The 143273-nt window shown below is 39.7% G+C and overlaps 6 protein-coding genes and 1 long non-coding RNA gene across 17 annotated transcripts in view; 4 read left to right on the top strand and 3 right to left on the bottom strand.

Annotated features, from left to right (window-relative positions):
• The window catches only part of Olr1 (oxidized low density lipoprotein receptor 1), a 16455-nt gene extending 1311 nt beyond the window's left edge, over positions 1-15144 (top strand). For both annotated transcript variants that reach the window (XM_076568055.1, XM_076568056.1), the window contains exons 2-7: positions 1875-1976; positions 3820-4056; positions 6986-7222; positions 12239-12378; positions 12991-13106; positions 13383-15144. In XM_076568055.1, coding sequence (XP_076424170.1) covers positions 1875-1976; positions 3820-4056; positions 6986-7222; positions 12239-12378; positions 12991-13106; positions 13383-13527 — 977 coding nt within the window. In that variant the 3' untranslated portion in view covers positions 13528-15144. The remainder of the gene's footprint in view (positions 1-1874; positions 1977-3819; positions 4057-6985; positions 7223-12238; positions 12379-12990; positions 13107-13382) is intronic.
• A 9994-nt stretch (positions 15145-25138) lies between these two features.
• On the top strand, positions 25139-40187 carry Clec7a (C-type lectin domain containing 7A). 4 transcript variants are annotated; one of them, XM_006996393.4, is made up of 6 exons: positions 25139-25369; positions 27563-27661; positions 28630-28764; positions 29994-30145; positions 33974-34092; positions 36991-40184. In XM_006996393.4, exons 1-6 carry the CDS (start codon positions 25267-25269, stop codon positions 37115-37117), a joined length of 735 nt encoding a protein of 244 aa, XP_006996455.1. In that variant the 5' UTR covers positions 25139-25266; the 3' UTR covers positions 37118-40184. The 4 variants fall into 4 exon arrangements, with proteins under 4 accessions (XP_006996455.1, XP_015845215.1, XP_015845216.1 ...); XM_015989729.3 differs by lacking the exon at positions 33974-34092 and having other exon boundaries at positions 36991-40187; XM_015989728.3 differs by lacking the exon at positions 28630-28764 and having other exon boundaries at positions 25140-25369.
• A 2362-nt stretch (positions 40188-42549) lies between these two features.
• Clec1a (C-type lectin domain family 1 member A) lies at positions 42550-78665 on the top strand. Of its 2 annotated transcripts, none has more exons than XM_042274182.2 (6): positions 42550-42890; positions 60456-60554; positions 61890-62066; positions 74272-74423; positions 76488-76554; positions 77481-78665. In XM_042274182.2, the coding sequence occupies exons 1-6, from the start codon at positions 42779-42781 to the stop codon at positions 77492-77494; spliced, it is 621 nt and encodes a 206-aa protein (XP_042130116.1). In that variant the 5' UTR covers positions 42550-42778; the 3' UTR covers positions 77495-78665. The 2 variants fall into 2 exon arrangements, with proteins under 2 accessions (XP_042130116.1, XP_006996456.1); XM_006996394.4 differs by having other exon boundaries at positions 42552-42890; positions 76436-76554.
• LOC143272540 (uncharacterized) lies at positions 67514-69357 on the bottom strand. The gene is made up of 2 exons (XR_013050188.1): positions 68381-69357; positions 67514-68333 (listed from the first exon to the last, which is right to left on the bottom strand). It is a non-coding gene; the product is annotated as an uncharacterized LOC143272540 (long non-coding RNA).
• A 5071-nt stretch (positions 78666-83736) lies between the features above and the next one.
• On the bottom strand, positions 83737-100874 carry Clec9a (C-type lectin domain containing 9A). The gene is made up of 6 exons (XM_006996395.4): positions 96950-100874; positions 95589-95669; positions 89875-90021; positions 86054-86205; positions 84938-85056; positions 83737-84005 (listed from the first exon to the last, which is right to left on the bottom strand). The coding sequence occupies exons 1-6, from the start codon at positions 97038-97040 to the stop codon at positions 83873-83875; spliced, it is 723 nt and encodes a 240-aa protein (XP_006996457.1). The 5' UTR covers positions 97041-100874; the 3' UTR covers positions 83737-83872.
• Positions 100875-101010: 136 nt separating this feature from the next.
• On the bottom strand, positions 101011-108356 carry Clec1b (C-type lectin domain family 1 member B). Of its 5 annotated transcripts, none has more exons than XM_015989727.3 (6): positions 107996-108266; positions 106616-106711; positions 105320-105442; positions 105024-105175; positions 103172-103278; positions 101011-101221 (listed from the first exon to the last, which is right to left on the bottom strand). In XM_015989727.3, exons 1-6 carry the CDS (start codon positions 108057-108059, stop codon positions 101077-101079), a joined length of 687 nt encoding a protein of 228 aa, XP_015845213.1. In that variant the 5' UTR covers positions 108060-108266; the 3' UTR covers positions 101011-101076. The 5 variants fall into 5 exon arrangements, with proteins under 5 accessions (XP_015845213.1, XP_006996458.1, XP_076424169.1 ...); XM_006996396.4 differs by having other exon boundaries at positions 105320-105445; positions 107996-108263; XM_076568054.1 differs by lacking the exon at positions 106616-106711.
• A 7149-nt stretch (positions 108357-115505) lies between these two features.
• Clec12b (C-type lectin domain family 12 member B) lies at positions 115506-128676 on the top strand. 2 transcript variants are annotated; one of them, XM_076568053.1, is made up of 7 exons: positions 115506-115654; positions 116884-116991; positions 118624-118722; positions 120559-120774; positions 121239-121393; positions 122081-122196; positions 125385-128676. In XM_076568053.1, the coding sequence occupies exons 2-7, from the start codon at positions 116901-116903 to the stop codon at positions 125533-125535; spliced, it is 828 nt and encodes a 275-aa protein (XP_076424168.1). In that variant the 5' UTR covers positions 115506-115654; positions 116884-116900; the 3' UTR covers positions 125536-128676. The 2 variants fall into 2 exon arrangements, with proteins under 2 accessions (XP_076424168.1, XP_015845222.1); XM_015989736.3 differs by lacking the exon at positions 115506-115654 and having other exon boundaries at positions 116598-116991.
• Positions 128677-143273: the final 14597 nt, after the last annotated feature.

Raw genomic sequence — 143273 nt, 5'->3', positions numbered from 1 at the left:
AACCATTCATTCATTGTTTGTGTGATAATGTTTGCCTGACTTCTGACATAAATATGATTCATTTTTAAAATTCCTGATTAAATTAGTGACCTACTGCGAACTGTATAAATTAGGCACAGAATTCAGTGAAAAAAATATTTTGCTTGTTTGTTCCTTTATTGATTGACTAAAGGTTGCTTTCTGACTAAATGCCATAAGTCAGGTGAGAACTAGACCACCGAGAATTCTTACCACCGAGATGGGATGAAGGTATATCGTAGACAATAGGAACACGTGTGTTCTTTTCACATGGGTGGTTCATGGGATTGGTATTTTATTCGAGTTGTGGGCATAAAATGTGGAATGAATATTGGAGTGTAAAGAGAAATGTGTTATTACACACAGATACATGATGCCAGGTGCCAGGATTAGGTCACCATCAGTAAAAGATATTAGCTTTTCTGTTGTCTGCCAGCTCACCACAAGTGCAGAGACAGAAATCATTTAGTCAGAGAACGAGCTGTCACAATTTCTATCTTCAAAAAAATTATCTGTAGAGTCTAACAGATTATTAACACATGAGAACTCTGTGAATATATCCAGCAGCTGATTAACTTGAACCCTTACCACATTCACACTGAAAGCTTAGTAATGTAATACTCTAAGCATTGTGGCTTATCAGTATTGGAATAGAGGCCTGTGCTTGGAACCAGATGTGGTACTGCATGCCTGATATCCCAGCACTAGGGAGCCTGAGGCAAGAGGGCTCATCTGTCTGAGACCATCCTGAGCTACTTAGTGAGTTCCAAGGCAGTGTGGACTAAAAATGAGCATCGTTTTAAGCATGAACAAAATAAAACCCAAAGACCTACCTTTTTAAGTTTATTAGATGTGTTCTCTCAAGCTAGTGACTGAAGCTTTCAGTTTCTTCTTTACATGGAGAGGAGGAGAATAATGTCAGTGTTCTGTTTATCTTACAAGAGGAAGAAACTAAATACATTGTGTGTAATATTTTCCTCTTGAGTCTGTAATGCTTGTGGTTATTTAATATGTGGCCATATAACTGTACATTCTCATGTCAGAGCTGCATAACTTGTTTTCATAAACAAGGCGACTTCTTATCTGGGAATAATAGGCCTAGATGCCTGAGTTTACTTCGTATCACCACCATAATTATTTCAATCCCAACTGGAGTAAAAGTTTTCAGCTAACTCTATACTTCATAGAGGAAACATCCAATGACCCCCTGCTATACTCTGAGTGCTAGGCTTTATTTTTCTATTTACAGTACTGGGGTTACCACAATTAACATAAATGCAACATAAGTGCAAGTCAGGCTATTATTATAAGCCAAGTGCATATCAAGGTCTCATTCCTAGTTTCCTTTGGTTAACAACTCCAGTTACAAGAAGTAATTTTAGTATAATAAAAATTGAATGGTGTGAGATCAGGCATAGAATTTCTTGAGAAAATCTCAGGTGACTGATTAAAATATTTTATTTGACATCTGACAGTTGTTTGCATAATGTTACTTATGAATACTTGTGTACATGTGTATGTAAACATCAGACTTTCTGCACCATAGATGAAGTTAGGCTGCATTGAGAGTTTCTTAAAGGGCATTGTGCATAGAATAGAGGAAGTAAACGTTCAGTAAGTGTCTGATACCTTACTGAATCCCAGCTGTTATTTTTTTTTTCCCATGTGAGTCCATGAGTAACTTACTTCAGTTTTATAACCATCCATTGTCTGTCTGCACACATGCAGAGCCAGTGGGGTTGGGGAGGGGGCTGAGGGGTGCACAGCACAGAGCTCAGGCAGGATCCAGAGCCCTGAGCTCGGCTTGATGACCTGCCTTTGGCTTTTCCAATTTTTCGGATTCTCCTTCCCTGCAGGTTTGCATTTTCTCTCCTCCCCATGGTGGTGCCCTGCTGCGATGACTCTGGTCATCCTTTGCCTAGGGTTATCAGTGACCCTTATTATACAACGGATGCAATGTAAGTGTTGACATAGGGAACTGGAGGGGGGCAATGAGGGTTATGAGCACAACTTGTAACAACTACAGATCAGCCTGGATTTGATTCCTTTTAGGCTAAATACTTTGAGAATAAGCCAAGCAATTAATGGATATATTCTGTTCATCTGCCCACTAGAGATGGGCATGGAATGGAGCTTATTCACAGTGGAGTATTTTTGTTCTGCTTCATAATTTCATGGAGGGACCTAATTACAACCTAGAATAATTTGATAATAACTTGAAGTTTCTAATACATAATAAATATATAACCCAAGAGGAAAAGAGGTCCCATTTAGTTTTGTTTTGATAGATCTGATTAAATGCCAGGAATCATAATTGTCCCTCTAAAATAAGTAAAACAGGGACAGCAAAATGTACTTTGAGTTTATAACACTTAGGAAAGTGGAGATACTGAGAGGGAAAAAGAAGATGTGAGAAAAAAGAGCAGAGTGGCCAAGAAGGAAAGATAATATTTTCCTGGCATCAGGCTGCACAAGCAGGATTCAGGCCCGGGTTATTCTTCCAGCCACAGTCCAAGATTGAAGTCCTCAGAAACACCACTTGCTTCCTACATGTCTAACTCTGTGTAACCTGTTTTTAATTGTCTGTGGGCACTTGAGGCCTTTCGTAATGATGGGGCAGGAGATCTCACTCGATGGCAGCAGTCAGAAGAACCTTTCTGGGGTGCCCGTCACCATCTAGCAGCCTCAGACTAGGCCTTGAAGCAAAGGGTCGGCAGCAAGGTGCGCTAGAGCTGGGTCGAGTTCCTAGCACAGCGTTCATTTCTGCTCGATTACACATTTGTTTCTTCTCCATCCTCCCAAACTGTTCTTTGGCTAAAATAAAATTTACTCTCGATGACACCATACAAAAATTTACAAATATTTCGTGGGCGGTTGCCTTGAAAATGAAGGCAAATGTCAGAGCTCCTAAATAAAATTAGGAAGTCTGGCGGTGTAGACAGAGTGGGAGGAGCTAAAGAGGAATTAAGCAGAAGAAATTGCTAATGGCAATTCCTCCTATGAATCAGCGTCTAGGGGAGAGGTGACTACTATAGATTACCAATACTATATTTATTCCATTATATTATTTCTTACCTTGTCATTACTTTAAAAATTTTTATTTTACTTTCTTACTGTTTGAGAATTTCATACTCATGTATATAATGCATTTTGATCAAATCTATCCCCATTTTCCTCCCACCATCCCCCCTTTCCTCTGAACTTCACGTGCTCTGCTTTTAATTTTTAGACCACTTAATGCTGCCTGCATGTGCATGGGTATAGGGCCATCTGCTGGTAGGTGGCCTCACGGGAGCCACATCCATGAAGAAAACTGACTCTCCCATTGCAGCAGCCATTAATTGCCACTAGTTCCTCAACTGAGGTGGAACCTCAGAGCCCATCCCCATCCCCAGGGGCTCGTACATGCCGACCAAGTCCTCTGCCGTTGACTTGTATCCCCACCTGTCTCCCCTTTGCCACTGGGCTATATTACTACCCCTGAAATTACTTTTAATTTGTGTATAAATCTCAACAAAAATAAAGCTGTGGAATTTTTTATTCAGAAACATCTGCATGATTACTAATAAAAATTACAACAGAATTGCAATTGCAAAGATACAATTGAATAACTTCTAAACCCATAAATTTTGAGTAAATTTGCGACATTTCTTCCTCCATTATTGTTCAAATTCATAAAAGATTTTTGTCAACACTCACCTGTTGTCAAGATTGATTGAGTCTGTGTTTTAGTGCCCTGGGCATCCAGTGGCAGCAATTGTACTGGAGAAGAGAGGCTGAGCCTTAATTCTCTATGGTTAGTTCTCCAGGTATCCAACCTCCTCAAGCAATACCAAGCAAACCTTACTCATCAGGAACATATCCTGGAGGGACAGATCTTAGCCCAGCAGCAGGCAGCAAACACTTCACAGAAGAAACTCAAGGAAATGATAGACACCCTCACCTGGGAGCTGAAGGAGAAATCCAAAGAGCAGGAGGGGCTTCTGCAACAGAACCTGGACCTCCAACAAGCCCTGCAGAGAGCTGAAAACTTTACAGGTACAGGGGAAGGGGGGTGGTGATGGGTGTTCTTCTGTTCAGTCTTTAAAAGGTTTTACAAAACCACCACATCACATGGACGCCATGCCTTCAGAGTGTTCTGCACAAGCTCTGTCGGTGCCATTTTTACTCCAGCCTATGTTAAGTTTTGTGAACATCTCATTTGATGGAGCTCTCCTTCTCGTGGGCTTAACATTTTGTCCCTTTTTCTCTTTTCAATTCTAGCCTTGAGGTTGGTGTGGAAGTGCCATCCTGGCTCATCATAGCCTCTGCCACAGACAAGTTATTATTCCCCTCCAATTGCATCTTGGTCACTGGCTTCCCTTTCCTTGAGAGTCTTCCTGTCACTGCCATTCTTTACCTCACCTCCTGTGTTTGCTTCATTCTGGGACACTGTTTCTTACATGGGCACTACATCTGTCTAAGTACAGAGTGGAGGCCACTTGACTGGGAAGGTTTAGGTAGGTCCTTAAAGTTGAGAAAAATAAGAGGTCTAGAAAATGAGTTTATATAAGAATTGAGATAATTTCCTCTGTCTAAAGGGATTCAGAATCTATGTAGGGGCAGACAAAGAACAGATTGTGCTGTCAGCTTTTGTGCTAGGACAGAAGCTTTCTGCATTGTTGAGTTTTTCTGCATTGTGTAATCAAGTGATGTATGTGCTTCTGACTACAGAGTTAGGTGTGACAGAATCAAATGTCCTTTCTTGGGAAGTGCTCGAAAGAGGGTGCTTTTCTCAGGATTAGCAATTAAGTGCCATTCAAAAGCATGTCTCTCCAACTTTTTGCTTCTGTGGCTGACAGCTCAATTGTGCAGTTTTGTTAAATAAAGATTATATAATAATATATAGATCGTCATCCCTTCATTGTATAGACAAAATTATTGAGAGCAGGATAGAGATCAACAACAATGTTAATGAGTGGTTTGATGTAAAGCTACTCAGTTTATGTTGTTTCCAGACAAGCATGGTGGGGCATGCCTTTAGTCCTAACACTGGGGAGACAGGCAAGCAGATCTCTGAGTTCAAGACCAGCCTTGTCGACAGAACAAGTTCCAGCCAGAGCTACATGAGAGATTAAACAAATTGTTTCAGTATAAACGGGGTAATTTAGCTTTGCAAAAATAATCAGAAATTTTTAGACAAACTGACCTTTGCCTAGTGTCATGCCAGTGGCCATGTCAGAGGGACAGTAGGTGACAACTGACTTCGGCATGTCAGCCCACCAGGAGGGAAATTCCTGATGGGTGAATCTCGATAGGCAAGGCCCTGAGACCACAGACCCCAGAGTGCCTTTTGCTTCTGCTGTGCCTTGGCATGTTTACCCCTGCCATCTTTCTCTGGTATCTGGCATGGTATGAATGAGTGTGGGGAGATCCCCACTGCCTGTAATGCCATGTGCCTGTCTCGTGGCAACATCCCATTCTACTGGGCGTTTTTACCTGTGGATTATTATGAAGATGACTTCTTCCTAAGCTGTACTGTCTATTTGATAACAATGATGTTAGTTCATACAGAGCTTTGATTAAGAAAAATAAACACAAGGAAATGTCACATAGCTAGGGCCGATGTGTTTCACCTAAGGAGCTGCACAGATTACAGTTCAGGTTAGTGATTAAGGAAAACAATAGCGTCCCCAGATGACAGTCTGGCTCTAATTCTCTTAATACTGAACAATGCAGTGACAAGTTTCGGTGTGCATCGTTAGCTGAAAAAAAAAGCCTTAAAATAATTTCAGGTTAGATCAGATGTTTTGATAATAGCTTTGAGATGAAAAACCCCAGGAAACAATCTAAAATTCACGAGGACACATAGCTGAGTTATAGGTTCATTAGTTTAGGGTAAAAAATACAAAGCAGCCCAATTGTTGCTAGCTGACACACTTTCCTTGCTGGATTTGGTTGGTGATCAAAGGTGATGATTTATTTCTTGTGACCATTGTTGCCCTCAGTCTCCTGATATAAGAAACTATTGCTGAGTAGATATGCATCCTAAAGATTTAAAGTGGAGGTGACTGATTCTTTTTCATATATAAAAGTTTATGTTTGTGATTCCTTTAAGATTCCTTATAAGATTACCTTTCAGGATAAGTAATAAAGTAATTGGCCCTTTCTTTATAACTGCAAAATGTAGCCTGCCAGTAAAAGACCTGACTGAGAAAAATACCTTGCTTGCCCACATAGTTAATCTATAACAAGTTGCTTGTGTATGTGGATTCTTGGGATAATTTGTTTTTCACCTATAATACATAAAATGTTTAATCATGTAAGGGAAATGGAAAACATGTTTTTTCACTGTTTGTTTTATATTCATTATAATCATTCACTTGAAGAACAGAATGTAACCACACTGTAATTTTCATATTACCTGAAAGATTTTGTTGAGGTGTATAAGCTGTAAGAAAAAGAATAAAGATGGAGTTAAAAATGGGCTACAAGGAAACCATCAAGAATGAGAATTAGAAGAAAAAAAAAAGATTGAGAGAATTAAAATGAGTTAGATGGAAAATAACAAGAATGAGAGTTAGAAGGAACTAGAAGGGAAACATCAAGAATAAAGATGGAGTTAGAAGGAAAACATCAATAATGAGAGAAGGAAATCAACAGGAAAATAAAGAATAGAGAATGTAAAAGAAGAATAAAGAAAATGTCTGAAAGAAACCATCAAGAGAATGTGTGAGTGTCTTTTTCCCTAAGCCACTCAGATTAAAAACGTCTAGTACATGCTGACTGTGGGTTTTCCTCTGATCCCTGTGCTACAGCAGTCTTTCAAGGACATTTCTTCCTCCATTATTGTTCAAATTCGTAAAAGATTTTTGTCAACACTCATCTGTTGTCAAGATAGATTATTTGAGTCTGTGAATGCCCTGGGCATCCATTGGCAGCAATTATACTAGAGAAGGGAGGGTGAGTTTAAACTCTCTATGGTTAGTTCTCCAGGTATCCAACCTCCTCAAGCAATACCAAGCAAACCTTACTCATCAGGAACATATCCTGGAGGGACAGATCTTAGCCCAGCAGCAGGCAGCAAATGCTTCACAGAAGAAACTCAAGGAAATGATAGACACCCTCACCTGGGAGCTGAAGGAGAAATCCAAAGAGCAGGAGGGGCTTCTGCAACAGAACCTGGACCTCCAACAAGCCCTGCAGAGAGCTGAAAACTTTACAGGTACAGGGGAAGGGGGGTGGTGATGGGCGTTCTTCTGTTCAGTCTTTCAAAGGTTTTACAAAACCACCACATCACATGGACGCCATGCCTTCAGAGTGTTCTGCACAAGCTCTGTCAGTGCCGTTTTACTCTAGCCTGTGTTAAGTTTTGTGAACATCTCATTTGATGGAGCTCTCCTTCTCGTAGGCTTCATATTTTCTTCCTTCTTTTCAGTTCTAGCTTTGAGGTTTGTGTGGAAGTGCCATCCTGGCTCATCATAGCCTCTGCCACAGACAAGTTATTATTCCCATCCAAATGCATCTTGGTCACTGGCTTCCCTTTCCTTGAGAGTCTTCCTGTCACTGCCATTCTTTACCTCACCTCCTGTGTTTGCTTCATTCTGGGACACTGTTTCTTACATGGGCACTACATCTGTCTAAGTACAGAGTGGAGGCCACTTGACTGGGAAGGTTTAGGTCGGTCCTTAAAGTTGAGAAAAATAAGAGGTCTAGAAAATGAGTTTATATAAGAATTGAGATGATTTCCTCTGTCTAAAGGGATTCAGAATCTATGTAGGGGCAGACCAAGAACAGATTGTGCTGTCAACTTTTGTGCTAGGACAGAGCTTTCTGCATTGTTGAGTTTTTCTGCACTGTGTAATCAAGTGAGGTATGTGCTTCTGACTACAGAGTTAGGTGTGACAGAATCAAATGTCCTTTCTTGGGAAGTGCTCGAAAGAGGGTGCTTTTCTCAGGATTAGCAATTAAGTGCCATTCAAAAGCATGTCTCTCCAACTTTTTGCTTCTGTGGCTGACTGTTCAATTGTGCAGTTTTGTTAAATAAAGATTATATAATAATATATAGATAGTCATCCCTTCATTGTATAGACAAAATTATTGAGAGCAGGATAGAGATCAACAACAATGTTAATGAGTGGTTTGATGTAAAGTTACTCAGCTTTTAATTCTTTTAGTTACGCAGTTTATAAGTCTTTTCAGGCCCAACATGGTGGGGCATGCCTTTAGTCCTAACACTGGGGAGACAGAGGCAAGGAGATCTCTGAGTTCAAGACCAAACTTGTCTATACAACAAGTTCCAGCCAGAGCTACATGAGAGATCAAACAAACAAACAAATAAATTATTTCAGTATAAAAGGGGTAATTTAGCTTTGCAAAAATAATCAGAATTTTTTAGACAAACTGACCTTTGACTACTGTCAAATATGTATTTAATCTTTCTAGGGAAGGACCTTTCAATAAAGTAAGGGATGCAACACTTCAAACCAGGTTTAAGGGACGGAGGCTTAATTATCAAGAATGGGAGTGTTTACAGATGTAAACAGCTAAAATTCCAGCCAATGGTTTATTTCACAGACACAGCAGTAAAGCATTTTTGCATTTATTAGCTGTAAATTGTGTGGAATTCGATCTGTGTTAGGACCATGAAGAACTTGCTCTTAGAGATGCCAGACGTGAACAATGGATCAGACACAGAATTCACTTGTCCTTTTCTGGCATATATAATTAGGTCCTTTGTTCCATTCCTTGAAGTGTTAGATATGGCCAAGTAGTAGAGATCTCAGGTGAATGTCTGCTTTACTCATGTTGCCCTAGGGAGAGCCTCACGAAAATATCGTAATACTGAAATCCCAAGTGGGAAAATTTATACTAGGGTTTTTTTTTCCAAATTTGAGGCAGATTCTTTCTGTCTTACTACAGTTCTGTGGTCCTCAGCAGATCAGTAGGATGATTTCCTTGGAAGCTAAGGAGATTCAGGGTCTTCAAAAAGATAGATCTTTGCATTTAGCATCAGAATTGGTGCTTGTTATTCGTCTTTAGCTATGCAAATAGATTTATATAAATGGCAAGTTCCATGTAGGCCCCCAAACCCTGAGCCCACAGCAGAATACTTCCTCAATTAGTTCATCCTCAGGGGAGTTTGAGCGGGCATGTGCTACTGTGCCTGTATTAGGTTCTCAAGAGCAACAGAGCCAACAGGGTGAGTATGTATTAAAAAGGGATTTATTAGATTTGTTTGCATAATGTATCTGGGGAATGGAACAATGGTTATCTCTCACTGGATGGGTGGAAAATTTAGCAGCTGTTTAGTCTGTGAGGCTGGATGTCTAAGACTTCGCTGTTTGGCACTGAAGTCCTGGAGTATCTATGAAGAGCTGCTGATCTTCAGTCTATTTTTGAAGCTAGAAGAAGCTGGTTATAATACCAAGGAATGAATGTAGCCCTGTGATCAATGAAGTTGCCTGCAGAGTGAATGCACACAGGCACAGGGCAAAATTTCCTTCTTCCTCCTATCTCTGTGTTGCCATAGGAAGGACTCACCCATGTTTAGGGGAAGTCCCGCTTCAGACAATCTGATTCAGAAAATCCCTCACAGGAATCCCCAGCTGCTTGGCTTTTAGTTCCTTCCAGATGCAGACAAATTGACAACCAAGGCTTATCGAGGTACACCAACACAGGTATTAAACACACAGTGAGCATGAGGTTCAAATTCATGATTTCTTGATCTGTCAAATGAAGACATTAGTGAATCAAACTCTGAGTTGAACAAGGATTAAATGAGTTCACATATTCAAAGTACTTCCGGCAGTTTGTACACTTGGTAAATAATATCTGTGTTCATTAAACTTTGTATGTAATAGTAGATACTATATGCTATATGATATTACACACATATCACACACACATACAAAGAAATGTAGTTGATTTTAATATCACATAGAGAGACATGTCTTTCTCACTTTGTTATAATAGAGACAAGCTGTCTAGACCATTTCTCTATTCCACAACAACCTGATTTGTTTATATTTATATACTGTGATGGGGATAGACAAATTATGAAGGAAGTTGTACACTCTGTTTTAAACTTATGCATGCCCTTTCTACTTTACTTTCTGCTTTCATTTTTCTGGAAACTTCCTACTCTGATGTAGCATCTTAAAGGGTCTTATTAATAAAAACAAACTGGAGCCAGGTATTGGGGTTAAAGCTGGAAGATCAGAGAAGCAGAACAAGCCACAGCTACCTCACCTTGCCAATTCCTCAGCTGATTCTGTTTCCTTAGACTGGAAGCCTCTATGTCCTCATCCAAATGGATCTCAGCTGAACTGCTGCTCAAAAGTCTAAAAGATTAACCAGCCTAGTTCCTGGTTTTCATGCCTTACATACCTTTCTGCCCTCACTTCCTGGGATTAAAGTCTCACTTCTTGGGATTAAAGGCGCGAGTCACCATGCCTGGCTATATATCTAGTGTGGCCTTGAACTCACAGAGATCCGGATGAATCTCTGCCTCCCAAGTGATAGGATTAAAGGCGTGTGCACCACCATTTTCTGGCCTCTATATCTAGTGGCTGTTCTGTTCTCTGACCCCAGATAAGTTTATTAGGGTACACAATATTTTGGGGAACACAATACCACCACACTCTATCCTCTATGTATATATATTTGTTGTTCTATAGTCCTATGTTGTTTCTTTTGTTTTAGATAGCTTCTCACTCTGTAGCCCAGGTTGGCCTGGGACTCATTATTGAGACAAAATTGGCCTTGAACTCAAGGAATTCCTCTTGCCTTAGTCTCCTTTGTGCTGGGGTTGCAGACAGGAACCACTATACCAGGTCTACATTTGCCTTTCTGGTAAAGCTTGCTTGTATAAAATTATCAGGTGGGTTTGTGCCACAGTGAAAATTGAAATTATGATCTAACTCTTCTTAATGACTTTTCCCCCATGTTGGCCACACATTAGAGCAAAAGGCAGTTCCTTGTGTGTCACCATCACTATGCACTTGGTGACCATGCTGGCGATCTGGGAGTTGTCAACATGTAGATATTGATACCTTTGCCTATTTCCTTCTCCCAGAGGGGAATTTTCTGGATGCCCCAGCAAATTTGTTGCTGAGAACATCTTATTTACTGAAATCTCACTGAAACTGGGAATACTCATTTTATATCAATGAAACATTCTACCTAAATCAAACTTGTCCAAAAGAATGTGAGCTACTATACAAGAGTAATTTTCCACCATGAACATGTTTAAAGAAAGAAAAAGAAGCAGATGGAATTAATTGTAGTAACATACTTTACTTAACTAAAACCTCTGAAATATTAATTTGACATGAACCTATAAGGTTCTCAATGGGCTAGGCTGCATGATTCTGATGAAGCACTAAAAATCACATGTATGCTTTAAGTGCAAACATGGGTGACTGCAAACTCACCTCATTTCAGAAACCACATTGGCAACTGTACTGGACAACACAGGGATAAAAGAAGGAGGGAGAGTAGCCACAACTAACTCTGTTATTCAGAGAAATGAAGTTTTTTAAATGCATGTCTAGCTTTGTAATAACAGAACAGCCAATACACATCCATTTCTTTAACTCTCATTTTTGTAATTTCAAACAAAACTTTTAAAATTCAAATTCTAAACTTGCATACCAACTTATGTCTCCTAAGAAGGGAAATGAAATGCTAAGTGGAAAGTCAACTCAGTTTACTAAAATTAGAATGCTTTAGCCCTTCTTCTTTTAAAAACACTCTCTTCTTCCTTTATAAACATAAAAGACAGGGAGAAGAACTGGGAGAAGTTAGAGGAGGGGAAACCATAATCAAAATATATTGTAAGAAAGAATATATTTTTAACAAAAGAAAAAAGTGTATAAAGGGAAATAAGGGTTAGGAAGATGGCTCAGTGGTTAAGAGCATTGGCTCCTCTTCCAGGGGACCTAGGTTGGGTTCTCTGCACCCACATAGCAGCTCATCACTGTTTGCAACCCCAGTTCCAGTGGATCTGATGCCCTCTTCTGGCCTCTGAGAGCATCACATGCATCTGGTGCACATATACACCAGCAAGCAAAATACCCACACACAGAAAATAAAAATAAAATGCAAAAAATGATAATGATGTATTAAAAAGGAAATAAAGACTCTGGTCATTCTATTTGCAGATTCTGAGTATCATTCTAAGGAAGAACTGAAGAAATGCTTTTACTCAGAACTCATCTGTTCTATTAACACTTCCTAGGTCCGTGTCCACAAGACTGGTTATGGCATAAAGAAAACTGTTATCTGTTCTCTTCTGAGCAGTCTTATTGGGCAAAGAGCCAAGAAATCTGCCTGTCTTTGGATGCTCAGTTGCTACAAATTAATAGCATAGATGATCTGGTGAGTCATTTGGGGTGATGATGGAATAGATTATGGGTTAGTAAAAAAAAAAAAAAAATGAACCAGGCTTAGGTCTCTGGAGGAGTGTCTTAGAGTTTTATTGCTGTTAATAGATGTCATGACCATGGCACCTCTTATAAAGACAAGTATTTAATTTGCGCTGGCTTACATTTCAGAGGGTTAGTTCACTATCAGCATGCAGGAAGCGTGGTGGTACATAGGCATCTATGATGCTGGAGAGGACCTGAGAGTTCTACATATGGATCCACCGGCAGCAGAAAGAGAGTGATACTTGAGTTTCTGAAACCTCAAAGCCCATCCAACCCCTGTGACACACTACTTCCAACAGAGCCACACCTACTCCAACAAAGCCACACCTCCCTCCACTCTCTATGGGGGTCATTTTCATTCAAATCACCACAGGGAGGAACACTTGTCTGAGAGGAGAAACAGCTGTTTTTCAGTCTGTTTGTATGCTTGGCCTTGGGCATACAGGGTGTGTCTGTATCTCAGTAGGCTTCTGTAAATTGTCATTAAATCACCAAGGGATGTTGAAGATCATTTTGATATTTAGTTTGATGAATCTAAAGTCAGAGTGGTGTCTTTCCACAGAACTTCATCTCACAAACCACTTCCCATTCCACCTCCCCATTCTGGATGGGACTGCGTCGGAAGAAACAAAATGACCCATGGTTGTGGGAGAATGGTTCTCCTTTGCGTCCTCACTTGTAAGTCCATTACTCCTCTGGGTGCCCATTGTGAGTGTTCTGTCCCTGGCTGGACCTGATTTGAAGTCCCTGTCACATTCCACATATGTCCTCTTCTTGTCAGAATGAAGAGGGGGGGAATCCATGAAAGTCCCAAGGGGGTTTGCTATTTGCCCCTTCAGACATTTGCTGATGTTTCCTTCACCTTACTGCTGATTTCAAGCTTTGAGTCAGGATTGATTTCTAACACAAAGATGCTACATGTCATTTTTTTTTTTCTTTTCTCTTCACCTGCAGATTTACGATCAGGGGTATTCCTCCCCAGACGCATCCATCAGGCACCTGTGTGTACATTCAAGAGGGGGTTGTTTTTGCTGACAACTGCATTTTAACTGCATTCAGCCTATGTCAGAAGCGGGCAAAGCTATTGTTAATGCAGTGAATTTAAAGATTCTGGAAGAACAGGAGAAGACCTTTGACTGTTGTCATGAAATTTAAGCTAATATTGTGTACTTGAATGTAAAACATGATTTTCCTGACAGCTGTGAGCTAACTACTAACTTCAGTTCACCTGAGCAGAGGCAAGGACCAGACGCACAGACAGGGGATCCAGTTGTTTGACATCTTTGTATCTAAAGTCGTGAGTTCGATTGTTTATCCATATGCATTAGCCTTGCCCTTCCCAAGTTGTCCAACCAACCTGCAATCCTTCCTCCCTTTCCTGTTTAAATGATGACTCCTGCCTGACCTGGAAAATGCTTTCTAATCAGTCTCCTATAGCTCAATGTACACAAGACATTATGGACCTGCACAGAAGACAGACTGTAGAGAACCTGCTGAAGTGAAGGCAGAGGGCTCAGGAGGGAAGTGTGTCTAAGAAGCAGCAGGCCAAGAAGAGAACAGAGGGAAAGCCACAGTGCAGCACAAGTTCCTGCTAGGAGCCACAGCTTGACCTTTGTAACTGTGGTCCATCTCCATACTGCACCATTTCCACATCCACAGCTTGACCTTTGTAACTGTGGTCCATCACCACACTGCACCATTCCCACATCCACAGCTTGACCTTTGTAACTGTGGTCCATCTCCATACTGCACCATTCCCACATCCACAGCTTGACCTTTGTAACTGTGGTCCATCACCACACTGCACCATTCCCACATCCACAGCTTGACCTTTGTAACTGTGGTCCATCTCCATACTGCACCATTTCCACATCCACAGCTTGACCTTTGTAACTGTGGTCCATCTCCACACTGCACCATTCCCACAATCACAGCTTGACCTTTGTAACTGTGGTCCATCTCCATACTGCACCATTTCCACATTTATATTTTTTAATTTTTATTTTATCTTTATGGGGGGATGCCGACATGTGTGTCTATGCACCTGGAGGACAGAAGAGAGCATAAGATCCCTTGGAACTGGAATTTACAGATGGTTGTTAGCTGCTATGTAGGTCCTAAGAATTGAACTCAGGTCCTTTGGAAGAACAGCCAGTCCTCTTAGCCATGAACTACCTCTTCAGTCGCTGTGATCAGTTCTTGCATAAGTTATTTCTTCATCTTTTCTCTACCAAAGAACAGTACTGTGACTTTAATCCTTTAAAACAGTATTTGTTAGAACCACATAATATGTGGCCCCAAAGCAAACCTAGATTTTTTTCCCCCTTAAATTACACATCCTTTGTAGACAACCTCTCCTTGATCCTGTCATGCTATGCTATGATTCAGAAACATACACGACCAAAATGGAGGAAACTAAGTTGCAGGACAAGTTCTTAGAGCAATATGAGCTAGGTATAAAACTAGTGTTCTATTGGAAAAGACGGACTTAGAAAGTTCTATTTTCAAAGCCTCCATTCTCCACACACTTCACAGATACTTCCACTTCAAAGGAAGCTTTCCATTGTTCTAGGCCAGCAATTCTGTGTGTGTGTGTGTGTGTGTGTATGTATGTGTGTGTGTGTGTGGTGTGGTGTGTGTGGTGTGTGTGTGTGTGTGTGTGTGTGTGTGTGTGTGTGGTGTGTGTTATGTGTCTGTGTGTTTATATATGACAGATGCATCCTTGGGAAGATGAGACAAGGATTACTTTTTTCATTGGCAGTTTTGCTATGTAATGAACTTACAATAAACTGAATTTGTAAGTATTGTAAACTGTGGTGATCATATCACCATAGCTGAGGTGATAAGCATATCTGCCACTTCTGCCCCTTTCCAATGCCTCCTCCCTAGAACAAACACTAATCTGCTTTCATCTTGCATTTCATAGAGTTTATAGGTTTTTTGGTTTTTTTTTTAAGACAGGGTCTCACCATGTAGCTTTGGCTGGCCTGGAACTCATTATGCAGACCAGGCTGACCTCCAACTCACAGTTTCTTCTGCCTCTGACTCCCAGGTACTAAGATTAAAGGAGTGCACCACCACATGTGATTCACATAGTTTATGTGAATGGAATTGCATAGTATGTGTTTTTTGGCCAAGTTTCTTTCACTTGGTGCTATTATATATTATATATATATATATATATATATATATATATATATATATATATATCAGTGTCTTTTATCAGTTCTTCTTACTTTTTAAATATTAAGCATTACACTACGGGTACATACTGCTAATTGTTTATCTGTGTACTTATTAACGCCATTTGGTTTGTTTCAGTTTGGGTTCACCTTTATTTATATAAAGCTGCTACGAATGTCCATGAGCAAGTCTTTGTCAAACTCAGGATCTGATTTCTCAGATGAACACCTACAAGTGTGATGTTCAGTTCATGAAGTACATGGACCTGAGAAACTGCTAAATGTTTTTCCAAAATTAACGCACTTTTCATTCCCATCAGGAGTGTAGAAATGAACCAGTTCCTTTTCATCTGCACCATAATTCAGTATGGTCAATATCATCACTTTAACCAATCTTTTTGAAAATCTTAATTTTTAGATTTATTTCTTTTATATGTATTAGTTGGTTCCTTGCATGTATGTTTACGTACCACATGCATGCCTGCCACCAGAAGAGGTCAGAAGAGGGCACTGTATCTTCTGGAACTCGAGTTACAGATGATTGTGAGCCATCCTATAGGTCCTGGGAACTGAACCCAGATCCTTTGGAAGGACAGTCAGTACTCTTAACTCCTGAGACATCCCTCCATCCCCTTTAGGTATTCTTATAGATATATAGCTGTGTATAATTGCAGTTTTAATTTGAAGTTCTTAAATGTCAAATGATCTTGGATTTATTTTCATGTTATTATTTACTCTCTGTACATTTTCTATGATGAAATAACTGGATACATCTTATGAGAATTTTGTTTTCTTGGGTTTTAAATCTGAGGGATTTACATATTTGAGAATAAAAACAGCCTGATATGGAGCAAAAGTTTTTGTTTGTTTCTTAATTGGGGTTTCTATTGCTGTGAGGAGGTGCCATGAACTCTTATAAAAGAAAACATTTAATTAGGTGGCTTACAGTTTCAGAGGTTTAGTCTGTTATCATCATGGTAGGACATGGCAGCATGCAGGCAGACATGGTGCTGGAGATGGAGCTGAGGGTCCTACATCTTGACTTGCTGGCAACAGGAAAAGGTCGGAGACACTGGGCATGACTTGAGCATATATGGGACCTCAAAGCCTGTCTCCACAGTGACACACTTCCTCCAACAAGGCCACACCTACTCCAACAAAGGCCCACCTCCTGATAGCCCCACTCCCTATGAGTTTATGGGGGCCATTTATGTTCAAACGACCATAGTTTATTTATTTGTTTGCTTGTTGTTTTTGTTACAGTTTGTCTTATTTTTAAACAGAATATTTACAAAACAGATAGACATTTTTAATATTCTAAGAACTCATTATTTCTTATTTAATTATTCTTAGAACACTATTTCTAAGAACTCACTGCCTAATTCAACACTATAAAACTTTCTCTTATGCCTTTTGGTCTAGAAAGTTTTTACCTTGAGGTCTGTGACTTGTTTTGGATTCTTTGCAGGTCACGCATTGATGCTTCTCATTTTGAATGTGGACATCCAATTGTTTCATTGCCTCTTAAGAGTACTTAACTGTTTCCACATGCTCTATCCCACTGGCTTCTCTGTGCATTTTCCTACCACGATGTTTTTTGAAGTATGACCTGATGATTCTCTGGATTTCCTCGTTGTCTGTTTTTATGTCTCTCTTTTCATTTCTGATTTTGTTAATTTGTATGCTCTCTCTCTGCTTTTTTTGGTTAATTTGGATAAGGGCTTGTCTATCTTGTTGATTTTCTCAAAGAACCAACTCTTTGTTTCATTGATTCTTTTTGTATTGTTCTCTTTGTTTCTATTTTATTGATTTTAGCCCTCAATTTGATTATTTCTTGGCATCTTTTCTTCCTGGGTGACTTTACTTCTTCTTGTTCTAGAGCTTTCAGGTGTGCTGTTAAGTCACTAGTGTGAGATTTATCCAATTTCTTTATGTGGGCATTTAGTGCTATGAATTTTCCTCTTAGCACTGCTTTCATAGTGTCCCATAAGTTTGGATATGCCTCTGTTCCGAAGTAGCTCCTCTGATCTGTGCTATCCTGGGTTTCTCTGTTAGTTCATATACTGAATACTGAGTCCAACTCTTGGATATGCTCCTATTCTTGACATTTTTTAAATCAGGTTTCACTATGAGTGAAATAAACTCTCCTCCCTCCCCCCCAAAAATAAATAAATAAATAAATAAATAAGGTTTCAACTACAGCTCTTTCTCTTGTTTATTTGGCTTGTTTATGCCCTGTGTGAGGAGACTATTCTTTTACATTTTTAAAGTGGAACTAAAAATACATATGCAGCAGAGGGTAAGCGGCTTGCAAATTTTTAAACATTTATTCTCAGTGTTTTGTTTTTGTTTTATTTTTTCAAAGAAAGTTTGCTGACTGTTGCTGGTGCAAATTTGTTGTTGCTTTACACATGTATTTCTTTAATGAAAAAATGAGCATGCTGGGTTAGTGCAAGGGCTCTGATGTCAGACTATCTGAGTTCAAATTCTGCTTCCAACTTCCTCAGTTATAAAGGGCAATTTATTGACCATCATGATGCTTTCATTTCTTCAGATGAAAAACAAAAATAACATCATTTGCTAACGCATAGCTATCTGAGAATCTATAAAGTTTATAGAGAACTTTTAGTGCCTAGAATTTGATGAGTTCAAGAAATCTCAGCTCTCTATACTATTTGTTGGTTTTTGTCTTTTTAACATTCTACAGATGTTCTTTCTTTTTTTTTTAGCAGATTCTAAAACATTTATGCATAGTGAAAAACTAATGTAAACACATCAACTTGGGCTTAACTCTATCTACGTATAAGTATTATTTTGGAGTTTTGTGTCGAAGCGTTGTGCCCTGGAACATACTGTCTTGCATACTGCACATTAAAATGGGAGACATCGCTTTTATTTTTTATCATACTTTATGCTGGGATTTTTTAGGGCTTTATGGGACATTTGGCTCAATAGAGGAACAGATGGTATACAAGTGCACACACCTTCAAAGAGTGAATTGCCTCAGAGAACTTCACCCAGCAAAGCTGCATTGCTCTGGCTGATAACATGACCCAGAACAGATGCATTTTTCCAGTATCTACTACTAAGATTTTTTTTAACTTATCAAGTAAGGGAAATATATTAAAATTTTTCATTTTGAAGCTATACTTGGGAGGATAAGGTAGAATGGTTACTGTGAGTTTCAGGGTAGCCTGGGCTACCTAATGAATTCTAGGCCAGCCTGGGCTACAGAGTCAGATTCTGTCTCTACAAACTGAGATGTATAAAAATACAGCATCTAATATTTATATCTTAATATCAAAGATACTTTAAATTTTTAATTTATATTTATTTATTTTGTGTATGCTTTTGTTTATGTGTGGGCACATGTGCCATGGACACATGGGGATCTGAAGGCAACCTATGAGATTCAGTCCTCTTCTTCAACTCTGGGATCAAACTCAGATCATCAGACTTGGCAGCTGAGACAACTCACCACTCCTCAAAGACAGTATCTTTGTACCTGAACCTACTTTGTAAATCTTCTCCAACTCTCCCCTCCACATCAGCTTCACCCCATGATGGATGTCTTGAAACAGAAAGAGCTGACAGTGCTCCAGTTTTCTGGGAGCAAATAGGAAAAAATGAGAAAAGAACGAGGGTTTTGCTTGTAAAGGATGATTCGGTTGTGTTATCCATTGACATGTGTGTGGACTTGGAGCAATCTGGGCTTTTATAGTTATTAAGCTGGCCGTTGGTTACAACATATTGAAAAATTAATGGTCTGTGTTATGGTTCAGCCAACAACTGCATTCCTCAGCTCTTCCTAAATTGTCTAACTTCATTATGAGCACACTCTACAGTTCATTTATAATTTAACATTTACAGAATAAGCAAATCAATAGCACTATGAATAATTTAAGCCCAATAAAACATCCCATAGCACTGTCAACAAGAATCTACATCAATATATTCATAAGTGTCAAGTCACTTGCTTTTGCTAAGCTATTTTGTTAAGATTGCTCCTATAGCATTCTCCTGCTTTGCTTCAATTTCAAAGTTTAGCAGTCTTTCTTAAAAAAAAAAAAAGCCTACTATTTAAAATGTTTTAGAAATGATACAGAATGCTTAATATGTGATTTTTAAAACCTGTCTAGAGCAAGATGTGAGAGCATATACCTCTGGTGTTTAAATTCAGGAGGATGAGGCAGCAAGAGAGCTCTGAGCTCAAGGCTGACCTATGTGTTTCGAGGCCAGTCTGAGTGTCCTGGCTAGCTTGAACTGTCAACTTGACAGATCCTAAAGCTATTTGGGAAGAATTTTTTTTTTTAACTGAGAAGTTGCTAGATCAGATTGGCCTAGCAAGGGGGCTTGTTAATTGATGTAGGAGGGCGCAGCCCACAGTGGAAAGTATCATCCCTAGGCAGGGGCTCCTGAACTACATAAGAAAGCTAGTCAACAAGCAAGCATACGGCAAGATGCATTTGTTTCTTTCTGTCCATGTATAGATGTGATGCAACTAGCTGCCTAAGTTCCTGTCTTAAGTCCCACTCAGTGATTGACAGCAGCCTGAAACTGTAAGTCAAATAAACCCTTTCCTCACCTAAGTCACCCTAACAGCAATAGAAAGAAAACTAGAATACTGGGCCACAGTGTAAGATCTTGTCTCAACAACAGCAGAAATAGCATTTGGGATGCAGAGGCCCGTGAAAAGCTGTGAGTTTGAATTTGCCGTGGTCTATATAGAGAGTTCTAGGCCTGCTAAGGCTACATAGTGAGACCCTGTTTGAAAAACAAAACAACAGACTATATGCTTCAATAACTTAGATAACAAAGTAATTATATCAAGTATTTTGCTTTTCTTTTATTCTAATTAGCCTTGACAAAAAGATATAGATTATAATTCTTTCATCTTTTAGCTCATTTATTCATTCACTCACTCAACAAATGATTGTTTCATGAGAATTAATTCTATAGAGAATCTTTCTATAACATGAAGAGCGTGGATAGCAGTAAAGATACACAGAGACGATTCCCATGATTCTCAGAATCTGTGTTGAGTAAGAAAAAGAACTTGAAATAACTACATTTATATAATTGTATTTATTTAACACTGGGAAGTAGTTACTTTAGATATTTGGAATTGATAATAAATAAGACAAGCAAGGAAAGACAAATTTCTTTCAATGTAGAAACTTGTAAATTGATAGCAGACATTAAAAAATAGAAATAAAATAAGCATACACAGCTATGACTAAGAAAGCCACGTGAGTCTAAAACTAATAAACAAACAAAAACCATGGCTGTGAAGAGGAAACGGCAACCATTCACCCCATTTCTGGTCCTGCATGCTTAAATTCTGCAACTGGACTCCCAAGCTGGCAAGATTTGTCTAATTTGTCTTGAAACTCCTAAAACAAGACTGTAGATGGCGCCATCACTTTGACCATTGCTGTGTGATTTTGCTAAAGATTTTGGTTTATTCCTTCCATCCTGGCTTAGATCACACTTTACAGGAGATTTATTTTCATTCACCAGTTTTCCCTCTTTTTTCAGCGTACAAGGATCTTGATAGACACTTTCGCAGGAGGAAGCCAGCTCAGAAACTGAAACATTTTAAAGTTGCTCAGTCGCTCCACAGCAGGTGCAGGAGAAAGGACACCACCACCCGCTGTGGCTCTGGATCCTGAATTTAGAAGCTGCGCCAGTGATTTATTTACACTGTTACCTGATGCCCGCTGCTCTCTGTAGAAACACCAGATGCATTTCTGCCAATATTTTAAGCTCGGTTACTTTATTCTAAAGCGAACTGTGCATAAAATCCTCACATTAAAGAACAAAGGCTCCCGGGGTGTTGCTGTTGATCCAACTAGGACACACCAGAGACCTTCCTGGGGCTATCTGGCACTACATCCCGCTTACTCTCTTTATGTTAAGTATGATTCTGAAATTAAGAGCACAGGCAAAGTCAAAGATCCGACTGATCAATGGATGGCTAATGATGTACTAAAAGTGAATGCAAGGGGGGAAAAAAGCCACTGTGAGCAGAATGAAGGGCATAGCATAGGTCACCCAAAGCACATAAATAAATATGCAAGAAAAACCCACTCCACTTTGTACACGGGTACCCAAACATCACATCATACTCGAAAAATGTAACACAGTTATGACTTTCAATTGAACATAAGACAAAAGTTAAAACTAAATGAATCACATATTACCACTAAAAAAACAAAAACAATTTCCATGAGTTTGTAGGCTTTCTGTAATTCGTGTTGTTGTTGAATTATCCTGTCCCTGGCACGTAGCTGGCTTTTGGGAACCTATTCCAGATGCTGAATTACCTCAACCAGCCATGACCAAGGGAAGGAGGAGCTTGGTCCTACTTCAACTTGACGTGCCATGCTTGCATAAACCCATGGGGGAGGGAGGCATGGGGCACTGGGAGGAGGGAGGGCAAACTTGTCAGTATGTAAAATAAATGAAAAAAATGTTATTTAAATTTAAAAAATGAGAAAAAATTAAATCAAATGCTTCTTCCTTGAAAATACTAGTCAGCATTTGCTCTTCACTTCCTCCTACCTTCCCCAGGCAATTTAGAGACACCCAGTTGTGGGACAGAAGGTGGAATTGTTGACAGTTCAGAGTGATGACTTCCAGGAGAAGCATGGTTGATTCCCTGTCTGGCTCCAGACACTGTGCTGGGTGTTGAACTCAGAAGACCAGAAGACGTGGAAAGACAGAGTGCTCTTCCTTTTCAGGGTTAGAGATTGAAACACACGATGGCATTAGTGGTACCAGACAATGGAGTTTAGGCTGTAACAGAGGAGATTATAGGTTTTTGCTTTTGAAACAGTATCATTTATTTTTATAGCAGGTATAGATAGGTGAGGTTTTTAAAAGTGTCTCTCATTGTGTAGCCCAGGCTGCTTGAAATTGCAATCCTCTCACCTCAGCCTCTCATGTGCTGAGGTTACAAGCACGTGACACCAAGTCCAGGTTAGTGGTGGTTTCTATCCTGAGAGAAGCAGGAAGGGTAACAAGTGAGAATAAAGTATAATGACACATATGGATGGAAATGTCATGACGCCTATGGTTTGCATGCTAACCTAAACATGAGAAAAAAAAGAATAATCAGCTGATGAATAATAATTATTATTAATATTTTAAAGTATCTTTTCTTTGACATTCATAGACACATATGTGTATAAATGTTTATACATCGAATCAACATGTATTTGCTGAAAATATGTGATGAATAAAAACTCTCAATTTCCTAGGAAATATCACTGTGAATAACATGGGTAAGAGTCTTAACTCTTAGAAGCAGTTTTTAATTTTTTTGTTGTTTGATACTTTCATATATTTATATGATGAAATTTGGTTATTTTCATGCCCCATATTCCTCTCTCACCACCCCCTCTCTCACATGAGCCCATTTTCTCAACAACTTTCTCATGCATTCATGTCTTCTTCTCATGTATGACCCACCAAGTTTAATTAATTAGTGAGTACGGAAGGGAACTTGGCAGGGACTATTGACTTGCATCCTCTTTTCTGTGTTTTAATGAAAAATAAGGATGTTCCTTTTATCTAGACACTGAAAGAGGATCTCCTCCTCCTTTTCTCTCACATGAAGATCTCATGGCCTGTGTCATGGGTGATCTTCCTCTTTTTGTTGTTTTTTCAAATGTCAACATGCCTTATCTTGGGGTAGAATGTCCGACATCTCATCACATTGCTTCCCAAAGATTGCATTATGAATTGAATGACTAATGGATATTGAGAATAGATACACAAGACCCCTATAAATGTCCATGAACAGTCAGTAAGACTTTTGTGACAGACCAGGAAAGAGGCAGAATCTCACTTAGTTACCTTCCACTGAATGCTCTATCATCTCCATCCTTGTTAGACCTTGAGAAGTACATACTTATTATCATATAATGGCTGCTCCTAACTTCACCAATATACCTGGCGGACTCACCATGACTTCCAAGTAACTTTGGGCTTTATTCCTAAGGCCCAATAGTTTGAGGTACCTACACAAGCAAGCCTGATTGTGGTAGTGCTACTACTAACTTCTTAAGTCAGAGCTGAGTTTGTTGTCTCGTGATCAGGAAGAATGATGAGTGTTTGAGATCCTGTCTTAAAACACAAAACAAAGCAAAAAACCAACTTGGCAGTCGGTGGTAGGTGAATCCACTCTTACAGCAGTTATATTTGGAATTCGTAATACATTATCTTTTCTCTGACTTTGGTGTAATAAGTCCACTGCCCTGAACAGTTTCCTCAAGAGCAAACATTCAGAGCCATCATCCTTGCTCTCCCTCATGCTCTCTGAGAGTTGGAGGTGCATGCATTACTTCAAGGTGTGCCGCTGTCGCATGTCATAAAGATGAGAAGTTTCTTGGTTTAACGAGTGTTAATAGCGAAGCCCTGATGAAGACTCACTTTGACTACCCCTTCGTCACCACAGCTTCTTTTCATTAGCACATTTCAGCCTTGGAAAGTCTTCCAATTTTGTTTTGTAGACTCTGACTTCAGCTCACATTGGACCTTCTTCCCCATTGCAATAGTAATCCTCAAATTAAACCTGTCCTCATTACGTTGGTGTCCTCCTTGTTGACCTACAGCAGTAATCAAATGATGGAGATCAAACAATTTCCAAACTGTACCGATTTGATCACTTTGGGTTAACCTGTGAATTGGAAGAGAGAAAGAGACATTTCCAGACACTTAGCTTTATGCTTCAGTCTTAGACTGTCCCTAAACTAGTACTTGCATTGTGTGAGTCCAGAAGAACAAAGCCAGTGCAGCAGAAAGCAATTCTAAACCTTAAAGACAGAGGCGACTTTGTTCCAGTTCCTTGTTCTAGCTTTAACATTTCCATTGTCTGGGTATCCATGTCTTTTTCTCCTGATTTGAAGATAGTAGAACTAACACATGCTTGCCTAGAATTATTAGAGCTCCGAGATTAAATGAGAAAGCCTGTGTGCTGTGTAGTACCTAAGGCAGAGTAACTACCAATAAATACTTACTCCTATATATTTTCAATCCATGACAAGCTTCAGACAGAATTGTTTGTTGTCTGTTGCTGGAGTAAAGTGCTTTTGATACTTCCTGTGGTTTCCTCCATTAGTGAAAGAGTTTCTTTGTGGATAACCTTTCTGCAAGCATTGCCAGCTCCTCCAACTGTGAAGCATTTAATATGTATTTATGAAATGTTTGCATACAGATGTGTGCATGCAAGCAGAATTCTAACAAGCCAATGGTGAACACAAGATACCAAAACTGCTTAACAGTTTACATAGGCCACACCAATTAATCATAACAACTCACGGAGAGTGCAACTAAAGCCTCTTAAGACATCAATCTATGTATCAGTCATGGAACTGATCTCCAACAACAACCATGTGCTATACAACATTTCTTCTTTCTTCAGAATTTACAGCCTCAAAAACAGGATCTAGAGGCAAAAAAAAAAAAAATGGGAAATTACTCCAATGTGGTTTTTATTTCCTGCTTTGCGTACTGGCTAGACTACTTAAGCTGAGCTCCATAAACCTCAGCAAAGAGCTGTTCCAGAGTTTGGTTTAGAGAGCCTTACCCTGGCAGTTATTTCTTTGCAAGGAACATTCAAGTTCTCTGCCAAACCAAGGCCCTCTGAAACAATGGAATATCATTCTCATCTAGAGAATCTGGATGAAGATGGATATACTCAACTAGACTTCAGGACTCAAGGCATCCACAAAAGACCTGTAGGATCAGAGAAAGGTAATCATTTTCTTTCTACTTATAGAACCTTCATTTTCATCAACAAAAGTAGAGACCTGGAGAGTCTGTTGATTTGTAGAACTTCCTACTGGAATATATATTGGTATATAGTTTTAAAGGCTGCTGGAAGTCATCACAGATCCCTTGGATATCTATCAAATTTCTTTTCCTGGAAACTACTCAACAACCTTCATAGACTGCTTTTGATGTGTAGCAGGAAACAGAACTACTCTGCTCTATAGTCACAGATGCTTTATCTGGGAGGCTGGTAACAAATGAGTGGTAGACAAAAATGAACGAATTTTAGTGAGTTGCTTCTTGCTTGTCTCATAGTAAGTTGTAAGTTGACTAAGAAACTTGAAATAGTGTAAATGAACCTATACAATATTACAATATATAGTGCCAAAGGGTTGGGAGATGAAATCATAACGGATTGCATGGTAAATAAAAATGAATACATCTTCGGTTAAACCCAAAGAGTAGCCAGGAGTCACAGAGTTTTAAACCCCAAGTCTGATAAACTTTTGTGAGGAGAGACTAATTTGAATTTTTAAAAACTAGTTGGTGGTATATCAGTGACAGAAAACATATGCTAGATAAAAAGTGTTCCATTAGCAGGAGATAGATCTTAAAATGGAAACAGTACAAAATATACAGGATGTTAAAGGCTCTCTCTCCTCATGGGGTGAGTGTTTTACTCTCTTTCTGAGTCTCCTATTGGGCATCTCTGCTATGGGATGGTCTGTATGTCAAATGTATTCTTCTGATTGGTCAATAAATTAAACACTGATTGACCAGTGGCCAGGCAGGAAGTATAGGTGGGACTAACAGAGAGGAGAATTGAGAGAACAGGAAGGTGGAAGAAGACACTGCCAGCCACCGCCATGACAAGCAGCATGTGAAGATGCCAGTAAGCTACAAGCCACGTGGCAAGGTATAGATTTATAGAAATGGATTAATTTGAGATATAAGAATAGTTAACAAGAAGCCTGAGCCATTAGGCCAAACAGTTTAAATAATATAAGCGTCTGTGTGTTTATTTTATAAGTGGGCTAAGGGACTGCTGGGGCTTGGTGGGACCCAGCGATAAAACTCTCCAGCTACACATCTCTGTTACTTGGGCTTCTGCTGTTGGTGTGGTAAGCTTAATACAAAATCAGATTACTGTTATCATTAAGGAAGCAATGATTCACAGGTTCTGACATCACAATTTGCTTTCTTCTGCTTTTTGGTGTTCACATTATGCAATTATTTTCCTCTCATAACCACTTACACAATTCCTTTCTTGTGCAATTTGCTTGGAAAGTGATAGAAAATTTGAGTGAAGGACGGGTCAAGGCTTATGTGCTCACAATTGCTGCAAAGGGTGCTTCTGTGCATTTTAGATCACTTACTTCCAACAATAGTATTTTAAGTTGTTATTGATCTGGTTTCACTAATATAAACAAAAAAATAGAAAGAAGGGAAAATAATTTGTCCAAATAGTGTACCAAATAAATGACATAAAAAAGCTACCCTTAATAGTTGGTTCTATTTCTCCTACAAAAAGCTGTTCACTCCATGAACAAGTAGGATTTCAGGGAATGAATAACATCCAGAACTATAGAATAACATGTAAACCTGAATTTAAGGAGTGTACAGTAAGAACGCATAGCCTGATATCACAGAGTTTTAAATCCCAGATCTAATATACTTTAGTAGGAAGAGATTAATTTGAATTTTTTTTTTTTTAGTTTTTCAAGGCAGGGTTTCTCTGTGTAGCTTTGGTGCCAGTCCTGGATCTCATTCTGTTGACCAGGCTGGCTGTGAATTCACAGAGATCTGCCTGGCTCTGCCTCCTGATTGCTGGGATTACAGGCATGTGCCACCACCACCTAGCTTTAATTTGAATTTTTAAAAACTAGTTGCTGGTATACCAGTGATGGAAAACATACGCTAGATGAAAATATCCCATTAGCAGGAGATAGATCTTAAAATAGAAACAGTATATGATATACAGGATGCTAAAAGATGATAACACAACTGAAGAAGAGACACCCTGAAGCTGGGGAACAATGGAGACTCATACTACAAGACTAGACTCTAGTGGCTGGTGATCCCTTTAGAACTATCCCCATTTCAGTGTGCTATTAAAAGCAATTAAAAGGCTCCACAGACTCTCCTTATTTTCTTTCTCATCTCTTTGGCTTTTAGGAAGTCAGGTTCCATCTCCTCCTTGGCGTCTCATTGTGACGGCTTTGGGAATCCTGTGCTTGGTCGCAATAGTGGTTGCCACAGTCCTGGGTGTCCTAGGTGAGTATGGATGAAGGAGAATAATGCCAGTCACAGACAATTAATCTGTACACTAATCCCATTGAGTTCCTACTATTAATTTCCATTTCACTTATAGGGGAATGGAGAGAATGGAAGATTGACTATTCCATCATTTTAAATTAGTGGTGGGATCATGAGTAGAAATGTAGATAATCTGCTTAATAAAACACATATTCTTAGCTATATTGCTCTACTACTCCACATGGATAGCTTAATTTTTTTAAAGAGGAATTTAAAGGATAAGTTAGTGGAGGAGAACTTACAGAACTGGAGAAGGAAACACAATATGCTGTTATCTTCCCTTGGACACAGCTATATTAAAGGAGTTGTGTGTAATTTTGTGAGCCTTGTGATTCTTGGAAATTATCTTACACACGATCTTAATAAAAAGTATCTTGACTCTATCAATTATTGCCTGAGGCACTTAAAAAGCACTAAGCAAATTATTTTGTGAAGGATGAATAGATCTCTTTAGGTTTCTATGTCTCTTGAATCCTGTGTCAATACAGTTGTATGATACCTTCAGAGAGTCTTAATTGCTCATAATTAGTCAAATGATCATTTAGTACAAAAATATTCTATGCATTACATGATGGGTAATTCACAAAGAGCTGCCCTTTTTAAATAATAGAAGAAAGCAAGTGGAGTATTATTGTCATTGAATTATTATTATTTCAAGTCTTTTATAATTGCAGTTAGATCTATGTTATTTCCTTCTTGCTACCTTCTTCATAGAAGTTACTTATTCCTTTCCATATATTTGATGGGTTGTCAATGTATCAACTATTAGACTCTGTCTTTATATCAGTAATGTATCATTGATTTATCATTAATAATAGATAATCCCTATGAGATTTCATAAAATATGGGTGCTGGAATTTCAATTTTCAAACACAGCAGAATGACTTTCTTTTTTCTGTCACTATTATTGTTTGTGAAATATGAAGCATTTTGGAGATTCAATTCAGGGAGAAATCCAGAGGAGAAAGAAAACTTCCCGTCAAGAAATAAAGAGAACCACAAACCCACAAAATCATCTTTAGATGAGAAGGTGGCTCCCTCCAAGGCATCCCAGACTACAGGCAAGGGCAGAACTAATGGAGCAATGGAATCCTGGATTCCAGAGGTTCATTTCCTGGTGCTGAGGCTTGGGGTGGGGAATATGTTTACATCTAATAACAGTATATTCCAAGCAAACACGCCTAACAATATTTCCTTAGCATAACACATCCTGTCAGACACCTGATAAAATGATATCACAAGTCTACAGCCCTTTCAAAAAGGATCAGTAACTGCTTTTATCTCTGGCTGTGTGTCAAGACCTACCGGATATGATTTAACTTTATGCAAAGGAAAAGGCAGTGTCTGTAGGGAACTGGTATTTTTACAGTGATATTGTTAGAATAAGATATACGTAAGGGAAAAAGAATGTCAGGGGAAAAGTAAGGAAGGGACACTGAAGACAAGAGTGTAAACACTAATAAGAACATGCAGAAGAAAGGGACCTGAGGCATACATCCCTGAAAGCTCTGGTCAAATGCATTCAATCATAACATTTAACTGATTTTGTAACAATTTTTCTATACTCTGCCTGTGTTTCTGATTGGATCATAGTTGACTGACAATATTTTCCCTTCAGTATTCCATCTCTGGACTTACCTACCCACTGTTTTTAGCTAATGAAACAAAAAAGAGTCTTTGAAATACAAACAATTACATTTATGTTCTCCATAAGATGAATTAAGTGAGCTGAAGCTACTGTGTGTAGCAATTGATTTTGAGTGTGTTTGCTTTAGGGAAGCGCAGTAGAGAAAATGAGTCTGGGGACTAAATTTGAAATAATGGAAGAGATAACTAGTTGCCTATTTAAACACTGTAATTACTCAACTGATTTTAAACTTAAATTTTTTTATGTGTATGAGTGTTTTGCTTGCATGTATGTCTGTGTACCACTTGAATGCCTGGTATCATCAGAGGCCAGAAGAGTGTCAGATCTCCTGGAACTGAAGTTGTAAATGGTTATCAACTGTCATGGGGGTGCTAGGAATCAAACTCAAGTCCTCTGAAAGAGCAGCCAATGTTCTTAACCACTGAACCAACACGTCAGCCCCTAATTTTAATTATTTTTTAGTGAACAAAGGGATTTTAATATATTGTGTAAAAATATTCTCTAATTTGAGTCAGAAATGAAATATGTGTTAATGAAATATATGCTAATGAAAACTCATTATCAGGTATTTGCGAAACTGCACTAAATAATTAGAATTAGTTGGTATACTGTGGACTTCATGATGTTATCTTTTCTTTCCAGGACTTTCTTCTGGGCCTTGCCCCCCTAATTGGATCATACATGAGAAGAGCTGTTATCTATTTAAGATGTCAATAGATTCCTGGGCCGGAAGTAAGAGACACTGCTCCCAGCTAGGTGCTCATCTACTGAAGATAGACAACTCAAAAGAATTTGTAAGCACAAACTTCTGCTATAATTACCTGTGGTGAACATAGGTTCAGCAGAGCAAGGAGATTCTTGGACTAACAATGTTAACATCAATGTTCTATGTAACTACAAAATTATGCAATAGACATGTAAAGTATATAATATATTATTTTATTTTTAATTAATTAATTTGAAAGGGGATCAAATTTTACTTTAAAATAAACAACTTGACCTGAGTTTGGTTCCCAGAGTTCATATAATGGAAGGGGAAAAAAGACTTCCACAAATTGCCCTCTGACCTCCATATGAGCCCTGTGGCACCACACAACACAAATGCACAAAACAAATAAGTAAACATAAAAATGTTAAAACAAATAAGTTAAAACAAACTTTATGATTGTTTGAATATAGTGGTAAGGGCCCTTAATTTTTGTATATTTGTACTTCAATTTTCAAAGTTGAAGTACAGGAGAAAAATTGTCCACTTGTCATTTTAATTATCAAGAAAAAAATCCTACATTTATGAATTGTTTGTTCTTTGCAGAATACTAAGAAAGGCGAAGAGATGATTTTTTGTTTGTTTGTTTTTTAATTTGGAGACATGGTTTCCGTCTTAGTCCAGACAGACCTAGAACTCACTTGTGGCCAAGATTGAACTCAAATTCCTTCTAAGTGGCAAAGAGGTTTAAAAACTAACCATTCTATATGTAGTTGAAAGAGAAACAACATTTGTTAATAGTTGAACATCATATATTAATAACAGATAACCTGAGAGTTGAGAGGTGTTCTCATTAACAAGAAATTTTGTAGGAACAGGAGAAAACTTACCATCCATGTTCATGCAAGAGTTTGATTCAAATGATCTGTGAGAAGGTAGCAATGGAAAGCATTCCACAATATAGTCCTAATCTGTACACTCTATCTTCACTACTCCATTTTATTGGTCTGTAATGCTATACGCAATAGCTGTAGCTCTTGTTAAAGTTAACAAAAGCAAGAATATAGTCAAGGATGAAAATCATATTAGAAACCAACAAGGCTTCTGATACAAACCTGTAATTGGCAAAGTATCATCTAATTTTTTTGTAACCAATTCAAGTCTTCATTGAAACCTGGATTAGTTATTCATAAAACATGCACTGCAGTTCTGGGGATGCAGATTTGTGGTAGAGTGCTTACCTGGCACCTGCCAGGCTCTGGGTCTCACCCTCAGCATTGCGTTTCTTGGCAAATCTAGTATGAGTTTATATTTGCCACTTGTGCAAAAACTAATGGCTCATTTCCCATGAAACTGCCAGGGAGCTGGACCTCACTGGATTTTGTAAGGTTTGTTGAATGGGGCAGAATATTAACATAATAAGCCTGTTTTGCCCCTTTGGCTTGTATGAGCTGTGTGTGTGTGTGTGTGTGTGTGTGTGTGTGTGTGTGTGTGTGTGTGTGTGTTATGTGTATATGTGTGTGCATATGTGTGTATGTATGCATGTAACACAAATCTTAAAAGGTCTTAAAAATAAAAAACCCAGGCCAGGCAGCGGTGGCAGATGCCTTTAATCCCAGCACTCGGGAGGCAGAGGCAGGCGGATCTCTGTGAGTTCGAGGCCAGCCTGGTCTACAGAGTGAGTTCCAGGACAGGCTCCAAAACTACACAGAGAAACCCTGTCTCGAAAAACATACATGCATACATACATACATACATACATACATAAACAAACAAACAAACAGAGCCACGGCCAATCTCACCTCACCAACTCCTCAGCTGATCTTCTGACTGAGAGCCTCTGAGTCCTCACCCAGAAGGGTCTTAGCTGAACTGCTTAAAAGCTTCTAGTTCTTGGTTCTCACGCCTTATATACCTTTCTGCTTCCTGCCATGATTTACTGGGATTAAAAGTGTGTATCCTTTCCAAACAAAGACATGAAATCTCAAGTACTGGGATTAAAGGTGTGTGCTTCCACTGACTGGCCTCTATGTCTAATCTAGTGGCTGTTCTGTCCTCTGACCCTAATAAGTTTTATTAAGGTACACAATATATTGGGGGACACAATATATCACCACATATGCAAAGCATTTGTGTACATATGTGTTTGTATTGGCATGTGGTGTGTGTGTGTGTGTGTGTGTGTGTGTGTGTGTGTGTGTGTGTGTGTGCATATGTGTGTATGTGCTGCAAGCCACAGGAAAATGTAGTGAAATTTAGCTACTTGGTGAAAAAAAGCTACTACTTGGAAAAGTCAAGGACTTCTCCAAAAGTCAAGCCATGGCTTAAGTCTTGGTGATATTTTAGCTTTTGTATATATATATTAGCTGGTTCCTACAGTGATTTTCTTATAATGCTATGCTTGCTTCCAAGAACTCCTAACAGTGTATTTATCTAAAATATCTATCAAGCATCCAAGGCCAAATGAAACAACACCTGTCTCCTAGGTCAGGAAAACAGCTTTATTTCTTGTGCAGTTTAGGGTGAGACCCTCCTTCCTTACAGTCTTACTAATAGAGTCCTAATTTCTTACCTAACCACTTCTAGAAATGTAGATGGAGCACATAAATTCTCTTCTTGACTAACTGATCATTAGCACTCATTTGGGTTGTAAAAGAAAGCCTAACAGCCACAGCCTGAGGAAAATTCTTACCTGCCTTTATGACCCTTGTAAGAATTCAAGCCTGGTGATCTTGCTCTGCCAGAGGATTGATGTGGTTTGGGTTTATAACTGAACACCTCAGAGACTGAGGGGATCTGAGGTATAAGGAGAATGAAGAGAGAATATTGACGATTTTAACTGGAGAGGATTTTTGACTAGAGAACTGGAGGACAGGATGGAAGATGAGGAAGAGCCAGACACAAAAGTACTAGATGGGTAAGAAACAGATGAGAAGGACCTAGATGAGGCAGAATTAAGATGAGAAAATTAAGATAGAATGTAGAGGGGACAACAGATAAAGTTAGAGACAAATCAGGCAAGAAAGGAACTAGGCTTGAGTACAGCACTGTAGTTGTGTAGATAGGATTTTATCCCAGAGAAATAAAGTAGACGGACAAAGAGCTTGGTGTACTTAGATTTATTTCCCGAAAATAAATCTCCCTGTTTGTAGTTTCTCTTCTGAGCCCCCAGGAAGTATATTATTAAGGCTGGTCCTTTAATAATATTCAAGATGTATGTATGCCCATGCATGTGTGTGCATATTTGTTTGTGTGAGTATGTGGTGGTGGTGGTGGTGGTGGTGGTGGTGGTGGTGGTGGTGGTGGTGGTGGTGGTGGTGGTGGTGTGTACTGAACCTGGAGAGCTAGGCTCACAACCAGTTAGCCTCAGAATTCTCCTGTCTTCATCCCCTACAGTACAAGGATTCACAGCATGCATAGATACACCTGATTTTTATGTGGATATTGGGAATTCAAACCCAGGTCCTTGTGTGTTTTCAGCAAACACTCTTACCCACTGGACCATCTCCTTGGCCCATTTTTTTTGGGGGGTAGGTGTTTTGAGACAGGGTTTCTCTGTAGCTTTGGAGCCTATCCTGGAACTCACTCTGTAGACCAGGGGGGCCTCGAACTCACAGAGATCCACCTGGCTCTGCTTCCCGAGTGCTGCGATTAAAGGAGTGCAAGACCACCACCCAACCTTGGCCCAGATTCTCTACTAACATTATGAATCTATTCTTGATGGGAAAATTGACAGTGGTGCTAACATGAGAAAGTATAATGCTCTAGACATTCAATGATATTCAAAGACTGACAGTCCTCTCTAGATTGTCGTCTTACATTACATCCTTCTTTAAAGGGATTCATTGTCTCTGAATGCCTATAGCATTGTCTTGGATTCCCCCTGATGTGTGTGTGTGTTTTTGTTTCACTGCAGGAGTTCATTGAAAGCCAAACGTCTTCTCAACGTATGAATTCATTTTGGATAGGCCTTTCCCGTAGACAGACTGAAGGGCCGTGGCTCTGGGAGGATGGCTCACAATTCATTCCCAACTTGTAAGTTCCTATAGAGGCACATTGAAGTCTGCCAGGCAATCAAGACCCTACTTGCCTGGTCACACATGAGGAAAAGGACAAGTCTTGGTGGAGGGGCAGGGAAAAAGGGAGAGAGGAATGGAAAGAAAGGGGTAGAAGAAGGTGGTAGGGGATGGTCACCTGGTGCTGCCAACTCAGGAGTTCCCTTGAATTTGGTTCAGGTGAAAAAAGGTGCTGCTGTTGACTGCAGCCTTGTGACTAAGAGCATTCATGGGCTTTGAAGTCACACCTCACTCTGAGGTAATGACTAACTTACTCACCAGACATGTGACATTAGACAAATCTGTGTACTTCTTTGAGTGCCGCTTTCTTTATCCAAAACTGGGGATGGAAAGAGTAGCTCTCCCTTAGAATGGTGACATAAAGGGCGTAAAAGTAAAATCATTAGCATAAGTGTTTTTCACACTGCCAGTGTGAAATGACATATCTTGTGATGTAATTTTAAACATATCTTACTTATATTTGTATTATTACAAATAGTTCCTCCTTGTGTACTGGTCTTTGCAATTTCTATTCATCTTTATCTTTTTCTTAATATTTGTAAATATTAAAATATAGCCCCTTCCAATGTATATGCATGTATTTTCCCATTAATATTAGTATATATTTAATTCAACTTAATTAATTTTTTAAAAAGATATTTTGATTTTACTGATGTCCCCTTTTCTCTTTTATCACTTCTTTGGTTAATGTCAATTCTCATATTTATTATTGCCTTCCATCTAATTTTTTGTGGCAAATTGAATTCTCTAATTTCTTATATAGGATGTTTAACTCCTTATCTCCAGTCTTCCTTTTGTTTTGTGGTCATTTGGTTCAGAATGCTTTCTGATTTCCATTGTTAGTTGTTCTTTGATCCATGAGTTACTTAGAAATAAATGTCTCAATTTACAAACGTATCTGTGCTTCTAACATTCTTACTTGTCCTTTAGACTTCAGGCTTAGTTCCTCTGTGATAGGAGAACAAAATTCATGTGACGGCAATTTCCTCTTCCAGGGCAGGGATTTGTATTGGAAACACCCACATGGGTCCTCCTATATTTCTTTAAGACTTTCACTTGACATTTTGAAGACTTATTAATACGCATATGTAGACTAAAATCGTTGCATTTCCTTCCTATTAGGTATCACCTTCCTTCTCTGCCTTCTTTTTTTCTTCCTCCCTTCCTCCCTCCCTCCCTTCTTCTTTGCTTCTTCCTCCTTTCCCTCCCCCTCTCTCTTTTCTTCTTTCTTTATATCTTCTTATTGTACTGATTTTTTATGTTTATTTCTCATAATTTTCCAGCTTACTTGTTTTCTGTCACTTGTAGCTCACTTTAAATTTTGTTGTCTATAATTTAGCTTAGTTCTTTTACAAATCAACTCCTGTCACCAATTTGCAAGTCCTCTTTTGCTTATAATATCCTCAGTGCTATCTATTAACTCCTAGAATCCACAGTTGTTTTAAGGTCTGTATGTGGTGGTATTGTGTTCCCCAAAATATTGTGCACCCTAATAAACTTATCTGGGGTCAGAGACAGAACAGCCACTAGATACAAAGGCTAGAAAATGGTGGTACTCACACCTTTAATCCTAGCACTCCAGAGGTAGAAATCCCTCTGGATCTCTGTGAGTTCAAGGCCACATTGAAAATGGCCATGCATGGTGACACACGCCTTTAATCCCAGGGAGTGGTGGTAGAAAGCAGAAAGGTATATAAGGTGTGAGGACCAGAAACTAGAAGCATTTGGCCTGGTTAAGCATTTGGCTGGTTAAGCTTTTAGGTTTTGAGCAGCACAGTTCAGCTGAGAGCCATTCGGAAATGAGGACACAGAGGCTTCCAGTTTGAGGAAACAAGATCAGAAGCTGAGAAGTTGGCCAGGTGAGGTTAGCTGTGGCTTGTTCTGGTTCTCTGATCTTCCAGTTCACCCCAATACCTGGCTCAGGTTTGATTTTATTAATAAGAACTGTTAAGGTTCCTGCTACATCTGTACCTGCTAACTCCACCTGCCTTTGTTTTTCTCCTCTGCTTCATTCACGTTGCTGCCTCTTGAACTGTTTAAATTTTCTTGTATCAATTTGAAGTTCACAGAGTAGCATTTAATCTGCTTCCTGTAGGCATTGGTGAAAATGAAAAGGCCCCCCCCCCCGCCGCCCAGTATCACATCAATAGTGCTCAGCGACCTCACGTCTACTAATTCAAGCCAAATGAATTCATTAATAATCCACAAAACATACTTCTTCCTCTTTTGCAGCATTTATTCATCTTGATTTGTTTTCCAACTGCAACCATGAAATTAGATGATTCTCTGTAAATCACAAAATGGGCTTCACATTTTAAAATGCTACTACTCCTTGGATTCCAGCATGGCAGTAACTTAATCTGTGCCCCTAACCACCTGAATGTCAGGGAAATTTTCGGAAAATACTGGTTAAAATTCTCCTCAAGGCTTGGATCAAGGTGCTTGATCTTAGCCTCCATCATTTCTAGAGCAGGTTTTGTCAGTTTACCAACCCCAGGGTCAAGAGGAGGCAGCCATCCAGGTAAAAAAAAATTCACCAGGTGGTGACTTTTGTACTATGGCCCAATGATGTTCCTTGAGTGTGACTAATTGTCATGGCTCTTTATTTTATGCAACTATTAGTAGTCGCATTTCTTAGGGGAAAATCATTTTTTTACCTTAATTATAAAGACAAGTCTATTACCATTTAAGTATTAATGCAATCTAAATTAAAGATTCCCTTTCTAATAATTTAGATGCCTCAAAACTGTTTTTTTGTTTTTTGTTTTTACCAATGTTCTTAAACATTCTGGCTCCATTAAATGTCTCCCTGGGTCTCTGATTGCTTTAATTGCCTCATTGTATTTTCCTTTAACAGGTTTCAAGTCAGAGATACAGCTTCCCAGGAAAGCTTACTGCACAATTGTGTATGGATTCACGGGTCAGAGGTCTACAATCAAATCTGTAATATTTCCTCATTCAGTATCTGTGAGAAGCAACTGTAAATATAAGGATGGAGATGAAGAAGCGATAAGCATGTGAGACTGTAAGGGTGGGACACACACATACCACCAGCACCACCACCAACAACAAAAACAACAGAACAGGAAAGATGAATATTGAAAATCAGAATTAATACAGAAATGCTAAGAGACCTTGTTAAATTTTAACTTCAACTGAGAACGTGGATGAAGAAGGTGAGACTTCTGTTCTTATCAGCTTCATAAAGAGAGTAGTGTTACCTTCCAGTTAGTAAGCCACTAGATATGGAGTGAGGTCACTAAGAAATACAGAGAATAAGTGAACATGAGGTTCCCAGACCCAAATGGTACAACTACAACAAAACCCCTATATCTGTCAGGGAATATTGCTGTAGATGGGAGGCTGAAGACTATAAGAGCCAGAGGACCAGGATGCCTACTGCTAGTGTCTTCTAGACAGGACAGGGAAGCTGTATCCCCAAAATATCAACAATATAATCCATTAAACAAGACCTGAATGATGACAACTTTAGTTGATATGCCAACATAGATGTAGGCATTTCACAAGGTCTCATTTCCCACTTAAAGAACTACATGTGATCAATGATGCTAAAAGAGGAAGAAGAGCTTTTTCTGGGAACAAGCTTCCTGATTGATGGGTTACTGAACCTGAAGCAGTCAGCACTAAACATGTGCACAGACCAGTAACACTAAATGGACTAGTAGGATATATACATATATATTATGTATCTGTGTATATTAATGTTACTCAGAAATTGTTACTGGAGTGTTCATTGTGTTTGTGTGATTTGTTCAGTATCTAGCAGTACAAAGGCAAAATGTACTTCTAAACTGATAGGTAAAGAAATGAGGGAAGAAACTCTTCACCACAAATAAAGCTGTTAGTTTCATCTACATGATCGTGATTAAAATGATGATCACTGAAAAGCAGTGACCCCAACTTCTTCCTCAACTAGATAACCCAAAAAGTCTTTCCATATTTCTGATAGCAGAACCTGATGTAACATGAAATCATAGAGGTGCTCCACTTACAGAAAGCATTCTCCTTAAGTATTATATTTTGAAAGAGAAATTGGATGTGATAGTGCATATTTAAAAAGCATCCAATTAGGATTAGTGTTTTGGAGCACAGAACATGTTTTGCCTTTTTTATGATGTACTATTTTGCAGTTCACAATTGATTCTTTAGTCGTTTCTTTACAAAAGTGTGATTGGAATTTGACTATGTTTCCTGGTGGGATCTGTCCTGTTAGCTTCTAAGCTAATCCATTCACACCACTCACATTTTCAGTGTGAATTTCCAAGTTGCTGAAGAGCCATTTGTAGCTTCCCCATGCTGATTAATATGTGGGCAGAAATTGTGCTAAGTCCACTGAATCGTTCACTTGAAAATGACTGATTTTATGTAACTTTCACCTCAATTGAAAAACTGCTTATTCAAGTATGTTTGGCCTCTGAATAGCCTGCCTATGTGTAGCAATCACTAACATAATTTGCTTTCTCACCAAAAGGGTTGATTAATTTGATACTACGTGGGGGATATGAATACAAGATATTTCTACATTGGAGCATAAATTTGTGTTCTTGAAGATTTTGAAAAGTCTGAGGAAAACAGTTTTGTGAAGTTTGCATTTATCTTTTAATATTCAAATTTGAATTCTCAAAGTCGGAAAATACTGAAGAGGGGACAGATAAATCTGAGAGAAGAATTATTAATTGGCTCAAATAGTTAGTTAAGCACAGGATGAGATTTAGAGAAGACTTGAATGTTGTGTATGTGCACACATGAGCTCATGTGTGTACATGTGTATGCTCACTTACCTGTGCACACTTGGAGATCAGAAGTTGACATCCGATGTCATCCACTATCACTCCCCACCATCTTCTTTGTTGGGATGTGGTCTTAGTGTCTCCTTATGCCAACTGACCAACCAGTTCCCAGATCCACCTGTCACTCCCTCACCCAGCTCTGGAGTTGCAGATGTGGGCTACTGTAAATGGCTTCTGTGTGAATAGTGAGACTCAAAATCGGATTCTCATGCTTACACAGCATCTACTGAGCCACCTCCTCAGCCTAATATGCAAATATTTTAACTTTAGCTTCCATTTGGCTCTTTCTGGGTACCTAGAATTGGACAGGTAAGTTCGAGAAACTATCATCATCAAAGAAAATAAATCTGGATGCTGAAATCAAGATTTTCTTACTAGGATCAGGCAGTTGAGAAATCCCTCAGTGTGTAGGCAAAGGATCAAGTAGAACCAGAGTTATGATAGAAAGGAATCTGCTCCGGGTGGTCCAGGGTTTACTATTACCTGGCATGCTGACAGACTGTTTACATGAGAACTTACATATTAATGTACCTATGAACAGAAACACACATATTTGTCCAAGGGACAGAGATGGGATAACAGCTGCTAGCTGAATTCAAGTCTGAAAGATGAATTCCAGATAGTTAAATTTGAAGAAACATCTACTGAGGGACTCCTGCATTCATTTGCCTTGGACACCACAATAATTTGGGCAGTTGTCCCTAATCTTGGCTCTATCCCTCTACAATGTGTTTCAAACTTAGCTGAGTAGGTTTGTTAAACTCCTTCAGTGGGTGAGCTAGCTGGGGGCAGTGCTGGAGAGCTCACATTGGTGGTGACCATGAGGGAAAGCTGGCAGGCTGACCAACCCAGCTACCACCCTGACTCAGAACCAGGGCTATGAGTTGGCCCATCCCAACATCCACCTCATCTATGAACTGCTGGAGCATGGAAGGAGCTGGACCTGAAGATCTAAAGCTGCACGATCTCCATGACACAAGGCAACAACAGTATGTCCAAGAGGAGTCCCAGTGAGGGCCCATTACCAAGGGTACAGTAGAAAGCCAGAGGCTTTGAACCAGACCAGTGACGTATTGCAAAGAACACTTACAAGTAAAGATGTATGGTCTAAAAGGTATACTGACTCACTGTGTGTCACACTACAGCTCCCATGATGAGACTTTGGTTTTTGTTTTGTTTTGTTTTGTGTGTGTGTGTGTGTGTGTGTGTGTGTGTGTGTGTGTGTGTGTGTGTGTTTCCCTTAAAATTTATTTTATTTGGCGAGGGGGAGGTTGCAAGGGCAGAGGATGGAGATGAATGGGGTTGGGATGCATAATGTGAAATCCAAAAGAATCTATAATTTTTTTTAATTAAAATACAGTCATGTCATGTCTTGCCATGTCTCTACTAAAAGCTCTCATTGGTTCAGAGTAAAAACAAAATGTAATAGAAAAAATAGCCTCTTTAATTGTCTTTGAGACCTCATATGTTCTAAGTCCCTTCATCCTTTGAGGTATCTCTGGCATCTGCACTTCTCCAGTCAGGTTGCTGGCTTCTCTGTGGTGTCTCAATCCCATCTCAGTCTTTGTGATTTCTCTGTCCTCTTTGAGTGAGCCTCACTGAGATGGCTGCAGAGCCTTCTGTCTTATTTCCCAAGTCTGCACACATATCACCTCTGAAGTAAATGAGGCATCCCTGGTTACTCTATTTCAAATCATCAGCCTTCTTCCATTACCTTCCTTGAGCTCCTTGGTTCTTTATACATTTGCCTCAACATTTACAGTAGTTGAATTTTCCCCATAGGACATAAGCTTTAAAAGAGCCAGGGGCTTTTGTATCCAAAAGACTCTGTACCTACAGCATAGCATGCTTAAAAATAATGGCGTTGTTGTTGAAATACTTAAGGAACATAATACAAAGGTAAAAAATTAGCAAGGATCTACTTGAATAACTGCAACTTGACAAACAGTGCTGGTTACTGCTTTATTGTTTCATGAGAAACACAATTCGCAGAATCTCCTCTTATTTTCCTGCTCTATTTGTAATTTCTCTCCTCCTCTCACACATCCCTCACCCTTGCCTCCCTCTTCCCACTGCTCATTCTCTCCCCCTTCCTTTTTTCCTTCCTTCCTACCCCCCTTCATTTTATTCTTTCTTTCTTTTGCTCTTTCTTTTCTTCTTTCTTCTTTCTACATTTCACAGAGTCTTCCTATAAGCCCAGGCTGACTTTGAACTTGTGACACTCCTTCTCAGCCCCGTGAATGCTGGGGTTACAGATGTGTACTACCATAGCTACTCTGTAATTTTTAACATTCTAGCTTCTTAATACTTCATCTCCTCTGCAGTTCACTGCCTCCTTCAGAATTCTTACTGCCTCCTTCTCTCTAGAGCATTCAAATATTCAACCTGATGCAAAGGGATAGACATATTTTTTTAACCTTTGACTTTTTAACAAGTCATTATTTAATAAAGTGTTCCCATTATTAGTCATCTTAAATTTATAATAATAGGGTGAACAACATACAGCTTGAAATACATGTGAATTCACAATCTGTAGTTTCTGATGGTCTCTTATAGGCTCTGGCTGACTTAACTCTGTTTCAACACTGGTTGGTATTTAGTGTGCTTGTCTTAGGCAGCCATTACCTCTCTCTCTCTCTCTCTCTCTCTCTCTCTCTCTCTCTCTCTCTCTCTCTCTCTCTCTCTCTCACACACACACACACACACACACACACACACACACACATAAAATGTTTACTGGCCTGACATCACTCCTCCCACCATATGATGGCCACAGTACAACCCTCACAGGATGCATCCCTCATCCCATCACTGAATTTGCCAGCACCTTGATCTTGAAACAGAATATGAGAAATTATTTTTTATTGTGTATGCACTATCTGGTTCTCTGTTATTGCCGCACAAAAACCAGACAAATAATAGAATTAAACTAGACTGGTTCAGGAGGAGCTGCTGGACATTGTCTGAGACAATTTTCTCATTTCTTTTGTCTTGACTTAACAAGTGTAGGCACACATTGCTAGTTGTCTTCCCAAAATTGCACAGGGGCTGGTAATGGTGCTGTAAGTTTGGGACTGCTAATATAGCATGGGATTGCTCATGATCACAATGTGTCTGATGTGTTATAAAATGTTAAATCAAGTCCAGATACTGTAAGAAGAAAGAGGGTGAAGTTGACAACAGGAGAGAACTTCCAGAGCTAACCTGACCCTAAGCAGCTTTGTGACTTTTAAAGAAATCACTTCACCTAGATAGCTTTCAATTTCTTTTTGAGTAAAATGAAAGAATCGAATCGATTAGATTCTCTCAGGAGGCCTGCTGCTCGGACTTCCAGTGAGTGATTCTTTGCACTCTGCCCTTGGAGACAGGAAGAGTGTCCTCAATTTCCCCAAAGGTACAGGTGAGTAATCAGCCTGTGATGCATGCTGGGTAAGAAGCTGTGTCCAGCTCTGATTATGCTTTAGCGTCAGAGGACCCTGGGTGATACTGTGAGAGCTCGTCATCCCCACCTTGTAACTGAAAGACTTGTAAACAGATACACACGTGGTCTGAAAAAAAAATGCAGATATTTTAATAACTGTTCAGGGACCGCCCAGCCAGAAAACACATGCGATTTCCCCTCAGCCAGACTAACTTGGCATTCTGAGGACAAGCTCGCAGGGGAGGGGCCGGGCCTCTCCATGCAGGAACTGGAGTCAGAGGCTTCCCCTGCAGCCTGCAAGGAGAGACCATTAGGAATGCCTCCCAGTGCCTGGTTTCCTGAGGTATCTGACGTTCGACACGCGGCCTGGAGCAATCAGAGCACATCTCACCCGCAGCTCTGCAGGAATCAGGATGCAGGCCAAATACAGCAGCACCAGGGACATGCTCGATGACGATGACACCACCGTAAGCCTGTATTCTGGAGCTTCCACAGTCACCAGACGGGCAGAGCCCAGGCACTCAGGTACTTACTCCTGTCTCCTAGAGTCCAAGCAGACCAGAGCCCTGGAGAAATGAATTCTTGGGATGAGGCACTTTTCCTAGGCATATGCGAGGCAGAGGGAAGGGAGGAAATCTTCCCGTGCTTACAGTGAGGGGTAACTGCACTTTCCACAACTTGTCTGCACACATGTAAGGTCTAAAAATAGAAATACACGCAGGGGCCTGATTCCCTAACATTCTGTCGCTGGTTTAGTAGTTGGCAAGGAAGAGATATGGATTTTCTGATTAGGTATAGCAGGGAAAGATGAGATTGTGTATACCTGAAAGCAACATCTGTTTCCTTTTCCTTTCGTAGGAAGGCCAATTAGGCCGGCTTGTTGTTGTCCGTGCCGATTGTCACCTGTGATGTGATTTGGAAATTTAGGTTAATTAAAAACAACCCTATGGGGGGGGGGGTTGTCAGTTTTGAACTCTTGACTTTAAGGGAGAGATGTGCAAGCAGGCTAATTAACTCGGGTATTTGTTAGAATTTCTGCATCTTGAATCTGAAAGACCTTGGAGGAGTCATGTTAGCATCATATGTTGGTTTTATCCTCTGTGATCAAGGGCAGCGGAAGTAAATCCTTCCCAATGCGTCCTCTCAGGTCTCAAATTCAGTGATTTAGTAACCTAAATAGGGAGCTCAGATTCATTTGCATCAAATTCCTAGTCCCCTCAAGCCCTTTCTGTTGGTGCCGGGGTTGAATGTAGGGTCTTCCTCATGATAGGCAACAGAATAACACTGAGCTACGCTATAGAATTCCTTTGAATCAAAGTGAGACAACATCTCACTAAGTCACCCACTGGCCTCAACTTGCAACACTCCTATCTCTGTCTCCCCAGTAGGTGGGTTATAAACATGCATTACCATATTCTGCCCCCCTTGCTCTACTGATTTCAAAATATTGACATGATTGAATCATATTTAGAAGACATTTGATTTAGCTTATATTGTCCTATTTTCTTACCATAGAGTATCATTTTCCCATTCCACTCATTTTTATAGTTCACACAAGTAGATGGGGGCCTTACCTGGTTGGTCCACGGCAGACACATGACGTGGTTCTAGAGCAAAAAACCCACTCCATAATACAGATAGATATCAAGCCGTATGTTCAGGTTCTGATACCAAGCAGGGTATTTACAACTGCGTGATTTTAGGGTCTTGGGGCTTTGGTTTCGTTGCTTACAAGGCATTAATAATGGGAGGTAGGCATTAATGTATATGCCGTGCCTGGGATTACTTTAAGTACTTTATGCATATCTGTTCATATTAACTTCAGCTAACATTGAATAGAAGTAATAAAACTTGTTTACAAGGCATCCAAGAGTATAAAGAATGACCAAGACAGAGACTCTAAAAATGTTTCTCTCAACATTCCTCCCTTGCACATTCCTAGAGTGTTCTGTTTAGCACTTTTGTGTCAGTCTCCATCAGCGGCACTTACGCCCTGCTGTGTCTTCTATACGTTTACTTTCCCCTGTGAACAGACCCAGGGTTTATTCACTTCCGTGAATCAGGACACATTTTTGTACCGCTCTCTCTTTTATCAAATAACTGTCAGGATCCCCCCCCCTTTCCTCCATAAAGTCTCCATTAATAAACGGTTATCAGCCTGAGGCCTACTGGTATGGCTTCGTGCTTCCCACTAAACTACCCAGAGAGCTCTTTAAAGGATATCGGGGATTTCCAGCTTCCTCGACCTGCAGCTAAGTGGTTACCGGAGGGAGGCAGATGCTGCAGGATGTGGGCGATGCTTCAGATGGGGTTCGAAAGGCCTTCTTCCAGCCAGTCTCATGAACAATCCGCTCACAGGGCTGTGGTTTCGAGAGGGCCATGTGCGACTTTGTGTTTCCACCTTTGCATAAGCAGGAACAGTGTGTACAAAGAAGTACCTCGAGATGAAAGGGTGGAGACAGAGGTGGGGCAAGATGAAGCACTTGGGACAACATTTGACAGCCTCTTTGTAAGAAGCAGAATGGAACAGTGGGAGAGGTTACAGGGAGGTGACTCCGAGTCAAACATCTGGAAAAGGTTTCCTCAGCCTGTGTGATGTGCTGATTTCATCCTGTGATATGCAAATGTGTAGAGGAATGTCACAAAAAAATTCCTAAGAGAACACATCTGATATACCTCTGCTGCAAAAAGAGTATTTATTTTTTCTGGCAATTTCAGATTCAATAAATATGAGTGGGCATTTTTTTAAACTTTTCCATTTGAACTAACAGGAATAAACACTGCAGGTAGTTTTTCCTTTTTGAGATTTTACTGTTATTCATATAACAATCATGATTGTCTAAAACTAGCAAGCAGTTAAGATGATTGAAAATCAAAAATAAAAGAAGTAACTGTACACACAATTTCCACAAATTCAGACCAGGTGAGCAAAGGACTGGCCACACAGTGCCAAATACAACAGGCCCTCAGCTATGAGCTATGAGGGAAGCTGGTTCTCAACTCAGCTTTATGTATAATAACATACTGTGTTGGAGCATGTGCATGAGACACATGAAAGCCTGGTCATTTGTGTCTAGAGGGCTAAAGGGATCCAGAAAGATCTCGAGAGAGTAGTGATTGCATTGAGTGGGTTTTAGGATTTCCTATATTATAAAGAACCAGGAATGGGAATGTCCAGACTTGAGCATGTTCCACAAAAAAAATACTTATGAAAGGAAAATGAGGAGGACTTCAAGGAACTCTGTGTTTTCAGAGAAATGTGTGCAGTAAGTATGGCTGAGGTGCAGAGCTGAGGGATGCTACGGCTGTGAGGAGCAGGTCTGGAGAGCTAAGGAGGGTCTTTCAGGCCATCTGAAGTGTTTTATTTTTGTTCTGTAGTTAAAATGCAATCAGTGGGAAAGAAAAAGATACAATGGGACAAATGATGTGTTCTTAGAAGTACCTCTAGGCTATGCTGAGGATGGGCTGAAGGATAACGCACAGACCTGGATGAGCTAATACGTTGTTTTGTCAGTACTCCAGGAAGAGTTAAGAATCCTCAACTGAGGAAGGGCGTAAGAAGGAGGAGAAGAAAGCAGTTGGGTAGATATTGAGGGGAGGAGATTCAAGGACTGCATTGGGTTACTTGTGAGGACACAGGAAAGAGATGTCAGTCCAAGGTTGATAAGTACTGTCAGATGTGGTGTGGGAGGTGCTATTGTGACCTGCAGTAGAAACCACAGGAAGAATCATAGGGTGACAAATTCAGCCTGAGTCCAAGGGTCTGTAAGGTGAAATGCATTTGAATTATCTAAAGACACATAGATTTGAAGAATGTGGGTTCAGGGTAAGAATTTTGGGCTAAATATATATGTAGTAATCAGTGGCATGATAAATGAATAAATCACTTAAGTGATATGAATAGAAATTAAAAATTGATATGAGTGAATCAGATCACCAAGGGAGGAAATATAAAGCCAGAAATCTAGAAAACAAAACAGACTAGCAAAGAGAGAATCCAGGGAGTATCAGCCACAAAGCCTGAAGAACAAGAGGGCCCAATGGGAGGCTACTAGGAAGGAGCAGCAGAGAATGTGGAAGCAGGGCTCTGGCAGAAAGAAGCATCTGGAACATTGGGAGAGTAAACTCAAAATAATGGGGAAGCCAATGATAAGCAATTGTGGAATGTTAAAAATAACAGACATTGCAGATCGTTTAAGAGGAGACTAAACACAGTCTATTGTTTCAACAATAAAGAGAAAAATGGAAGTTTGCTTATCATCACAATCATCTTTTTTAAGATTAAAACTCCCTGCATAGATGAGACTGGTCCTCAACTCTAAACTCTTCCTATCTCATTCTCCCCAGAGCTGGAATCACTGCTGTGTGCCACCACACTGGTTAGGCCATTGGTAATTTTATAGCAATGTATCAAAAAAGGGCTGATGATGAAGTGAAACTGTCTATGAATTTTCCCATTTCATTTATTTCTCTTCTTTGAAGAAAATACAATGTGTTATTGCAAGGTGCCACAAGATTGAGTGAGAACATTTTTAATTAATTTTTAAGATGGGAAAAACTCTAACCACGCTGTAAATTGAAAAGAAGCCCAGAATGGCCAATTCACCTGAACAACATCAGGAGTAAAGGAATGAGGTCACAGAAAAACTAATATTCCCATTGAAGTGGGAATGCTATCCTACCAAAAGGATAAGAAAAAACACTTTAATTAACGATGCTTTGAAAAACACATTTAAAAATCAATTCAAGTTCTGTTTTGCCATTCCCTTATTATTGCAATATTGTTCCAATTTTTCCAGCTTTTTAGTTTCATTTTTATACATCTGCATTGCAACAACAAGGAACAAGTCACATCCCCATGATCTCACACATCTTTTAGTCATACCCACTAAATATTAAACACCATGGTAGGCACTGGGGAGGTCCTATTTTTTTGAGGCAATTGAAACCATGGAATAATCAAAATCAACAGTTAAAAGTACTTAGTGTTGTTGAAGACATGTTGGAGACCACAGAAGGCACTCAGAACTGAGCAAATGACTGTTTGCTTTGTGCATCCCGAGAGAAGATGTCAGTTTTCCCAGATCTACAAGGTTCAGCCTGGATTTGCCAGAAGAGCAAGTTGGAGCATTGGATGACTTTTCCACTCTGTGGATGACAGTGTAGAAGTGATAATGTAAAGGAACAACTAGCCTTGAACAAAATGTTGAACAAAACTAAGACAAATAAGAATTTGGTGGAAAAAATATGGCACTAATTTTGGATTAGAATTTAGATCAGCCTAAGTTGGCTTTGAGAATTATGACAGAACTTGTTACAGGGGACTATTCTGCTGAAGATGGGAAGTCCTTAAAGGAAGAAATGGATGCAGAGAATTTATGAAAGGAACAGAGGCTTAAAAATAGTAATCTGGAACCCTTGGTAATAAATTTTGCTTAAAAAATGATTTGGGGGAAACATTTTTTTTCTGTAAAGAAAAACAAGGTATGATTACATTTGTATTTTATAGTTAGTCTTTTTGGAAGAGTGGAGAACTATAATTTATAATCCCAACTGAGATAATTTGTAATGTAGGAATGAGAAGTTACAAACCCTCAGACACTGGGGTCTGTTTATAATTCCAAATAGGATTTCCATAAAAGGTTGAATGTTAATGTAAGAAGTTGAGGGGAGGGTTATGATTGACAGCGTTCAGTGGTTTGCTCTTCAGGCTTTGTTGTTGCTCTCGGCGCACACCTAAGAAGAAAGAGACTTCTGGACAACCATTTTCTTATCTAAATAAGGATTAAATGCAATTACACACTTGAATAATTTGGGGAGGCTTCCAATGAAGCACAGCAGTATATACAATTCACTCACTGTTATTAATAGTGGCTACATGTTTCTCTGTAGGATATCGAATATTCCCCAGAACAAGACATTCCCCACCTGCAAAATAGAATGATAATCTCTATTCTAGAGAGTGTTCATGAAAACAGATAAGGCAGTTCATTTAAGACATTTATTTTGGTAATTTAAGAATTTTGGCAGCCATCATTAATAGTTTTTGTTTGTTTTCTTCTTTATTGAGACAAGGTTTTGCTTGGTGTCCCAGGCTGGCCTTGAGCTCACCATGTAGTAGTCTCTGTTGGTCACAAACTCACAGCAATCCTCTTGCTGCAGTTTCCCAAGTACTGAGAATAAAGGTATGTACCATCATGCTTGGCTTGATAATTTTATATTTAAACTATATTTCATTAATTAGTTAACTTCATTGGGTTATAAAATGGACTCGCTCATAGTTTACTTAAGAACATAAGTGCACTTTTCTACAGATTAGAAACTCGTGATATTCTGAAATTGCTGATATGTTCTTAGATATAAATTCTTCAGCCTGCTTCCTACCCAGGACCCCTCAGTCATTCCATATGGAAAGAATACCCAGGTGGGCCCTGTGCTCTCCTTTGTAAACAATAGGAAGGATAGCATCATTTACATGCAGAGAATATGAAAGTTGATCTATAAAGTCTAGTTGCCTCTCTGGTGCTACTTCATACAAAAAAGAGACTTCAACCTCACATATTCCCATGAAGAGGTCACTGTGTAGAGTGGGTGACAAGTAAAGAAGAAGAAGAAGGAGGAGGAGGAGGAGGAGGAGGAGGAGGAGGAGGAGGAGGAGGAGGAGGAGGAGGAGGAAGAAGAAGAAGAAGAAGAAGAAGAAGAAGAAGAAGAAGAAGAAGAAGAAGAAGAAGAAGAAGAAGTTGTTTCAGAAAAGACAACATTTAATCTTAAAATTATAGCCAGAAGCCAGATCTGGGCTAGGGATGCTCCGTCCTTGAAATCTGTCAAGAGTACAATGGTGTGAAAGGCTCAGAAAGCAGTCTTTGAAATATCGTACACATCAGCAGACATGTTGACATGTTTCTCTGGGATTCCTATTTCACCAGCAATGCACAAAGTACAGGGATAAGCCTAATGAGCTCATCCTATCTCTACCTCAAGTATCCAGCATAGCCTTGGAGAAACTGCTGAAGTTAAATTCTCTGTTTCTTTTCCAGCTTCTAAGATCCCTTGCCCTTCAGGGCTACACCTATAGCCTTTATTTAATGGTGTCTGTTTCATTTCCAGTGTGCTCTTGGTTTGTGGGAGTGCAGAGGTTTCCTCTGATGCCCAATGAAGAACAACTAATTAAGTATGACAATATCTTCATCTGCCAAGTTTCATGGAACAACAAAGGGGCTTATATTCAAAACTCAACAATGGCACTCTAGTGTTTTATAGCATAGCAGTATTAAGAGACACAGGAAGGTGATGTTCTCTTCTATATATATCTCAGCATTCCTGGGGATGTTTATATCATTCCTTGGCCTGTCCACACCTCTTTTTAAACATACCTCAGGAGTCAGCTTAGAGATTCTCCTGCAAAACCCAAAACTACAAGATAGCCAAACCCAAATTAAACAACTCCAGGCAGCTTATTTTTTGTGAAGGAAAAAAAAAAATCTCTTTTAAGAAGGAAGTTGTCCCTAGAGAGATGGTTCAGCATCATTGGGAAATTTGGATTAGAATTCAGAAACTTTAGACTCACAGCAAGAAGAAATACGGTCAGAGGGGAAAACAGCATGCAGGAAAAGGGGAAACTGTCAAGGTCATTGCCATTCCACCATGGGAGCTCAGCTGCAGATGCAGAGGCAGCGAGAACACAGGGAACTAAGGGAGAGTTCAGTCTGAGGGCTACGAGTACATCACAGAAGGGTTCTGTGAGTAGAACACTAGAGCAGCCGTGGGACACGGGAAAAGAAGAGCCGGATAGGATCTGGCTAAGAAAGGGTGTATTCTGGGACTTTTGTCTCAATTGCAATACAGCTACTGGAAGTCATTAAATCAGGTGGAATCATAACAAAATTGCTATAATCTATGAAAAGTGCTTTACATTTCTTCTAAATAGAATGTGAACTATCTACTGAAATGATTGTTAAAAAACATGAGTCACATTTTAAAATACAAAATCAATACACCATATGTTTCCTCTCTGAATTTTGACTTATTTTCCTTACTACATGTAAATTCAAGTGGGTAGGCACCATATTTCCTGTGTCCATACTATCTTTACTCCTTCACTTTGGCAATAGTGGCTAGCTCACATCATTGTGCCTAGAATACATAATATAAAGGATCTCTCTGGAAGGAAGTGGATTTTTTCTCTATTTTGATTTTATTGAAAATAGATTTTGACAGGGTGTTGTGACACACACCTTTAATCCTAGCACTCAGGAGGCAGAGGCAGGCAGATCTCTGTGAGTTCTAGGCCAGCTTTGTCTTCAAAGCAAGTTCCAGGACAGCTGGATCTGTTACACAGAAAAACCCTGACTCAAAAAAAGCAAAAAACAAAGAATAAAAAACAAAAAAGAATGAAAAAATGGATTTTTTCATATAATTTATTGATTATAGTTTCCCCTCCCCCAACTCCTCCAAGATTCTCCCTTTCTCCCCTTTCATATGAATCCACACCCTCTGTCTCTCATCAGAAAATAAACAGGCATCTAAATAATATTGATAAAATAAAATAGGAAAAACAAAAAAAATAAACAAATTGGAATAGGACAGAATGAACATAAGAAAAGGATCCAAAGAAAAAGCACAAAAAACATATATAGACAAGTAAACATATAAGTTAACACACACAGGAATCCTATAAAAGCACAAAACTGAAAGCGGTGATGTATATGCAAAGGACCTGTAAGCTGAAGGAGGAGGAGAGGGGGAAGCAGAAGGAAAAGGAGGAGAAAGAAGGAGAAGGGGAAAGGAAAGTAGGAGAAGAGGAAGGGGAAGAAGAGGAAGAGGAAGAAGGAGAAGGAGGAGGAGGAGGAGGAGGAGGAGGAGGAGGAGGAGGAGGAGGAGGAGGAGGAGAAGGAGAAGGAGAAGGAGAAGGAGAAGGAGAAGGAGAAGGAGAAGGAGAAGGAGAAGGAGAAGGAGAAGGAGAAGGAGAAGGAGAAGGAGAAGGAGAAGGAGAAGGAGAAGGAGAAGGAGAAGGAGAAGGAGAAGGAGAAGGAGAAGGAGAAGGAGAAGGAGAAGAAGAAGAAGAAGAAGAAGAAGAAGAAGAAGAAGAAGAAGAAGAAGAAGAAGAAGAAGAAGAAGAAGAAGAAGAAGAAGAAGAAGAAGAAGAAGAAGAAATAAATCCCTGACTAAACATTAACAGAGAAAGAACCCCTGAATTTGCCATTGAGTTTGTTTTGAGGTTACACTGTAGAAAACTAATTTTTCATTTGCAAATGATTATCAATTGGAAATAACTTCTGGGTTAAGTGCTGAGAGAACCAGCTCCCAGCAGGTCAGAGAAACTAGAGAGGAGATATGGAGCCAGTGAACTACTAGACAGACAGACATTTGTACTTTATCTGAGGGGCAAAGCTTATTTCTTCATTTTATTTTTCTCTTTCTGTTGTTGCTTTTTTTTTTCACCTCTTATCCTTTTTATACCACTCAAGATGAGGATTCCTACGCAAGAAATGATTACCTCACAACCACGAGTTACATATTTTCCAAAAACAAATTAAAATTTTTACATAGGAAGAAATCACATTATGATCACAAGTTACATGTTTTTCTAAGAAGCTCACAAGTATTTAAACATTTTTCTTCATATTAATTTTTCTACTATAACATCTTCACTCTAAAGCAATGATTCTTTAATAACTGATTAACAAAGTTTTAAGCAAGCCAAGTTTATTTCAGCCCATCCCTTTGCACTGGCAGCTGTCTGTGATTTCAGTGTAGCAGATTTCTATCCTATTTCTACTCTACAAAAACTTTAAACAAGTGCTCACCTAACCATCTGTTTTTCATACACACAATAGGGTCATTTAATTTCCTTTCACAACTCTGTTTTTTGAAGGTGCACACCTAAACCTGTAATTAATTCTGTAAACTACATGACCAAGGAATTCAGGCCTAACCGTGGGTGTAGGGACATAATTGCTTTTTTGATCATCAGTCTGTTTATCCACAGGCAGAATTCATGGATCTATAATGCGTGAAATGTCCTTGTTCTTATTTTCCATCCTCTGCAAATCTCACCTCTGAAAAGGGGGGAAGGTGACTTCTAGCCTACTTTTGCCTTATTTGTATCTCTTAGTGGAACAATTGCCAGAATAACCTAAACCGTTTCCCTAATTATCTCCACTCTCTTAGCCACCTGTATCTTTTTGACTGACTCAGAAAGTTCAATTAAATCATCGATTCAACTAAGCATCATTGCTCTCGTAAAAGTCATCTTCATTATGATCTTGCATGTACATTGCCCAATGAGGAGTGGGTTTCTCCCATGAAACCATCACACTATACTAGATACAGCGGATCCTTCCACACAGTAATGAAAGGGACCACCGTGCCAAGTACAGAAGGAACATGGCAGCAGCAGGCAGGCGGAAGCACAGCTGGAGCCAGGGGCATTCTGGAGACAGTCTTCCCAGGGCTTTGCTTCTCCAGAATGTACCCATCACAGCTCTGCTTTCCGGTGGGTCGTACTCCATAAGTTCCATTGCTGACTGCAGCTCCTCTGACATGGACACTGACAGTCAAGGGTGGGGACATGTCTCCACTTCTCATCTCAGTGCTGGAATCCCATGTGGTACAGAGCCACACAGGCCCTGTGCATGCTGCCTCAGTCCGTGAGTTCATCTGTGCATTAGTCCAGCTGTGTTTAGAATTTCTTATTTTCTTGGTGTCCTTCATCACCCCCTGGCTCTTCCACACTTTCTGCTCTTTCCTCTGCACGGTTCCCTGAACCCTGAGAGGAGGGATTTGATGGAGGCATTGCACTTAGAACTGAGTGTTCCAAGATATCTCATTTTCTGCACATTGGCTGTGGGTCTCTGTATTTGTTCCCATCTGTTGCAGGAGGAAGCTTTTCTAATGATGGCTGAGCAAGACACAGATCTATGAGTACAGCAAAATGTCATTAGAAGTCATTTTATTGCTGTGTTCCTTTATCAGAACAGTAGTATTTAGTTTTCCCTTATATTTCTTGTCTATCTAGTTTTAGGTTCTTAGCCATCTGAGCATTGTTGGGGGAAGGGTTCCATCTCATGAAGTGGGCCTTAAATACAGTCAGATATAGGTTGGATACTACTGCATCTTTGTGCCGCTATTATACTAGTGAATCTTGCAGAAGTGCTCATTGCAGATCCAATGGTTTATAGCTGGGCTATTGGTGGTTACCTTTCTCCTTTTGTAGAGTGTAAAGAACATTCCAGTACCATGAACACTAGTCAGTAGGGGTGACAGCTTTAGGTAAGTCTTTTCATCCCAAAGTATCTATGTTCAACAGAGTTGTGTAGGCATTGTCTTCAGCAACAGGGCCTTACCACGAGTTTGTGAAGAGCAACCAATGGCCTGGGTTGTTTGTGGGTATCCATGAGGCCAATAACTCTACCAGATGGAACAGATTCCTGGTACTGGAAGCTTCATTTGGTAACTAGAGATGTCCATTTGGAGCACCATCTCCCCCATTATTTGGTGATTTTATTTAGATTGCTTTCATATGTGTATATATATTTGGAAGGTTATATTCTATTGAGTTTCTATATGACCCCTCAATTGACCCTTAATTTTAGATGTCACTCCCTGTATTCTCTCCTCTGCCCCCTTTTCCACTCCACCCCCCATTTGATGCGTCTGTTCCAGTCCCCCCACCTTGTCTATGCCTAACTATTTATCCCATTTCCCCTTCCTAGGGTGATTCATTCCTCCCACATAGTTCCTTAGCCTAAACCAAACTTCTGTGGTTATATGGATTGTAGCTTGCTTATCTAAGACTTAACAGTTAACATCCATATATAAATTAATACATACCATACTTTTCTTTCTATGTACAGGTTATCCAATCAGGATAACTTTTTCCTAGCCCCATCCATTTATTTGTAAATTTCATTTCATTTTTTAAGCTCAGTAATATTCCATTGTTAATTATACTGCATTTTCTTTATCCATTTATCCCATGGCAGACATCTAGGTTGTTTCTAATTTCTGGCTATTATGGATGAAGCAGCAATGAACATGGTTGAGCAAGTATCTCTGTGGTAAGATGAAGCTTTCTTTGGGTATTTGCCCAAGAGTGGTATAGCTGGATCTTGAGGTATATCTATTCTTAACTACCCGAGGAACTACCACACTGATTTTATAGAGACTGTGTGAGGTTACACTCCCACCAGTAATGAGTGAATGTTCCATTTACCCTCACATGCTCACCATCATGAGCTGTTATTTGTTTTATTAATCTTGGTCATTCTGAATGGTGGATGAAGAAATTTCAAAGCAGTTTTGATCTGGGATTCCCTGATGACTAAGGATGTTGAACATTTCTTTAAATGTTTCTCAGCCATTTGTGAATCCTCTTTGGAGATTATTGTGTTTAGCTCTGTATCTCACTTTTTAATTGAATTGTTTTCTTGATGTCTAGGTTTTTGAGTTCTTTGTGTAATTTGGATATTATCCCTCTTTTGGGTATGTAGTTGGTAAAAATCTTTTCCTATTCTGTAGGCTGCCACTTTGAATGATGGTGTCTGTTGCTATGCAGAAGCTATTCAGTTTCATGAGGTCCTGATTATTAAATTGTTGATCTTAGTGCCTGTGCTAATGATGTTTGGGTAAGAAAGTGTTTTCTTGTGCTTATGAGTTGAAGAATATTTCTTACTTTCTCCTCTGTCAAATTTAGTTTATTCGCCCTTATGTTGAGTTCGTTGATCCACTTAGAGTGGAGTGGATTTTTGTGAACAGTGGTAAGTACGGATCTATTTGGATTCTTCTACATACAGCTGTCCAATTTGGTTAGCATCATTTGTTGATGATGATGTCTTTGTGTGTGTGTGTATTTCTGGTTTCTTTATAAAAAAAAAAATCAAGTGCCCACAGGTGTGTCAATTTATGTTTGGGTCTTCAACTTTATTCCATTGATCAATGTGTCTGTTTTTTCACCAGCACCATGTTGTTTTTACGCCTATAACTCTGCAGTACAGTTTGAAATCAGAAATCAGAGGTGTTGATACTGCCAGTATTTTATTTATTTGTTTGTTTGTTTATGTTTTAAGACAGGGTTTCTCTGTGTAGTCCTGGCTGTCCTGGAACTCTCTCTGTAGACCAGGCTGGTCTCAAACTCAGAGATCCACCTGCTCTGCCTCCTGACTTACTGAGTGCTGGGATTAAAGTTGTGCACCATCACCATGCAGCAAGCAGTTCTCTTTATCATTCATGACCATATGTTTCCTTATGAGGCTGAACACTGTCCTTTCAAGTTCTGTGAATAATTGTGTTGGAATTTTGATAGGAAGTACATTGATTCTGTATATTGCTGTTTATAAAACTGATTTTTACTTTAATAATCCTACTAATCCATGGGCATGGGAGATCTTTCCATCTTCTGATGCCTTCCTAAATTTCTTTCTTCAGTGTCTTAAAATTTTTATTATACAAGTCTTTTCCTTTCCTGGTTAGAGTTACACCAATATATCCTATGTTTTTTGAGGCTATTGTGAAAGGTATTGTTTCCCTGATTTCTCTCCCTGTCTGTTTTTCTTTTGTGTATAGGAAGGCTACTGGGTTCATGTATCAATTTTGTATCCTGCTACTTTGCTGAAAGTGTTTGTTAGCTGTGGGAGTTTTGCTGGTGGAAATTATAGGGTCACTTACGTCTACTTTCATTTTTACAGGCCATGGAGATCGGCTCCTAGGGCTGCAGGACAGGGCTTAAAGAAAAAGCTACAATATAGCAAAACTTATGACTTTTTTTTTAAACAGAGAGGTATGGGAAGAAACATACACACTCTGATGGTAATTTTATTTTTGTATTTGTTCTCTTTTCTCATCTAGGCTTCTCTGTCTATTTTCTCATGAAGACTCTCTCTTTGTTCTTACAGATATATATATGTACATATATTTAACAGAAACTTTTATGTTGAATATGGGAGTTATATTTTAAGGTCACATTTCAGTAAATAATATGAAACAGAGTCATCCCGATACATACAAGTAATAAATCTCTCAGCTTCCTAATTGGCAGTGCAATTGCAGTTGCAAATAAGAGTCAATCATTACATTATCTAGCATTTTGTGATTGGCAGAAGTGCTGGGCTTTCTGGAAGTATTTACAGAAAGAGAGCTGTGTCATAAATGCTTTGGTAGGAACTCAGGTTTGCCTTAATTATTTAATATGAGCTCACTAGAGCATTCTGCAATAGCACAGTGACAATAAAAGTGTTTTTAAATCTTGAAATATATTTTCCTATTCTGTGTGTAACTTCTGATTACCTAAGAACACCTGTAGCCCTTATTAGGGGCTAGAGTCAAGTTGTTTTCTGTAGCTTTGACTGGTCAGAATATATTTATATAAATTGAGGTCAGGAATGGGTGCAAGGACTGAATCATTTGCTAGCTAGTAGTAATTGAGCTGTCTTTGGGTTTACAACCTAGCCAGGCAGTTCAGCTGTGTGACCTTATAATAGCAAGGCACCTGGTCTAATCTAAAGCTCTCTTGAAGCTTTGTGTCACTTCATGATGTACATGAAACTTGTAACTGTAATTCTCAGCATAAAGATTAAAGGAATTTAGCCAGTTTGGACTCAACTGTTTTCCTGTGTCAGCCTAAGTTCTGATATAAAACAGTTTTCTACGTTTCTCACAGTTTTTGTGGAACAAAGGCCTAGCTGTGAAAGCATATTTTATTCACCATAGTTACACAGTATAAGAAGAAATCATCTTCCTGTCAATCCATAGAAATAAGTATGCCCAATATATTCATGAAGAAAACACACTACCAATTCAGGATGTGGGAAGAATCCCCTATCTTGTTTTAGGAAAAAATTATAGTAGCACATGAGAAAATTACATACAGAAGCAAACAGTATTCAGAGTCTATTTCCTCCAAAGCCTTGCTTGAAATGAGGTTCTCCATTAGAGAATTACTCATCTGGTGGGTTGACACCTGAATATCATCTGTCATCTGCTGTATATGTCTATGGCCCTTAGCATTTCATATCAACTGCAAATAAAAATACATTGACTTCTTCCCTTCCTAATTGTGTCCTCTTGATCTCCTTCAGTTGTCTTATTACTCTAGCTAAGACTTCAAGTACTATATTGAATAGGTATATAGAGAGCGAACAACCTTGTCTTGTTTCTAATTTTAGTGGAAATGCTTTGATTTTTCTCTTCACTTATGTTGATGTTAGCTATGGATTTGCTGTAAATCGCCTCTTATTTTGAGGTGTGTTTCTTATATACCTTCCATATTCTCTATAGGACTTTCATCATGAAGGGGTGTTGGCTTTTGTCACAGGCCTTTTCTGCATCTAATGAGATGATCTTGTGGTTTTTGTCTTTCATATGGTGGATAACATTTATTGATTTATATATATTGGACCATCTTTTTAATGGGTTCTTGGTTTCAGTTTGTAAGTATATTACTGTGAACCTTTGCATTTATGTTCATGGGGTAATTAGTCTGTAATTTTCTTTCTTTGTTGGGCCTTTATGTGGTTTAGATATCAGGGTAACTATGGTCTAGTTAAAAGAATTGGGCAGTGTCCCCTGTTTCTATTTTGTGGAATAATTTGAAGAATATTGGAGTTAAATCTTTGAAAGTTGACACAATTCCATGCTAAACTATCTGGCCATATTTTTTTTGGTAGCAGACTTTTAATGACTGGTTATATTTCACTAGAGGTTATAGTTTACATTGCTTATCTGATCTTAATTTAACTTCGGTAAATCATATATACCAAGAAAATTATCCGTTTCTTTAAAATTTTCCAATTTGGTGAAGTATGGGTTGCCAAAGTATGTCCTTATGAGTCTCTGCGTTTCCTTGGTGTCTGTTGTTAAGTCCTCATTTTGTTTTTTAATTTTGTTATTTTTGTTCTTTTCTCCCTCACCTTTAATTAATTTAAAGAAGGGTTTGTCAATCTTACCTATTTTCTCAAAGAACCAACTTTTTCCATTGATTTTAAAAATTATACTTTGTCTCTATTTTATTTATTTCATCCCCGAGTTTTATTATTTCTTGTTGTCTACTCCTTTTGGGTGTTATTCCTTCTTTTCGTTCTAGAGCTTTCAGGTATATCAAGTCACTAATATAATACCTCTCTATTTTTTTTTTTTAATGTGAGCACTTAGTGCTATGAGCTTGCCTCTTAGAACCACTTTCATTATTTCCCATAAGTTTGGGTGTGTTGTGTTTTCAGTTTTAAAATGTTTTTAATTTCTTTTTAAATTTTGCCTTGACCCATTTGCCATTCAGTAGTGAGTTGTTCAGTTTCCATGAGTTTGTAAGTTTCCTGTTGTTTCTGCTGTCACTGGTATCCAGCTTTAATCCATGGTGTTCAGATAGGATACAGGGTATTATTTCAACTTTCTTGTATCCGTTGAGATACTTGATTTGTTGCCTAATAGGTGGTCAATTTTGGAATAAAATTCCATGAGCTACAGAGGAGAAGGCATATATTTTGTGTGTGTGTGTGTTTGGGGAAAATGTTCTGTACATGTCTGTTAAGTCCATTTTGTTTAAAACATATTTATCATCAACCTGTTTTTGGTTGTTTTGTTTTGTCTGGATGACCTGTCTATTGGTGAGTGTGAGGTACTGAAGTCTCACAGTATCAGTGTGTGAGGGTCAATATGTAGAGGCCAAGAAAGGAGGGGCCTCAGTAGGTGGTATGCGATGAGCTGGAGGTAAGATTAGGGGTTGGAATTGGAGGACAAGGTGGAGAGTAAAGATGGCCTGCCTAATTCTCTGGTCAGTGTGGCCGGTGGGTCTCTAGAGAGTCAGAAGTGAATTTATGTATGTTTATTCTTTCTGTTTCAGAACCTAACTTGAATTCTTAATTAAATTGAACATAGAGAGTATGGAGCTTTCTGGTTCCTCTCTGCTTTTGTTCTGTTCTAGTTATAAACCCAAGATGTTGTCTGCACTGGAGGAGAGTTCAAATCTGTCAGCTGCCTTTGGTCATAACCCAAATAGATGATCTCACCAGGTGATGGGGCTCCTGTGACACAGTGGCTACTCGACTGTGACAGGTCAAACCCACAGGAACAAAGTCAAAAAGAGGATACTGTCCCTAGTGTTTCTTTGTTTGTTTTTCATTTATTGCTTGACTGGTGTGAACTTTGAAACAGTTACATCCATCTCTGAGAAATGACCGTCATGTTCCTTTATAATTTAGTTTGGGAAATATATAAATCTAGTAAATGAATATATAAGATTCTTGCAAATTAGAACTCTTATATAAGAAACCCAAAAAATAAACAATAAAATCATCATTTCTGATGGTGAACATGCCATTTGTGTTCCTAAAGACACATAGGTGGAACACTGGGGGCAGGGCATATTTTGCAAAATTAAGAACAATTTAATTGCAAAGTTTTCCTGATGATGTAAGAAGTTGCTCCTTGGTAAGGTTTGGGATTCTTGGGTTTTGAGTGTTTTGTTTGTTTTTGTCAACACTAGTTGATCTCTAACTCTCTAATGTAGTTAAAGATGACTTTGAACTCCTGATCCCCTTATCCCCATCTACGATGCTGGGATTGTAGGTGTGCACCACCATGCCCAGTCTCATGTCAGGCATATTTAAAAATCTTTCACATTCATACTTGTTTTTCATTTGTTTGTTTGTTTTTGAGACAGGGTCTCACAATGCAATCCTGGCAGGCCTGGAATTTGCTATGTAGACCAGGCTGGCCTCCAACTCATAGAGAAATTCCTGCCTCGGCCTCCCAAGTGCTAGGATTAAAGGTGTGTGCTTTCACACCTGGCCTCCACAGTCAGAAGTTTGACAAACATAAGGTTCTAAAAACAACCATTTAAATGTCATAGTACTGAATAATGTGATTCTGTGCAGTAGGCCTCAGGGAGAAATCAGATGTGGTGGTGTTTATGAATGAACTAGATGTAAAAGTGAGGCTTAAGTAGGTTTTGTGGCCATGATTCTGAGGACAGCAGGTAAAGTCCTGACTGCCTTCATTTTGCATCTAGAATGTCCTCCAACCTCTGTACCTCACAGTAACTGACTTTAATCCAAGAGAAAGAAAATGCCATCCTCAGTTTCTCTTTGTTCCCTGCAGAGAATGAGACTCCCTCTTCAGTTTGGCGCCCTGTGGCCTTGACCCTGCTGACCTTGTGTTTGGTGCTGCTCATCGGCCTGGCAGCCCTGGGCCTTGTGTGTAAGTCTGCTCTGTGCTCTATACTGGGGGAGGTTCCTGATTCCTCCGTTTGCCCAGGAGGAGAAACTCTTGCTATGAGTTTCTTTAAAACCCTAATTCTGGAGCCTTGTCCCTCTTTCTAAAGGCAACTGTTTAAATGGCTAGGAGTTGATGTACTAAAAACCAGCAAGCATTTTTGAGTTAGAAGAAAACATCCTCTTTGAGATAAAGTATTGTAACCATTTACATATCAGTATGTAAATCACCACTACAGAGAGCATGCACTGTTTATCTCCCCCACCCCACCCCCCGCCTTGCTCTGGTGGTACAGCTCTGGCATCTGCGCTGAGTTTACATGGTGTTGTGGACTGATGCAGGGGAAAGTGTTTTCTGCACACATCCACCCTCTACACAAGGATCAAAGATGTGCTACGTCATTATATTTGTTAAAAAGGCTGGGAAACGATACGATTATCTTGAAAAAGAAAAGCGCGTGAAAATCAACAAGGAATATTGAATGTGTAAAAACAAACAAGCAAACAAACAAAACCTTTACAATTCAAAACAGCAATGGTGTGTTCCTAGAGCAACTCAGTAGGAATGAATGTACAGCCTCTTCCTGAACTGCTGAAGGTGACCCAGGTAAAAGCCATATAGCAAAGCAGACAAGGAGGTCATACCCTGATTTTATTTGAAGCAAATGTTAAATTTATAAACATACATTTAAGAACCAAAACAGAATTCTGTTGGTTCTCTCTATCCCCAAATTTGCATCATTCTGATACAGCACTGGTTTGTAATCACCTTTTTTCTTAGGAACATGAAGCAACTCTCACGACTCATGACAGATTTCTCTAGATTTAGAAAACTGAAGTTCAAACCTCTGTTGAATTTTTTTAGTTGAGTGACACTAAAGATGTTACTTATCCTCACCAACCCTAACCACAAAATCTATAAAAATATGGAAATGAGATCTGACCATTTTAACAATGGAATGAACAATGAATTGTGCCACTCTTCCAACATTCAACATATTAAATGTCAATAGAGGAGTAGATTTACAGTTTTAGATTGGTATTAGGTTTGGCTGTGCATAAAATATTTGTTGAGCATAAAATAGTTTAGTATTGGGCTCTTAGTTTCTAAAGTTAAGAACCACTATTATGACTTCACATTTTCCAACAAAGATGAAAATATAAATTTGCCTGAGAGGACACTATTAACTATGCCACTGGATATGGCAATGTGAGTTTTCAGTAATAAGATATTAAGCTATATGCTTCATTATCTCCCCCATGTGCAAAAAATAGAAACAGGTAAATGAGCTGTACAGTCTGACTTCATCACATGACTTAGTTTTTCAGTTCTACCAGCTCTCCAATACCCAGCAAGACACCATCACTGAAAAGGATGAAAGGCTGGGGAACATATCTCGACAACTGCAGTCGCTCCAGATCCAGAACAGGAAACTCATAGAAACCCTGCAGCAGGTAGCTGTGAAACTGTGTCGTGAACTCTACAACAGAAGTGGAGGTGAGCATGCTGCTGTCTCTCTGGATCATGGACATTGTTCTACCTAGACTTGAATTTCCCCATCTGGGTAACTAGAACCATGTTTTTTTTTTGGTTTTTTTTTTGGTTTTTCGAGACAGGGTTTCTCTGTGTAGCTTTGCGCCTTTCCTGGGACTCACTTGGTAGCCCAGGCTGGCCTCGAACTCACAGAGATCCGCCTGCCTCTGCCTCCCGAGTGCTGGGATTAAAGGCGTGCGCCACCACCGCCCGGCTAGAACCATGTATTTTTTAGAAGTACTTTTCCTGCCTTCTCAATAAAAAGTTTGAGCCACATAATCATGATCAGACATTGAATTATAATTGCTTACACACAACATCTGTGTCACTGTACAGGAAGGGATTCTTCAAATTTCAGCATTTAAAACAAGAAAAGTCGTTAATTTAGAATAACCTAAACAGCTCCATCAGCAACTAATACACGGATGTGCCTCAATTAAGTCGGCACACACTAATGCAGCACGATGAAAGTGTTGGGGATGTTCTAACTACAATTTTCAAATTTTTAGGCTCATGCAAGGATTAGTTTCAAAATTCAGAGAACTTGAATTAAATCACAGTCATTTTAGTTCACCATGAACTCATCTCAGTTAAAAATATGAATCTTACAAGGAACCCAGAGTAATGACAATGACCGTAATGGGCAAGCCAAAGCTGCCACTGATGCTAACTATCAACATCACTTCAGTGCCCCACCCAGACCCCGCCACTCACTCTATCTTACTATTCTCCTTTCTTGAAAGTTTCATCCCAGCACACTCTATTCAAGTGAGCCCTCTCCTTTGCCCTCTCCACAAAACAAGCACAGGAAGCAACCTAGATATTGCAGCCTGTGTTGGTTTCTCTTTTAGAAACTCAAAAGTACCACAGTTGCATCATCATCCCTCCCCCACACCACTTCTCCTTCTGTAAGCAGACACTGAGTGAATGATTTTCTCAGTAAAGTGTCTCATGGCACACTTCTCTAAGTGGTTCTTTTCCACATGACTAGTGGCCTCGTTTACCACAATTCTCTCTTTTCTGTTTCTCTGGCAGCCCAATGGGCTTTTTTTCTTTTTAAGATTCTATATTACCAAAAAGATAATTCTAGTATCTCTGAAAACAATGGTCCCTGGAATTCTCATCTAGCTTTAAAAAAAAGGCTATGCAAATATATTGTGTACCCTAATAAAATTTGTTTAAGATCAGAGAAACAAAGGAACAAGACATCTCTTACCTCTAGGACTCCTCAGCCTGAAAAGCTTTCTAGTCAAAAGGCCTCTAGCCGGAAGGGGCTCCCCAGTTGAAAAGCCTTCCGTTCCTGTCTCCTCAGGCCTTATAGACCTTTCTTCGCCCAGCCATCACTTCCTGGGGTTAAAGACATGTGTGCTTCCCAGTACTGGGATTAAAGGTGTGTGCCACCACTACCTGGCTCTGTTTTCTCCCCTAGACTGAGTCAATTTCATGTAGTCCAGGGTGGCTTTGAACTCACAGAGAGATCCACACGGATCTCTGCCTCCCAAGTTCTAGGATTAAAGTTGTGTGCCAACACTGCCTGGCCTCTATGTTTAATTTAGTGGCTTGTTCTGTTCTCTGATCTTCAGGCAAATTTTATTAACGTACACAATATATCACCACAATAATCAATTTAAATATAAGATGATAAGAATAAATGCTGTGTGAGGTGCAAGAAAGAAAGTCTGGGTCCCAGGTATAAATTGACTAATATCCTATGTACCCAAAATCTAGTGAAAATAAACAAACAGAAAATAACCACATATTTTTAGATGATATCATGTCCATGTGTCATAATACTGACCCAGCCAGGCAATGGTGGCACCTGTCCTTAATCCAGTAGTCAGGAGGCAGAGGCAGGAAGATCTCTGTAAGTTCTAGGCCAGCCTGGTCTTCAGAGTGAGTTACAGGATATCCAAGACTACACAGTGAGACCCTGTCTTAAAAAACCAAAACAAATAAACAAATGATTGACCTACCTGAGAATGATGCCTTATTGCACATTCTTGCTGCATTGACCATGTTGTGGCTATTGTCACGTGAAGCCTTTTACATAGACAGGGACTTTGTAGGAGAAGCTCATAGGGAGCACCCATGTTCAGTTTGGGAACTCTATGACCATTATTGTTCCACTAGTTCTACATAATATGAACAAAACATCTGAAAGCACTACATCTTCATGGCATACATTCACCTAGCTGATCAAAAGTATGCATCTCCCCTGAAACATGTTCATGTATATATGCTTGCACATATAGCATTCACAAGTGCTGTGTCATGGGGAAATATTTTTTCTCGAACTTCTTAAAAAATTTTGTTTTAGATTCAGTTGTTTTATTTTATGTGCATGCATGTCTGCATGTATGCATATGCACCGGGTGCATGCCTGGTGCTCTTGGGGGGGTCAAAAAAGAGTATTGGATCTTCTGGAACTGGAATTACAGGTGTTTCTGGGCCACTGTAAGGGTGCTGAGAATCGAGCCTGGGTCCTCTGAAAGAACAGCCACTGAACCATCACTCTAGTCCCTTACTTTTATTTTCCCAGTTGCTTAAGTAATGTTAAATTAACACTAAATCAGATATAACGATGTATGTCTCTTTCAATGTGTTTAGTTTCATGGTATCACTTCTTGTTTCACACACCACTTTCAGACTTTAGTCTTTCTCGCCTTTCTACATAATTATCTCTTCTATAAAATCATTGCTTTCATTTCCACAAGTGAGTGAAAACATGTAGTATTTGTCTTTCTGTGTTTGGTTCTTTTCACTTAGCACAATGCTATCTAGTTCTATGAACTTTGATGTAAACCGTCAAACTTTCATTATATTGCAATAGCTTAGTAGTACCTGTTGCATGTATGTGCTTTATTTTCTTATCCAATCATCAGTCCATGGACAGTTTGGCCGAGTTCATTTCTTGGCTACTATAAATTGTGCTATAATAATCATGGGAGTAAAGATATATATTTAATATCATAGTTGCATTTCATTTGGATACATGCATAATAGCCTGATTACCAGATTACTTGTTAGTCATAGTTTGAGTTTTTTGAGACATCTCCATATTGTTTTCTATAGTGTCTGTACTAGTTTACATTTTAACCTACAATGTGTAAGAGTTCTCCTCTCTATGTTTTCTTTCAAATATTTGTTATTTTTCAGTTTTTAATTGATTGTCATTCTAACTCACAAGGATTACATGGTATTCATTGTGGCTTTGATTTGCATTTTTGTGGTGATTAGTGACTGGAGCACACTTTTTAATTGGTCTTATTAATAAAAACCCAGAGTCAGATATCAGGGTGAAAGATGAAAGATCACAGAAGCAGAGCAGCTAGCCACTAGAAAGATTTCTTACCGCTAGGAATCCTCAGACCCTAAGGACCTAAGTTCCTGTCTCCTCCCACCTTATTCCTCTCTCTGCCCAGCCATATCACTTCCTGTCTCCACCTTCCTAGTGCTGAAACATCTTAGTTTTTTAGGATCACATTCATCTACTTTTTCTTTTGTGGTTTAAGCTTTTGAGTTCAAATCCAAAAATCTCTATCTACAGTAATGTCTTGACATATATTTCCTGTGTTTCCTTCTAATAGAGTCACAATTCCTGTTTGTACACTTAAGCCCTTGACCCTTTTTCATTTGACTTTCTTATATGTCAAGAAACATGAGTCTAGTTTATTCTTCTTCATATGAATATGTTTTCCCCATAACATACACTAAAGACACTGTTCATTCACTATGCTGTGTTCTTTGAGCTTTTGTTAAAGCTGAGGTGTCTGCATGCATGCAGATTGTTTGCTGGATTCTCCATTGTGATCCATTTGACTACTCAGATTTTAGCAGTAGTTTGATACTAAATTGTTCTTAAAACCATGCTGTCCTGGATAGTTTTATGTTGACTTGACACAAGCTACAGCTATCTAGAGGAAGGGAACCTCAATTGAGAAAATTTCTCCATAAGATTTAGCTGTAGGGCCTGGAGAGATGGCTCAGTAGTTAAGAGCACTGGCTTCTCTTCCATAGGTCCTGAGTTCAATTTCTTAGCAACCACATGGTAGCTCACAACCATCTGTAATAAGATCTGGCCCCTCTTCTGGCCTGCAAGCATACATACAGATAGAATACTGTATAGATAATAAATAAATCTTTAAAAAACAGATTCAGCTGTAATCTTAATCAGTGATTGTTGCGGGAGAGCCCAGTCCATGGTGGGTGGTGTCTTCCCTAGGCTGATAGTCCCAGGTTATATAAAAAAGCAGGCTGAGAAAGCCAGGTAGCCATAGTCCTCCATGGTCTTTTTCTCAGCTTCTACTTGCAGGTTCTCTCCCTTCCTAAGTTCCTACCCTCACTGCTCTTGATGAAGAACTGTTATATGGAACTGAGTGAAATACACCCTTTGCTCCCCACCTTACTTTTTGGTCATGGGGTTTCATCACAACAATAGAAACCCCATCTAAGGTATATGCCAAGCATGGTAGTATGAGCCTGCAATCCCAGCTACTGAGGCAAGAAGATCACAAATTCAAAGCTATACAGGGCTATAAATTGAGCCGAAGGCTAGCCTGAATCACTAAGTAAGTCTCAGTCTCAAAACAAAAGGTTAGAAAACATGGTATATGGCTCAGTATGTCAGTATGTAGCCTAGAGTAAACAGTGTTCAAATCTCCATCACCTCCAAAATAAAATAGTGATGCAACCATGGATATTATTAAATGGCCGCTCTAATACACACACACACACACACACACACACACACACACACACACACACACACACACAAACACATAAACACACACATGTCTTAGATGCGTGTTTCTGATTCTCAGAAAATAAAGTTCAGACATCTACACCATGATATTTATGGTACTACTACTCACACATGTACCCACATATCCCATCTTACTCTCAACTTATGCACTTAATTGTTTGGTTTGCAAGTGTCCATCCCCCAACACATACACATGCACATGCACACACACACACACACTGTACAGAAAGAGTACAAGGAACCCACACCTGAGAATATCAACTTGAAAAGAGGAAAGACCTACTTAGCTTCCAGATTCAGATTTTTTATTAAGAATTTTTATATTCATTTTACATATCAATCACAGATCCCCCTTTTTCCTTCTCCCGCCCCTCCAACCTTCCTCCCCCACCCACTCCCCATTCTCTTCTACAAGAAGGTAAGACCTCCCATAGAGAGTCAGCACAGCCTGGTACATTTAGTAGAGGCAGGTCCAAGCCCCTCCTCCTGCCTCAAGGCTGTGTGAGGTGTCCCACCACAGGTAGTGGGCTCCAAAAAGCCAGCTTATACACCAGGGATGGATCCTGATCCAACTGCCAGGGGCCCCTGTTAGTTATTTAGCTGCGTTGTGTTCTTACCCTGCAAGGAAATGTCACGAAACACGACAGAATCCGCTTATAAGAGTTTATTAGAAATACAGGGATAGAGTGCGCAGGCCTGTGGGAGAGACACGTGCGTGGAGAAGAGGAAGAGGAGAGAAGAGAGAACTGGGAATATGGCGCTCCGCTTTAAAAACCGGCTGGGGGCGTGGCCAGGTCACGTCACTACTCCACGCATGTGCGTAGATCACATGGTCACGTAGCGCGCTTACGTAGCCATGTAACGTCACGGATTCTGGTCACGCGAGATGCCTTGGCCGGAACTTGCTAGGCGGAGATGTCCGGGTCCGCCGGTATCCTGGCTACGAGAGACGCTTTGACCCGGAAATGGCTAGGCGGAAGTGTCCGCCTGGTAAATGGGACCATGGGGGGCGTGTTGTAAACCCTTCATTCCCGACTCTTATTTTTTTTAAAAAAAAAAGAAAAAATTGTGGTTGACTGGGTACGGGGGCGACGTTTCTCTCAAAGACTGCTTCCAGCTGAATAGTGGGCGTTGGTTGGCTCTTGGGGGGGGGGAGTGTGAGGGGTATCTTGTGAAGTCCGGGAATGATGGTGGAGGTCCTGGAATGACGTTCTGCCATCTCCTGGTTCTGCAGCTGTCCATCTATGCTGCTGCTGGGGACCTCCCGTTTAACAAGATACTGTTGACATAGAGAGAGCTTAGAGAGAAAGAATCATTATTATTTCATTTTGGAGTTGGCATTTGTCTGAGGTAGATTTGGCCTGTCCAGATAGAGGCATGTGACATTTACCTGAGGTAGATCTGGTCTTAGTACTCTGCTTAATTTCTATCTGAGACAAGCCTCATTAGAGGTAGTTCATTTAAGGCACCTGTTTTCCTTAGGTAAGCCTTGCTGGAGGTAGTTTATTTAAGGCACCTGTTTCCCTTATTAGGTTAGCACTTGGGAAACACAGGTGATCAGTTGCTGAGTATTGAACAATGATAAATTATTGTATTACATTATTCCTTACCGCCTGGATATTTTTGATGGTCCTTTTGCCTCCAGCTCTGTGTGGCCCTGGTTGGAAAAGGAAGGGGTGGTACCTTATTCCTCTGGAATTGGCGGCAAAGCAGGGGATCCTGATGTCCTCTGGAGCTTGAGAGTGAGAGACCCTGTTTGTTTCAGTGTATATGAAGAGAGATTTTTCTGGGATGGAGGTGAGATAAAAGGTTTTAGGTGAGACAGGTGGACCCAGTGAGGAAAGCCCTCGAGTTTAGCAGCTGTAGGGGTTACAAGAATTACTTTGAAGGGTCCCTGCCACTTAGGGAAATGACCTGGAGGAGAGAGAAGAACCTGATCTCCAGTGTGTATTGGAGATGGGCAAGGATTGTCACATGGCTGAGGCAGTGAACAGTCCACATAGCTCCATAGAATAGACCTTAGGTGACATAAAAGAGGAGTTAACAGGCTATCTGGAACAGTTGGAAGCGGAAAAAAGACCTGGTGTTAGAACTGGTCTGGGGAAATATTTAACTTTTCCTGATGGTGGGCATATGGGTAAAACCGAGCTGTAGCCTGGGGAGGTGGGAAGCCTCCAGCATGGCCATTATATGGCCTGAGTTAGATACGGATCCCCCTTTTGATGTGAGAAGTCCACGCTCCCTCCAAATAGCAGCGTGGGAAAGGAGGATATGAAAAGCATATTTGGAGTCTGTAGAGTTAGTGGCTAGGAGGAGAAGTAGGAGAGCTGCTGGCGTGTCTGGGAGGAGGCAAATGTGTGGAGTGAAAAGAAATGGACGCTCCTGCCTTAGCTAGGAGATCCCTCCCCATTAAAGGTACAGGGCAACTTGGCACCACTAAGAATGTATGTGTGAGAGGGATGCCTCTGAAAATACAATTAAATGGCGGTGTCTGCTGAGGCAGGTAAGGCTGTCCCCCAACCCCGACAATAAAGGAGAGGTGGCATCCCAAAACTCCCAGGACTGAGTCAATGGCTCTGGTGTCCAGAAGGAAAGAAACGGATCGCTTCCCTGCTGCGTTCTGGGTTCCCTGTCATGTCTGTAGCCAAGCCTAGGTCTATTGGAGGTCTTAGCTTGATGTACCCATGCATCTTGGTGCCTGGGGGCAGTCAGCTGACTCTGTCTCTCTAGGCGGCACTTTTAACAAGGCTGTTGATGGCCTGGCAGGGCATCGGTAGCCCGTGGCCTTTTCCTCATTTAAAACAGGGACCCAACAGCTTTTGGAAGTCAGCGAGTGCCAGCACTTGGCAATTTTGTTTTCGGGCTTTTATCTTTTCCCTGGCACACCTTAAATGCCACAGATGACTCTTTTGCCTGTGGGGTCAGGAGCCTTGCTCTCCAGATACTTAAGTTTTAGTCAGGAAGGTCTGGGGAACGAGACGGATTCGTCCTTATCCTGAATTATTTACTGGTTTTAGGGCAGCCTTACGGAGGCCTGTCAGGAGACAGGTAATAAACCTATCTCTGGCTAGACAGCCACTCTGGGTGTTGTAGTCCCAGCATAGCTCCCGGTCAGGAACCGCCTCGGCTCCTTGTAGCTAGAGTTTTCCTGCCTTGCCCACAGTCAGGACAAATCTTTGTCATCCGCCAGTCCCACAGCCGCTCAGACCCAACCAAGTAAACACAGAGACTTATATTGCTTACAAACTGTATGGCCGTGGCAGGCTTCTTGCTAACTGTTCTTTTAGCTTAAATTAATACATTTCCATAAGTCTATACCTTGCCATGTGGCTGGTGGCTTACCGGCGTCTTCACATGCTGCTGGTCATGGCGGCGGCTGCAGTGTCTCTCCGCCTCAGCCTTCCGCTTCCCAGAATTCTCCTCTCTCCTTGTCCCACCTACTTCCTGCCTGGCCACTGGCCAACCAGTGTTTTATTTATTGACCAATCAGAGCAATTTGACATACAGACCGTCCCACAGCACTTCCCCTTTCTTTTTTTTAAAAGGAAGGTTTTAACTTTTACGCATCTCCAAAGTCAGCTTGGTATATTTGGGAATTTGGGCGTAGCTTCTTTTACTACTTCCTGCTGGAGGGGGGCGCTGTATCTTATGGGGACACAAAGAAAATTTTAGGATCATGGAGTAGTCCGTGAGACCGTATTGTCTGAGCCAGTTGCCTTGAAACGATTCTGGATGTTGAATCATCTGGGTCATGGTGTCATCAGAGATCTTTCAGGTGGTCTTGGCTGGTCAAACCTGATGTATCTTAATCTGGAACAAATCCATAGCCTCTGGCTTTCTGTGGAAACAAAAGCAGAGCCTCCTTTCCAAAGCAACATATCCTTACATCCAAATTTTGAAGTTAAGGTATCTTTAAAATACACATTTTGGCATAACTCAACAGCTTTTGCAATCAAATGTTTCTCTTCAGTTACGAATATCAAAGAGAACATAATCCAGATTCTCTGTGTGGTAGCCATCTTTATGTGGCTTATGTTTTATATTACCTTGAGCCTATTGCTTTAAACTGCAGCCTTTTAAGCCTGAAAAGGCACTGTGGCTGCTGGCTCCACCCACTTCAGCTTCCCAACATGGCGGTGGTACGTTTTCCGCCAGCTCTGGGAGTCAACAATTCTCAGAAATAGTGGGTCTACGCTTTTATCCAAGCAGCGTGTAGCCCAGAAACCCCCTTTTTTTTTTTTTTGTACTAGCAAAGGCTAAATCCACCACGTAGCTTAATGTGCCACTTGCAGAGGCCTCATTCCCGCCATACTGCAGATCGAGTGCACACGCCAGGAACCTGCCAGGAACTCAAATCGGCAGCTGCTGCTCATTTGAGAGAGACAATTAGGAAGCTGGTTTTAGTTCCGTTTTAGAATCTTTTCTCAGGTTTTAGGTGGAAACTCTTGCCAACTCGTTGGGCGCCATTTGTAGCTAGAGTTTTCCTGCCTTGCCCACAGTCAGGACAAATCTTTGTCATCCGCCAGTCCCACAGCCGCTCAGACCCAACCAAGTAAACACAGAGACTTATATTGCTTACAAACTGTATGGCCGTGGCAGGCTTCTTGCTAACTGTTCTTTTAGCTTAAATTAATACATTTCCATAAGTCTATACCTTGCCATGTGGCTGGTGGCTTACCGGCGTCTTCACATGCTGCTGGTCATGGCGGCGGCTGCAGTGTCTCTCCGCCTCAGCCTTCCGCTTCCCAGAATTCTCCTCTCTCCTTGTCCCACCTACTTCCTGCCTGGCCACTGGCCAACCAGTGTTTTATTTATTGACCAATCAGAGCAATTTGACATACAGACCGTCCCACAGCAGCTCCTGGGGGGTGTGAAAGGTTAGTTTGATGAATTTCGTCTGCGTGAATCTTAGCCTGTTCCCATACCCGCCTGAGCTCCTCAGAAGGTCATGAAAGGTGAGACTATAAGATTGAGTTATATATTGAAACTGTTTAATAAAGGAAGCAGAATTAGACATATAAGAACCCAGCTTACTTTTTATCTGAGAGAGTGGATGGAACATGAATTTTAATTACTGGTTCCTTAGCAAGATCTAGAGTCAGAAATTCCGGAGTCAGAGAATCCTCTGGTTTACGTATAGCTAACATCATATGAGCAGGAGAGAAGGAAACGAGAAGAGACAGTTTAGCATTGAGAAAGAAGAAAGCAACTCTTTCCATTTGCCTGAACGCCGACAGTGATTGGATAGCTCCCGTGAAATATCAGGATCTAAGGAGCCGCTTGGCGGCTCTTTGTTATTTTTTTAAAAGCATACTTTGGCCACTTTTTTGAACATAAACAAGTTAGCTTAGAAATCTTTACATAAGGCATTAAACTGAGAGGTTTTAAAGCTTCAACAAGACAGCCTAACGGAGAGGAAGGACTAACAGGGTTGGAAGCCTTGTTTCCCATGTCTGCAGCGGAGGCAGAAAAATAAAAAATAAACGTGATCCGGAGCCAAGGCCCCAGGCGTCCCCAAGGCCAAGGGCGGATACCGGGCTCAGGCTGCTCCTTGACTCGTCAGCCACAGAAGCAGGGGCCCCCTCCACGGTGAGGAAAGGATTCCCCGGGAATCCAGACAGCGTTTGCCCCTTCGTCAAGGAGATGGACGTGCCGGCCTCACGTGGCTCCCAGGACGCACCAACGTTGGCGGCCCTAACAATAATAAAAAATAAACGTGATCCGGAGCCAAGGCCCCAGGCGTCCCCAAGGCCAAGGGCGGATACCGGGCGCAGGCTGCTCCTTGGCTCGTCAGCCACAGAAGCAGGGGCCCCCTCCACGGTGAGGAAAGGATTCCCCGGGAATCCAGACAGCGTTTGCCCCTTCGTCAAGGAGGTGGACGTGCCGGCCTCACGTGGCTCCCAGAACGCACCAACGGTGGTGGCCCTAACTCGAGAAATATCTCAGGCTGCAGACGTGGGAGACGGCTAGAAAAGTTAGGCCTGCGATAGGGGCCGACCGTAGCCAATGAAGACCGTGGTCGGGGGTTCCCCCGGTCTCAAGAACACGTGTGAGATGCCGGACAATCAACGGTCATTCTCACAGATTCAGGAAACCGTTTACGCTGGCCGAAAAATGGGGGGACTCACCAATCGAAGAAAGCGGTGTTGGATGCAATTTGGATGCGATTCAGGCGAATGGAGAGCGGTCTGTTGCGTACGGAGCAGATTCCCCGGTTCGCGGGCTTCCAGGTGCAGGGCACCCGGAAGTGCCCGCTCGGTTTCAGCACCAAAATGTTAGTTATTTAGCTGCGTTGTGTTCTTACCCTGCAAGGAAATGTCACGAAACACGACAGAATCCGCTTATAAGAGTTTATTAGAAATGCAGGGATAGAGTGCGCAGGCCTGTGGGAGAGACACGTGCGTGGAGAAGAGGAAGAGGAGAGAAGAGAGAACTGGGAATATGGCGCTCCGCTTTAAAAACCGGCTGGGGGCGTGGCCAGGTCACGTCACTACTCCACGCATGTGCGTAGATCACATGGTCACGTAGCGCGCTTACGTAGCCATGTAACGTCACGGATTCTGGTCACGCGAGATGCCTTGGCCGGAACTTGCTAGGCGGAGATGTCCGGGTCCGCCGGTATCCTGGCTACGAGAGACGCTTTGACCCGGAAATGGCTAGGCGGAAGTGTCCGCCTGGTAAATGGGACCATGGGGGGCGTGTTGTAAACCCTTCAGCCCCTCAAGCAGATCAAGCTACACAACTGTCTTGATTATGCAGAGGGCCTAGTCCAGTCCCACAGCAGCAACAAAGGCCACTGCAGGACAGCTTACATCGTGCATGCCATCTTGAAGCAGAGAAAAGGGCATACACAAAAAGTGATATGTATATGATACAGACCCAAGAACATGCCCCAGTGACTGATTTCTAACTTAACTCCTATATTCACCACCTCCTACTAAAGCCATCATATTTAGAACCAATCAAGGAATCAGTCCATCAATGATATCAAAGCCCTCAGGATCCAATCACATCATCAAGCTCACCAGCTCAAAACTATGTACCCAGTGCTTATGAGACTACGGGAGGAAATTCATATTCAAACCATTGCAAAATCATATGAGTCACCATATGAAGAAATATTCTGACCACATTCTGCATGGCATAGGCAAGGAAATTTCAGTCATTCGTCACCAGATTCAGTATTCTACATCAGCACTATCTGTTTTAATTTTCACTGAATGTTCAACACCGACTATAGATCATTCCTGGTGGGGAGTGGGTGGATAGCACAGGTGTTCCTCAAGTATCTAAGAGATGTAAATTAGGTTTTGGAATGTCAAACACTGTTTATTTCCAAAAGAGGAAACACCGCAGATTCAGGTAGAAGATAACTAACCAAAGTGTGTTTGTTTGTTTCCTTTCAAGGACACAGATGCAGTCCTTGCCCAGAAAAATGGAAGTGGCATGGGGACAAATGCTACCAGTTCTATAAAGAGAGCAAAAGCTGGCAAGGTTGTGAGTACTTCTGCCTGGCTGAAAATGCCACCATGCTGAAGATAAGCACACAGGAAGAGCTGGTAAGTTCCTGAGCCTCAGTATTTGAAGGAGTTTCCCAAAAGAACAGGGCAAGAACACTGTAAAGACTCAAGTTTCCAACCCACGGATTTCCATACTTGTTCACAGTGAAACCCAAGTCATACTCCAGTTGCTCCAAAGGATCCCTGAAGTGGATAAAAAACTGTGTTCTCCCCAAATACCTACTGCACATAAATATGAGAAATAGTTCAACTACTCCTTCAGAAAATGGGCAGGTAGAACATGTCCAAATTTGCCTGTCTGAGATGGGGTAGACAGAGAATAATGGTGTGATCTAAGAAAAGTAATAATATTATGGTCTGTCTTTCTGTTATAAACATTAAAAAGCTTTTAATTGAAAGTAGTCTGACAATAATTGTAAACTACACACACACACTCACACACACACACACAGACAAGGCTGGCCAAGGCAAATATAAGACTAATGGACACATATTTATGTGTCTCTGGAACCTCATTGACCAACAGCTTAAAAAGATGTGACACAAATCTGGAACTGGAATTTTTTTTTTTTTTTTGAGTGCTGGGGATTGAATTCAGGCCTCATGAATGCAAGGCAGACACTCTACCACTAAGCAGCATTCTAAGACTTGGCTTTTTGTTTGATAGACTATGGAGTCTGGGGGAGACACTGCTCCCATTATAGGGAACTCCATTTAAACCATTTTATATATGGGCATGTATGCATTTTAATAAGATTCTAGAGTAGTAGGTTTGTACATAGACTTTTCAAAGGTTGTTAATGTTTTTTGTCTATCCCATACTTCCTCTTCTACCCTGCCCTCCCACTTGCATTCCACTTAGCCCTTCCTGTTCTGCTTCTCTCTTTCATATGACTTGCATTATACTTCCTTTTTCTTGAAAACTCCCTATGGACTCTTACTAGATTCTTGCCTTCTCTGAGTAACCCAATTTAAACACACATATATAAAAATTCAAAACTAACATTCAAATATGAAATAAAGCATACAATGCTTGTTTTTACAGCTGAATATTGGAAATGGAATTGTCATATGTTAGTATATGGCTATATGTGCAGGAAAGATATACATATATGTATATGAAAATTTACATTTTTCTCTTCTTTCTAGTGTGAGATCCATGTCACCCTTCTAAGTCCCCTTTATTTCTTTTTACATTTAAGTATCTCCATAACTCTGTTCTCATTTATAAGAACTACTTCTCCAGTTTTTTACTAACAATTTTTCCATTTTCTAGAATAATTTCACTTATTTTATAAATATTTCTCCCACTTGTTTTTATTCCATTTTAATTCATTAATCATTAGTAATGACAAAACATTTGTTTAATTAATTAATTAAAACTAAATTATTTTTGGAGACAGAGATTGGACACAAAGCTCAATGCATACTAGGCAAGCACTCTACCAACTGAGCCATATTTCAGGCTTCTGATTTATTTTTACCTCTGTCTCTCTGTATCTCCTTCTGTGTCTGTGTCTCTGTCTCTCTGGATATATATATATATATATATATATATATATATATATATAATTTTTTAAGATAAGGTCTCACTTTGTACCCCTGGTTATCTTGGAGTGGGCTGTGTAGAGCAGGCTGGCCTCAAACTCACAGAGATCCACTTGCCTCTGCTTCCTGAGTGTTGGAATTAAAGGCATGCACTACCACACTCAGTTTCTCTAATCTTTTATATCAGTTTTATGTTTAATCTTATACATTAAGAATAATGTTAAAGTATTGGTCAATGTGACTCCTGTTTTCATAATATCAATGTATATTCCACACTTATTAAGACAAAGCGTGTTCTATCCATGTGTCGCTTACTTACTGGACAAATTTCTAAAGGGCTTCATGACAGGTGCCTTTTCCTCTTGAGTCTATTGTCATGTATGTGTGTGATCACCTACCAGGCCTCCATGTTATTCTTCTAGAAGCTATGCTAATCCCATACATCCTTGTACCCCTGGTTGAAGCATCTCCAAGCTAAAGGTTTTCTTGTGTGCCTTTCACAGGATTTTGCCATGCCTCAGAGCTACTCTGAGTTTTTCTACTCTTATTGGACAGGGCTCTCCCGCAATGGCAGTGGCAAAGCCTGGCTGTGGACAGATGGGACATCTTACTCCTTTGAACTGTAAGCCTTCAGAACATTGTGTGGGAGAGGTATTTAATAAAGACAGGTTAGCAGTGTGATTCAGCAGTAATTATAGAGCATCTATTTCATACTGCATAGTGTGCTTGCAGGGGGATGCCCAGAGGACCTTGTGTGGCAATGGCTTAGGAAAGTGGTGGGCTAGAGAGAGAAGGTTATCGAATATCAGCAGGCGGTTTCCTGACTGATTTCAGCAATAAGTACCTAGGAATTGTTTTTCTGGGAAGCAAGGTAATAAAGGTAGAGAGAAGAAAAGGGAAAGGTGATCTATTTTGGATGAATGATTAAAGAGAAACCTTGGAGACTCAGATGTAATAGTGGTCATCCAGGGTCATCCAGTCTGTCAAGAGCCAGGGGTAGGCTACGGCCTCAGAGAGTTCTTGGATCTCCACACTGTGTCATGTAAATAAAAACATTTTATTTACCACAGAAGCATTTAGAGAGGGTGTGCATGGAATTCCATGACACTAGTAAATGTAATTTCTTTATGAAAGTTTATTACATTCAAAGCTCTGTTAAAATGTATTTTGTTCTCTGTGTATGGTAAAAACAGGACATAGTAACATAATCACTTGTATTTTTAATTAAGTAAACTGAACACTAGAAAAGGTAGATAACTTTAAAATAACAGTAAAGTCAGAGTGCCTGTTGCTTTATTTTAGAACAGTTTTTGCAGTTTTGAGTGGTCAGTTACTTCTGAAAATGAGGTGGTGACTGAGAAGCTGAAAATTGTCTTCATTGACCCCATCTTTCCAACAAAGACATCCAAGGAATATAGATATGATCTTTGTCACTGAAGGAATGCTTTTTTGTTGTCTCTGAATGTGTCATTTAAGAAATAAACTCTAAACTCTAAATAAAATTTAATTAAAGAATTAAATTAAGTTCTTTTCTTTTTCTTTCTCAAGGTTTGAAATTATAATAGATCCCACCAATCTAAGAAACAGGGACTGTATGACCATCTTCAATGGAAAGGCTTACTCAAAGGACTGCAAAGAGCTGAGGAGGTGTGCCTGTGAGAGGACGGCAGGGAGAGTGGTACCCGAGGTGCTCCAGTAGGTGCCATGAAACATTGAACAGAGGGGGCCAATAAGTCAGCTTCAACCACCAGCAAAAGGACTGAGTCAAGGGAGGTCAACGCAGAGGACATCCAAAGCTTTGAAAAACCGAGAGGCAGCTGTTGGAACTGGTACTTGAGAGACTGTCCTGGTTCTGACAGCATCATCCATTACCTGAGCTCCAGTTCTTGCACACATTTACCTGTTACAAGGATTCTTACTCATGAACCACCAACTAGCCTCAGTAAGCTAGAGAGTGGTCCTCTTTGATTTACGCAAGTCTTTCAGCTTTCTCCCTTCTCAGTGTCTGTTTTCACCCTCTTTTTCATGTCTCTCTTACACTAGGAAAAGAGACGCCTAAGAAAATAAAGCTGTTGATATGAACCCACTTACTGTGTGTGGTGGAATCCACACAAGTACTGGTGCCTTCCAGTTCTCAGCACTTGGAAGGTAGAGGCAAGACATGAAAAGTTTAAGGCCACCCTCAGCTACATAGCATGTTGGAGGCCATCCTAGGCTGTATGAGAACCTCTTCTCAAACAGAAAGAAGGGACAAAAGAGAAAAAAGAAAGGAGAAAAGCAAAGCAAAACAGAGAACAGAAGAAAAGGAAGTGAGACCCTTTGTCCTAACAGGCAGTCCAAGAGAAACTAGCAGATGTCCCACTCCTGTGCTGTTGTAAACACAGCTGATTCTTTGTTTCCAGTTCACACTTTGCCTCTCCCAGGCTCTCAACAATGACTTTGCCTGCTACACTGCTGGCCAGCTTTTTAACTGAGATGGAAATTGTGTCAATCTCCACTCCATCAATTGTGTCTTTCTTCTAAGCATGTCTCCTGGGAAAGAGATGATCGCAACTCTGATCTAAGTTAGAATTGCTGTCCCTGTACTCCAACAAGGAGACTGGAGTAGAGAGAAAAAAAATTAGTTTCTTTACATGCACAGATAATAGCTTGATTTCCTCCATCATGTTTGAATCATGTTTATACCTTTCAGGTACTAAAGTTTCGATAATAATAACTGTGATGAATGTGAAATGGGTGTGGTTTCAGAATGGATTTGTGATTTGGGGGAATATTAGCAAGGGAATGCTTTTCACACTATGTTAACAGAACTGTTTGACTACTTATGACTTGACAATTAGTGGGTCCACTCTGAGGATATTGTTTGTGTGATATTTGAGATTGAGAAAGTGTACAAAGCAAATTGTCTTTCAGTGGGGGCTTTATGATATTCCTAGTGAAACGATTGGGGTAAAATCATGACATCAAGTTTGGTATGTTGAGTAAACAAGGTGTGATAGACCACATGATTGATTTCTGAACAAGCTTCGGAGGAGAAAGAGAGGCTATGATGTCTACACAGTCAGACTCTTGACTAGACATGAGTTTCTCTGGGTGATGACATTCAAAACTATAACAGGGGTCATTGTGAACAGCACCATGTCAACTGGCTTCATTAGTTATAGATAAACCAACGCTATGGGACTGACAGCACCAGTATAAGACTTCATACTCTTACTTTTCAACAGTAAAAACTTGGAAACATTTGTTTCATGGTGAAATTATATTAACTTAGCCGGTTTCTGATAAGAACAATTCTGCATTTATTTTCATAAGACTTAATTTGACAACGGTTACTTATCAAAACATTACTGGCAAGCTACTTAAGTTTTCTTTTAGATTTCCTTCTAACTATCTAGGGGATTTCTTCAATGATGAATGAATTCTATGCAGGTTTACTGTGTCAAGCACATAGAAGTGCATTTGTGGTTTTGAAATTTAAGTCTCTCTTGGTTTATTTATTTATTGAGCAAATCGCATCACTTCATGTAGCTTATTAAAAAGTGGAAATATTTTTAATTCCCCTATGATGTTACTTAAAATGTAGAAAGTGTGAAGTTACTCTCATAATGTGGGTTGTAATAGAAAATGAAAGGGGAATTAAGAAAATATTTTAAAGGATTTAATGATTCTTATTTAAATATAGGGGACACAAATGCAGCATCTGTATTCATTAAAGAGAAAAACTATTCTCAAATATTTCCCAAAATTAAAATGTTGACTGTTTTCCTGGCTCAGTTAAAGTGACTAATACAATAACCTACAAAATGAGAAATAAAGATCAAGGCCATCATTAAGCAATTGTTGTCTAAACCTACTACAGAAGGAAACTGCAGTCAGCAAGAGAAAGTCAAAAACTTTGTGGACTTAATTGAAAACAAGGGCCATGGCTCTCATTTAAATTTTGACTCCTGGCATTCTGCACTCCTGGAGGGAAGACATCTGTCTCTCTAACTACCATTGATTGGAAGAGTCTAACTATCTAGAGGATGAATAGCATTCTCATTTGCAACCTGAGATCTCAAGCAAAGTGTCCTTTCCATTGGAAAAGAGAAAAATTGTGCTTTTAAAATTTATTTTCTTTTCTTGATCTTATTCTTCATCATTGCCCTTAGCCCCCCTTTCTTTATCCAAACCTGATAATATCAATAACATCACAAACATTTCAAAAGATGAGAAAGGAGGGGTATGGTACAAGATTGCCTCCTCTAACATTTAAGACATAAGAATCAATCATAAAATGAATTTTAAGGTAAGTCTTGCTGATAATCAAAAATGGAAACCACATGAACTGGCTTTCTCGGGATGAGAAGACATTTTTCTAGTCTCTTACTCTGTAGGTAATTGTAAAGAAAGTGCAGGAAAGGTCAAACAGGAACGTGGCCTTTCCCATAGAGTGAGCTCCCTCGGGTACACAATGAGCTATTTCTTTTCCTGAGGATATTGAACACTCTCAGGACTTATCAGCAGGAAACAGGTCAGGAGCCCGGTGACAGCAGGAAGCTTGAGAAGGGTAATGGGCAGCTTTTACTTGGGGAATACAAACAGATTACAAACTAGGTACAGGGTCGAGTGGGTGTTCTGGGGCCAGCCTTAATGTTTGGGAGTCAAGGGCAGTTGTTGGAAGACACACAAAACGTACTGTGTGATTTAAGATACACAAAACTCACTGTATGCATAGATCTTTAGACTCTAACAACACATTTATTTATATCAATATTATGATGTCAGTATTTTATTGGCGCATTTAGTGTGCAATACTATGCAGCACTGTTTCCAATTGCAGAGGAATTATCTTTTTCCCCCCTTTTTAAAAGTTCACTCAGGGAGATGGATTAAAAGTACCTGATTCATCATTGGTAGGATTGGGACAGGAAACCGGCCCTCTTATGGCTAATTACCATCAAAAAGGACAGGTATCCTGGATCACTAGCAACCTGCCCTGAGAACCTCCCAAGCTCTGCCTCTGTGTTGGTGCAGCATGGCTGCCTGGAACATTGTAGACTCCTGTGTCAGCTGCACTGTAGATAAATCTCTGGCTTGTAAACACAGAATCATGCATCATGCATATACAAGCTGGATAGCATCAGCCGGAGGATGTTTGCATTCAGTTTCCTTGTACTTTTTTGAGAAGAATCATCAATGCTTCCCATCCTTTCTCTAAACATAGCCTGAAGACAAGCCTTTGAAGAATCTCAGAGACAAACAGTCTTTACTGTTAAAACTCACCATTGTTTCTCTGCTTTCCAGATTAGTATATTTAGCTACCAGCTGCCAGCTGTGGAAACCAAATAGCCTACAACTTCCACGGTCTGTGGGCTGCTTGTCCTCCCAGGATCAGCAGAAAGCTAGAGACATTTCTATGTCGTGTGTGTGTATGTGTGTGTGTGTGTGTGTGTGTGTGTGTGTGTGTGTGTGTGTGTGTGTGATGCTTCCATCCTTTAAATATCATGTCAAGGTAAATAAACAGAAACAAGAAAAACAAGACAAAGACATGATCTTCTCATTGCTAGAGGACCATAGCCACCGAGAAATGAACTTCAGGTTAAAGGATGCTTAGTTTTATTTAAATAATTCCTGCTTCCTCAGTAAATTATGTTTTTTTAAATTATTTATCTAAGTTATGCCATTTTAATAAGAAGGAAAGGATGAAAATCTTGTACCTTATCAGAATGAATACTTATCAGAATGAAAGTTAAATATGACCATATTGAATTTAGTGACTATTTATTGAGAGCATGCTATGTGTAAGATTTAGAGATGGCACATGGTAGACATAGAATACGATAATAATTAGTAAATTTTTCCTTCTCATAGATGGCAAGTATTTTCACTTCAACTTTTCTACCTAAAATATCATTTTCTATAGTTTGCATGTAACATTAGGATTGCATTCTTAAGCAGTATTTTGAAGTGAATCATATTATGATTTTATAGTGGGAAAGTTGAGGCACAGAAATGGGCAGTTGAAAGTGCTCGGTTTTAATCTTGGCCTTGCAGACTGTGAACTGTTTGATTGGTGAGTGGTGGGATGGACAGTGCCACTTCTACCAGAGGACATGCTGATGCTGATGTCCTGACTATTTCTTCACCTATGTGAAGTTCTAAGGGTTCCTTTCCTAGTAGAACTCTACAGTCTGAAAAGCTCAGTCCAACACTACAGATAGAAGAAGCCTCCTTTCCTTCTGAGACAGATCAGATGAATTCAATGACTCTACACTGTTGGGGCAGGAGTTAAATCCTGTTAAACATGTTAATTGTTTGGAAGTACTCTTAAGTGCTATTAGAATTGCCATATATTGAGGTTTTATTAAATCTTTATTGTAAACAGGCTGTAAAGGTCTGTGAATGATTCAAGCTATCAGCCAAGCAGCCTCTTTTCTAAGAACTGGCCAGATTGCCCTGAGGGCAGTACAGTTGTTTGGGCAGTTTACTCTGAAGACCACCACCTCATGGCTGGAACAGCCTGAGGAAGGAAAGAAAGCAGCACTCCTTGGCAGACTGCAGATGGCCAGGCCTATCCTGCAGCTATTCACACGCAGGCCAGAGAGGGAGCACTTCCAACCTGTGGACCCAGAGAAAACCTGTGAATGTGGAAAGAAGAAGAGTCTGTGCTGTGATTGGTGCAAACACAGTCCTTGAAGGGCTGCCATGACTTATGCGGACACCCTCACTACACCCTCTTTTGTCTATTAAGTGGGCTGTTTGGTTTAGTTTTAGAGTCAGCCAGGAGACCCCTCACCTTCCTCTGATACTCCTAATGTTGCAACGACTTCCTGAATGGCCCTTTCTCGCCTCCTTTGCTCTTTATCTTTGGAAGACTGAGCTGAGCTGGTAACACAGAAGAAGCTGCAGAAGCACAGGATGGTAGCAAAGGCCCAGGCAGTGTCAAAAGCAGTTACTGCTCTGGTAGTAACAGCAGTCACCATCACCATGGCAGTAGAGAACGACCAGAGAAGAGCTGAAGAATTCCAGAGAGTGGCCAAGGCAGAGAGGATGGGCAGCGGAAGCAGAGAGACACAGAGGAATGATGGACATAGAAACAGTAAGAGAAAAGGCAGAAAAGCAAGGCCAAGTAAAGATACCAGAGAAGAGAAGCAGTGGGCTCGGGGAACAGCCGTCCAAGAACCATAACACTAGTGGGAGATGCCTGCTGCTATTTACTGCTGTCTGCTGCTGGTGTTGAAGGTCATGGCTTTCAAAAGCTGCCGAGAGCTGCGGCCCAGTGGTGATTAAACCCCAGAGAAATAAGCCTCCAGCCTGCACATCCAGATCCTAGAGCAATAGACCCCCAAGCTCCTAGGGTTAGGAACTGCAAGCCTCTATATCTGTGAGGTCAGTCCCTAGGCCTTGGGTGTCAGAGGAGGATTACCAGCACTGGAGGTCCCCATCCTGCTCATTTCTATCTATAGCCAAAGGACCCCAGGCATGTGATTCATAGTAACACTAGTTTGGAAATCTATCTGTCTCCTCTCAGAGTGTGATCTCATGATATAAAATTCCTAGAAGCTGATCTGAAGAAAAATCTATCAGTTGTTAAGTATAATGGTAAATTTATTTATTAAAAAACAAACTAGGGATTACTGTACAAACAAATTCCCACAATGATGGCTAAATTTCTTGGTGGTATGGGTAATCACTTTGGACTACCAAACAAACAGGAAATGATTTTCTCTTCTTTGTTATCAATGAGTCAGGGCTTCTGTAGCTCTAAATCAATTTTCTCCTTGGCATAGTACAGGACAAGGTCAACTGAAATCTGCAAAACATTCAAGAGTATTGCTAAGCGTAAATATAAAAGCAAGTTTGCTTTCATAGCCCACACACCAATCTCCTCCTGCATTTGCTCTTTGATCTCTTCTAAACCTTCATGCAACAGAGGTGGCTCTAAGCAGGATCTTTCAGATGCAGGATCTGAGTGCATTCTTCTCACAGATAAAATATTTCCAGTTGTTGCAGGTGTCTGAGAAGAGGGAATGGTCTTTGAGGTATCCACAGATCTGGCTGGCTGATAACTGTCTCTCTGTTGGCAAACTGAAAAACTAAGTTAGCTTCCCAAGTTAGAGGTTAGATTAAAGACAGTGGTATTTGACAAGGAAACACTACAGAGATGCCATTGGATTTATTTTAATTTGCTTTAATGTGGCCTTTTTCTGTGGTGGTTTTATCCTCCTTCAAATAACACTTTTCAGTTTTAATAAAAACGTCACCTGATTGTGTCCACTAATCTGGAAAGCTCAATATAGAAATTGCTCAATAGTTATTGCAATCTCTTGACCAGAAGGCTCTCAGCATTATTATAAAAAGAATGTTCTTGATACTTGCATTTGATTGCTCATTTAGGCACTTGAATTATAATAAGAATTTTCTAGAGGATAATGGTAGGGGAGCTGATGAGGAAGATTTAGCTGTGTTGGATAGTTTTATGTGAACCTGACACAAAAGCTAAAGTCATCTGAGAGGAGTGAACCTCGGTTAAGAAAATGCCTCCATAAGATTGGGTTGTAGACAAGCCTGTAAGGCATTTTTTAAATTAGCGATTAATATGGGAGGGCCCAGTTCATTGTGGATGGTGTCATTTCTTGGTTGGTGGTCCTAAGTTCTATAAGAAAGCAGGTTGAGCAAGCCATGAAGAGCAAGTCAGTAAGCAGCACCCTTCCATGGCTTCTGCATCAGCTCCTGCCTCCAGGTTCTTGTCCTGATTTCCTTCTATGGTGAACTGTGATATGGAAGTATAAGTCAAATAAACTCTTTGCTCTTTAACTTTGCTTTTTGGTCATGGTGTTTCATCACAGCAATAGAAACAATAAGGCCAAGTCTTAAGTATATTAGTTATTATTCCAATCAGTACTCTTTAAAAGTATCATGATTCTATGTCTTCTAGAAGAAATACAAGGTACAAAGTAAATTTTTAAAATTTCTTTACATTCCCAATTTTCCCTCTAATGTCTCCTTCATACACTTACAAGTCAGGGAGAGGAGAGGAACCATCTTGCCAGAACCAAGATTGACTGAGTTCATCTTGAAACATTCCCACCCAGTACCCAAATTCTTTGGTCATCCGTATGCTGTGGAGGATGAAATTCTGTAAAACATGAGACACAAACTGTTAATGCAGAAAACTAAATAAATCCCAAACTACTATGCAATATAAAGTCTGATATTTTGCCTGATCAGAAATTAATGAGAACTCGAGTGTTGAAGAAATAGAGGAGATATTAAAGTGAAGTGGGTGTACACACACACACACACACACACACACACACACACACACACACACGGTTCATTTGCTGTATAGTCAGTATGGTGTGTTAAATACTACAAAAAATACATTCATCTGGTATTGAAGTTTTAATAGATTCAGAGTCTGGTAGACAGTTTGTATTAATGCAAAGTGAGTCTTATATAGACTTTTCATCATCAAAAGTAAAAATTTCTCTTACTTCATTCACCCTGTGGGTTATTTTCTCCCCTACTGTATTTTAATATGTGAAGTTTTGGAGATTCCAGCCACAACTCACTGTGAGCACATTTTGTTAGATGAAGCATGTTTTATTTTGTTATCAAAGTTTTGGAGGAAGTAATTTTTAAATAATTATAATAATGTAGTTTAAAGCTTCTTGATTTACTACGTTATTTTTAACATTTCCCATTTTTCTTATAAAATTGAACTTCAATTACTGAATATTTTGTTAGGGTGAGAAACATCTAACTAGGAATTCCACTTCAGATATTCTATTTAAGGGTAGATGGCTTCAGCAGACACTGTACTGTTTATTTATCAAGATCCTAGCATGCTAGGTTAGTAAACTTAACATTTCACTTATCAAATGCACATTCTTATAAATCAATTCATTTCATGACATCACTTTTATATTCTTTGTAACTTTTGTTTGGTCCTGATACACAGGCCTCAGACTTAAGTTCCTCCTGTCTCAGCCTCGCATGTACTGCATTTACATGCATGTGTCATATCACTGCTTTGGAAAAATAAGGAATCCTATTTTATGAGAATCTGTAATTCATTTTAATGAGTAACAAGGTATTTTCAGAATGACATGAAATCATAGAAGAGTCTTTACCATTTCTTCTTTGCTGTCTATTTGAAGGAGTCTGGCATCCTCGTTTAAACAAATCTCCTTACTGCCATTCCATTTTTTCTGGATTTGAAAGACATAGTAACAACTTTTTCCATTCTGAGTCCAGTTGTGTGGACAATGGCTGCAGTTACAATCTTCAAAACATAAACATTTCCTTAGTTGTCATCAATGCACAAAATTGGCATCCCAACTTCCTCAAAATAACCAAATGGTCCCCATGATGTAATACCTACCCATCCAGCTGCTTTGAGGCTGAGACAAGATTTATATAATTTCTACCTGAAATAGTTCTCTGATAATTAGTTTCAGTTAAAGATCAACGTGGAGATGGCTTTATCTAAATCTTTCCTCCTATATCAAAAAAGGATCTATTTTTCCCCGACTGAGCCATTGACAAGGATGAAAAGTAAGCCTTGAGCTGATGTTTTAATTCTGAGACTTAAGCAAGAAAATATTTCACGTTTAAGGGAGAGATCAATTAATGCATGAAAAGAGTGGCTTGAAACAAGTAGGTGTGTACTAGACATAAAAGAAACAATGTCTTAGGACTTCATTACAACTAAGCATTAGGCTTTAATATTTAATGAACTTTTTAAGGAACATGACTTAAGAAAGAATACACTTAAGGACAGTCAATGACCTGCACACAGAGGAACTAAATAGCACAGATTTGATGATAAGTTCTAGCTTAGTCTTATGGAGGGAGACAGACACACATAGAACATTGGTTACTAGAGAGGAGCACTCCATATGGGGTGAGAAACACTTCACAAGCAGTTTCCAAGACTGAATACTGAGTCCATTCAGGCTTTTCAGTAGCCTGTGTTTGGAAACAGTGCTAATCAGCATGCTGAGCACTCTGACAGTCATGGCAGAGTTAGTGCTGAAATGGTGTTTGGAAGGTTGAAGAACAAGATGGATTAGTAGAATATACTTAAAAAATAAATTTTATTTTTCGGAAGAAAAAATGGTAGACTTTTCTTTTCACATAACTCAAAATTCAAATAGCATCCTCTAGAGGGAACTTAACTTCCTCAGTAAGTATTAAGTCACCAACAGAAGGGTTGACAAACTGTAAAGCAAGTAGTAATACAATTTTAGGCTTGAAAATAGTCATAAGAGATAAACTGAATTAACTCTTAATTTTTTAAAAGAAAGTGAGTCTTACATGTTATAATAATTTTATGATAAATAGTCTGATTTCCACGGTCAATTTTTTTTTTTTCAGGAGCCTTGCAAGGGAACAGCAAACAGCCTTAGAACTCACAGGATACTACTGGATGGCCAGCAAAACCACACCTGGGGGCAGGATTTGGAGAGATAGAGCCCCAAGGATTACGTGCTCTGACGACCTGAGCTGTTACCAAGCATAGCAGTGCTATTGCTCGCATGGTCACCACGCCCCTCGTAATCTATGAGTTGTATGAAGACTCTAAGGCTTCTAGCCCCTCGCTGCTGGGCAGTGTTACTAGTACTTACAATAACAGTGATTGACCTTTCTCTAGGCATTGCTACTGGAGCAGATTAATGATCCAACTACCACACTTAGAAGTATTTAGACATTAGTAAAGTTAGGTCAAGATGTTTGTGTTAGTGGCTTTGAGGTAGAACATCTTGGGGAACAATTTGAAGTTTAGAAAGGCACATTTTTAATAGTTGAGCAAAGGACTCATTGACGTCAAAGAATGAAAACAATGGCAGCCTGGCTCTTGCTGGCTGATTTAACTTTCTTGCTAGGATAGGATGGTGATTAAATATGATGATTAATTCCTTGTACCCATTTCTAACCTCAGCTTCCAGATACGATTTAATTAAAAAGTGTGAATGAGTGGATATGCATCCTGAGGATTCAGAGTGAAAATGACTGATTGTTTTCATATATAAAAGTTTAAATGTGAGATTATTTAAAGATTTTTATAGGATTACTTTTTGAGGTAATAACCTTTTGAGGTAAATAATAAAATGTTTGATCCTTTCTTTGTAACTGCAAAATGCATCCTGCCAGGAAAAGAACTGGCAGAGAAAAATAACTTGCTTGCTTACACTTTGTTAATCTATAACAAGTTGCTTAGACATGAATGTATGTGGGTCCTTGGGAATAATTTGTTTTTTACCTGTAATATGTAAAATACTTAATGATGTAAGGGAAATGGGAAACATGCTGTTTTTTACTTGTATTCATTGTAATCATTCATTTGAAAAATAGAATGTAACCACATTGCAATTTTTATATTGCTTAAAAGATTTTGCTTGGGTATATAAGCTGTAAGGGAAAAAACAAAGTTAGATAGAGGGAAGATATCAGGAGAAAGACAAGAAGGATACATCAGAAAGAGGTAAGGGAAGAAATAAAGAAGATAGAGAGACCCTGAAGATGTGTGTGTGTGTGTGTGTGTGTGTGTGTGTGTGTGTGTGTGTGTGTTCCTTTTTCGCCAGCCTCAGAGAATTAAGTTTTACTCCCTTAGATAAAAAAAGTCCAATGAGTGATTAGTTTGCCTCCCCCTCAGTCCCTGAGCTGCTGGAAGCTAGTCTATACAACAGCAAATTTTTGTGCTTAGTTATCTATAATTGAGTCTAAAACAAGAGCCAAATTAGATGAATTGGGAAGTCTGGAGCTAGAGTTGAAAATAGGGCTAGATTTGAGTGACTGAGGGAAATATATTGTTGATTTTAAAAGCCTTGCTTAGGAGTCACACACATTCCACTTGATCTTGCTATGAGCTTGGTTTAGCTGAATTTCTTAGGAATTTCAGTCTTTTCAACATTTCATTGGAAGATGTAGAAGAAGCTGAACTAACTGTAGAGCAACAAGAATTACATCATAATTGTCAGCCGTGAAGAGACAGGGCGAGCTCAGTGTTGTGACCCTCAGCAACATAAAGTATTCAGATAATCTTTTAGGGACAGAAACTGTGGACAAACTGGGAGGGGTTTTTGCTGTTGTTGTTGTTGTTTTGACACAGAAAAGGATTTCAAGGCAGTTTGAAACAGAGCAGGAGATTATGAAAGATATTTTAACGTAGACTTTAATAAGCGTGAGGGTTAGGTGAAAGAGAAGCACCAGGAAAAAAGTAACAGCCATCTGCAAGTGTGGGTGTGGACTTCCCTAAGGCTGAGCTGCCAAAACTAAGACATATGGGTATGGGCTCCTCAGAGAGCCACAAGCAGTTGTCTCACTGGGCCTGCATGCCGTTCTGCTGGCTCTTGAATTACAGCCCCAAACGTTTCTAAGAAAGCTTTTCATTTTGATAAGTGAAACTATCAAGTAGCTCTGGAGATGCTTTAGGTAGAATTACAATCTGATAAGGTAAAACCAGGAGCCACTAGGAATGCACACGAGGTCAGTACCTGTCCTTTCCCTGTAAGTAAGATTTCTATCTGGTTCAGAGAAAATTACAGGTTTAGAGCTGAAGCAAGAAAAGCGGTAGTTAATGGCCCTGGAATCTCGCTTCCCTGTGGTTGAGAAGTTATAAACAGATTCCTGGGGAAGGACCTCTTCTCTATTTTCATGTCCTCATTATTTTCCATCTTTCAGACCTGCCTCAGCACTCACTCCAGACCTTAGTAATCCATAAAGAACAGACTACACAAAATTGTTTCTTTTGAGCAGAAGCTGCACACTGCGAATCTCCACTGAGATCACTTTTTCTTAGCTGGGCATGATGTCTCATGACTGTAACCCCAGCACTTAGGAGGCTGAGGCAAAAGAGTCACCACAAGCTGGAAGCCAGCCGTCCTGAGTTCTGGACAGCCTAGGCTATATGACAGACAATGCAAAACCACATTGATCTTCTATCCGTTACCTGAGCGGGGAGATCTTTGCTGCAAGGCTTGGCAGTTTTTCATCTCCAGGATGTAGTTTCTCTGCCACTCTGTGAGGTTCAACAATGCTATGTCCTGCTGGATGAGTCTTTCCTGCTGACTCATTGCGAGAGAGGACACCTGGAAGACTGTTACAACGTCATACATTCCTCCTCAAACACTGACGCTTTTCAATAAAATAATCCCCCAGCACAGATCAAAGAAAACTATCAGTGAGGGTGAGGGCATAATTCTCCTGGCTTTAGGTTTTTGTTTAAAACTTAAATTACTCAAGAATCAAGTCTTACAAAAGACACACAGAAAACAAAACAACAGCAGCAGCAAAACACCTTGGCCATTTCTTTCCTTTGTTCACCCAGTCTCACTTCCCAAGAGCAGATAAAATTATTAAGTCCTTTAACACATCCCCCCCCCCGAGATACTTTAATTAAAATAAAATCAATCAATATAAAATTCCTGTTCAACCTTTTATGCAAAAGGTCTACATGCTCGTTGAACATTTGATCTTATTACTTAAGTATATTTTAATATTCATTCCTTTAAGTACACAAAATGTCCTCTCACTCATTGTAACAGAAAAGGAATCCACTGTATGGATGTGTGATGAATTCCCTCAGCAGTTTTTTGTTTTTTTTAAAAAAAAATTAATTAAATGATTGATTTGTTTGTTGGGCAGGGCTGGGCACTGAACCTCGGTCTCATGCATGCTGGGCAAAACCACTATGGCTTTATTCTCAAATGGCTCATTCCCTTGAATGGCAAGGAGAAGAATGCTGTTTAAAGAATCTTAGTCTTGGGGCTGGGAGATAGCTCAGTTAATATAAAGTGCTTGTTGAGCCAGCCTGAGGACCTGCATTCCCAGAACCCATATAAAAAGCTAGGTGTAGTGGTGCACGCTTGTAATCCCAACACTAGGGAGATGAAGACAGTTGGATTTCTGGGACTCCCCCCTGGCTGGCTAGCATACTCTACTTGTAAGCTGCAGGCCAAAAAGACTGTGTGGCAATAAAAATGGTGGAGGGCTCCTGAAGAATGATACTCAAGGTTGTTCTCTGTCCTACACACACACACACACACACACACACACACACACACACGCACACGCACACGCACACGCACACGCACATACACGCACACGCACACGCACACTCACACGTAAGCACACATACAAATCCACACACATAAAAAAAATCTTAGTCTTACCTCATTTTACACATTTGTAAGCTATTTTTAAAATGAGTGACTAGATCAAAAGTTTATGGACATTTAAATTTCATTCAGTATTTCTAAGTTACCCTCAATAGATACTGTTGTACACAGTATTTCAAGGCTATTTGCATTTACAGCTCTCCTTCTGTTTAGGACTTACATTCTCTTCACAGGTGTAAATAAGTTGGAAGTATTTCCTTGTCTGTGAAATGTGTTACTATAACCTTTGTAAATACCACATCCTCCATGGGCTTTCTTGTGCTGCGAGAACTACCTAGCAAGTCTGGAATCAGGCTGAGCAGTGCATCTCAAGTTCACATGGTGATGACCTTCAGAAAAGACATGATGCAAGCTACTTAATGGTGTAGCTTGTAACTGTGGGACTGAAAATTTGGGGACCAGAATGTGACTAACTTGTTGGCATTGTTTATTGATGGCAGCAGGCTGGATGATTTGCCCTTGGTTTTAATGAGACCCTGAGAGATGCCTTCTGCTGAGGCAAGTTGCCTAGTCTCAGCAAAATTCTGTTTTTTATCATCAGTAAAACATAAAAATCCCCAAGCAAGACTCTGGGGCTCCTTGACAGCACAGTGTCCTGGGCAAACACCAGTGATTCCTGAGCCAACAGAAAACAGAAATAGTGGAAGGAGAGCGAGGGAAAGGTACCTGCTCTCTGCCCCCAGATACCCACCTCTCCTTTCCCCCCGATTTTTCTTGAGGCAGCATTTCATGTATCCCATGCTGGCCTCAAATTCACCATGTGACCAAGGATGACCTTACACGTTTGTTCCTCCTGTATCTCCTCCCATTTTCTGGGAATACAGGCCTGGGTCACTACTACTCGTGACTCCATCCAGGATCCTCCTAATAAGAGATTTTTAAAGGTGATATCTTTACTTCTGTGCTATTAAGTTGTACTCTTACCATGTAACAAACTAAATTTCTTTTTAAATTCTCAATAAACTACAATGTTAGGGCCTGTTGTTTTGGTCTTGTGAGTCTCTGTTAGCAACTAGTCCTGTGCGTAGAGATATTTGTTGGTTTGTCACATGCTTCAAAGATTGATTTTGGTAAGCTATAAGCTATAAGTGATTTATTTACACAGTTGAAAAATATTTTACTCTTTTTGGACACAATGCCATTTTTTATTTTAGTTTGCATATTCTAGATAAAAGGCTAGAAAAGATGTGTTGTAGTGTAGAATTTAAGTTGGAATTAACAATGGGATCTAGCAAGTACCATTAATTTAAAATGTATAAATAATAATAATTATTATTATTATGCTAAAATCCCTGGTAATTTTAGTTTTGAATGTGGAGCTATAATTTTATGTCTATATTGATATATTTACACTTTGACATCTTTGGGATTAATGTGATTGTAACTATGAGGTAGGATGTCAACATTTCCCAGATGACCATCATGTTTTCCTCTGTCACTCAATGAGCATAACTCCCACCCATATTCTCCTAGCTGCCACTTTTAACTCACAGTAAATGTCTAAGGAACTGACGAAGGGGATGGCATGGCAGAACAGAATGGATCACATCATAGCAGCCAGGAAGCAAGGAGAGACCACTGGCGCTGGAGGGCTCTCTCCTCCCCTACCCAGGCTTTCAGACTAGAGGTTGCTTCTTCTAACATAGAGGGCTCCCAGTTACTTAATCCTCTTTGGAAATACTTTACTGTTTTCATTCTAACCAAGTGGACAAGATTAACCAATCTTTTTTGTGTACTTGTCTCTTACTCAGGTTTCTGTGTTTTGCTATCATCTTTTTCACACTTTAAAAAAACATTGTGTGTATTTCTTTTGCTTTGTCTTCTAGTTCACTGGATTTTTGTCAGTGGTGGTTTTCAGTTTTAGGTACAAAATCCAGGACCTTGTACTCACCAGGCAAGATTTCTACCACTGAACTGAACCCCCAACCCTTCACTTATTTTTCACTTAGGTGGATATATTTAACAATTGAGTGTGGGGAGGGCAGGTCACTGCTATTGCAGTTTGTTAAAACATGCAAAAAGAATAGTTGCCTCATATCTCTATGATTGAACGATAGAATCTGATTCATTTTCATGCATACATTCATGTAATGAGCCATCTCTACCATTGTGATAATGAATATATCCTCCACAGAAACTTCCTGTCTTAAATTTTAACTAGAATTTTATTTTGAGGCAGTTGAAGTTTCATATGTAGCTTTATAGAAATAATAGATTCCATCAACCCTTAGTCCAGTTTCCACCCCATGGTACCATCTTGAGAACTGAAGTTCAGAATCACAACTAGAATACCAACACTGATAAGATAACACCATGGTGTGCCATTTCTCCATCACCATGTGGGTCCAGTACATTGCCCTTTTATGAAGCCAATTCACTCCTCTTCTGCCCTTCCTGCTCCTTAACACTAACATGTTCTAATTCAGTGATTTTTGTCATTACATTGTTATAGAAACAGAATCTTACATTTTGTAAAGTTTTTTTTTTCCACTCAGGATGCCATCCTGGATATTCATCTGGATAGTTGGATAAATCAATAGCCAACTGGTTTTTATTGTTGAAAGGATTTCTTTCATATTAGTCACCACATTTGTTTAACCATTCACTCACCAAAGGACATCAAGGTTGTTTTCTTGTTTAGCTCCTACAAATCGAGGTGCTATACATAGGTGTTTTTAAGCTTTAGTGAATGAAAGCTCCAGAGAAGTGTTCAGGGGTGCAATTGTTGGGTTGTAAAATGGTCAGGCTTTGATGAAACCATTTCCCTGTTCTTCCATGGGCTGAATCACTGTACAGTCCTGCCTGATACACCTAGTGATTCAGCTTCTCAGACCCATCAGACATACGATGTCACTGGTTTGTGATTTCTCTTTCTGGTGTGTGTGTGTGATGTGTCACACTGTGGTTTTAATCTGTTTTCCCTAATGACTGATGATATTGAACCCTGTTTTCATGCTCACTTGATACTTCCTTAAATTCTTTGGAGAAATGTGTTGTCATGTTATTCTTTCATCTTATCACTGAAAGGCTTTGTTTCTTGCTGAGTTCTGAGAGCTTTCCCAAATCTTTATATCACTGGGTATGTGATTTGCAGTTACTTTCTCCTTCTGCCTTGTGTGTTCAGCCAGTTTTATGATGAAGTAGATGCATCTCATCAGCTTTTCCTTTTACTAATAACTCATTAGATGTTAGATCTAAGAACTCTGCACATACTTGAAGAATGAATTTCTTCCTTTTTTAAAAAAACTACTTGATTTGGGCACTACCTAAAATTAGTAGAAAATTAATGCTCCTTATTTTGTTATATTAATAACCTGGTACATATAGGGATTGAAATATAATCTTCTTTTTAGAAAGTTGAGATAGAGTTTTAATATTCTAATGAGCTTTATTGTGTGAGCTGTATTTCAAGTCAGTTCTGCTTTACTTATGATGCTCTGGATGGCATGGACTTCATCAGAGAACAGTAAGACAGGAGAAAGGGAAATAAGACTTCCCCTTGGAGTTTCTTCCTATGTAGGAAGCAAATGTTTGACCTTAATTGGCGTTTGAATTGTAGTTAATTTGCAACAAGTTCACAAATAATGACCGAACAATGTCATTTCCTAGGGAAATGAACCAAAATACTTCTAAATCTCCCAAACAAAGTTATTGGGTATAAGATGCCACATGTTGTACCTAAAAGATTAGTTTGAAAAATGAAAATGGACAGAAAAGGCACAAGAAACACTTATCTCTCTGGAAATATTTTGCACTATAAAGTTTTCAAAATAATATTTAATTAGCATATGACATTAAAGGAAACCCAGAGACATAAAAAGATGAGAATATTACAAGTCTATACTCCTTGCAAATGACCACTCAAGTATTGCTGGTTAACATTCAGGTTATATTTGTTGAAATCCTTGTGTACACATGTGCAGAATGCATGTGCAGATATGAATCTAATTTGCATATTATTTTTAGAAAACTGCATATCTCTATAAAATACCGGCTTTCATGGGAAACATCACACAACTAACTACATCTCTACATACTTACTAGTGGTTCTAGACAATTTTAATATTAATTGCATTCTTTTACCAGATTCTTCTGTTTCACTGTGTGAACTTCCTCTTAATATAAGTCAAAGTGCCTTTATAGCATGTATGTGCACTTAAACAGTTCTTTTTTTTTTGTGGAAAGAACATAATTTTTTTTTCATGAAAAAAATGCTTTGGAAAATCATTTACTTTCCAAATTGTGCCATTGATTAAATTACTTAAAAAATACAAAATGAATTGTACAAAGACCCTTAAAAAGGGACAGCATGCTGCCAGGAATGCAACCATTCTCTTGAAATCTGTTTATTAGTTAAGAAAACAGTTCTTAACTAATTTCTTCATCCACTTATGCATGTGGACTTTTTACATAATAACATAGCTATTCATAATTCATAATGTATTTGTGAAAAGAGGTAACTTTGAAGATTTGCTTTTGTACTTACACTTGATGCCCAAGAAAATGGATGTCGCTAATAAGCCCACACAGAACACACAGGAAATCACCGTCATGACACACCATGTTCCTAAACGCAGAATCAGAACAATGACATGAGTTAGAGAAAACAGTTGGAAGGGATGGGTAGAGATGATGTCAGAATGAGTGGAAGAAGGATTGGTCTTTTCTGCTGTAGAAATACGAAAGTTTGAAACTCCAATAGGAAAAGGAGAATCTTTGCTTAAATGCTCTCAAATGAACCTTATAGCTTGGGATGCATTTGAACTGGAAAACACCAAATTCGATAGACTTAATACCATAACTCTGTGATCCTAATGTACGATATTATGACTTTAATAAGCAATTACATCTATCTATCTATTTACCTAGGTTTTTTTCAATAATCTCAATAATGCCAACTAGGCAACCTTGAATTCTTAACATCAAGACTCTCTTACCTGTTTTCAGTATCTCTTGAGTGTGATTCACTAAACTATTTTTAATTTTAATGAGCAATTTAGAAAATGAACAAATATTTCCAGCTAGTTACTCAACTCTTCCAGGAGGAAAAGTGAGTGATGTAGCTTCTTAAATTATTCACACTAATCAAAGAAAAATAAAATGTATTCTTACATATTGTGATAGGCCAGATGATGATGTGCCTGTGATGACTCTGGGTCATCCCTGGAACCTTGAAATTGTGCTTTATGTGACAAAAGAGATTTTGAAGCTAGTACTACATTGGAGATCTGAGATGGGAAAGTGATCCTCAGTTAGTGAATTTGTAACAAGTCAATACCAAAGACCAAACAATATAATTACTTGGGAAAATATAATAAAACACTTTTAAAGCCCACCCAGTTATTCATTGTATGATATTTCATGTGACATCTGGTTGATGGATTAAATAAATGACAGAGAAAATAAATAAAAACTTATCAATTTGAAAATATGTTGTGCTGTGGAGTTTTAAAAGTAAAAAGTACCATAAGATGTAGAAATGGGCATTAAATAATGAAAACATAGTCACACCAGCATAAAGACATTTTTCTAGCTTTTCAATTTTTTCTTACATTTCTTAGTATTTGTCAAGTAATTTCCTGAGCATTTAATGCAAAAACTAAAACAATTAAAATTTTATGATTTCTTTTACCTTTTTTCAAATTTAAGAGAGATTATATATCATATTTCCAGATCCCAGTGCCCTTTTTCTTTTTCATTTTTACTAGTTCATCCATCCAGTGAACGTATCAGGCATAATGGAGTACTCTAAAGAGGTTATCTCAGATTAGAATAAAGACCTGGATTCATCACAGAACACAAACAGAAAAACTTCCAGTTTTCTAGTAAGCATTTTGAATTTGTTACCTGAACATTTGCTAGAACACAAACATTTCTGAGAGGCCTCTGAGGTTGGAATGTCCCACTGAAGAGAGCTGTATAATTCTTCCTCGTGCATGCTGAACGTCCTTGAAGAGGTAAAGCAGCCTACATAGAAGTCTGACAGAAATAATTCCTCTTGCGATTAGGAGTAGGTTGATACAAAAAAAAAAATGGAACTGACTACTTTTTCACAGCTGTAAAATGCACTGGGGATTAAAGTGCAAGGTAGAGGCATCATCATCCAGAAAGTGGAACTTTTAAAGCTTAACTTTAAACATAGCTCAATAAAGGAAGAAATGAGGATGTACTGAACTCAAAATGGCTATGGTCAAATTACAGTGTTGCTCTGATCCCCACATGGTAGCAGATGCTGAAGATGAGGTACACAGAGTAAACTTCTATCTGGTGTAGGATGTGAAGCACAAAGATGACTCGGAGAACAAAGACAAAGGCAGTCCACTCTAGGCAAACCAACTTGGGACATAGCTTTTGGGTTTCCAAACAAGGAAGCTTGGAAGGGATTTCATCCCTAAAGTCTTTTCCCATCAGTCCATTGATTAGGATGATACTGCCTGCTAAGATAACTTCGAGTAAACTTCAAAATAGCAGTCAGCGCTGTAAACATTTAGATCTCCCTCATAGTTTGTCCCCAGGGACTGTGGTTGACGGAGAGTTTTCTCCTAAAAGAGGCCTGCATTATTTTCATCTTCTGGAATATTGGAGCCAAGGGAAAGGGAAAGAGAAGGTGACAAACCCACACTTGCTTCTTGAAAGGCATAATTGAGAAGAGATATGAATCATAGTCACACCTACTCATTCTATATTGGTCATGAAGATTGGGTTTGCCTGGGCATCAGCATCCAGAGGTAATTTTACTCTTGGAGGAGGAATCAATTATTAAGTGGACAGATGGCCATTTTCATCACATCCTGTGTTCTACAGCATTAGTACTGAGAAATTTGATCTCTTAGACATCAGTGATCTCTAGGCCACTTGTCCTTATGTCCAAAGGTCACCTCTCAGTAATTTATAGTCCATACAACTTGCAAAATTGCATGTTCTTTCTTTTTTGTTTTAGAATCTCAGTGGATCAATCGTTCTCCATCACAAATGGCACACTCAAGAGGTAATGAAAAGGAACTCACTAATAGGGCTACAGTTTGGGGGAAAGGTTATTAAGAAAGCCAAAGGGGGAGGGAGTGATAAAACATGTACTGCAGAGCTCATATCAACCCATGGCCTAAAGCACAAAGGACGGTACATACTGGGACTTTGTGGTCTGCCTCACCAGAGCCAAGGGCTGGGATGCAGAACATCAGGAGTGAATTGGAATTACACTCTGACTATGCCTCCATATCGCTCAGAGGCTGAGTTTGACCAGAAAATATATTCATTTGAGTTTAGCTTCCTGAGACACAAGGGATAACTAGTGGCATCATTAAAGGCAAATGAAAAACGTCCAGCACATTCTGCCAACATTTCCTGTGGTGTTTCTGGTCTGAAAACAGAATGACTGAACTCGAGATAAACCTTTGCATATGCTAAATTCTACCAGGAGGAGAAAAGAGGAAGAAACCACCATAACAAATAATATCACAACTAACCACAGGAGCCAGAGCTCCATCAGCTACTGCTCATTTCTAGTTTCTCTTCTCACTTTGTCAGCACTGAAACCCAAGCTTGGACAGATCCAGTGTTTCCCAGCACAATCCACCCCTGGTAAATTTCTACGAGTCATTGGGTTCTCCCAACAAAAGATCCATGTGCTATATGTAGCACTGCCACACTTGTTTTTGTTTTAGATAATATTTATTGTTTACCAGTCATCACATCCTAACAAATATTTTAAAGCCTGATCACATGAATTACTTCCTCACTATAGCTCAGAGAAACAGGAAGGTAAGTTGGCTATAATTTAGGGCACAGAGAAGTCAGTCCATTTAGCGAGTTTCATGCTAAGTGTTTGAAATGGAATGATGGAATTCTCTGGTTGTAGAATCTGAGCTGTTCTCATTTCATGATATACTTTAGGCATGACTACTAGGGAAGAAGAGGGTTTTTAGGTACAGTGAGATTGGCTCCACATTCTATGTATGTTTAGCAAGGCATTAAATATGTTCCCTATAAACCCGTCTGTGATGTAGTAATATAGAAATATGTCCTTTCCCAAGCTGAAGAGATGAAAAACACAGAAATCTAGGCATAAGGTTGGTGTTTGGATAGTTTCTGAATTATTAGTTCCCACTTGGTTTCTGCAAATAGACAGTTACATACAATAAGTTCAGGCCTGAATCCCCAGCTCTAGAGAAAAAGAGAAAAAGCAAAGACTTTCCATCTTGCAAGTCCAAGAGTTTGGCATTTGTAATCAAGAAGCTGAAGAAACTCTTTTGCTTTTCTTTAGCTCAGAACTCTATTCCCTTATGGACAGTCTAAACTAAACCAAGGTGCAGATTTGCACGTCAGCACACAGAGATGTGATACTAACACATATTTTTTGAGTATCACATGCTTAATGTTCTGATCAATATTTTATATAATTACATCAAAGATCATCACAATTCTCTTCTGGATAAGGTAAGCAGCTCACTACATAGTCCAGAAAACAGTGTTGAAGACATTTACCCCAAACCACATAGGGAGTAAGTGCTAAAGTAATGTTTATTGACAAGTACTAGGAGCTGACTGCTTACAACAGGGACACAGAGAATGTGTGTTAAAAACAGATTTCCTTGTCTCCTCGGCCTTCTGAGTTCCATCTGTCTCCGTGCTTGAAAATACTCAGTTTCCACAAAGACCTCAGCTGAGATGAACTGTACTCATGATCCTATTTACTTACTAGCTAAACAAAGGAAGCTGTGGGGGTAGATAGTATGACTTTTGCCTCTTATCCTGTTAGAGGTGCTTCCTCACAGGCCCTATAAATACTTCTGAGTTATTCAGCAAACACCAAACATAGAACCATCAGGAAAAGAACCAGATAAAACCCTTCTGCTTCTTCTTCTGCCTTCTGGACACTGCTGTCAATAAGTATTTATTGGTTCTACAAACCCTGTCAGCTCTCTCTCAAATCCAGTTTCCTTATGTTGTACAGAGGATGGCCACTGTTCAGAGTAAAGAAAGGTGAACGAGGGGACTGAACTGTTGTCTCCCAGGAGGAAGAGTCCCCAGGTTCTTTTTCCCCTGAGTCAGGGACGTACTTGGTGCTGATCACAGACAATGAACAATGAAGTCATGGGGACTATTTCCATGGATTATTTTGGTATCAGTACTCTGAAATTTTCTTGTAATCATAAGCATATAAATAATACAGATAATTTAAATTGTGTGGTCATTGTAGAGATAAGATAAAACTCTGAAGTTTATTTTTGATGAGGTATATAACATAAAAATATCATCCCAATTTCTTTATTTTAATATTTATACACACACACACACACACACACACACACACACACACACACACACACACAAAACCTTTGGTTTATCCTCCAGTCCCCAAACCATCCTATTTTAAGTATGAGAAAATGGAAGTTAAACAAAATATAAAATTGTCTCAATAGCCAGGCACATGCTTTTATTCCCAGCATTTGGAAGGCAGAGGAAGACACCTGGTCTACATAGTGGGTTCTAGGACAGATAAGGCTCCATAATCAGACCCTGTCTCAAAAAATAAATAGATATCTAGAATTGCTTCATGATAGCTCTTCTGTGAAGGGTTTGTACCATTTAAACTATCAAAAAGACTCAATCTGCATTATTTCTACTATCCCATGATGTCTTTCTTAACTTAGATATTTTATACAGTGTTGAGCCTTTGTGCCATAATATAATTTTAATTTTCTGTTTGCATATTTGAAGATGCAGTGGATTCCATACAGTATACTAAGAATATTAGGAATGGAAGATAAAAATAAAGTTAACAGAAAGTGAAAAACTGAAAAGCTAGTGGTGTGCTCACATACTGGGTTTTGGTATGCAGAGAAAGGATCAGATATGTGATACAAGGAAGTCATAAAAACAAAATAAATCATTTCATGACTGGGGAATTCTTTCGTACAGATCTTTTATTGCAGGACCAAGCACTTATCTGACATCCTGTTCATCCTTCTGCATTAAAGCAGTTGGTCCACTCTTGTCATGCCAGCCTTCCGCTCACACATTAAAAAATGTCTGTCCGTACAGGAAGCAGGATGGATTTTCCCATTATAGAGATAAGCACAATTCATGTTTTCTCTTGTATTCCCAGAAAGATCAATCCTGCAAATGATAAGGGCAGAGTACGTGTTTTTTAAAAGTATAAATACATAAGGAAGCAAGGGACATGCATGTTTTGTTGATCAAACTAGGCTGGGGTAGGTAAAGAAACATTCTCATCTTTGAAAAACTCTTTGTTCACTTGTGAGTATATAATCTGTACACACAAGAAGCCCAATACCAATTTAATAGAGTGTAAGTTGGGAGAAAGTCAATGCTAAATACAGAGGGCGTCCAGAGGAGAAGGCTCATCATGCTCTGACATGCCAAGCAAAGCTTTATTGATAATTCACTTTGGATCAGTATTTAGAGAAGAGTGGGTTTTACACAAGGAGAGAGGAAATGGGAAGTTCTTATAGAGCCAGAAGCTAGCTGCACAACAAGAAGTGAGATGGCTAAATACTGCAGAGCTGAGAACTAACAGCACCAAGTAATAGATAAACACTAGAACATTTTGTGGTTATCGTCCCAAAGTTTGTCTCTGTTCCCTGAATCTCTGTTTACAATGAGAGACAAGGAAAATGTGCTGAATCTACTTAGCAGACACCTATGGACACCAACACGTTATCAAATGGTTTAGTGATGGAGGAGGAGGAAAGACAAGCTCTCTTCTTCTTTAAAACCCAAATCCCAGTAAGGAAGAAATTGGTAAGATGCCCACAGATAAGCAGACAGGAAAATGTCAGAAATTAGTGAGAGCTGTGAAGATATAAAATAGTAAAGAGACAACAGAGCAGGTGTGTGCAGAAAGGAGCAGGATTAAGTGTGAACCCTTCGAGTTGATCTCACTGAGGAAGCAGCCTTCAAATAGACTGGACCAACAAAGGAGTTGGTTGAAGAATCTAGGAGGGAAAGAGGAATTTGACTACAGAGAACACCATTTTTCTGCAATATTGTGAGCAACGAGAGATAAAGGCCAAGGGTTTCAGGAGGTTTGTGTGTATTTGTGTGTCCTGGGATTCTATCCAAAGTAAATAATAAACACATGTTGACTTAATTAGCTATTTAAATAATGGTAGAATTGTATAAGCTTTGGTAATAAGTTCTCAGAGAGAGTGCAGTGTTGTGCAGAATAAACAAAAGATGTTGAAATTAGTGGTTTGAGGGCCCTACTGAGTCAGCAACATGGCCCAGTGGGGAAAGGTGCTTGCTTCCAAGTCTGTTGACCTATATTTGATTTCCAGGATCTACATGGTGGTACATTCACATACACTGTAGCATATGAATTCTCTCTCTCTCTCTCTCTCTCTCTCTCTCTCTCTCTCTCTCTCTCTCTCTCTTTCTCTCTCTCTCTTCCTCTCTCTCTCTCTCTCTCTCTCTCTTCCTCTCTCTCCCCCTCTCTCTCTCACACACATACTAAATTTTAAGTTTTAAAAATTAAGGAGAGAGACAGAGCCATATTGAATAACACAACTCTTAATGAAATGAGGTCATTTGCCTACAATGACATCAGAAGGGCGGAACCTCATTGTATGAAATTAGAATTGCCTTGTGATCTAAGTTGTACCTGATTTGTAGAGATCCATAGGACAAAAAAAGATACTGAAAATAGTCTTGATGGTAATCATTCCAACCATAAAATAATGAAAAGGATAAATTTATTCTCAAAGCATGAAAAAATCAGATCAATTTACAGAGGGGGGCGGGAGAGGGAGAAAGAGAGAGAGAGAGAGAGAGAGAGAGAGAGAGAGAGAGAGAGAGATCATAGAAATGAATGGGGAAGATACTGGTAATAAAAAAATGGATCATGACTTACATAAGGGGCTGAGAGGGAGGAGAGAGTAGAATTGCCCACCAGTGCTCTCTTGTTAGGACTAGAGTACAAGTGATTGGCAGCTGCAACCCACAGTAGGGTAGAGAGACACCTCAACTTTCAGGCAACTTGTGTTCAACAAGAAATATGTGAGTCAAAGCTTTGGGTAATGCCTTCCAACTGAACTTCTAGGGACTTACATATGCTTGGGAAGAACTGAGTTATCTTCCCACATCCAATCCTTACTAGAGTTCTGGCGTGATAATCCAAGCCAACGGACCGAAGTGATCCTGTTTTTGATGTATTCCTGTTGCAAACAAATCCATACAACGGTAAATGCCTCAACAGCACTGTGCAAGGACAGTGACACAGCTTCAAAGCCTCAAGCAAACACCTGGAATTACGCATCTAAGTTGATGCTAATGAGTTATATTTCATGTCTAGGAGTCTTGCTAATTTGTTTTAAAATATTAAAGGTTTATACAGCACATGAGAAATTAAACAGATAATATTCTAGTCTTCTTATGTGTTTATAATGTACTTTTATATTTCCTACCAATTGAAGATTTGAGTCCCAGGAGACTTCTAAATATGATTCAAGAAGGTGAACACAACAAAAGGCAATATGCTGTTGATAAGCTTCACAATCCCTGAAATTAAGTTCTCAGATTTTATTGACTATCTAATACATGGAAATATTTTCTTTTAGTTGGATGGATAAATAGATGTCTTTCTCAAAGGAATTAGTAAATAATATGCATCTACCTTTCCAAATTTGTATTTTCCTATGCTTTCTTTCTATTTTTAGATATATTCTTACTGTGTAGCCAGGTTGGCCTTAAATGTGTGATCCTAGCCTTAGCTATGACTATATAAGCATACACCACCACATCTCTGATTTACTTTTTTGTGCCTGGTTATAATTTATTTTTTGTTAGGGTTTGTTTGTTTGTTTGTTTGTTTGTTTGTTTGTTTGTTTGTTTGTTTGTTTGTTTTTTGAGACAGAGCTTCTCTGTCTATCCCTGGCTGTCCTGGAACTCACTTTTTAGACCAGGCTGGCCTCAAACTCAGAGATCTGCCTGCCTCTACCTCTCAAGTGTTGGAATTAAAGACTGCCCAGCTACTTTTTTTTTTTTAAGTTCGGGCTTTTGTTTTTAATGAGTACATAGATTCAGGTCCTGAAGTGGTTCCAGTACTGACAGATTGAGTCTCTTGGAAAGAAGAGTAAAAGGAAGCTAACTGTTCATTATGCCCTCATGTATCCCAGAATAGCAGATAAGAACCCACTCTTGGAAAGCAGCAACAACAATAGCAACAAATTGGTTTGAGCTTGTGGACAGCCATGAGATACTCAGAATAACACTCCACAAGGAAATACTTGTGAGTCCACTTCCCTAAAGTGTGGGCCACCCACCACTTCTCCACTAATCCATCAGTCACTGATCTTTTCTTTAAAACATATCCATAGAGACACATCCATCCAAGATGCCTCTTTGTTGAGCTTGATGGAAAAATCCAACTGATATTTAACTTTAATTTTTTTCTCAAAATGTAATATTACTCCTTTGTTATGCTACAGATTTTCAAGTGGTATTGGCCTGTAGTGATGAGAATCATGGCATGTTTCTTGTCTCCAGTTAATCTCTTTATAGTAGAGTTGACATGCTAATACACTCCGCTGTTTTGACTGAGTAAATTTATTTCGTTAATTTAATTTTAAACTTCTCTATAAACCTGGGCTTACAGCAAGGGGCAAAAACTCATGCAGACTGAAATCAATGTAATGAGTACTTCCCACGATATCTGACCCAATGTCCACGTTTGCTGCTAGGGAGGCACATACACAATCCAATCTTACTGAAACACTCTAGTGATACTTTGGAAGGTGACTGGATTGAATATTAAAGCCCTATATTTACCAAGCTTCCTAAATTTCTCAGAGGAGCAACTAGTGCAAGCCATTAAAAAACACACAAGAAAAGTAGATTCAATGCTTCCTTTGAGAGCTTTCTCTTGAAAAGTTCACAAATGCTTGACGTAAACCCTCCTTACCACAGTCCTCTGGCTGGCAGCCTTCACAAGCGTTGCATTCTGCTCAGCACAAAACTGCTTGCTCTCTTCCCATGTTAGGTTATGTCTGAAGAACCCATAGCAACTGTCTCCATGGTATCTCCAGTTTGTGGCACAGGGGCTGCACTTGTGCTCTGAAGGGGAGACCGAGTTTGGGAGTGTGAAAATACAGCCAAAGCTTCCCCTAGATGCAGCGTTCCTGCTCTGGTGGGCCTCCCTCCTGTTACCATGACAGACACATGGAGCTTGGAGAGACAAAGTGTCCAAACCAGACTTACCGAATGTGTTCTTCGTCTTGAGCTCTGATTGTTTAATCAAGTCTTGGCAGACTTTCTTGGCCAATTGTTGCAGAGTGGCTGAGAGACTTTCCTTCTCTGCCAGTAGGTACTTTTGTTGTGTAACTGCTAGATGTAAAGATGAGATAAATTAGCCCTGGGTCTCAAGTCAGAAAGATGATGGCATGATTCCTCAGTGAACTTTCATTTCTATAATAAACCTGCCAGTAGTTGAAGAGTTCACCAGATACACAAAAATCAATGAATAGTGAAAAATGAAATATAATGAATCAAGTGAGGACTGCACAAAAATCAATGAAAAGTGAAAAATGAAATATAATGAACCAAGTGAGGGCTGCACAAAAATCAATGAATAGTGAAAAATGAAATACCATGAACCAAGTGAGGGCTCCATAAAAAGCTGTGTGAATCGACTGACAGTGAGAATGTCCCGAGGAGACAACATGTGACTAAGACAACTGTTGTGATATTTCCTAAGCGGGCTTCACAGAGATGAGAGAAGCCTTGCATTTGTATTCTGTTCTACATATAATACTAAATTAATCCATCTAAGAATGCATGGTCAGATGGCCATCCTAACTGTAAAGAAGTTCACTGAATGCATAGACTTTCAGTCTGCTTAGCTTGGCTGCAAGGTTTCTTATTTTAAGTTCTTCATGAAAATGTTTTAAATTGTTTAAGTAATTAATTAAAACATGAAAAAAGAATACATGTTTTCTTTCATGGTGTTTAAAATGCTTTTATATCCTTGTAATAAAATATAATGAATAAAGGTTTCTAAAATATATTAAAAACAAGAAAATAAATGAATTAGCAACACAAATGATGGCATCATGGCCAGAAAACCAATGTGTCTGTAAATAAAATGGGATGGAAGATATTTTAAGTATAGAGATTAGAACAAACAAGATTCCACGAAGGAAGGCAAAGGCTTTATTGATGAAACTAGCCAAGTTCTGGCTTGCCTGGGCCTTAGATTAAACAAGGCAGAGGGGGAGAAAGAAAGACAGCTTAGGTCCATAGTAAGCATCTTAAACGCCTGAAGTATATTCTGAAAGTAATTGTGACTAAGGGAAAAATTAATAGTGATTCAAATCAGAGGGGCAAGCTCCCCTTTTCTGAGTTTTCCTTTGCTAAGGTTATATCCGCAGCTGCATGCAGGACAATCGGAGTAGGTGACAAACAGATGAGACAATTAGGAAGCTTAGTATAATATGCCAGGAACTCCTGGGTATTGCTTTCCTCAGATCAAAGGCCTGGCAAGGAGCCAATACTTACACATGATGCCCAGAGCTACGAGCCCAACAACCAGCCCCATGGATGAGATCAGCAGAATTAAAGCCATCAGACGCCACCAAGAAGAAGCAGAGTCAGCTGTGGGAGCACAATGAAGATGTGAAAGAGAAGACAGCCAGGCCATCCTGGGCTTCTCAGGATTTTCTAAGTATCATAACCAGAATTGCAAACTAAACTTACAATTGAGTCACAGAGGCAGAAGGATCAGGAGTTCAAAGGCAGCCTTGGCTTCATAGCAAATTCAATGCCAGTCTAGGCTACATGAGACCCTGTCTCAAAACCCAACTAAACTTGGGCTAATGAGATGGCTTAGCAGGTAAAGTACTCATCACATAAGCCTGACAACCTGGGTTTGATTCCTAAAATACAGGGTGAAAGAAAAGAACCTATTTCTGAAAGCTGTCCTCTGATCTCCACAGGGCACAATGGTACATGTACACACACACACACACACACACACACACACACACACACACACAAACTCAAACACACATACACACACACACACACATGCACACAAGCATGGGCACTTTTCTCTTGCGCACATGTGCATACACACACACACATATTAAAGCAACAACAACCAAAAAAAAAAAACAGTATTGGTGGATATTTTGCCTGCATTTCCTTGGTGATCATCCTTAGTGAGAATGCCCTGCTTTATACCATCCATCTCTGTTCCCCATAGATTATTCTCTGTAGATTTTAAAATATAACTGCCAAGCCCCCCCCCCCACATCCTTATTCATATGAACAATTACTTTCATAGGAGACTAGAAGAGAATTGTATCGTCTGGTTTTCAGAAATTTGAGGTTGTTTTTAAAAAGGTTAAAAAACATTTTATTTTATGTTTTGCATAAATGTTTCATACAAAATGTTTACATATTGAATAATACTGAGCCAATGATTTTATAACATTTTAAACAGAAGACAAATGAAAGAGTCCAGATTATAAAACCCATCCCTCCAGAATTAAAAAAAAAAAACTCATTTTTTTCTAAGTAAATCATGCAATGTATTCAGTGAGTAGTAGTCATGCCCAGTTCCTATCATATGAATGACCAATAGGATTTAAAATGTGAAGACATTTGTCAGACATTTGCGTTTTCAAAGTGTCCTTCCCTTTGTCACACTAACTTCTAAGCCCCAGCACTGCATTCTAATAGTCTTGGTATAACGTCCTCTCTTCTTACCTTTTATGCCTGGATTCTAACTATGTCTGCAGAAGCCTCTGTAGGCCCCACTTACATGAATATCATTCAGGAAAACACAAATAAAATCAAGTCCCCTGTTACTCGGAGAGAGAGGGAGAGAGGGGGAGTGACCTCCTAATGTCCAAATTGTTGAATGACCTTTCTTACCTGAGCTGAGAGTTGGTTTTCGGGGCTTGATGTTTAAAGTGATGTATCCATCTTCATCCTGCATGGCTGCCCTTGAACTACCAGCGAGCTCTGAGTTCAGTGACTTTGCAGAACTCACCAGTGTCCACTCTTATCATTTCAGTGCCTGCCAGAAAGGGTCCCCCCTCTCCTGCTGATGTGGAGCCATGTGCATCAGGACACTTGGGTTTTGTTTTGTTTTGTATTGTTTTCCAGGAAGCCCTTTCATGGATGTTCAGAGATACGTGGACTTGAACCTAAAAACAAAAATAATAATAACTTGTGGTGAAAGAGTAGATTCGGGGCTCATTTCCTGCTTTCTTATCTTCAACTCAAGTGAAGGGATGTTCCATCGGGAGTATCCTGTCAAAGAGCAAAAGTTCACGCTTCATCTTAACCGTAGGAAAGCGCCAAACATATTACTTAAGTGAACTGATTTCTTATAAAAACTCATGGGTAAAAATGCCTGTAGATATATAGTATATCATACTACGACATCAAATATAATAGCAATTTATTAGACCTGGTGGTAAATCAGATGCTTATAATCCTACATTAAAAGGGACCACTTCTCACTATGACCTAGAATTCACTCAAATTTTCACATCTAATATAAGTCAGTTTATTTTTTTTAATTGAAGATTCCAAATAAGGTGGACCTGAGATTGCTTATTCCTAGACACTGAAGGAAAAAAATCAAATAATTATAGAACTCATGTCAATATATTTCCCTTAGATCACATTTCACTTCAAAATGAATTTCTTGGATTTAAAAAAATCTAAATTTCAATGACATTCTTTAATTTTAAATGCAGTTTTGCTCAGCAAAATAACTATATGCAGGAGGCTGCTTTCCTAGAGTCCTTTCAGTCACATTGCTATAAGCATGTCATCATTTAGCTCTAAAGATGTGGGCTTTGAAGAATTTCCCTGGCTTATACTGGCAGCAGCTACAGGAGCACGACACAGAACTAGCTAAGGTGGGTACTGCAGGAATATTGAGGAGACTGTTGCCTGTTTTACCATTAAGGTAGCATTTACATAATTTCATAGCAGGCAATTCTACTACATATCCATGGCCAGTAAAGCATCCTGCCTCAAAGCCCCTGGCACTTGACATTTGTCTTAGACGTGATCACACCCCTGCCCCTCTGCTTTCTTAAGAGAATCCAGTCTCCAGATTTCAGCAGGGGGACCATACAGGACCTGCTGGCAGGTGTTTGATTGCCCATGGTCCCGCTGATGTCTTTTACAGAGTTTAATTTATTTTCCTCCTTGCTATCTTCTTCGCTCTGAATTCTTCGTCAATTTACTGAAAGGATGCTGCCTTTTGAAGTGTCTCTCCCTACATCCTCAAATGATTTCACAAAGGCAGCAAACTATTCCGCTATGGCTGCTGCTGTTTGCATAGCTTCTACCTCAGCTGAAGATTCTTTTCTTCCTGGCAGAGGGTGATAGATAACTCAGTTTTACAGCAAAGTATAGGATCAGTTTGACCTCTTCTCCCCTTTACCCATATTTACTATAAACTGAGTTGAGGGGTGTTTTCTTCCCCTATTGCCTTATTTCAGTGTTTTACTTAGTTATATACTGAAAAATATAATACAATTGAATGAATAATTTCAGTTTAATGAAGAAAAAAAACATGTACAGAGCTTATAATTCTAAAGACACCCTTTCCAATAAAGTTTCATTCCATTTTCTTAGAAATGAAATGTAGCATGACTCTTAAAAGGTCTTATTAATAAAAACAAAACTGGAGCCAGGTATTGGGGTGAATGCTGAAAGATCAGAGAGACAGAAAAGACCACAGCTAACCTCGCCTTGCCAACTTCTCAGCCAATCCTGTTTCCTCAAACTGGAAGCCTCTGTGTCCTCATCCGAATGAATCTCACCTGAACCTCTGCTAAAAGCCTAAAAGCTTAACTGACTCTAGTTCCTGGTTTTCACACCTTTTATACCTTTCTGCTTCATGCCATCACTTCCTAGGATTAAAGGCGTGTGTCACCATGCCTGAGTGTTTCCATTGTGGCTTTGAACTCACAGAGATCCAGACAGATCTCTGCCTTCGGAATGCTAGGATTAAATATGTGTGTGCCACTGTTTTCTGGCCTCTATATCTAGTGGCTGTTCTGTTCTCTGACCCCAGATAAGTTTATTAGGGTGCACAATATATTGGGGAACACAATATCACCACAATGAAATGTATCCATTTGAAAAATTTAATCAGGTAAATTAAATTGAATGTGTAACTGTGAGCTCCAAGGACAGAGTGAATGATTGTACACTTTTTTTTTTAATTAATGTAAACCTTAAGTAATTAAACATAGTAGTTAGCTTGTGCTGTTTAAATTTCCAGATATTCTGAGTCTTAGGTATCTGGATTAATTATGAAAGAGTCCTATTTATTCCTATAAACCAACAGGGGCCAGGCTTACTTTACGACACAGGTCTACTACTTCATGAAACTGTACATTTAGCATCAGAAGACACCTCTGGGGTGGGTAATCCTGAGCCTCAGAGCAGAGGATGATGCCCCTTCCTGTAGCCACAGTTAAGGCATTTCTATTGGTTCTTTCCTCTTTCTCATCGTAATTTATCACTGCTGTTTGGTTCCTCAGTTACTCCAGTCATAACCTTCTTCTCTCTAGATCTACAGTTCACTAAATATCGATCTGCCTCTATGTGTATTCTACCTTCCATCCTCGAAGCGTAGCATTTGGTGTTAGGAGCAGACACAAATATTGAGAACTGCAGGGTCAAAAAAGTCTCCCAAAGCATTTAAACTTAATTTTATTCTCTTACACACAATATGAATGTAAGCTAAGATATGTAGGAAAAAATAAAAGAAAGAAGTTCAGCGAATAAGAGATAAACTAAGTTTTTCTTCTTTCTTTTACAAAATTCACAGTCTATATAGATATTTCTTAAGCACACTACAAAACACTGTTGACATTTATTTCCACTTGAATATTTACCTCCTCTTTTCTTCATTCAAGAAACTGTAACAAAAACAAAGCAAAACAAAACCCTTCCTTCAACATAAAATTCTAATTTGGAATAACAACTCACCTATTTTCACATTCTAAGAAACACTGTTATATGAATTGTGTTTATTTATTTTTCTCTCACATGTCTAATCCATAATGATAATCTACAAGAAGTTAGTTCTTGGCATTCATGGAGGCAATGTGACACTGGCCCTCAGGAACACAGACTTGCAATTTGACTGGATAATCTTTGCTTTTGACATTGATAATGTCTTCCTCAAACCTGCCTCACAGTAGTTCACACTCTTGTCCCTTATTCACACATAGTTATATTTTTTCATTTAATTTCTTTTCTCTTTTTTATAGTGTTGGTTATCCAACCCCAACACTCTAATCACTGAGCTACATTTCCAGATCACATATTTAAATTGTTTTTCCCCCAGAATGATGTGTTCTGGTGATTGACCTACAGTAATCACTCAGTCAATATTTGTTGAATAAGTAGATGTTTGTACACATGAAAACTTTTTTTTAAAGAATTGGGGGATTTTCTCTGATCACATTTCATTTAAAAAGGGGTAGCATCTCCTCAGGTTTTAAATTCTTTCAGCTCATTAAGATGTCTTTCAAATTTTGGTGTTGTTCAGATCCATCGCCTGTGTTTATGGAAAAAGAATGGGTCACGCATCACAGGATCTGGGTGACAAGGAGTGAGTGTGATCAGAAAGGAAAGTAATGGAGTAACCTTGTGGCTAAGACTGACCAAGATACAGCAGCAGCGTGGAGCTGTGGAAAAGAGAAAGACAATGAATTAGGAGGCATTGGCCACTATGGACATCACTACATTGTCTCCAAATGAAAATAAATGAATAGTTTTGTAGCTGATGATCGGGTATCTTCATTGCCAAGTTAAAAGCCTTTTACCAGTGCATTCCCATCGAGAACTAACCCCAGCTCCAATCTCTACCCTTCAACCCTCAGCCTTCCGCATTAAAATTGCTGGCTCACCTTTGGCTTTTTAACTTTGTGCACACACATGAAATGTTGATTGTCTTTGGAAAATGACAGGATTTCCTGTTGTGGAAAACAAAGCATAATTAACATTCATTCCTCCATTTTCAGAAGTCTTAAACATGTGGGCTTAAGAAATGAGTTTTATTGAAAGGTTGCTGGATTTACACTAATTATGGGGCACGTGAGGCAGGGTGCCTGGTTACCTAACAGAGAAACTGAAGAAAACACTGGGCTGCAATCGTCCATTCAGGTTATCAGGAACGTGCCTGATAGGTTCTATCTAAGTAAAATGTTAATTGGCAGTCAAATGGTGTGGATAAAAATCCAAAGTCAAAAATCACAAAGAATATCTGGATGAAGATATGGGCAGTTGAATAAGTATGGGGTGATTGAGTAAAAAGTTCACGGTCAAGCATGTTTTAAGTGGGGCTTCGTGCCAGACTGTATTGAGATACGAAGTGTTAGGTCACAATGAAACCTACATGTCAGAAATAATTATCCCAGCCATTCTCCAAACCTGTATTTATTCATCGCTGTGAATATCCCTGCCACTGTTCTGTTTTCTGGGGTCAAATAGTCGATGGAACACACAAGTTGTGTGTGGAGGGTGGTGAGTACACCAGTACACAAGCAGAGGAAGCAGAGAGGAGAGCGAGATAATGTCTCACCATCATGCTGAGAAGGGGCCTGGGTGGGGAGGTGGCTCAGTGCATCAAGTGCCTGCTGCCCAGGCAGGAGGACCTGAGTTTGATCCCCAGAACCTACTTTAAAACCAGGAGCTGAGCATGCCTTTAATCCCAGCACTTGGGAGGCAGAGGCCGGCGGATATCTGTGAGTTCGAGGGCAGCCTGGTCTATAGAGTGAGTTCCAGGATAGCCTGGGCTGCCACACAGAGAAACCAAAAAAAAAAAAAAAAAAAAAAAAAAGACAGAAACTGTGGTGTGGGCCTCAGGTAACCAGCAAAGAGACCAGGAATGAGACAGGCATATCCCTAGAGCTTATTGCCAGCTAGCCTGACCAATCAGTGACCAACAGAACTATTAGAGATCTTATCTCAAAAAATAACATGTGGAGCTATTGAGGAAGACACTAGATGTCAAACTCTGGCTTTTGCCTGTATGCACATGTACGTACACATACATGCACATATACATGAACACATCCATGGACCTTGTACAGAACTGCACTCACAGCGCTCTGAAGGAAAATAAACTGCTGTAACAGAATTAAGTCTTTGAATTCCTTAGGTTGGTTTATTCAAGTTTCACAGCATTTCAGCAACTGTATAGGCTTCTTCCATTTTAAGGATTATCTATATTAAACATCAGCTGTGGGGGAAAAATAAGTGGTGGCTGCTTCTATAGGTTATTGTTGCTGTAGGTATCATATGTATGCAAATTTTACTAGTAAGGAAATTAGACAGGCTTGAAGTGAATGCCTGTAATTTCATTACTATAAAGAGGAGAGTAAGCTTAAGGGCTGTCTAGACTACACAGTGAGATCTTGTTTAAAGTGAACAAAACAAAAAACAAAATGCACAGCATTGAGACATTAATTTGCATACAAAAGATCACAGGGCATGTAAGTTTGAGTCAGGATTCAAATCAATGGGTATACCTTGATAATCCTTTATTTAAATCAAGAAAGCTTACAATCAGGTTTCTAACTAAATTCCGTCCTCCATTTATCCTATGTCTCCTCCTTGTGGCCATTTTTACTTCTTTCTGATTTTTTTTTTCTGTTTCCTTTGGGTCTTTGGTAACTCTGGTTTGGTCTTTAGTTTTCCTTATATAATTCTGAATTATTGTGGGCACTGTCTGGGTACTACGTACACTAGTCTCTGCTCCTCAGCAGCGCTCTCTGCTGTAGACTCAATATGTGGGAGTCGGGTGATTGATGACGAACACAGAGAGGGAATCACTTCCTATCACACAAGCTCAGTATTTATTTTAATGCAAATGAACTTCTATATTTACAGCTGAGTTCTATTAGCTATGTATGTTATGCAATGATGGAATCTATATAGGAGAAGCAAGGCAAGTCAAAGGTGATTCTAAGGTGTTTGGGGGTTTTCAGCAGAGGTTTAAGGTGTGTTTGTATATGTCTCTTTCTGCGTGTGTGTGTGTGTGTGTGTGTGTGTGTGTGTGTGTGTGTGTACATGTGTACAGGTGCCTGTGGAGTATAGAAAAGGATGTCAGATCTCCTGGAACTAGAATTACAGGTAGTTGTGAGCCACACATGGATTTTGGGAACCAACCCAGGTTCTCTGAAAGAGCAGCAAATGCTCTTAACCACTGAGCCATCTTTCCAGCCCTGTGGCAGAATTTTTTTTTTGATAAAATTTGTTCTTTGAAAATTTTATACATGTATATAATACATTCTAATCACCCAGACACCTACATTCCATTATCTCTCTCTCTCACCCCTGGCAACCTGTAAGTCCTCCTTAAAGATCCACTTCCCAAATTCATATCTCTTTGCTTCATTTTGTAACCCACTTAGTTTAACCAGGGCCATCCACATAACCACGAGCATTTTGGGTGAGGATCTGTAAGCACAGAGTTCTTGGTTACTGAGATGAAGAAACACATTTGTTTCCTGATATATTAAGGTTGAAGTCTTATAATATATCTAAGCAACTTGGAGATAGGCAGCAGGACAGGGGCAATGACTGGGTGTCCCATCCCTTGTCGTTGACCTGGAGGAGTTCATCTAAGGGTGAGTATAACAGACAAATTATATTTGTCTGCTACTGTTCTGTTTTCTGGGGTCAAATAGTCAATGGAACACACAAGTTGAATGAACCATGTATGAACATTCATGTCTGGAGAGTGTGCACAAATGTTACTGAAGGACTTGTTATGTCTTCCTGTACCTACTGGGGAGTGCAGTTCTGTACATGGTACATGGATGTGTTCATGTGAGTATGTGCATGTATGTGTACATACATGTGCATACAGGCAAAAGTCATACCAGATACCAAGGAGAGTCACAACAGGAGAAGCATTCTGGAGACCTTTGATGAATCCCATAATATTTACCCAGACACAGATCCTGGAAAGACTTAGATCAGCGCCTAGTAATCTGAAAATATAACACCAACACCAAATATAGACCATATATGAACATACCAAATATCTGGTATAGAGCAGTTATCTGATCTCCTCCTTTCTCTGCATAAAGGAAAACTTTAGAGAAGATCTTTTATTTTAGAGAAGATCTTTTATTTCCTTTGCTCAGTTGTGGCTCCCCAGTCTTTTCTTGGAAGGGCTGGGGCTGCATCTCAGTGGGAGAGCTCTAGAATTGCCTACTGAAAGCATTGGTTAGCAATGGAAAGAAATATTTTCTTGGGCTCTGTGGTGGTTTGAATAGGAATGGCCCCTATAGGCTCATATATTTGAATACTTGGTCATTAGGGAGTGGCTCTACTTGAGAAGCATTAGAAGGTGTGGCCTGGGAGGAAGTGTGTCACTGGGTGTGGACTTTGAGGTTTCAGAAGCCCAAACTGGGTCCAGCCTCTCTCTCTTCCTGCTGACTGTAGATGAGGATGTAGAACTCTCAACCTCTCCAGCACAATGTCTGCCTGTGTGCTGCCATGCTCCTCGTTATGACAATAATGGACTAAACCTATGAAACTGTAAGTAAGCCATAATTAAATGCTTTTTTTTTTTTTAATGTAAGAGTTGTCATGGTCTTGGTCTCTTCACAATAGAACAATAACTAAGACAGATTCTATATTAGCTTTCTACTGGTGACAAGTGACCACACATTCAACAGATCAACAGCACAAATGTGTTACAGGTCTGTGGTTAAAAGTCTGGTTTGGGTCTTGTTGGTCAAAAAATCAAGGCTATTGTTAGGAGTGTATTCATCTTGGAGAGCTCTAAGGACAATCTGCTTCTATACTTTCCTTCCAACACGTGTTATTCGGGTGCTAATTGCCTTCTTTTTTCACCAATCAATACCTTATTAAATATTGTCAGAAAACTCACTGATCATTCAATAAAGCTTCTTCAGTGTTTAAGAATTTTCTTATTTCATTAAGTACATTCAGGTAATCTAACACAATTTTTTTTTCATTTTCCCTATAAATTGCCACATTCAGAAGGACAACCTTAAGGGATTCCTACCCATCACAAACTCCTAACAACAATGTACTTCCTTATATAGTGTAGTGAGTTTTATATTTTAAAAAGTATGAAATAATTAGAAATAGACACAGCCTTTTAGACCCCTGTGAGTTCTAGGGCTAAGATGGTTAGTTCATTTTCGAAGCAGGCACCTCAGTCAAGAAAACACCTCCATCATGCACACATATGCAACACACACACACACACACACACACACACACACACACACACACACACACGCACTCACGCACACGCACGCACCCCTCACACCCACACACAAGTTTCTTATTACACTATCCAGGAATATGTGATACTGCTTCTCCTGTTGTGACTCTCCTTGATATCTAGTATGACTGAGGACAAACTAGATCCATTATAGGATTAACTAGTCTCTGCAGAGAAGGAAACTGGATTGTTTATTCATTCTTTAAACAGAGTTCCCAAAGGATCATGGGAATTCCAACATGAAGGCTTAACTCCTGCTTGCCTACAAACACATCATCTTGGCTTCTCAGCAAGGAACAATACACTACAGTTGGAAATTGGCAACATTCTAATTCTTAAGGAGAGTTTCTGATTTCTCTCACTTTCATTACAGAGAAATTGACTTTCAAAGTCAAAGGCTTACAAGGGAGCAATAGGGAGTGTCTTGTGTCAGTTATTTGTGTAAACGTGCCTAGCCTTGAAAAAGAACTGCCTGTACTGGGCCTGAAGATATTGCAACACTGATTTATAGAATCACTTTCTCCTACGATGTCTGATGAAGTGACCTACGCAACGCTTATGCTTCAAGATTCTGCGAGAGTGAGAAGTAATCAAGATGGAAATAACCTAAGAAAAGAAGGTAAGAGCTCAGATAAAGCACGTTATAACGTTGGAACTGACAGGTGTTAAGTGCGTGGAGATGTGGGCTTGACACTGAAGGGGAGGGGGAGTATGCAATATAATCCCCAAAATAGACAAATAGCCCTGGGATAGGCCAGCAGAGTGAGTGTCCTTAAGAGAATATATGCAGCTTTCAAGACCTTCGTGAACTGTATGAAATCACTGTCATGAAGCTCTTCACTGTACAGGGGAAAAAAAATTAATGGATATGTCACAGAGATTGGGTCTGGGAGTGAAAGGTTTTTATTTATAACCATCCTTGACTCTTATATTTTGTTAGCAATGTCGAGAGATGTTCTTCTAGAAGCCAAAAAGGATTCTAAAATAAGTAGAGAAAGCTTTGCTAGTGTGTGGTATAATTTAGGGAAGGAGTTGAGTATAGATAAATCACCAGTGAACAAGAACTAGCTTTTTCCCTTATGCTGTTTGTAATTTAAAGTCATTGGAACCCCAAGTGTAACTCAGAGCATTTATCAATAATAAAATTCTATCTATATGTATCTTTATTGAAGTGTAGTTGTAAAGTAAAATAAATAATATTACGATTTTTGCAGTTATGCAGATGGAAATGCTGAGTCTCAACGGAGCTAGGTAGTTTGTCTAAGTTTATTCGAGTGTGTGGTGGAGACAGTCTTCCAGCTTCAGCTCATTCCCTTATGCCCAGCTGGCAGAAGTGTCACATCTCTGGAGTCAGACACCATTAAATATATAAGACTATCTTCTTCACTTCCAAAGGTGGCGTTACAGTCCTAGTTGTTATCCTGACTCATATGAATCACTTTCTTCTGCTCCTTGGTTTGCTTTTATACTCTTTGTGTGTGTGTGTTTGTGTGTGTGTGTGTGTGTGTGTGTGTGTGTGTGTGTGTGTGTGTGTTAGGGAGGAGATATACAGTAACCAGCATAGAGTTTGTGGTGTTTACTAAGGAGAGATGATTATGCATGTCTGTCTTGTAATTCTCATTCTAACCTTTGAGGAAAGGGGTCATGTGACTAACCTACATGTGCTACTGTCCTCACCTAACAAAAATACTGTGTGAATAAAGGAAGAGGAAAGTGACATTTTCATGACAAACATGGTCCAAGAGTTGCCTGCTGGTTCTCTGGGCTAGCCTGCTGTTTGCAGATTAGACTATACATTTTCATGTGGGATTAATTTGCTACTTGTGGCATAGGAAACAGGATAAATAATGACTTAAAGGTTATTTTACCAAGTTAACATTACTCTTAAAAGTACAATCCACCTTTATAAGGAAGGTAGAACCATCTCCTTTTGGATATTTGTGTCTGAAAACTCAGGGTCTCTCCTATTGTCAGCATCATTCCAGAGAACTTGTCTCCACACCTCATTCACAACATCAGTGAACTTTAGGAAGAAAGGTGGGGACTAATGTAAAAAAAAAAATTAAGAGAAAATCAGTCTTAAAAGGTGAGGAAATGGGAATCTGAGGGAGGGACTGTATCTTGCTTCATATTAGCAATTTTCTAAACAGTGGTGTTAAAAAAACAAGGGAAAAATTATTATCAAGAAACAACCCCCAAATGTAACAGCAGCATGCTGTGGTTCTACTTGACCATCCCTGTTGGCTTCCAGGACACCCAGCTCCATCCTCCATTTGGCGAGGAGCTGCCTTGAGCCTGATGACCCTCTGCCTGTTGCTGGTGACCGGACTAGTGACCTTGGGGATTATGTGTAAGTGAATTTGTATTGTGAATTTGTATTAAACAAAAGAAAAGCAGTTGGAAAAAAAGCTTGTACAGTATGCAAATTCAGAAAGAATATGTTACTAGCATACAGAATCCTCAAATCATTTCTGTTACCCCAGATCCCCTCCACTCTCCATCACACCTTCAAAAAACACTAACAAGGGTCCTATTTCCCTGCTATGAGAATTCTACCCCACAGTCATTTTTGTCTTTTGATGAACTAGATCACACTGTGAGGAGGACTCTTCTTTTCTTAGTTACTGTTTAAAATAAAATGGACAAGCTCTTTTCTGCACAGATACACCCATTTGTTATTCTCAGTGAAAAACAGGAAAGCAAGCTGGAGATATATTTGCAGAAGGGCATGCAATTCATTTACCTTGAAACTTAGCAGAAGGCTAGCTCAGTCTGCTCACCCATGACCTTCTTGGGGTAGAGAAAACATTTAAGTAGCAGCAACAACCTGACTCACCTGAATGAGGAAAAACACATAAAGAAAGAAGAGGAGGGGTGTGAATTACATCACATCTGGCAGACAGAATCATACCATCCATGTGTGCTACAGTGGAAGCCCCTCCCTAACAGACCCTAAGAAAAGATTCTTTTGATTCATGTGCAGTTACAGGTAGACTAGCTAGGGCATTGTGCATTATGGTAAGTGGAAAGCTATCCTGAGGATATGTATATTATAAAATGTTAAGTATGTGGAATAAAGAGTACTGATTTGGTCAGCACCCACTCTGAGGTGACTTGTAGTCAAAAAAGTTTATTGGAAGATGCTATATGTTTCTTGTTGATGTGACAAAAAAGCAGCTTAAATAAGGAAGGGTTATTTTGCTTCGTAGTCTAATTAAGATGGAAAGCAGTCCCTCATGGTGGGAAGTCATGGAGACTGGCGTGTACAGTAGTTGATCACACTACATCAATAGTCAGAGAGCAGAGGGAGGTGAATATCATGTTCAGCTGGCTTCCTCCTGTATACTCAGTCTAGGTCCTCAGCCCAGGGGCTGCTGCTGCCCATGCTCAAGGTGGGTCTTAATATTTCAGTAAAATCTCTCTGGAAATGTCCATACAGACACATCCAGAAATTTGTCGACTAGGTGATTCTATACAGTGTTGACAATAAAGATTACTCATCACAAACGCTAATGTCCCCCATTCACTTATTTGCTTATATGAAAGATTTCATTGATAGTTATGGTTTGGACTTATAAACACTAATTATTTATTTTGTTCTTTGGAAAAGAAATCTGATACTCCTGTTGAGGTAACAGATACTCACTAAATGCTATTAGGAGAATATGTTGCTTATCTTTTAAAAGATGCACACCCCAAAACAAACTAAAGTGAAATAATGTTGACTCTTCATGAAATACATTGTAATTTTTTTGTAAGTACAATGCACACTGTGAATAACTGGAAGAGCTTAATAAAAATAAAGATGTTTCTAAAGAGAGGCGTGGATCCAGAACTAGAAATGGTTAGAATGGTCCAAGACCAATCTGGGATTATTGGCAAACCCTGTCAAGGGTGAAAGAAAGGGAAGAGAGAGCTGTGGAGAGTGAGCAGAAGTACCTTGTGCCCTCTACAAAGAATGTAGAGGAGAGAAGGAAAAGGAGGAAAAGAGAAAGAGAGGGAAGAAGGAAGAGGGAGGAAAAGAAAGAGAGAAAGGAAGGAGGGAGAGAGAAGAGGAAAGAGGAAGAGGGAAAGTCGGAGGAGGGAGAGAAGAATCCCCAGTAGCCTGGGAATCACACTCTTGAGTCAACCTGGCAGCCTTGTGAGAGCGGCAGGACACATGCACTTGTCTCATTATGTCTTACAGTTTTGCAGATGTCTAATGATACTAACTCAGATTCAGAGAAGTTGAGTCAACTTCAAAAATTCATCCACCCACAGCAGAATAATCTGTCTGAGATATTGAACATCTCCTGGAAGGATCCCACAGAGGAATCTCTCCAGTCCCAGATCTCTGCCCTCCTGGAGAGGCAGAAACAGATGGCTACCAAGCTCTGCAAGGAATTCCTCATCCACACTTCTGGTAATTTGACTCACATCTGCAAAAAGGCCAAATCAAACTTGTCACCTTGATCAAAGTCCCCACATGCAGCACAGCACCTAAAAGTTGTATCCTTTAGCAATCCCGTGACCATGTCATCCTAAATTTACAAAGGATGAGGAAATACACGTTTAATACTTCAGAAAACACAAGAGAGTTTTTGTAATCATTTCCAGATGCTATCAGCCTGGATACTTCAACCTTCCACTTTATTGGCCACTTTTAGGTGCTCTGGTTATCATAACAATATTAAAAGCCTGGACCTGCAAAGAGAATCTCCATTGTCCAACCCCCAACTACCATTCCTCTGCTTCCGGGGGTTCCTGGCACAGTATGTTTCAGGGTGCTTGCACTCAGATCTGTTGCCTGTGTGAATGACTTAGTTTCCAAAGGCTTCTGCAGTCACCCCACAGAGTGTGTACTTCTGAGTATAATTTCCTTTTCAGATCATAAGTGCAATCCTTGTCCCAAGACTTGGCAATGGCATGGAAACAGTTGCTATTATTTCACAACTCATGAAGAGAAATCCTGGAGTGACAGCCGAAAGGACTGTATAGGCAAGAGTGCCACTCTGGTGAAGATTGACAGCATCAAAGAAAGGGTATGATTGACTCTCTTCCCCCAGCTACAGATATTCCCCACACAATGAAAAGTAAATAGGTGGTGCTTCTGTTTCACAATAGGAAATTGGTGGATTTTGAATGAGAACTAATAAATGAATTGAAGAACTGGACATGGAACCCAAGATACAGTACATGCTAGAAAGTGATCCATCACTGGGCTATCCCCAGACAATAAATTAATTTAATAATTTTTAATATTTCCTCCTCAAACCAGCAGATAGCCTCTCACTTGGTCTATTCCCCCCCCCCAGGATTTTCTTCGGTCACAGCCATCACTCACGCCCTCTCACTTGGTCTATCCCCCCCCCCCCAGGATTTTCTTCGGTCACAGCCATCACTCACGCCCTCTCACTTGGTCTATCCCCCCCAGGATTTTCTTCGGTCACAGCCATCACTCACGCCCTCTCACTTGGTCTATCCCCCCCCCCCAGGATTTTCTTCGGTCACAGCCATCACTCACGCCCTCTCACTTGGTCTATCCCCCCCAGGATTTTCTTCGGTCACAGCCATCACTCACGCCCTCTCACTTGGTCTATCCCCCACCCCCAGGATTTTCTTCGGTCACAGCCATCACTCACGCCCTCTCACTTGGTCTATCCCCCCCAGGATTTTCTTCGGTCACAGCCATCACTCACACCCTCTCACTTGGTCTATCCCCCCCCCAGGATTTTCTTCGGTCACAGCCATCACTCACGCCCTCTTTCTTTTGGCTGGGATTGTCCCGGAACTCAACTGGTAAACATTGGCTATGGGAAGACGGTTCGTCTCCCTCTCCAACCCTGTAAGTATCCGACTGCTGGGGGTGGAAGATCAAGATTTCCGTGGAACTCTGAGAAAATGTATGTAAATTGAAAGAACTGTAAATCTAGACAGGAAAAAAGTAGTATACTGTTAAAAAAGAGAGAGTTTCACTAGGGAATACATCAAGAGCTGGTAAGTAATTCCACCTATTTGTCAAACTCAGAGTAATGCACTGAACTCCATGTGCTGTTTAGCTGCTTTTCTTATTAAGCATGTACATATAATAGTATGTTTAAAGTATTTTGCAAATATAAATCTTGGAAGGATGCACTTTCACATCCCCACTACATAATGAAAATATTATCACAGAGAGATTCAGTGACATGCCTGACATTGCCCAGCTCAGATGTGACCAAATCAAGGCTGAACATTTTAGATCACCTATTCATCCACTCATCTATTGTATTTTCCATCCTTTACAACCTTCAAGGGTGGTGTTTGTTATACGGACACACATTTAAACATTGATATATTACTCACATTAAGTAATTGTTGACCATTTTCTCATAGAAAGTAAGTCTGCCTGATTAGTTTATTGATTAGCTTCAGGGTGCAGACCACCAATTAGGTTACATGGCAAGTGTCCCAGGCAAAATCTACTGCTGCAGAGTTTCCATGATAGTATTGAAAGTACACATCAAATCTCTACAATTTGGGAAATCGAAGCTTTTTATATTTAAAGTTATAACAAAATAGAAGTCAACATAAAAAATGTTTCAGTCTTACACCATCTGATCTTCTGTATTTTTCAAAAGATTCCTTAAGAAAGAGGTCCAGACTCACTGGGAGCCAGAAACCCAGGTGCCACTTGGAGTCAGGCTGGGCTTACAGAGGAAGCCAGTGGGTGTGTGGTGTGGGTTGGGAGATGAAAACTAATGTTTGTTTTATCTACAAGATGGTACCATGGGATAAATTCTTATTTTCTCAAGAACAAGTTTTGTTTTGTCTTAACATTAGTGTTTAAAAATTATTTTTGTACTTGTTTTCTTATTTGGGGAGGTCAGGGTTGTATGGTTCCAGGGCACACGTGGAGGTCAGAGGACAACCTGCAGGGATAAGTTCTCCACTTCCAGTAACTTCGTTCAGGAAATTGAACTCAAATCATCAGGCTTGGTATCAAGTGCTCTTACCCACTAAGTCATCTCAGAACCTTTTTTTTTTTTTTTTAAAGCAAGGACTGGAATGGTCAGTCAGTGGTTAACAGCACATGCTACTTTTATAGAGGACCCAAGTTCAGATCCCATCACCCACATGTGACTTACAACTACTGTAACTCCAGCTCCAGGAGATTTGGCCCCCTCTTACAGCCTCTGTGGGCACCTACACACCTGTATGCATAGATCCACAGACATACACATAAATAAAATAAGATGACTCTCTTATAAGAGAAATGAATACATGGCTTCAAAAAGTTTTGAAAGACTTTAAAACAAAGACAAAATTGGCAAGCATCATACATCAGAATTTAGTTAAATGTGATAAATGTACTTATATTTTTAAGTTTGTAACTTTTACATTCAGTGAGATTTTATGTCACTAGTGTCTCTCCCCCTCCAAGTACTTAAACCATCCATCTCACTGTCTTACTCTTGCATGTATTTTGTCAACATTTTGTAAACTGAATTATAATCATTTAATTTTGTTCAAAGCTGCTTGGATTCAGCTGTGGCTCGCCAAATGCAATGAACAGCAAATAATTATATGTCTATTATTTTCTCCCTAAAGATCCTAGAGATTTTTCTAGGACTGTTCTTGTTCAAATATGTGTCTCCCAGGGTCTTATCACCATTGTGAGCCATATTTGGTTAGCCTATTTTCACACTAGCCATAATGGCAAAAGGCTCACTTTAAACAACAGAGACAAGAAGGACAGTTACTGTTTTTCAAAGCAGAGTAACTGGGTGGAGAGGGCTCACAGTTGACCCGAAGAGAGGAGGGCTGTTAGACCAAGACCATCCAGGAGTGGGACCGAGCACCATGTAAATGCAGTGCAATTCCTGGGTTAGAGTGTACATTTCTCCTCTCCTATATGAATGCTACTCATTCTTGATTCATCTACTAGATCCTGAAACATGCAGAGAAAATGGCCTATGTTTGGTGTGCAGAGACCACAGACAATGACCGTAGGTCATGCAGCTGTCAGATAACCCAGCTCTTTATACGCAGCCTAAAAATACTGTACTTCAAACTTATGCAGTCTCTTCCTTGGATCCCGAATAAGGACTCTCTGATCAAGATATATTCAAATAGTAATGTTTGATAGGCTTAGCTCTGATGAATAAAATAACATGGCATCCCAGTTGGAAAAAGCAGTGCTTGTAGCACACATTTAGGCTGAGCATGCATGATTTTTAAGGATAATGTTTAAGGGTTATCATTAAAGTTGAGCCAAGAAGCTAGACACAATTTCCTGATCACTCAATCACATCAGTAAGTTGTTCATTTCCTTGCTCAGATTCTGTCTTGTTTTGTCAAATATGTGTGAAAGCATGCAGTTACATTTTTGCATAGCAAAACATAAAATTTTTTTACATGATATTGCTTTATTTTTCTAGTTTTTACACTAAAATTTGAAATATAAAAATGAATTATCAATTCTAATGTAATCTGCACTGAGTGCATTCCTTTAGTAGAATTCTATAATACTGGTGGGAATAATAATTTCCAAGCTATAACATACAAATTCTTTTTTGTTTAATATAGTATAGTATACTCTTATTTCATTCATATAGTATATTCTGATCACGGTGTCTCCACCCTCATCTCCTCCCAGATCCTCTCCGCCTCCCCACACATCCAACTTTACACCTTCTTTCTCTTTCTCTTTAGAAAGCAAATAGGCCAATAAAAAAAATGTGCAAAGTGTCAGGCATGGTTTCCCTCTCTCATGGGGTAGGCCTTAAACTCAAAATCAGAAAGTGATTGGTTACTTCCACAACTTTGTGCCAGAGTTAAATATATTCTTCTTAAAAAAAAAATTTTCCTGGGGTCAAAATTAACATGAGATAAAGAACTCAGAGATGCCGGCATTACAGATCCTGATGCTTTATGGAGGCTGGGATCTCACAATAATATAGATTTTCCCTCTAAGGGTGACTGAGAATACTTAATTCTAATTAAATTTCATAAATAATAGTTTTAATTAATTTTAAATCAATTACTTTCCAGATTTAGCAATCAGGAGCATGCCAGATTCAATGGATCTAGAGGGTGCGCTTATTTTGAAAGAGGGAATGTCTACATTTCTCGCTGTAGTGCTGAAATTTCTTGGATTTGTGAGAAGACAGCTTCCCTGGTGAAGATTGAAGATTTGGATTAATCTGACTCTTTTAAGTGTATCGAAAAGAAAAGGCCTATTGTAGATCCATGCAAGAAAGGAGGAAGCTATGGTATTTGAGCCAAAAACTGACTAAAAAGTGACTGTACTTCAACTATCCCACAGATAAACTTGCTTCACAGAACATTCTCCACTTCACTGTCTGACTCTCTGACCAGGTGTTCTCATTACTCGGGTCTTACAATGATCCTGAGTACCCAGGGAGAAACATATCATTTCAGTTTGTCTCTGAATAAATATTGTTTCTTGCTTTATTCTTACATGTTCACAAAACAGACTGGGTGATATTTAAATATTAGCCACCAGACCAACATGGGCCACCAGAAGGGGGCAAGTTCCAGGAGACTCCTGTTATAAAGGTTGCCCAATCATGTACAGGTTTGAAGGAATCCAAGGTAAAGGGCCTGGGACAGCAGTGCTGTATTGCTGAATTGGAAATACTTTACTGTTTTAAAGATTGTTTGTCTGAAATAATTTAGCAGCTAAGTATCAGCCTCCAGGTGCAGAGTAACTCTACTTTGTCTTCCTATGAAACTACACTATCAGTTCTCATAACCGATAGCCTAGATGAAATAGGATGAACACTGTGTCTTAATATTTTCATCATTTATTTACACTAATAATATTCAGGCTATCAATTTTGCAGCTGGGTATTATCAGAATAATAGAGATGTTTATTATTTTAATATTAATATGCAATTTCATTTTATTTTCTGAGTGTATGTATGTATAAGAATCATGTATGTGGGTGGATATGTGCACATGCATAGATATCTACACTTGTGCATAAGTGTGGAGACCAGAGGAGAGCCTTGGTTGTCCTCCTCTATCACTCCCCACCTTATCTTTGATGCAAGGTCTCTCCCTGAATCTGGAGCCTGTGAATTTCCTTTTTCAGCTAGGCTGGAAGCCAGCAATCTCCAATCATCTTTCTGTCTCTGTTCACCAGGTGCTGGGCTTACAGGCATGTGCTTGACCACACCTGGTTTATTACTGGGTGCTGGGATCTAAACTCCCATTCTTAGGTTTGCTAAGCAAGTGCTCACAACTGCTGTGACATCTCTCTGTCACTGTTTCTTTTTCTTCAGAGAACTACTAAAATACTATTTGAAGACATATCATCAGAACAATTGCCTTTTGAAACTTTCCTGAAACAGTATGCCACATGCCTGCAGGAGATAAACACTGTAAATTCAGGCATCAGGAATCTTTCTGGAGCAAAATTACGGATTTCAGGATATTCATAAAGGATATGGTTTTGATTTTTCTCTTCAATTGATTATGTACTAATTGCATAGTTATCATCTAAAAATAATATTAATTGACTTGTGGTACCAATTTTGAACAGTGGCCTAAAATTTACTGGAAAAATGGATCACATTCTGAATACTGTAATAGTTCTTTGAAACAACAGCTTCACAATACCACGCAGTAGGTTATCTTTAAAATGTTAAAATTGTGACTTCATTATCATATAATATATATCCAAGCAAATTCTAGAACAAGGGAATAAGATTCAGTGTTATATCTAATAAGACTACAAACTGACTGTAAACACACATTTTAAAACACAGGTTATTACTTTCATCATAATCTAAGTGCAGAGCATCTACCCATTCTCACTGAGGGCTGAATCACAAGTGAAGTAAGAATACATATATTGAAATAAAAGCTTTATTCTTCCATTTCTCATAAGCAGGTTCCTGTCACTCTCCCTCACAAAGTGGAATTGCTCATTAAACATCAACAGTCTGCCCTGACTCCCACACATTTGGGTTTCTCTTTATTCCCACGGGAAAGATGATTTCTTCTGCTTTCCCTCCATCTCTACCCAAAGAATATGCTATTTATAAGCTAATCTCTTTGCTTGTTATTTTGTTCCCATAAAGACGTTATAATTTTCTCCTGGCATCTTACATCTTCTCATGCCTATCTCATGGCCACTGTGACTTTTACACTCCTTCGAAAGAAACTTTGTCTAACTTCACAGAGCTCTGAATTTTGATAAGGTCAGATCACTCAACCCACCCTCCCTGCATCTTGCTGTTGCCACACCATTCCCAATATCTTTGTAGAAATTAGGGTATCTCAGTGCATCCATTCCTGGGGATCCATTGCCCTTGTGTGTCAGAACATCCCACCATCCTTTGTTGCATTCTGATTGCTGGCTTCTGAGATGGGATTGTTCCCAGGAATTTTTCTTTTCTCTCTGTGTGTCCACCGATAGATGATAAAAGAGATAGCTGTGTGCCAGGCAGTGGCGGTGCACACCTTTAATCCCAGCACTTGGGAGGCAGAGCCAGGCAGATCTCTGTGAGTTCGAGGCTGGCCTGGTTTACAGAGCGAGATCCAGGACAGGCACCAAAGCTACACAGAGAAACCCTGTCTGAAAAACAAAAACAAACAAACAAAAAAAAGATAGGTAGAAGAGTGCTAGACAGATATGTGGAAATCATGTCACAGATCTATAGGATCAGATGTCTGGGGAGGTAGGACTAGAAAAATTTAAATTTGATAATCTCTGCAATGTTTCATGGGATCACAGCCTGAATAATGACCTCAGTACAAATTTTCTGAGCAGACAGGTTATATAAGGCACTTTTCTGCTGTGATTAAAATACCATGACTGTAACATGAATCTTAAAAGGTCTTATAATAAAAAACCCAAAGCTAGATATTGGGGTGACAGCTGAAAGATCAGAGAGGCAGAGCAAGCCAGCCACAAGTTTTTACCTCTATGAAATCCTCTGCTGCCAGAGAGAGACTTCCTGTTTACTCTTGTCTAATATACCTTTCTGTGCCCTGCCATTTTACTTCGAAGCTTCCTAGTGCTGGGATTAAAGGCATGTGCCACCACCATACCTGGCTCTGTTCAAGGCTCAGTGTGGCCTTGAACTCACAGAGATTTGGATGGATCTCTGCCTCCCGAACGCTAGGATTAAAGGCGTGTGTTACCACTACCTGACCTCTACGTTTAATATAGTGGCTGGCTTTGCTCTCGGATCCCCAGTCAAGCTTTGTTGGGGTACACAATATATCACCACACATGACCAAGGCAACTTATAGAAAAAAGGGTTTGTTTGGGCTTTTAGTTCCAGAGTGACATGGGTAGGCATGGCAGCTAACAGAAGGTGTGCTACCAGAGCAGAAACATGAGAGAGCATATCTTTAACTGAAAGTACCACAAAGCAGATGAACTGGAAGGAGAGTGAGGCTCCGTACTTGCAAAGCTCACACCCCGCTGACACACTTTCTCCAGCGAGGCCACACTTTGCAAACTCCCCCAGTGTCACCATCTGGGAGACAAGGGCTCAAATGCCTGAGCTTATGGGAGACAGTCTTATCCAAACCCCAACACAGACAAAACTACTGGTGACGGAATCAGAGTAGATGGCTCTCTATGAAGAAATAGCAAAAATACTCCTTATTCAGGGAACCCCATACAAAAGGAGGTAGAAGGAGTGTGGGAGTATCTTAGGATGTTCTTATTGCTGTGAAGAGACACCACGACCATGGCAACGCTTATAAATAAAAACATTTAATTGAGGCGGCTCATTTATGGTTTCAGAGGTTCAGTCCATTATCATCAGGATGGGGAGCATTGAAGTCTGCAGGCAGAGGTAGTCCTGGAGCTGAGAATCCTACATCTTGACTCAGAGGCAACAGGAAGTCGATTGACTGTCACACTGAGTGAAGCTTGAGAAAAGACCTCAAAACCCTCTTCAGCAGTGGCACACTTCCTCCAGCAAGGCCACACCTCCTAATAATGCTGCTCCTTTTGGGAGCTATTTTCTTTCAAACCACCACAGGGAGCTAGAGGGGATGGATAACACAAGGAGAACATGGCCCCCTCAATCAACTGAACAGAACTAATATGAACTCACAGAGACTGATGCAGCAAACACAGGACTTGCACTGCATGGGTCTGCAGCAGATCCTCTGTGTATACATTATAGCTTTCAGTTTAGTGTTTTTATGGGACTCCTGCATATGTAAATGAGTGGGTCTTTGATTCTTGGGCCTTTTCTTGAGGCTTTTTCCCTTGTGATGGTTTTTGTTGTAACTGGAAGTTTCTGTCCCAACAGCAACTCCCAAATACCCAGCAGCTACTTTCCAAATTACCAGAGAGACTTATATTAATTATAAATGATCAGCCCATATCTCAGGCTTACTACTAATTAGTTCTTACACTTAAATTAACCCATAATTCGTATCTATGTTTAGCCGTGTGGCTTTGAACCTTCTCTCAATACAACATTCTTATCTTGCTTCCTCTGCATCTGGCTGGTGACTCTTGACTTTTCCCTTCCTCTTCCCAGCAGTCTCAGTTTGGCTTTCCTGCCTTTATTTCCTGCCTGGTTACTGGCCAATCAGTATTCTATTAAACCAATTAGAGTGACAAATCTTTACAGTGTACAAGAGGATTATTTCACAACACTTTGTTTTTATCTTATTGTATTTTATTTTCTTATGAAAAATAGAGCAAATAAATTTTATGCTTAGGATTTTAAGAGAAAGTTAGAAAGAATGACATGAAATATGGCTGAGTGTTTAATTTCACCACTGAAGTCAAGTGATAAATATAAAAATACCACAAGTCCAAATAATAAATAATATTCTAGTTTAGAAAATATAAATATAAACTATTTATATTGGTTTAAAGACTACTTCTTGTGTTAAAGGAGCAGCCAGTTTACCCAGGCCTGCTTCACAAACACTATAAAATAACAGCCAGTCACTAAAACAGCCAAATATTTCCTGGTGACCACTGATGCTCAGACTATTCTTAGTTTACAGCTAATGATTATTTTTTTTTAACAGTAAATCCAGTCACACATTGTTTGGGCCAGGCTAAATAATATGCTTAATATATAAACTCCTCCTTTTCTCCTTAGGGTTAAGGGATCCTCCATCCTGTTGCTGCCTAAGACATGCTTCTATCCATGAACTCTGATGTATTATGCTTTGTGTGAGCCTGGGTCTACTTTTTCAGTTTCCTGGCACCTCCTATCTTTGCCAGTTGGTTCTTATACACTGAGTTTTTTTAGAAACAGTTCTACAGCCAAGGAGATCATGGAAGATCAAAAGAGAGACAGAAATAAAGATAATTCTGGCAAATTTGCCACTGTAACCAAAACAGCACATGAGGTTGGCATAAAACAAGCACATGAAAGCAGTGGCACAGAATGGAGATCCCAAAGCAAATGTGCAAATTTGCGGCCGCTTTGGTTTTGGTAAGAAGCTGTGTCATCTGTAAACAAGGGTGAGAAATCTGGGTCTTTATCTGCAGAAGATGAAGCTGAACATCTTTCTCTCCATTCATTCAAACAAACACCAAAGAATTAAGGATACAAATACAAAAGTAGGGACTGAAATTTCTGAAAGAAAACCTCAGAAAAAAATGGTTCAGGACATTGTTCAGGGCAAAGAACTTTTGGATAAGTACCCAAAAGCACAGGCAAGAAAGACAAAGCAGACAGATGGAGTTATGTTGGGCTTAAAGACTACTTGTCAATGGAGATTTTCAACTAAATGAAAGGGCCTGCAGAATGGGGGAAATATTTACAAATATTTACAAAAATCAGCTGACAGAGGATTACGGCCAAGAATATACAAAGAACTCTAATAACTCAATAATAAAATAAAGCAAATAATTATTAAGAAAGCATTTTATTGATAAATGGATAAAGAAAATGTGATATGGGGGAAAAGAAGTCAAATTTATATGGAAAGGGAGAGGACAGTGAAGACGTTGGCAATGGGAAGAGTGGAGGCAGGGGCGAATATCTTCAAATAGTGTTTGAAATTCTCAAAGAATGAATAAAAATGTTATTTTTAAAAAACAAAAGGCTAAGATAGGAGGATCACTAAGAGTTTGAAACCAGCCTAGCCCAGGCTTTATAGAAAATCTAAGGCAAGTCTTGGCAACATAGTAAAGCCATATGTTACAACAAAACAAAACACCCACCAATAAATAAATAATATATATCCAAAATGAAATATTATCCAACCATATACATTTGACACTTGTAATAACCTGAATGAAACTAGATGTTAAATGAAGTTTGTTATGTTAAATTAGTAAGGTATAGAAAAGGCAAATGCTCTGGACAGTGGTGGCGCACGCCTTTAATCCCAGCACTCAGGAGGCAGAGGCAAGCGGGTGTCTGTGAGTTCAAGGCCAGCCTGGGCTACATAGTGAGATCCAGGAAAGGTGCAAAGCTACACAGAGAAACCTTGTCTCAAAACAAAAAAAAAAAAAGAAAAGAAAGAAAAAAAGAAAAGGCAAATGTCACATGTTCCCATTTTCATGTGGAAACTAAAAATTTATCTCATATAAGTAGGGAGGAGAGGAATGGTTACAGAGTCTGGGATGAGTGTAGAGAAAGAAGAATAGAGATAGCCATAGGTACTTGGTGCAGTTTATTGAAAAACATACCTAAGAACACTCAGTAGTACATTAGAAGACTATAGTTGGTAACAAATTCTATCATTTAAAACACCTAGTGGAGATTTTAAATGTTCTTAACATAAGTAAACAATAAATATATGAGGTGATGAATGTGACAACTGTTTAGTCAGAGATGTCACACTGTGCCCCACAGATGTGTGCAACCACTGTGAGTCAACAAAAAGCGTGTGTGTGTGTGTGTGTGTGTGTGTGTGTGTGTGTGTAAAAGACAAATGAGATATACAAAGGAGATGCAGACAGAGTGACTACCAATTAAGTCTAGCTGTTATTTCTAGCACCCTTCCCTGAGTGTCCTTGAGTGACAGATACTTCCAGTCTTTCTAGTCTGCACCCAGGCCCACAGAGTGTGTGCATGGTTCTCACTACTGATGTCCTTCTTGCATGGAGATGCTCAACATGGTGCTGGTTAGGTTTATTTGTTTGTTTTGTCACCTTGACACAAGCCTGGGTCATCTGGGAAGGGAACCTCAATTGAGAAAATGCCTTCATAAGATTGGCCTGGAGGGAAGTCTGTGAGGCATTTTCGTGTGTCATATTTGACGTGGAAAGGCCCATCTCACCGGAAGCATCACTCCTGGACAGGTGGTCCTGGGTTCCATTAAAAGTCGGGCTAAACAAGCCGTGGAGAACAATACAGTAAGCTGCACTCTCCATGGCTCTGCTTCAGTTCCTACTTCCAAGTTCCTGCTTTGGGTTCTGTAATCTATAAGGGAAATAAACCATGGCCTTTTGGTTATGGTGTTTTTACTATAGAAATAGAAAGAAAACCAGGACAAATGTTTAATTCTCTATCAATAGTTTGTTCCAGGAAAACCACCAGAGAGTGAGAGGAGACATTTTTTCATGCAGCCAAGTATCAATTCATGGGGATAAAAGAGCAGGAACTAAGGGCCAGCAGCAGGTAGAGATCACACCAGGAGATCAGCCTAGGCAATCCCTAGAACTGGGGCTGCTGCAAATGGATTATTTTTCTATTTCCTGTGTCCACTGTGAGATGGTGTCCAGAAATGAAGTAGACAAAGATAGTGTTCATGCCCGTTCATGTTCCTCATTCTTTATTAGTTGAAATTGAAAACTATGTAGAAACTAAAGCAACCCCTGGAGGAACTGATTAAAAGGCCATTATTTCTAGTTAACTGTGTTTCTGAGAAAATTACCCCATGAGTAAACTTATGTGGGAAATCCTCCACCTCTTCAGTACTTCTGTTGTCTTGTTTAAAAAAAGGGGAGGGCATGCTGTGGGATGTTCTGTATGTCCTGTGGGAGCCCGTTCTTGGGTTCCTCGTGGCTTTACCCAGCAGGTCTGCATAGAGGATGATTAGGACCACAGGCCTGAGTGCAGGTGTCTGAGATGGTCTGCACTTGGCTGTGCTGAGGGATGGTCTGTATGTCAAGTTGCTCTGATTGTTCAATAAATAAAACCTGATTGGCCATGGCTAGTATAAGCGGGACTAACAGAGAGGAGAAATAAAAGAAGAGAAAGGCAGAAGGAGAGACAGCCAGCCGCCGCCAGGACAAGCCGCATGTGAAGATGCCCAGTAAGCCACGAGCCAGGTGGCAAGGTATAGATTTATAGAAATGGGTTAATTTAAGCTATAAGAACAGTTAGCAAGAAGCCTGCCATGGCCATACAGTTTAAAGAGCAATATAAGTCTCTGTGTTTACTTGGTTGGGTCTGAGCGGCTGTGGGAGTGGCGGGTGATAAAGACTTGTCCTGACTGTGGACCAGGCAGGAAAACTCTAGCTACAGGGGCATACTCTAATTCACTGTGTATATATTAGCTTGTTGTATATCAACTGGACGAGAGAGAGAAAGAGAGAGAGAGAGAGAGAGAGAGAGAGAGAGAGAGAGAGAGAGAGAGAGAGAAAGGGAGAGGGAGAGAGATTCTTCAGAAAACCACTTCTGGCTCTTATATCTTGTTGTTAATGTCATCTCTTGGACATAATTTAATTGCTGTAATTATTTGATGGTAATTTGTTTTCAGAATTTTTTTTTTTTTGCTTCAAATAAACAGGAGGACCATGAGTTCAAACAAGGCAGGAACACACAGGTTTGAGTCTATTCTAGACTATCCTGTCTCAATAAACAAATAAACAACAGGTTTTACTAGTGTGTATCATAGCATCATTCAAGGAAAAAGTCAGACATAGAGTAAAGGTTTTTAAGAACACAGCTAACCTTGCTGTGGTATGAACTGGGTTCTTATGACAAAAGCATCAGTTTACAGCAGAAATAAAACTAGATCATCATAGAAATAAATAGCTTGCATGTCATCTCTTTTAGAAAGGAGTTTTGGTAAACAACAACTAATCTTACTCTAGCCAGCCTCTTTGGATGTGGTGCTCTCTAGAAATGGAGCACTATCTATTCAGTGCTCTGTATAGAAGGTCCACTGTGGGATATATATCATCTAACATTAGAAATAAGTCTCCATGAGTAGCAGCTACTTTCTTTTTATAAATATAGAATTTCCTTCATTGTTCCCCAAAGCAGTGATCTTTTAGTTTCTCTACCAGCATTCGATTCCTTTCTCTTTACTCTGCCCAACTTTTTCTTTCATTGATGCAATCAGGTATATTTTCTACTTGAGTCTGTGAAGTTCCATTTTTTAATTTCCATTTCAGAAAATTCTAGGGTGACAGGCACTCTTACATATCCCCAACTGCTTTTATGGTCAAAAGACATCCAGTTAAAGGACATTAGGGATGTAGTTTTTCATGGCAATATATGTTCTTAAGTAAGTTTGGGATCTGATTTTTATTATACTTTGGATTTTGTTCCAACATCAAGTGGTTGTTGAACATAAGCTAAAAAGGGATTTTAGTTTAGTAAATTAAATATTTCTATCAATTTATTAAATCTTCATACTGAAGGTTCTGCCTTCAAAGCCTGGTTTAACAAGATTAAATACAGGGCTGGAAAAATGACTAACGGTTAAGAGAGCTTTCTGTAGAATCGTAAGAACCACATGTAGCACGCCATCACCCAATTATCAAGCCAGGCCTCCCACACAGATGGGGAGGAAGTGCATGTAACTCTGATGCCTTCTCCTGGCCTCTGTCTGTACACATATACCGATGAATTTACAGAGAGAAAAATAAAAGAGGATAGTTTTGATATTTCACTTTGTAATTCATTATCTCCATATTTAGTATTCTGAGAGCCCTTGGAGTTTGCTCTTATTAAACCTTATCATGCCTCAGAAATGCCCTTAGCCTTTATGGACATGGTTTCCATTGGACTACATTTATTTGAAACTTCTAGTTTTACAATTTGTGATATTCAAAGGACACAAAGTATGTCAAGATTTTTACTTTAGTGGAACATCATTTAAATACTGGAGTTTTCCATTTTTCTTTTTGGTTTATTTTTTGTTGTTTTTTTGAGACAGACCTGGTCTCATGTATTGTAGCCTGGTCTTGTAGTCATTATATAGCTGAGAATCACCTTGAATTTCTGATTTTCCTGCCCCCAATTTCAGAATTCTGGAATCTCACAGGATATCTTAGTTTGCTTTCTGTTGCTGTGATAAACATGGTGACCATACTCTATGCCCTAGGCATAGTGATGTTACTGTGATTAAAATATTTTTTCTCTTTGCATACCCAAAAGTAGTTTCATTTAAAGATGCAAGTCAATCAAAAAACTACCACCCCCCAAAAAAATACAAGTCAAATCCATATAACTAACTGAATATAGAGTTTCAAAAGTGTGTGGGCTTTTGGGAAAATCTCCAGAGTTCTTAAATCCAACTGGAGAGACTGTAGATGTTTGTGAAACCAACAGGGAGCTAACAGCAAATCCAAATATTCTGAAGCCACCTGTAAAGTGAAGGAACACATGCTGAGGGACCAGTAAAGGTTCCTGCTTGCTTGGTTTGAGGGGTGAGATGTCTCACTGTGTAGCTGAGGCTGGCCCAGAGCTCAGCTGTCCTTCCATCAGCCTGCTGAGTGCTGAAACTACGGATATATACCACTCCGCCTTGTTGAGTATCCTTCAGTGCCTTCTATAGCAGGTCGGATTGGAGACCAGATCTTCTGTTTTCTTCTTTCTTTTCTTTTTTTTTTTTTTTTTGTTTTTTTTTTTTGTTTTTTTTTTTTTGTTTGTTTGTTTGTTTGTTTTTCGAGACAGGGTTTCTCTGTGTAGCTTTGCGCCTTTTCCTGGAACTCACTTGGTAGCCCAAGCTGGCCTCTAACTCACAGAGATCCCCAAGTGCTAGGATTAAAGGCGTGCACCACCACCACTGCCGCCAGGCTCAGATCTTCTGTTTCATTGCAGTCAGACCTATGTGGTGGTACTCCAGCTAAAGGGGCCCTGAGCCACCAGGGGAAAGTTCTTCTATACCGCCACAAGAGGGCAGTATCCTTTCAGGGATAAAACTGGTTCCTCCCAGCCTCGGGGAGGTTTTCTTGGTTGGCATTCTGGGTGCCTAGAATCTATTCTATGACAGATCTTCTAACAAGCTATTCATTCCTGCCACAATTGTTCAACCACTAGCACTAGAAATTGTTTTAGGGAACAAATTTAAGAATAGAATCCAAGAGTTCTGGATTCAAAAGTCTAGATTTAAAAGTGCCAAGATTCAGTTTCACTGGTGTAGGGTGCCTTGATAGAACACTATATACAAAACAGCAAATGCTTATAAATTATTGTCACCTGGAAGCAAGTGTCAATAGTCTCATGGGTTTCAGAAGACAAAAATATGTTACAGCAGTAGAGCATTAGGGAACATATAGAGAAAATAAATAATTTGATGTTTTCCAGTATCTTCTAAAATTTTCAGAACTTGCAGGAATTAACAACCAAAGCAAAGCTTTAATTTTTATTCCAGTGCTCATGTAAGAAATGTAAAAGTCTCGGGGCTGGAGAGATGACTCAGAGGTTTAGAGCACCAACTGCTCTTCCAGAGGTCCTGAGTTCAATTCCCAGCACCCACATGGTGGCTCATAACCATCTGCAATGAGATCTGGCACCCTCTTCTGTATACATAATAAATAAATCTTAAAAAATATAAAAAAAAGGAAAAAAGAAATGTAAAAGTCTCAACGTGCTGTTAAAGTCACTCCTAGATTCTCTAGCCAAAGAGCTGGCCTCCAGAAAATAAACTCTAACATTGGAACCCCGGGCTTTTGATTTATAATTTAAGATAGTCTTACAGCCTTCAGAGATTTCTCCAAGGGACCACTAACCGAGACTAAGACTTGGTGGAACTTCTGTGAGATCTGGACAAAGCTGAAGACTCAGAGCTTCAGGTACACTGATCCTCTTCTGTAATACCCCCATAGCATTTAAACTTTACTCTCCTCTTTTATTTTTTTCTGAAGGCAAACACGCTTTGTTTTGTTTTTCTTAGTACGGACACACACCTCCATTGTGGATTCCATGCCTCTCAATAATAATCAGTGGATGTCACAGTTAGTACTGCCAGTGTGACAGAACCTAAAATCACCTAGGAGACAAGCTTCTGGGTGTGCCTGTTTAGGATACTCTACATTAGGTTATCTGAAGTGGAGAAACTTGTTTTGAGCATGGGAGACACCATCCTATGGGCTGAATCTTGAAGTGAATGAAAAAGAGAAAGCAAGCTGAACACAGTTATTGTCCTCTTTTTCTATGGCTGCATTATGACCAGCTACTTCAAGATCCTGCTACCATGACTTCCTCATCATGTGACCACGCCAGGGAAGATATTTGTGGATCAATAGGCTAAGAAATGTAATATACATTCTCCAGTGGGCATCCAGGAAATACAACAATTTAGGGACAGAACAGAAGAGACTGTTTCTGCCCTGCTCATATCTACACCCTATTTAACACAAGGCACTTCCAAGAAGACTGACTTTTAACCTTCAGGTCCCCTAATAAATTAGAAAGAGAAGTCTCTGGGGCTGGAGGGCGGGGGCATCCTTCTGACTTTTTCTTAATTTTTTTTCTACTTATTTTTCCTCTATAGCTTTCCTATTCTCACTTTTCATGTTTTCCTTCTAACTAACTTTATTTTTTCCCTTACAGCTTATATACCTCCATAGAATCTTTCAAGCAATATAAAAATTACAGTGCAGTTACATTCTATTTTTCAAGGGAATTATTATAATGAATACAGGTTTTAAGAAAAAAACATGTTTTCCCCGTTTCCCTTACATAATTAAACAAAATCACCCCAAGAACCTACATAGATTTATATCTAAGTAACTTGTCATAGATTAACCGAGTGTGAGCAAGCAGGGTGTTTTTCTTAGCCAGTTCAGCTCTTTTACTGTCAGGCTGAATATTGCAGTTACAAAGGAAGAACCAGTCATTTTATTATCTATCTCAAAATGTAATCTTATAGAAGAATATTATAAGAATCACAAATCTAAACTTTTATTTTATTTTGTAGTTTTTTATCATTAATAAAATGTATCCATTCTATGTGTTTTTCACATCATATATCTTGATCCCATTCATTCCCCATCCCTTCACATCTACTTTCCACTCCTGCACACCTCTCCTCCAAATAAAACAAAATTCAAGAGAAAAAGAAATGAAGAAAATAAAATGAGAAAAAAAAAATCTTTTAAAAGGGGAAGGAATTAAAAATCTCATCATGGAAGCTGCAATGAAACCCAACAAGTCACGCTATATACTATTTGCTCCATACATCTCTACTTGCAGGGGTTCATTGCAAAGAGTCATTGATCTAGTTCGAGGCCCCTGGTCTCCACTACACATTTGATGCTGGGCCCCCACTAGGGCTCTTCCTGGACATCCCGCTGGCTCCCTGTGTTGTGAAGATCCTGCAGCTTTGGGTCTTCCGTCAGGTCCCTTCACGTGCTCCAGCAGATCATAGATGGGGTGGATGTTGGGGCAGGCCAAGTCATAACCCTGGGTCTGGGCCTGGGCAGTTTTAGGGTTGGTCTGCGAGGTGGGAAATAAGGACAGCTGTCCTATGCTCATGATTTCGGGGGTAACTCATCCACACCTCTGCTATCAGGGTTGGATCTGCCGTGCTGCCCTGGCTGGGTGTAGGGCCTGCTCTCTGGAGTGTGGAAGCTGGTGGGGATAGGGGCAACCTCTCCCACTCTACTTTTCTTTTCTTTTTTTTTTTTCTTTCTGAACCCAGGGCCTTGCACTTGCTAGGCAAGCGCTCTACCATTCAGCTAAATCCCCAACCCCTCTTATAACCACAGGGCCGACTTGCATACCTGTCCCAGACATTGGTGGGCAGAAAGGAAGGCTTCTTTCCCCATCGCGTGCTGCCACAAGACAGATGAGAAATTGGGCAGCTCTCACATGCTCACAACTTCTGGTCTGGTTCACCCATATGTGTGCTAACAGGGTTGGCTCTAGTGTGCTGTCCTGGTGAGGTATAGGACTTCTTCTCCCAAGTGTTGCAGCTGGTGGTGTCAGGGACAGCTCTCCCACTCTTATGACCACAGGGCCAGCTCTTCCACCTGCCCCAGGCATTGATGGGTAGTGGAGAAATCTAAATTTTTACACATAAAAAGAACCAGTCTGTTTTAAATCCTTAGGGTGCATACTCACTCATCAACTGTTTTTTTTTTTTTTTTTAATGACAAGAAGTTGAGGGCAGAAATGGGTACAAGGAATTAATCCTCATCTTTGATCACCAATCAATCCTAGCACAAAAAGCACATCAGCTAATAATAACTGGGCTGCTTTTTTTTTTTTTTTTTGATCCCAAACCTTAATGAATCTATCACTCAGCTATGTGTCCTTGTGAACTTTAGATTGTTTTATAAGGTTTTTACCTCAAAGCAATTATCAAAACATCTTAATCTAACCTGAAGTCATTTTGTTTTTGTTTTTGTTTTTGTTTTTTTGGTTTTTCTAGACAGGGTTTCTCTTTGTAGCTTTGCGCCTTTCCTGGAACTCACTTGGTAGTCTAGGCTGGCCTCAAACTCACAGAGATCTGCCTGGCTCTGCCTCCCGAGTACTGGGATTAAACGTGTGCGCCACCACCGCCCAGCTCCTTGAAGTCATTTTAAGGCTGTGTTTCAGCTGTGATGTACTCTGAAACCTGTGAACACATCTCCCAACACTAAGATTAAAAGAATTTGATCTAGCTGGGCAACTGGGACTCAGTTGTTTTCTTAATCATTAACCTAAGCCACAGTCTATATGGCTCCTCCTCAGAAATTCATGTGTTCTAGCTCAGTGTCATTTCCTTATTTTATTTTTATCCTCTGCAGCCTCTGCTTTATCAGAGGCAGGGGCAACATTTTATCCTACCTTTACCTATGTTAATTTTTCCACTAAACTGACCTCTATCATAATTTCTTACTATATTTATTAAAAACCCTCAATCATCAGAATCCCATTTAAACTAACACTATTATTGTATAAAATCACTGCTTCAATTAAACAGTACATCTTAGGAAGAAATCATTTTCATAATAATCCTCCAGTAAAAATGCCCAGTAGAACAGGGTATTTCCAAGAGATGATCATACTGCATTAAGGGCAGTGGGGATCTCCCCATGCCCATTCACACCATGCCAGATACCAGAGAAAAATGACAGCGGCAAACATGCAAAGACACAGCAGTAGCAAGAAACATTCCAGGGAGGAGGCTCTCAGGGCCTTGCCTATCTGAGACTCACCCATCAGGGTTTTGTTTCCTAGTGAGATGACCCCCTGAAGTCAGTTGCATCTGCTGCCTTATGGATTGCCCAGAGTCCAGGGAAGACACTATGTCTGGTGTGGGATATCTGAGGGAAAAACATCTACGCACGCTATGCTCTGATGTCTGAAAGGACCGAGCAGATGCCATAACAGGCTGCTCAGTCTTGTCTCCGAGATCAGGCCTCAATTTCAGTTTCCTGAGACTGAGCAAGCAGTCTCTGGGAGGGCTGTGAACAAAAGACATAGTCCTTACAGTAGCTCCCTTTCTGCATGTATTCTGACTGCTAAAAATTCAGCCAGATGTTTACTGTCTGGGGCCCCTCACCAACTTAGAGTTATGTGCATGACGTGCTAGGCCAGCCAGCCCCCATGGCGGCTCAAGGACAAAGCCTGGGACTTGTGCTGGACAGCCCCCAAAGTGATAATTGTAACCACCAACCAGTAAATTCAAAGGTTACATACCCTCACCCAATTAAAAGAGAACAGAGATAAAAATAAACCAATCTGAGTTGTACCCGTGCAAACCCCCCTCACCCCCCTGAAGGGCTTGTGGTTTTTGCCTTTAAATAGCCAGCCACACAAAGAAAGAGGAATTCCTCCCTGCCTCACTGTATTGGAGGTAGGAATGAGTCCCCTGTCTAGACTTGTATCTGCAGAATAAACCTTGCTGTTGCATTCTGGACATCCAAGGTCTTCAGTGGTCTCTTTGGCGGGAGTCACAATCTGGGCATAACAATGTCTATTAACTTAATTCCTCTAAGACAAAATTCTATCTTTACAGCTATAGATCAGTCAGGCATTCAGGACAGGAATAAATCTAGATATACCAAGCTCTTTATCCGTAAACTTTATTTCTCTTGGTTGAAATCCTGTCTACATAGATTCAGTTCCATCCTGACATTCAGTTCCTCTTTGTCCCCTTTTACTTCTCTCTCATAGTCCTGCTAACAACTAAGCTCTTTTGCTTCTAGCCTCATCTTTGTCCTCTGTTTCTTCGCCCTCCATCTCTACTTGTTCTCTACTCCTGGCTCTGATGAACTCTACAAGAGTTCTGCCTTACCATCTACAAAACCTCTGTGTTCTTCCCTTCTGTCTGCCTCTACAGAAAATGCCTGTTTCCTCTTCCCCTGGCCACACGGTTCTCTGCTTCCTTGGGATTGTTGCTCCACCATACCTTCCACCTTGATATGTAAAAACCTCTTTTGTTCTCAGCCAATTGCTCTGGAGAGCCACTAGGCCTCAAGGCAAGGGAATGGTCTAAGCTTCATTTGCACAAGAAACAAAGCTATGCATCTACTGCCTGCTTGGCTTTGCCTACATGACCTTATCCAAATACTGGCATGAGCAGGAAATTCACACACACACACACACACACACACACACACACACACATTCTATGGGAATTGTGAGCACAAGAAATTCATAACAAGACACAGCTGAATATTAAGCTGTGTAACAACAAATAGTCCATGGTAGATGGCATCCCACTTAACTGACCTGTGGCCTGTTCAAGTTATAGCTTTAATACACAGCTAGACTTTTTATAACATATTCTTGTGGCTTGCCACACTGCTTCTCTGACACATGGCCATTGGCAATTCACCATCTTCTCCAGATGTTGGACAAGGAAATGCATGATTTGGTGATTTCCTGTTGAGTTTGAATCTTGCTTTGGTTTGGTAATTCCCTGCTATGATACTATTGTTTCCTTTAGGAAGGGAAATGTTTATCCTGGGCCATTGTGTATTGGAAGTATGTAACTTTTTATTTTATATTAATTCACATACAGTTAAGAGGTTGCCTTGAATCAAAGGAAAGATTTGTGCTTTGGACTATTCAATAGTATAGGAACTATTCAAGACTCTGGGGACTTTGAAACTGAACTGAAGGCATTTTGCATTCTGAGATGACCATGAGCCTCTAGGGACAAAAGGAGGTAGATTATGGTTTAAGAGTGAAATGTTTTGGTGTCAAGTTGGTAAGACACAGAATTGTGATGGTTCACATTTCCAACTAAAAAGAACCTAGAATCTCCTAAGAGACAAGGCTCTGGGCACACCTGTGAGGAATTATTTAGATTAGATCAGCCTCCAGGCATTTCTGCACAGGATATTCTAGATGAGGTAAATTGAGATGAGAAGATGCATGTTAACTGTGGGGGGGCATCACTACAAATGGGCTGAGGTCTCTGACTGGATAAAACAGAGGAAGCAGTCTGAGCATGAACATCTACTGCTCTCTGTCTGGATGCAGTGTAACCAGCTACTTCAAGTTTCTCTTACCCCAACTTCCCCATTGCCAGACTGCATTCTCAAGATGTAAACCAAAATAAACCTTTCCTCCCTAAAACTGGCTTTGTCAGACATTTTGTTGCACCAAAGCATGTAACCAAAGCAACGCATCCTATTGGTGTACTTACACCGTTTCTCAGATGTCTTACTAAGGTATTAAAATCCAAGAGATGGCAACTAAATTAACATGCTCTTTCTTATCCATCTATGTTTCCCCTCCTTGACCTTTGAAGGTCTGATTCTATGTGGATTTTCTGTATGCTTTGTGGGACACAAAAGGTATGCCTGCAATCTTTTCCTTCTGTTATGAGACTAAGAATTCCATAGCCAG

This window comes from Peromyscus maniculatus, chromosome 3 (genome assembly GCF_049852395.1).
Source record: "Peromyscus maniculatus bairdii isolate BWxNUB_F1_BW_parent chromosome 3, HU_Pman_BW_mat_3.1, whole genome shotgun sequence".
NCBI lineage: Eukaryota > Metazoa > Chordata > Mammalia > Rodentia > Cricetidae > Peromyscus > Peromyscus maniculatus.
Note: the sequence above shows the minus strand (reverse complement) of the source record. Positions and strands in the feature narration are given on the sequence as shown.

What these genes read in the sequence shown, in the direction of transcription:
- Clec7a (XM_006996393.4), top strand. Translation starts at nt 25,267, where the DNA reads ATGGAATATCATTCTCATCTAGAGAATCTGGATGAAGATGGATATACT. An exon ending in CACAGTCCTGGGTGTCCTAG is followed by an intron (nt 27,662 to 28,629) that starts GTGAGTATGGAT and finishes TGAAATATGAAG; the next exon opens with CATTTTGGAGATTCAATTCA. An exon ending in CAAGGCATCCCAGACTACAG is followed by an intron (nt 28,765 to 29,993) that starts GCAAGGGCAGAA and finishes TTTTCTTTCCAG; the next exon opens with GACTTTCTTCTGGGCCTTGC.
- Clec1a (XM_006996394.4), top strand. Translation starts at nt 42,779, where the DNA reads ATGCAGGCCAAATACAGCAGCACCAGGGACATGCTCGATGACGATGAC. An exon ending in GGCAGCCCTGGGCCTTGTGT is followed by an intron (nt 60,555 to 61,889) that starts GTAAGTCTGCTC and finishes CACATGACTTAG; the next exon opens with TTTTTCAGTTCTACCAGCTC. An exon ending in TAAGCACACAGGAAGAGCTG is followed by an intron (nt 74,424 to 76,435) that starts GTAAGTTCCTGA and finishes TGCCTTTCACAG; the next exon opens with GATTTTGCCATGCCTCAGAG.
- Clec12b (XM_076568053.1), top strand. Translation starts at nt 116,901, where the DNA reads ATGTCTGATGAAGTGACCTACGCAACGCTTATGCTTCAAGATTCTGCG. An exon ending in AAATAACCTAAGAAAAGAAG is followed by an intron (nt 116,992 to 118,623) that starts GTAAGAGCTCAG and finishes GTTGGCTTCCAG; the next exon opens with GACACCCAGCTCCATCCTCC. An exon ending in TCGTCTCCCTCTCCAACCCT is followed by an intron (nt 122,197 to 125,384) that starts GTAAGTATCCGA and finishes ATTACTTTCCAG; the next exon opens with ATTTAGCAATCAGGAGCATG.
- Clec9a (XM_006996395.4), bottom strand. Translation starts at nt 97,040, where the DNA reads ATGCACGAGGAAGAATTATACAGCTCTCTTCAGTGGGACATTCCAACC. An exon ending in GTGTTCTAGCAAATGTTCAG is followed by an intron (nt 95,670 to 96,949) that starts GTAACAAATTCA and finishes TTCTGCGTTTAG; the next exon opens with GAACATGGTGTGTCATGACG. An exon ending in TCCTCTCCTCTCCCTGACTT is followed by an intron (nt 84,006 to 84,937) that starts GTAAGTGTATGA and finishes TTAGTTTTTCAG; the next exon opens with TTTGCCAACAGAGAGACAGT.
- Clec1b (XM_006996396.4), bottom strand. Translation starts at nt 108,059, where the DNA reads ATGCAGGATGAAGATGGATACATCACTTTAAACATCAAGCCCCGAAAA. An exon ending in CAAGACGAAGAACACATTCG is followed by an intron (nt 105,176 to 105,319) that starts GTAAGTCTGGTT and finishes TCTCCCCTTCAG; the next exon opens with AGCACAAGTGCAGCCCCTGT. An exon ending in CTGCCAGCCAGAGGACTGTG is followed by an intron (nt 103,279 to 105,023) that starts GTAAGGAGGGTT and finishes TGTTTGCAACAG; the next exon opens with GAATACATCAAAAACAGGAT.